Genomic DNA, 121,896 nt, shown 5'->3' with positions numbered 1-121,896 from the left:
AAAAGATTCCTGCATGATATTTTCACAGCACGTAAAAATTCTCAGATGTAAGATGATGAAAACACACCATGCATCTGTTATCGATCCTTCAATAATGTTATCATGGATTGCATGTGCAATTAGTTGTGTGTTTCATGTGCACTGTGTGTGAGTTAGTTATCTTAAACTGAGGCTTCTGCCACAGGTAATGTTAGGTTTGCAGTAGTTTTGTGCAATGCCAAACTTAGAAGGGATAGAATTATGTAAAAGGGTCACATAAGTCAAGAATGATTTATTACCTTTCATCTCTTTCTCATTGTGGTACTGAAGACTGTGTGATGAATCACATTGTATTCTCTCTGAGACTTCCATTGTCTTCTAATGTGGACGATTGTGAATGGGTCATGTGGGACTGCTCAAGCGGTGTCACACTCCCTTTTTATTTCACACAGCTTTCAATCACTATGCCTTCAGCACTATATTCGTGATGTGCTTTGGATGGTTGATATAGTATAATGCTCAGATAAAGGTGGTGCACAGTTAGCTGCAAATGAAATATAACTTACAGGTGACATCAAAAACGTTCATCAGTATGGTATTTTAGGTCTTGCATATATGTTCTAGAAAAATGCATTTTTGTTTGCATTGTTATAGGTAATATGCGTTAGTTTAGGATGAGTGATTTTAACACATTACCTTTGTGGTAGTCTTTGGAGTAAATGAAGCAAATAATTCACTTCTATGCCAGACTATATCAGACTTCATGCTGTTGCCTATTGTACAACTGTAAAAGTTAGATCTGTGTGTTCTTTTTATAACAAGAACAATATCCGTGACCTTCAAAAAAAAAAAAATAATAAATCAACAATGATGCGAAAAAGAGAGAACAAAAACTGGTGGATTTCATTGACATTGGAAAGTCACCTTTCTTTTAGGAACATTAATCTTTTTATTATTTTTTTTTCCCGGAAACAACATTACTTTGCTTTGCATTACTTCCTCTGGGTTCTTTCTTTCTTTCTTTTTTTTTTTTTTCTTTTTTTTTTTGCCTGTCCCGTTTGGCTCTTTTGCCATCAGAATTATTGTCTAAAGGCGAAGAAAGATGCCCAACAGATTTACTTTACCAAATGGACCATCCCAGCCTTGCAGTATTGGTCTATTTGATTCACCTTTTATTGTTCATTTTATTTTATTTTCCATCCATCCATCCATTCGCTTCCGCTTATCCTTTTCAGGGTCGCGGGGGCTGCTGGAGCCTATCCCAGCTGTCATAGGGCGAAAGGCGGGGTACACCCTGGACAGGTCGCCAGTCTGTCGCAGGGCTAACACATAGGGACAGACAACCATTCACACTCACATTCACACCTAGTGGCAATTTGGATTATCCAATTAACCTATCCCTACAAGCTGCATGTCTTTGGACGTTATTTTCACTTGCTAAATACGGGACAGACTTGACTGGGGAAAAGAAAGGGGAGAAAGAAAGAGGGAAAGACAAACAGTGGAGAAGAGGGACGGGGATAAGGGGCAAAAAACAAAAAACAACAAAATAAGCAGACAAAAAATACATATATCAATCACCTGGATCACCTTTTTTTTAAAGACTCGAAAGGACTTGAAATTCAAAGTTTCAGACTTGTGACTTGACTCGGACTTTTACACCAGTGACTTGAGACTCGACTCTGACTTGCCTGACATTACTTGAGACTTGACTTGAGACTTGAGGATAAAGACTCGAGACTTACTTGAGACTTGCAAAACAATGACTTGGTCCCACCTCTGCCTTCTGTCTGCACCAAGTGTCGTCAAACACACACCTGCCCATTGATGCTGCCACTCAGAACACTTCTAAAGTCAGGAATGTAGTCTTTCACTTCCAAATCTCTGGTGCAACACCTCAATGTGCCCCTTTCAGAAGGCTGGCGACAAACTCCACAGACAGTTATCCACTGTGTGTGTGTGTCTGTGTTTCGAATGCTTTTAAATGTAATGTTGTTTGATACACTGTCATCACCCACTAAGACCTTAATATACAGCGTAAAAAAAAAAAATCCTAAAAAAAAGTAACAAAAAAGTAACATTCCGGCAGCTGGGGCGCCAAAATAATAGCATAAAATAACAGAAAATAACTTGCACATGAAAATACGGTTATTTTCAGTAATGACAATACAGTTTGTTGCCCTAATTTTACATGAGAACATTACATTAGGAATATTTTAATGTGATTAAACAATGAAATTACCTATAAACAAGGTCCATGAATGCAGCAATATGAATAATAATACTTAAATGTACAGAAATATACAGTTAACAGTTGGTTTAAATAATAATGGATTGCATTCATATAGCGCTTTTTAACACAATCAAAGCGCTTTACAATTCCACTTTATAATTCCCCTCTGGCCATCACCAGTAGGTGGTAGGTGAAGTGTCTTGCAAGGACACAACGACCGAGTGTCCGAGCCGGGGCTTGAACCGGCAACTTTGTGATTACAAGGCGAACTGCCAACTCTTGAGCCACGACCGCCCTAAATAACAATAATAACAATAATTATTTGATGTAAAAAAGTTTATAAGAATCATTTTATATATTTTTCCATAGCATTACATTTGAATTTAACAGTGCAATCTTTCAAATAACGGACACATATTTGTGAAATTATGATACATTTATGAATGTATTTTAACAATCAAAATATGCATATGTACAGACAAATACATTTAAAAAACAAGAAAATTATGTTTTATTACATTTACAGTGATTTTACGTTAATTTACATTTTAAATGTAAAATCACAGTCTATTTATGTAAATTTAATGATATTCTAGAAGAACAGTACAAAACTGTAAAATACACAGTAAAATACTTTTTTTTACTGTGTAAGATTTGGAAAATTTAAATTATGCCTATATTTTTTTTTTCTTGTACCTCTGAGAAAAGCATTTTATCACTCCGTGTTATAATATGGCACTAAAGGATGGCCACACCTCATTGATCAACAAGGAATCTAGAGTGTGCATAAGCACAGACATGAGTGTAGGAATAATGTATCTACACTCTTCCCCGTTTCTGATCTTCCTTGTGTTCTCCTTGCAACTAATGCCAACTTCAGTTCAGATTTATTGAGTCCAGGATGGGACACTGGGACGCCCTTTCTCACTCACACGAGCATCCCACCTTCACCTGTCATCCAATATTTCTTATTAAAGAAACAGTCAACAGTCGGATTAAACTATTCACAGGAAAGCTAATGCACCAATATGCTCAACAGTGCAGCCACCTTTTAATAATAGCGCATAATAAAATGACCTCTGACCACAGTCATGGCTGATGAGTTCAGGGCTCTTTCCGTGTTTATGAAGTTGTTGATATAACCATTTTGTATCCATGGCTCTCTGCAGTTGCTTCAGTGTCAGCTGTTCTTGACTCTGTCATATTTGAAGTGCTGTGAACAAGAGTAGTTGTCCAAAGAAGAAGTAAACAGAAACTTGGGTGTGAAAACTCCCCTTCGGGTGAGGGGCATTTTGCACAGTCTGTTGTGGAAATGTGTGCTTTCCTCCAAATTCATCACTCTGTGTTTGTGCTTATGTGACTGAATTATTAATGCCTGACAAATGACAGCCATTTTGAACAGGACCCTTCACTCAACATCGATTAAATATAAACAGTACGCACGTGTGAGCAGATGTGTTTCTACCATTGCCACTGGGTGCTGCAAGCAACATTTCTCTGAGAGAGGCTAATGACAGAGGTGAAATGTACAGTACCAGACAGTCCTTGAGTATGCAGACAGGTACTGTAACATCACTGCTTCATCAACATCTTAGAAGTTTTCTTTTGGGTTGTCTTTTTTATTATTATCCAGTGCTTTCTCTTCCTTTGGTTTCATATATTTATTTGACTATAAATGAAAATGGCAGACAAGAAGAAATACAGAGAGGAAACATCATTTAGAGGAATTTGTTTGTAAGAGGGAAGAATAAACGTGTAAGAAGTGGCAAGAGTGAGGAAAAAGGGAATATAGGGTATATAACAGCACTTTGGTGTGTGTGTCCATGTGTTCACCTGGGAAAGTGAAAGCTGAGAATGAGATCAAAGGCAAACAACTTTATTGGCGGTCTCCATAATTCAGCAGCTATACCAGGGGTCATAGTCTTTCCTTTGAGGTTGAGCTGCAGAGATGAATCTTTAATGCACTCCTGCCTGGGAATAATGGATGGCACGGGCTACCTACTACCCACTACTGCTGCAAGAACTTGGAGTGGGGGAGAAACGAAACAGGGTAAGGGGGAGGGAGTACAAAGGCCATGTATGATCTGTGAATGAAGAGAGGAATGAACAAAGCAAGGGATGTGAAGAAACGGGAGTCCAGTGTGGATTTTTGCTTGGTTTATAAATATGTGTGAGCTCTCTTTTTATATGGCTGTACGTATGCGGTATATGTGTCTTGTGGATTGGTGTGCACTGCACACTTATTGTGGTGTGCTGTACGTACAGTATATAGGCTGAATTTCCTCTCTTTTCACAGCTGTGTAGCCCTAAGGCGCCCTTAGGGTAGAGAGATGATTGAGCTGCGCCACCCTTCCCACTGTGACCTTCTAAGCCTCTGAGCCCATTGTGGTCCCCTGGCAGTCCCGCCCTAGTCCACCTGCTCTCCCTGCACCTGGACTTGAACAGCACATGCACACTAGTTCTGTTCCCCTTGGAAGAAGGGGAAGCTTCAGGACCTCCTAGGAGGCACTGAACAATGCTGCAGAAGAGAAACACTGTAAAGCCCAACAGTGAATTGTGTAGTTCTGCACAGTGCATAAGTCTCTGTCTCAACAAAGTTGCCTTTTACACTAGAGAAGCATCTTGTTACTTGACTTGCATAAATCACGCTGGTCTCTTTTACATATAGCCTCAGTTTTCTACAAAGTCAGATAGGGAATTTTAGCTAACTCCGGCTGACACCATGTAGCAGGTCTAAAAAAAGAGCGTACCTAGCTTTGAAATAGGACAAGTTTATGTTTATGTCATGTTACTCATAGTTTATCTTCCTTATATGCCTCTCTTTACCCATAAACAAGCCATCTCTAATTTTAAGTACCCCATGTTTATGTCCCTGACGGCCAAGATGAGCTTTAGCCCTTCTGATGTTTAGAGTGCTGTCAGAGCGGTGTCACGCACTGCACTAACATGCTAACGTACTGCATAGCTGTGCCTGAGGGGACAGAGGAGAAACTATCAGAGTGAAATAGCTAGAGTTTGTATTTTCCTCTCAGTAAAACTAGTTTGTAGGTATATTGCATTAAATCACATCCACACAGTTCAGCGTATTTACCAAAAGTAATGTATTAAAAGAGGTATGTTATATTATTAGAGAGAGAGAGTCGCATAGTGCTGTGAAACTGGGTCACCCGCAGTCAGAATGTGGAGCCGGCTCGTCTGAGCCGAAATGAGGTATAAAATACAAACAAATGAGCTTGCGATGCAATAAACCGAGGATCACACATCGGCCCAGCCCCTTCCCTCTTGCTCACACACACACCCAACCAGAAGTGCACACTTCACATTTCAGCTTGCACAAGATTACATCTCAGCATCTTAGTCAATCAAAACCTCCCACTGCCTCCCTCATCTCCAGCTCTAACCCTGCACAGGGTGGAGGCGGATGTGCGGGTGAAGAGGGTGTGGTGTGGGGGAGGAGTAACAGGTTTTGTGGGTGGTGGCAGATGAAGAGAAGGAATAGAGGATAGGAAAAGAGGGAAAATGGTACCTATAACCTGACAAGAGGCAGAGAGAGAGAGAGAGAAGGAGAGAGAACGAGGTAGAGACCCTTACCCCTTGCTGCAGCTCAAAACACATTTCACATTCAGTGGTTGAAAAAAAAATACAGGCAGCTGCATGGCAGCAGTATGCTTGGAGTCCTGGAGGAGAGTTCATTATGGAATGACATTGACTCTGGCTGATTTGCTGAGACGAATCAGATTGCAAAATGAGACATATACGTTTTTTTTCTTCTCTCAATTCCCATCTCCTAGTGCGCAATGAAATATTAAGTCTTCCTGTATGGCAGCGCCTTAAATTGCATGCACAGCTCACACAAAGGGCCTAGAAATGTGCCATTACCTAGCTTTAATCTGAACTATTTTCTCGGCTGCCTGCCTGCTCTCTCCTACCTAGTGGAAGGATTGTTGATCTGAAGGATCGAAATAGGGAACAGAGAGACAATTCCATTTAAGAATTCCGCTCTCACCTCAATTTAAGGACATCCATTCGCTGATGAAGCTCATGTCTTTTATCAAAAATGCAGCAAAATCTGGGACATGAGGTGCCACAAGCACACAGTGACGAGAGTGTTAATAACTAAGATATGAGTAACTGTTAATCACGTTGCCTCAATGACGCTGACTTTTTTTTTTTTTTTTGCTGAGACAGTTGTTTTTAAAATTACAAGCTCTTTAGGAGAACACTGTAAAATTGCATAATTTAGTATAGATAACAAAAGCAGAATTTCTGTAATAGTAATGCTCAGACAGGAGAAAAAGCATGCACTTCACAGAGATTTACTAATGTGGTATCCTTAATATATTTTATATGAATTTATTTATTTTGTGTTTGTTTAGGAAGTTTTTTTTTTTTAAATATATATATGGCTTAAAATTAAGTTGCATCCATGCAGGAAGTGTTTTGCAGTGATGTGGCATATACAACGACAGTAGCATTCTGCAACTTTGAGCGACGACTGGTGTAAGAACGTCCGGTGATGCTAAGTGGGCGTGAGCTCAGATAAACTTTTCTCAACTTCAGGGCAACTGATTTAAGCAGCTACCAGTGAGAGTCCAGGATACTGTTGATTGAAATTTGATAGTCTTATCTAGACGGTTAGAGGGTTATCTATTCAACTAGCCCCTGGAATGTGTGCAAGTAACCAAAGCTTCAAAGCAATGAACAACCATGGAATTGTTCCCTGTGTGGACATTGCTTGAGGCTTAGCTGTATTTAAACCTTCCACTGTTTAATGATATAATCGTTTGTTTGCTTGAAGCTTTTTTTCAAGTCCTAATTTTGCAAGAGAACAGGCAATCTTAATTAAAAATGGCAGTCTTTCTGTAAGTAGACAAGTGTGTGCCATTGAAATGTTTTTTTATTGCACAAACAATGTTGTAAAGAACGCAGAGAGAGAGAGAGAGAAAGGGGAAGACCTGCAGCAAAGGGCTGCAGGTCAGCCATTTTCAGCCTTGCAGCATATGGTCACCTGCTCATCCCACTGAGCTAAACAGGAACCAAAATGGGCAACATTTTGACATCTAATGTCATCCTTCGATGGTTGGTTTGAATTAATGATCTGGTGGACTGCCCAAATTGAAGCCTCAAGTTCAACATTTCAGGTAAGGCTTAATTTATAATTTTGGATCCGGAGGGAGCCATGTTTGAACAAGAAGGTGGAGTAGAAAGTTATGCACTAAGTCTTGTTAGATTGGTCAGCAAAGTGAATCCATGGACTGTATGGATGCAAGGCACAGACACAAATAGTGTTATTCTGTAAATACAATGCAAGAATTTCAGTTACTGGTACAACTGGAACTCAGAATCTTTGGTGGTTTGTTACTACAAATAACTACAGTGAACCATATTATCATGAAGAAATTTCTTTTTTGAAATTTTCACTTGAACTTCATTTCACCCCTGCGAAGTATCACTTATAACCAGTGTTGGTCAAGTTACTTGAAAAAAGTAATCAGTAACTAATTACTGATTACTTCCCCCCAAAAGTAATCCCGTTACTTTACTGATTACTTATTTTCAAAAGTAATTAATTACTTAGTTACTTAGTTACTTTTTAAAAACACGATTTACAACCTGAATAGGTGATAAAGCGATAGATCTTTCAGCCCAGTTCTATTTTTTCTGCATAATCCATCATACAAAATGTAATCAAATGGAAAAGTCTCTTTTTTAAAAATTGTTTTATCATTTTTAATCTTTTAACTTTATGCATCAAGCAAAAATTAAATTACATGCAACATTCTCTGACTTGAATAAATTAGTTTCACATTTAAACCTATTTTCTACACATTCCAGCACATAAAATAAAATATTTTTTGTGTTTACACTCACTCTTTCAAATAGATGCAAGTAAAACACAGCAGAAAATAAATAAAATCAAAGACTCAGCAGTCCTGTTGCTCTATTTTCACCTGTAAAGCAGGAGTGGGTTAGGCGGAGGTTTACCCTGGTGCAGGTGTGCCGCAGCGGTCAGTGGAAGAATCCGCGAGTTTCTCTGTGAATTTCCCATTACGTCGTTGCTCACGAGCTTGTTTAGGGTTTTTTTGTGTAAAAAGAAGTTTTCTTCCCACGCACAACGGACGCTAATGTTTTTGTCACTTATGGAATCAAACTCAAAGTAAGGTCAGTACTTCCACGCTTTAAACGCTGCACGCTCATACTCTCTCCCGCACTTGATATAGGATCCATTGTTGATCTGCACACAGCTGTTGTCAGGAACGTCGCACTCGCTTATGTCACTGTCATAAGATATTCTCGCAAAAAAAATCACGGTTTTAGTAATGCAGTAACGCAGCGTTCCTACGGAAAAGTAACGGTAATCTAATTACCGATTTTGTAATAGTAATCCCTTACTTTACTCATTACTTGAAAAAAGTAATCAGATTACAGTAACGCGTGCCCATCTCTGCTTATAACATGTGTTTAATATCTTAATCTTGATGATCAATGTCAGAAAACAATATGCTTTTGTGTTGTCTTTGAGAGTGTGGACAGTTAAATGTGTTGTTTTGTGATACAACTTGAAGAACTTGTTGCTTTTCCCATAAAATGAAACTTTCCTCACAAAATGCAGAGAGTGTTATTGTGAAATGCATGTGTGGCTATAAGTTGACAAAAACAGTGGTTAAAATAAAACGTTTTCCCTATTGATACATCTTTCTTTGTGAAATTCAGTTCATCTCCACTGGTGAGCTTTCTCAAGCTGAATGCTGCTGACTTCAAAACGACTGCGGCGCTCTTTAAAGTTCCCCCAACCACTGAAATTTACATTATTTTAGCAGTTCTGTGGGATCAAGTGTTACCCATACTATTTCATCACACATTTGAACAAACCAGATATTTTCACTGGAGTCTTGATTGCTACAATGGTGCTATTACACACCCCTCTGCATCGTGTCATAATGCTTCTCTCAGGGATTTTACTGGGGCCTAATTAGCCATGTTGATGGATTGTATAGACCATGTGCTGTGCTCTTTACACAGGGTGGTGGGCTGTGGGCTGTGAGAGTCTCTAGAGTGTATGTTAAGGCAGTACTTCCCTTTCGGAGAGTGCTAGCCATTAGCAAGCCTCTTACCCATCCAACACAGGGGATTATGGGAATAAACGAGTGATACTGCATGACCTTGGCCTCACACCACCACTACAGCAACAGCACATCACGTTCTGTGGGTTTTGTGTGTGTGTGTGTTTGTATTACCATGGCTGTGTGTTTATGTTGGGAATGTATGCGCTGTTTCCTGAGATGTGAAGAAAAAAATAGAGAGAAAAGGGGTCACCCATAAACACCTCATTCAAGGGCAACCTGTACAGTGCAGACCACCTTTTCCCTGAGACCTATATGCTCTCATTGGCAACAAGTCAAACAAGAGAACAACTGAGATCTGAAAATTATGTGAAATCTCACCTCAGTGCATGCTGAGATGCTGACATTCTCCTCAGGATGAGCTGAAATTTCAAGGGAAACAATAGGGAATGGGGAATTACATCTTACTATACTCAGCAAGAAGCTGAATTCTCTTTTTTTAGTCTGTCTCTATCAAGCTATCAATTAACATCAAAACGATCCCATGGAACTTGACAGCTTTGCAGGGGCTTCATAGCAAGCTTTCAAAGCCTCACTGCAGTGTTACCTTGAGAAAACAAGCTGACAGTGGATTGTGCGAAGGAAAAGAAGCAAGAAGACTGAAATGTACGCTTGTGTTTTTTTCTTTTCACGTACCTGCTGCTGGATAATGTGACCTAACAGCAGATGATTTCTGTCACAATTGATCCGTTGCGCTGAGCCTTTACGCTCCGCTGCTAACAACTCTATTTAAGGCAAGTGTCTACCATCCGTCACCTGCAGAGATGAACTGCTAGATAGTACATTTACATTTATTTCTTAATCTTTGATGCTATCACTGTCCCTCTTTCAACATTGCCAGCTACTTTCAACCTCTGTTTTATTCTTCATCTATTCGAGCATTTCTTTACCTTTCTCTACAAATCCACACTCATGGAGGGTGCTAAATATACACATGCGCACAAATGCAAATATTTTACCCTGTTGTCTAGTCCAGATGGTGGTTGCACCAGTAACCAGTAGAGGGAAACAAAGCACTATCATTTTCCCTACGGCTGTTATGGTGGGCCTCATCTGCTGTTGTCATCAGTGCAACAGACATATCATTCAAAGTCTCTTGTCATCCTCCACAGAGTCCTTTCATAACTCGAAGAAGCATTTGGAAAAAATATCAGCTGTGATAGAAAAAAAATAACGCTCTACATAAGGATAAAAATCTGCAGTTTTATCAGACTACAGCAAATGGGTCCAAGTCACTGTAGCTGAATTATGCTGCTACGCAGTTTTCAAAGCAGAGCCTGTGATGGGAGAGAGGCTCTTACATTCCTACCCATGGTATAGTGATCATTGTCCAGTTCAAAGCTGATTCTGCAATGCATTTGAATGAGAGCAGAATGTGTGAAAATGGATACCCATTACAGTTATAAGAATATAATTTTATTTCACCTTTGTCATTTTCTCAACAATTTCTTTCATTTTTTATTCACTGCTGAACATACTTTGCAAGCTAATCCAAAAGGAACCATTGATGCTTAAGCATTTTGACCTATGACCTTGTGGTTGTGGCAGCATCAGAAGATAAAAGAAGAAGAAGAAGCATAGTTAACTCTCCCCCATTACTGACTTCATTTAAATAGTGCACATCGTTGGGATAAATTATTCATACAATCAACTTGCTAATCATCTTTTATGGAACATCATCTAGGGAATGGCTATTTTTACTTTGCTCATTTTGATACGGTGTTTTCATTCACTTCCAGCTGAGCAGCTTGTGACAATATTAACAATTAGATTGATGCTCAGAAAGTAATAGCTGATCAGAATAATAGAGGGAAGGAAGAAGTTAACAACAACAGATACTAATGAAATCCAAAACAGAATAACAAGCAAACGCTCAAAAATACAGAATTTCTTCCACAGGTTCATTTTTTTGTGTGCAGCCTGTAAATACAGTATGCAAAGTAAACATTTATTTGCCGATCAAATATTTGTTGTGAGAAAATGATGAACAAAATGTGTAATACCACATAGTTTTACAGAAAGGAAAGTATGTGCACCTAAAATACCAGAGAGACTAGTGAAAAGTTTTAAAAGGTGGACTAATATGTTATGACAGGTGCCCATGTCCATCATATCACTGTGTTGATATGCATGCTGTTGTTTTGAGCCAACATGTCACACTTGGGCTTCCCACTACAGAGGACTAGTCATTCAGCAATGACAGATTAAAACAGCTTTTTCAGCAAGCCACACAGGAATGGTTGGTTATATAAAAAAAATGTGGAAACGTCTTCTGATATTGGCAACATCAAAGTTATGTTCAGTGTCACAAGTTTCAAGACAGATTTCCTATGATCAAGGTGGCTCTTACTGAACTATGTTCATAACAGAATCTACACATACCCACACTATATAGTCTTGACAACTTGACAAGACATAGCTCTAGGAACCTGATGAAATCTTGCAGTGAAATGCAAAGTAAGAGAAGCCAAACACTCAGCATTACTGACACGCTCTCTCTTAGTCTTACTTGTCTTTTTTCAGTTATTTCTGAATTGTCATTTTTCATTCTATTTGTTTCTCCATGGTTAATGCCAGAAGGTGAAATACTCATTAAATCTCATTGATGGGGGGGAAATGTAAGGGTCATGCTATTTTGCATTTCATACTTGCTTGATGTTTTCATTTCTAGTTGCATGCTGTGTTTTTTTTCACTTTCTGATGTCCTTATTCCTTATATTTTTCAGCAGGCAGAAGATTCATATGAAGGCTTAAAACAGGCTCTGTGTGGGACAGATAGCAGAAGGAATTAACAGCCATTTCACGCTAGCACCTCGGTGGCCGAGCAGGACACTGGGAGAGGGAAGCAGCTTGGGTGCAGCCGGGGTACTGACGACCCCCGAGACACTCTGTAATTGTACTGCTCTGAAGAGCAGGTAGGTGTGCAAATTACCAAATGTGCCGTGAAAGCCCATTTCAGCCAGCTCAATCACTGTTAAGCATTTCCAAGTTTTGAGCAATTTCGTTTTTGGTTCATTTCTGGAATCCCGATCTCATGAATGGGGCAAAATTTTCTTTCTTTTAAGACTTGAATACTACGGTGTCGATATACAAGATCTGCTTTTTTTACTTTGCAGTAAAAGATAAAATGTATATACAACTACTGCCCTTATAGATATTCCATTGATATAGATGTACTGGAAAAAAGAGCAAAGTTGGGTTTAGCACATTAAGCTTTAGACTCTATTAAACATGACTGATGTAAAATCATAAAAATCAGCACTATCCACTTAACGGCGCACGCCGTCGTTTATTTCAGTTTGCACTCTTTCCAACTTTTCATTGGACAAAAACTCTCTTCCCCTTGATGTATTGCCTTTATATAAGAAAGTGTCAAAGCTGCAGGAATGTGAAGAATTGCGGGGCGACCTGGGAGCGCCTCGGGGTGGGCAAAAAATACCAGTTGATGTCACACTGGCTTCCACTAACAGAGCTGCAGCCTCAGTGGGCGGCATGGGGTTGGGGACCAGAGCGAGAACAAAGGAAACACTGACCCCTGGGTGCGTGGTAATACGCTGGAACTACAAAACTGTGTAAACCATAGAGCAAGCAAGCCTGGCACCATACACTGTGATTTCTATCTGGCCTTTCCTTTTGCTGTCAACCACAAGGGCACTTGTGAGGCATGTGCCAGGACTTTCAGGGCACAGATCCTGCAAGCTGTCAGGTGTGGAGAGTAATGCTGACTGAGCGGAGGCTGGGTGTGAACAGTCCCCACCACTGACCTGAAGCGGTGAAACATTTCCATTTTCCTTACACAAGATGGCAAGTTGGTAAGAAGTAATTCTGATATTCCGCACCCACAGAACAACCTAAAGCTTTTTACAGTTAGCCTACAACTTGAAAAGGTAAACTGCTATAGCTTCTATTTTAAACCTCCCTCATTCTATTGAGTGGGGTCTACGCACATTCCACAGGCATGTTTTTGTGTCATATCTCACAGGTTTTCTTTTAATCATTCCAGTTTTTTGTGACTTTGTCAGTCATTTAGTTCCTAATGACATCCGTCATTTTTCTGCATTGATTAGTGATTTTGAAAAATACAAATATTTTGTGTCAAAATTGCCTAATTGCACCAAATGCAGATTTAATAAATGGATTTATTCAGTTGATGCTTTCCACAGGTCCTAGAATAAAATAAAATATACAATTTCAAGGGAGGTAGGGGAACTCTATGAGTTAATTTGAAGAAGACTAGTAGAGTCTTCATTGCCTTCATCATCTGGATGGGAATCTTCCAAGACTTGAAGGTATCAGAGCATGGAGATGTTGCAGGATACACACAAAAATGGAGAGCTGAGGCTGCTATGCTGTAAACCCCATTCTGAGCAGGAATGACACTCATGGGAGTGAAGAAAATTCCATCTGCTGATGTGACTTCCAACTTTTGGCTGTACAAACTTGAAAAATGTTACCCTTGCTCGACAGCAAAGTAGCAACTGTTTGGTCCTCCTGTCACATGCTAGCATGTCCTGAGCATAGCATGAGGTAAATTGTGTGTTATTAGTGTGTGTTTAGCTTTAGTTGTTTAAGTGAGAGCTTTGTTCACATTACCAGTAATAAGTCAGACTGGGCAGACAGGGCTGCCCTTTGTCATGGATCCTGCTCATAATATTTATAGACAGAATTCAAGGTGCAGCCAGTGGATAAGGGTGGACGGTGGAGGCTAGAGAGTTCGTTGTTCCCGGGATCTTGTCTCTGCTTTTCACCGATGACGTGGTTCTGTTGGCTTCATTGAGTAACGATACCAGGCTTGCACCTGTAAGTCTGCATCCATTGTTCTCAGTTGGAAAACGATGTTGTGCCCACTGTGGGAAGAGATCATGGGCTTCTTCCTTGTCTTTCTTCCTTGGCGACAGTAGAAATTCTTCTACCTTTTCTAGAGTGGGTTAAAGTTAAAGTTTATGCTGTTTATGAACACAACTTCTGAACGATATGCATGAACCGTTAAAAATGGACGTACAGTACCTTAAGCAAAGTACATAGACTAAATTTTTCACATACTTTATTTTCCACAATACTGGATGTTGTGAGCATATTTTAAATAAGAGCACATTTTATGTTTTCACATTTACACCAAAGTAGGCACAGATAACATTCAGACATTTCACGAGAATATTTATATTGATTTTTGATTTTTTGAAGCATGCCCATCAGTGCCAATAAATATAGTGGGCAAATAAGCCTAAAAAACATTAGATTACATAACACTTTGATCTGTCAGTACTTGATGCTGGGACTGTAGACAAATAATGTTACATTTCTCTTAAACTATATTTAAAAAAAAGAAAAAAAAAGAATGAATGAATGAATGAATGAATGAATTCCTGTGTCTGGTTATACCACAGAAATTGTTGCAGTTGTTCATCTGTGATTTCAAACTGAAGGGTGTGACCACAGTGTTGGATCGAGAGCTCAGTGTGGTTCATTTCATTTTTGTGACTGTTTCCTGTTGCTGATAGCAACAGGCATACAATCAGTAGTACTGTAAATATATGGATTTACCAATGTGTCAGTAGATACCCTCATTTGGTGATTGAATGTGGAAAAAAATCAATTTAAATAAAAAATCCTCAAGAATTCCACTTTAATTCGAGTCAATAAGAGCAAAATGAAATCTATTAATATGTGCAGATGTGTTCAAGAGTCCAATAATTTATGCATGTTTTGCAGACTTGAGCAAGAATCACATTTGCAATTCTAAATAATATCCACATACTGAAAAAAGTGAGGTCTTACATTTTAACTAAAGAAATTCATTATGAATCAGCCGAATTCAATCCAAGAGTCATACTAGCAACATGTTTTAATATTAGACAATAATTTCATTATAATAAGAGTGCAATTCAATTCCACTCAGGAAGCACCTTCTGAGTCCAGAATAATAATATTAGGCATAATAACATTAAAAAGAAGGCTGAAGCCTTAATACTTATTCCTTTCTGTGTGCAGTCAAAATTTTCATTAAATATATTGTCAGAAACTCCCATTTTTTGGCACAAATTTCTACCGCTAAATTAGCGTCTGTCAGGTTCTTAGGCACTAAATGATACACTCTAGTGTCTTTTAATACAGCTGGACTGGCAAGGTTTATCATAAAGGTATTTTCAAGAACATTTTTTAAAAAGGCATTGTAAAATAACTTTGTAATTCTAGCATACACATTGCAGAAAAATAAATGTTACTGTATGTCTTTGTTTTCCATTCCAGGTTCTGTCTCATGTCTTTCTAGATTTTATACTTTTGGGGTTTGTAAATTCACACCTTTTTCTATCCTTTTTTAAATCAATGAACCTGCCATCGTGAGACATTACAGTAGAATTCTTGTGTCAAGTCATGTTGCTTTGATGACTGAAAAAAATGCCTTGTTCATAACAGAAAAAAAATGCTATGTGGGGCAGAACAAAGCAAGAAAAAAACCCCACTCCATTGCTCACATTCCGCCACATTCTGTGGGTTTGAGTGCCACTCAAATGATGTCCTATTTGGGGCATTGCATTGGTCACCAGCATCTATGGCGGGGAACTTACCTCAACTGTAAAATTGGGTGGGCATGTTGACCTCAGAATTTCTACATTGGCCCCGGTTCCTCAGTATTCAGCCACTCAGCTAGATCAGAAGCAACACAGTCTCCTTCACTCATCTCACAGTAGAGAGCATCTATGGCCATTTCACTCAAGCGCTCATGGTCCACAGAGCAGTGATAAGACAACTTGTTGACGTGTGGCACCTAACTCTATGTGTCATGGTCTAGAGTGTTTTTCATTCTGTGCTTGTCACTGTAGTGGGTAGCCAGCTGCCACACTCGATTGGTTCTCTGACCAGACAAGATACTTTTGCAATGTTGTTGAAATAAAATAGAAAGAAGAAAAAAATCATTGGGATTCACTCACAGCAATTTATGTAAGAAAAAGACCTCAGAGAACAGGTTGTTCTAGTTTTCTCTTGACTCATCATCTAAACAGTTATGTCAAATGGACTGGTACTTATTTCTACTCTACCTGAGTACTCAAAGTGATTTACACAACTTGCCTGATTCACGCATGTATTCTTGTCTATGTACTTTCTATCTAACCTTCCGATGGATGCATCGGAGAGCAACTTGGATTTAGTACCTGACCTCAAGGATATTTAGGACGCAGACTAGAGCAGATGGGGATCGAACCACCAACCTTCTTATTATCAGATGCGCTGCTATACCACGTGAGTTACAGCGCATCTGATAGTGGGAGGACTGTAGATGCCTTTTGGGCTTTGGGTACCTGAACTAAAGATATGCTCATGCTGGCCAATCTTTTTCTCTCGTATTGCACTGCACTGGGAATACTTTAAAACCACCACTAATGAAACCACAGATGCACGACAATAGGCATTTAAGGGTTCATCCCTCATCCACAGGGGGCATCGAATCACTCAGGCGCTTATCTAAATGTTGACATTTGAACCTGAGAGTAATATCTAGAGGAATTATGGGTTTAAGTTGTCCTTAATGGTTGAGCCGATTGGACTGAAATCAGCAGTCATCCTGTAGCAGCAAACTTCCAGCCCCTAGAAACACACTGGAGTGGAGAGGCTTGATTAATAATATATCCAAAAGGGTAGGTGATATGACAGCAGGAAATTAAACACACTTATACTGGGGATGGAGGACAGGATGATCAGGACTTAATTAAAGACTTTGAGGGGTAGAGGGCATGATTTAAGGCCAGAGTTATACTACTTTCTTGCCAACATCAACGGTGAGCTAAGGATTATGGGGGCACAGCAAATGGGTGTGTTTCCAGAGACCTTGTGCCCTCATATGACTCTTGTAATGAGTTGCTATTTCTGCTGTGGGGTGATTACCACCCTACACATGCTAACATGATATAAGTGTCTGGAGAAGAGTCAGCTTTCTAATATTACACGTGTTGGTAATTATTTCACCTCACTCCCACCTCTGTTGGTAAAGAACAGGGGCATTTGGGTTGTTGTTAAAGGCAATGGGTCTCATGTTTAATTATGTGCACGTACCAGCATCTTTCTTAGTACAACATTCTTCTTACTGTCCAGCAGCTATTTAATAGAGATGTGCTACACATGACAGATGCTTTGGTGAACCGGACACTTGCTCAAAGAATATACAGGTGCAATCTATTAAAAAAGAGGAATGAAGGAAAAGGGATAAAAAAAACCCACACACTACTACTCTCCTTCAGTTTTTAACAGCTGCATCATACATCTCTCTAGGGGGGCCCATGAAAAGGTGGTTCAAGCTACGATTCATCTTTGGGGGCATGTTTATTTTTATTTACATTTTCTGTCCCGCTATTTGACCATAATTTTATTTGCAACCACACATATTGTTAAGGTCTGCTACACCTGCATATTCACATATGCATCATAGAATTTTAAACATTTAACCTAATGGCATCGTTATTAGGATATATATTGTGTAAAATCCAATACGAAAGCATTGAATTTAACGCTGGTGGATTGATAAGGAGTTTGTAAATACAGCATTTCAATTTAGTCATTATTTCAGACTGCCATCCTTGTGTCAGGTTATACAATTTTAATTATGCGGTATTCCAGTAAGTGTAGCTATAGTCTTTGAAAATAGAATTTGATATATGATAGAGAAATTTGTTTCTTTTAAGTTAGATTCCCTCAGCGCAGAAAGAATATTTCAGGAGACTCAGATGTAAGTTTTAAAATCGTTTACTGTGTTTATGTGGTCCAAGGGCAAGCACATGTCTTTACCCTCCTGAGACCCAGCAGTTCATTTTTATTCCTCTGTGTTAGGACTATACATCAAACACTGCTTATGCAATTTATCTGATTCCTTATGTACTGCCAAGAGGATGTCCTGGGCTTTCCAGTGATGCCACATTTGTGGGGGTGTGGTTAAAAGGACACATTAACTTTCATTTCAAATAGGCAAGCATTGCAGCTTCTACATTTTATAATGACACAGGGGGTTAAGTGATTCATTTTTACAGATGTTATGTTTCTGTTGTTAAAAATCAAATAGTTTCATCAATGTGAGTCTTAAATGTGGTTTAGTAAGAATTCACAAATATACACAGCAAATCCAGCATGTCCAAATTAACACTGTCGGATTTGATTTCAACACTATTAAAGTGTCTATATGGGTCCACACCAGAGAGTGTTAATTTAACTCTTTTTGGAGAGTTGGTACGTTAACTCTGATTTAGTGTTAAACACCAAATCTGTCTGGAGTTGGTAATTTAACACTTGGTGTTAAGAGTTTATATATTAACTCTCAAAGAGTATTTTAGTTGAACTACGTAAGAGTTATCTTCTAATTCATTCTAAAAAGCGGGAATTTTACTGTTCTGAACTTCTAGAAATTTATTTTGGAAATAAACATTTACTAAAAAGATGCAATGGTTTTTGAAAAACATTTATTCTGAACTGTGCACCACAATTTCAAAACATTTTCTGAAAGATGTAACAGTATACATGTTCTCACTTTCATTAGAATTTTGTTTATCAAAAGGTCTGACATGGTAAATGCAAATAACAGCATTCTCATCACTTATTTCTTCAATACAATATGCATGTCCTTCATTCATCCCTTTGTGGAACTTCAATGCACTTCTGCTCTCCCCCATATTCCATCTTCACAAGCATATCCTGTGCGGAGATCGAATAAAAATTAGTTGACACTAATTAATGGCACAAATAATCCAGTAAACAATTGCAGCACAGTAAAAAAAAAAAAAAGGAATCCTCTTTGAGCCATTACTTGTGTAAAGTATTTTCCCAAAAGACAAGGACACAGGCAACAGGTAATACTGAACTAAATGTAAAACCTCAACCTTTTTCATTTTTACCTAAACCGTGTGCACAAAACTCTGGAGGGATCTATGCTAACGTAGAATCCAGTCAGGACGTCTGCTACTGCTGTTTGCTCGTTTTTTTTATGGGCGATCGTTTTCAGGCTTCAAGTAGTACCATTATACCAACATTTCACATTCTAGACATTGTTTTAGGTGTATTTGACCAAAGGTTTGACTGAAAATTCACATGCAAGCTTTTTTTCCAAGGCTGTGGTATTTGCCCGCAAACAATACTGTAGCATTCACAAGAACCAGACGGTTGGGTCTCAGTTTGTCCGTTTATTCGGCACATAAGCAAGCGGGTTGCTAACTCCGGGGAGAGCGCCCTCGTACAGCTCCTCTCTCCAGCCTGGCTCACACACACACAAAAACAACCAGGTCCCCCCTCCCCTTCCTGTACCACAACCAAACATGAATCTTAAAGGAACAACAACAGTGTGCAGAGATCACCAACATGTCACTGTACAATAACACTTAACCATCGTTACACTGCCCCCCCAGCAATAAGTTCCTCGTCCCCGAGGGAACGACACAGTCTCTGAGGCGGGGTGGTAGCCTACGTTCCCTCCTTGACCTCCTGAGCCCCTGAGGTGGAAGCGGAGGGGAGGGACTGCCCTCTGTAGGGGGCCATCCGGTCTCTGTGCAGCGCTACTATCCTCCCCCTAGAAGGCAACTGCACCCTGTAAACAACCTCCCCTACTCGCTCTAGGACGCTGCAAGGCCCCACCCAGCTGCTATCCAGTTTAGGACACCGTCCCTTCTTCCTCTTTGGGCTGTAGACCCACACCAGCTCCCCAGCATGGAAGTGCCTCCCCTTAGTGGTGATGTCGTAATTCCTCTTTTGGCGCAGGCCTGCCTTCGCCAGCTGCTCTCGGGCGTAGGAATGTGCAGAATCCAGCCGGTCCTGCAGCTTCCTTGCGTAGTCCCGGCCCGGTGGTGCCTCTGGCGCGTCCGGGGGCTTCCCAAAAGCCAACTCTGCAGGAGTTCTCAGCTCTCTCCCTAACATGAGCGGGGCAGGCGTACATTGGGTGGAGTCCTGTACTGCCGACCTGTAGGCCATGAGGGTAAGGGGAAGATGGTAATCCCAGTCCCGTTGGTGTTCTGAGGTAAGGATGGCTAGCTGCTGGGCCAGCGTCCTGTTAAACCTTTCCACCAGCCCATCGCTTTGGGGGTGAAGTGGGGTGGTGCGGGTCTTCTTAATCCCAAGGCGTCCACACATGGCAGCAAATACCTTGGACTCAAAGTTACGCCCCTGGTCACTGTGGAGGGTCTCTGCTGTTCCAAAGCGGCTGAACATCCCCTCCACTAATACATCAGCGACAGTCTCAGCCTCCTGATCTGGGATGGCGTATGCTTCCGGCCACTTGGTAAAATAGTCCATTGCCACAAGAACATAGCGGTTTCCTCTGTCTGTGCGAGGAAATGGGCCCATGACGTCCACAGCTACTCGCTCCATTGGGGCTCCTGCTGGTTGCTGCTGAAGCTGAGCCCGGGACTGGTCCTGTGGCCCTTTGTGTGAGGAACATGCATCACAGCTGCGGCAAAAGTCCTCCACGTCCCTCCGCTGTTGACCCCAGTAATAGCCCTGGCGGAGGCGGCGGAGAGTCTTGGAGACCCCAAAGTGGCCGGAGCCAGTGCTCCCATGGCAGGCTTCCAGCACAGCTGACCTCAGCGACCTTGGCACCACAACCTGCCACCTCTCCTCCCCCGTGGCAGGATCCTTCCAGGCCGCTCCAACACCCCCTCCTTCAGCCTGAGAGCTGCAAACTTGGCCCATAGCCCCCTGGTACAGATGGAAAACCCAGTGACCTCATCCCAAAGGGGTTGCTCCCCCTTCTCCAGCCACTGCAGGACCGGCAGCAGGTCCGTGTCTTGTTCCTGCCGTGCCCTCCACTCCGCTGCATCCACCACCAGAAGAGCCCTGCAGGCGAGCTGTGCTGCTCCGTCTATTGTCGTGAGTTCCCGCTCTATTTCCTCTCGCTTCTCACAGTAACGGCAGCCAGCTGCAGCACATGGGCGGCGAGAGAGGGCGTCTGCGTTAGAATGGTGCGTCCCTGCTCTGTGCTCCACAGTGAAATTGAAGGCTTGGAGCTCCTCCAGCCAGCGAGCCACCTGTCCCTCTGGCTCCCTGAAAGACATCAGCCACTGAAGGGCAGCATGATCAGTTCTGATAACAAATGCTGTGCCGCACAGGTAGTACTTAAGTGTCTCACCCCCGCCACCACAGCCAACAGCTCTCGTCGTGTGACACAGTAGCGCCGCTCACTCCTGTTCAGGACCCGGCTGAAGTACGCCACCACCTTCTCCCCTTCCGGCCCAACCTGCGACAACACCGCTCCCAGCCCCACATTACTTGCGTCAGTGTCCAGGACAAAAGGCAGGGCGGGGTCAGGGGGGGCAAGGACTGGGGACTCTGTCAGCGATCTGCGGAGGGTGTCGAACGCCTGCTGACAGTCCCGGGTCCAGATGAAGTCACGGTCCTTCTGCAGCAGGTGGAAGAGTGGTGCGGCTATGGAGGAAAAGCCCTTCACAAACCTCCTGTAATAAGACGCCAGTCCTAGGAAGCTTTTGAGCTGTTTCTGGTCTGCTGGTGTGGGCCACTCGGTAATGGTGTGAATTTTTTCCTCCAACGTGCTGATGCCCTCACGACCCAGCTTGTGGCCCAGAAACTCCACCTCCCTCCTCATGAAGTGGCACTTGTCGGGGTGCAGCTTCAGGCCTGCAGCCGCCACCCTCTCCAACACTTGTCTCAGGGCATCCAGGGCAGCATCAAAGGAGCTCCCGTGCACTAGAAGGTCATCCAGGTAAACCAGACACCGTTGCCGTGGGACGCCAGCCAGCACACTGTCCATAAGCCTCTCGAAGGTCGCAGGAGCGTTGCAAAGACCAAAGCTCAGGACTTTGAACTGCCATAGTCCCCTGTTAGTGCAGAAGGCTGTCTTCGGTCTGGATTCCGGGGACAGTGGCACCTGCCAGTAGCCACTCCGCAGGTCCAGGGTGGAGAACCAGGAGGACCCGGCTACTAAGTCGAGAGACTCATCAATCCTGGGAAGGGGGTAAGAGTCCTTCTTCGTCACTTTGTTGAGTGGTCTGTAGTCCACACAGAAACGCATCCTAGGACTTTTTTTCTTAGGCACCATCACCACCGCGGAGGCCCACGGGCTATCAGATGGCTCTATGATGCCCGCCTTCATCATTTCACACAACTCTCTGTCCGCAGCCTCCTGATGAGCCAGGGGCAGGCGGCGTGGGCGCACTTTAATAGGCTGGGCATCCCCGGTCTCAATGATGTGCTCTACCAAGTGTGTCAAGCCAACATCACTTTCTTTCAGGGCAAAAATGTCACTAAACTCTTTTAGTACCTGCCATAGACTCTCTTGCTGCTGTGGAGTCAGCCCCTCACAGTTCTTTGACCAGATACTCCTCACTGCTAAGAGCCTCTCCTCCTCCTCCGCTTGCTGTTCTGCTGGCGGGTCTGCAGGGGTCTCTGCGGTGGAGGTGGACGCCGTGGCAGATGCTGTGCAGACCGGGGGAGGAATAAGCGGCACCTTCTTCCCATCAGGGATTACGAGGAAGCCTTTGCCTAAGTCCAGTACACCGCCAATGGCTCGTAAAAAATCCAGCCCAAGGATGCAGGCGTCCTGCACGTCAGCCACCCAGGCAGCATAAGACACACCGAGGTCCCCCACCTTGAACTGGAACACTCCCCTCCCTCTCATTGGGGCCAGATCACCGGTCACAGTCTTAAGTTGCACATTAGTCGGTTGCACAGCAGCTCCGGTTGGGACAATATCGGGTCGGACCAGCGTTGCATTGGACCCCGTGTCCAGCAGGGCCGTACAGGACACCCCCGCGATCGTCACTGGAACATGGCAAAAGCCGCCAACCTGGGTCCATCCCACAGCGGCCGCACCGGGTGGAGGTGGTGGTAGCGTGGGGATGTCGTTCTCCCAGGCCCGTGTACTCCCGCCTACACGGGCCCGTGGGCGTTTCCCTGAACCGCTGCAAGCTTGGGGCACTGCCTGATGAGGTGTCCGGGTTGTCCACATCCCCAGCAGCTCTGTGGTCGGCGGTGTGGGCCAGCCCGAGGGGAAGGCGACTGCAGCGAAGCCGCCTGCACCAAACTGCACAAGCCCGCTGGCATCTCCATCTGTTCCACAGGTGCTGACACAGCCCTCACCACGTGTGCGTCATCAGCGCCCCCAGAGGATCCTGCAAGCATCTCCCTCTCCAACGCTAGCTCCAGGGCTGCACCGAGTGTGGCCGGCCGAGCAAGCTGAGTTTGCATACGGAGCTCTTTAGGGCTCAGGGCCTGCAGGAACTGGTCCCAAGCTAACTCCGCTTGCACTGATGGTGGCATGCTGTCATACGCCCTCCGGCAAAGGCACTCGATTTCATGGGCCAAAATGCGGAGGGGCTCGCCTGGCAATCTGCGTCTGTTGTGGAACTCCGACCTCAGCAGCACTGGTTGGTTATACTGCCCGAAGCGCCTCTGAAGTGCTCCGACCAGAGCATTATAATCTCCCCTCTGCTCCTCGGTCAGCAGCAGCAGGCATGCAGCTGCATCCTCACACAGGCACAAAGCCAATTGGAGAGCTTTATGTTCCTCAGACCAGCCAGCTGCGACAGCTAACAGCTCGAACTGTGCGATAAACACTTCCCATGGCGTCTTGCCGCTGAACTTAGGCGTTTTTATATTCGCTGCAGCTTGCTGGGCGCCGCCATGTTTGTTTACATCACGTGACGGCGCGCCAAGCGAGGTCGACTCCTTCCCGCCGGAATCGCGGCCGCTGTGCGAACAGTTCCCGAGCCTAGTCAAACCTGGAGAAAATCCAGCCTCGGCAGACAGCCGCAGCGCCGTTTCCCTCACTCCATGGGCGGGCGAGCGCGGACGAACGTCTCTCTCCTCCGTCTCCTTCTTAATCTTGCCCGGCAACATCCTCGTCTTGTAACGGCAAGCGTCGCCAGCAACAGGGTGTCGGGCGTTCTGGGGTTCTTTTTTCTTTCTTCACTTCTGACACCAATGTAGCATTCACAAGAACCAGACGGTTGGGTCTCAGTTTGTCCGTTTATTCGGCACATAAGCAAGCGGGTTGCTAACTCCGGGGAGAGCGCCCTCGTACAGCTCCTCTCTCCAGCCTGGCTCACACACACACAAAAACAACCAGGTCCCCCCTCCCCTTCCTGTACCACAACCAAACATGAATCTTAAAGGAACAACAACAGTGTGCAGAGATCACCAACATGTCACTGTACAATAACACTTAACCATCGTTACAATACCTTTCAGCTAGCTAAAACAGAATATTATGCTATCAGCGAGCAACATGGCTAATGCCTTTCACACAGCTTTGTCTCAACTCCAAAGAGCCACAGAAGTAAAAGCTCATAACAATTGAAACAATCTTTGAAAAAATGACTTACCAAGCATGGCAAACAACTCAAATATGTAGAGCAAAATGTTCTGAAACGGCTTCACTTCAGCTTCGATTGGAGCCGTGCTGGGGGCGGAGTCTGTGAATTCACTCTATTGGTGTCATAGCCCCTGTAGGAGTTCAGAGTTAAGAGGTCAAGAGTTAATGTTTCCATTTTAACACCTCCAGATTTGACAGAGAAACACTCATTTTTAACACTCGATTTTAACTACTATCATTTTACACCTCAGAGTTACATTAAAAGAATGTGACTCTGCTTAGAGTAAAATTAACTCTACTTTTGCAAGGAGACTATTAACACCAAAAAAATTAACACTTTTGAATTTGCTGTGTACAATGATTTTAACCCTTTCAAAATAAAACTTTTATTTAGTGTCCTTCCTATTCATAGTGACAACAGGACTTAGTACCTCCCATTTGGAACTTATGACCATATTTCAGGAAACAGAAGGAGGCAGAACTAATTTTATTCAGAACTGTGGAGGGGGAGTCAGACTTAGAGCGTTCAGGGGATGAGGTGGAGGAAGAGGTTCAAACATTAGAGCAGGAAGGTGACATCTTGGAGGAGTAGATATCAGCTTTCGAGGAGGCCGAGTAGGAACAAAGTGATGGCATCCACCCTCCTTTATGAATAACAAATATTGTGTAAGCTCTGAAGTTGTGTGATTTGGTTTCCCTGGCATTAGCTGCTATGCAGGACACCACCCTGTGAAGCGAATCATCTGTTCGCCTACACAGGCTTTCTGTGGTCTCAACAGATTGAGACAGTCTTGTTGCACTCTCTTAAACAGAGGTCTAATTAATAATGTATTGACTAAAAGTAGATTAGACTCAATCACTCTTTCAATTCAATTTCAACTCTACTGAAATTGGGTTGAAATCGTTTTTAACCTGCAACATAAAAACAGGTCAACACCAGCCACAACAACCGAGACTGGAGTTGCTGTAAACTGTAAACAGGCAACCAGCTTTTGAAGAAATTGTCAGACAACACAACCCAAAGGGAGATACTCATCACTGAAGGTAGTCTTAAAACTGAAAGCATTCTTTAGCATGAAAGCTTATCTATGCTCATTGTACAAATCGATCGCCCTTGGATTCATATATACTGGACAAAATCTTCAAGTTCAGGCAGTCTATCAAGCTTGTACGTCCTACTCTGAGCTTTGACCTCCTGACAGTGCTAAGTATAACTCCCCTGCCACAACTCTAAGTAACAATGTTTCTGGCTCTGCCGTACCATGTATGATCACTGTTAGTGTTACATGGTCTAACAGTCTGCCTTAAGTGACTTTTAGGTGTGCACAATGCAGTTAAATGAAAAAGCTCAACTGTTATTTGTTAAAACAGTGTTTTAGTGTTCAGATGTCTTTCCGTCATCAAACTATTTTAATGTTAATGTAATAAAAATAAATTTTTATAATAATGAAAATCAAACCAATAGTGTTACATTACATCCTATCATTCAGTGATGAGGAAAGAACAAATCTGATACAAGGAATATAAGATGAAAACAAATAAATAAATGAAATCAACCTCAATACTAAAAAAAAAGGTCAAAATCTGAAAGCCTTTTTTTCCTCTAGGTCTTTGGGGGTCTTTTTATTAATCCAATTCTGAGACTGTCCTCCCCCACTGATAGCTTTTCATACTCCAGCCAATCTTCTACTCATCCCTCCTTTAAATAAGGTATGTTGGAAGATTTTGCCTATACAATAAAAATATCATGGACAGATACCAAAGATACACAAGAGATTTTATCTAAACATCTCTATCATTTAGTGAAGATTTGTTTTTGTTTAGGGGGTTTCTTTGTTCATAGGTGAAGGCATGTTAATGTGACACTCATTTAGCACGATTTAATTAGCTGTCAAAAGCATCTGAAGATTTTCTTATCAAAGCAGACACGGTGTCACTTTGAAGCAGAATTACTAAGCAGTTAAAACATAAAACAAACAAAATTAGAACTGATATTTGTCTTCTCCATTAAACTCTGTGCCAGTTTGAAATATCTTCCATCTTAGTAGTCTCCTCTCTCCCTTATTTTCCCACCTTCACTTTCCCCTTCCATAGATAGTGGATATAAGGTTGATAAATGGAGCTAATTGTTTTATGGCATGGCTGGCCTGATGCTGGCAGTGCAATCAGGCTGAATGAGGAGGCCTTGGGGAGGCCATTACCCTTCCCATTGTTATAAAGGACAGGAGGACAAGGCTAGGCCAGTGCACTCTGGAGGGACTGGGTCACTGAGACACCCCCTGGCACTGTGCACTGCAGTAGCCTCTGAAACAGACTTATACATATCGTAGGTGCATGCCAACCTCTAGAATTAAATAAAGTTTGTACAGTTTAAAATGTCTTGCACTGACCTTTAACAGCATGATTTTACAACAGAATAATTTAACCAACTTTAATTTCACACACTTAGAAGTAAAATTTATGTTGGGTGTAAATTAAAAAAAATGTGGAATTCATCGTTATTATATTGACCATGGATCAAGCAACTATTTAAATTGTGAAAGGGGTTGCTTGTAGCAATGTACCCACTTATAATTATCACCTGTTGTGGTCCCCTCTCATCACCCTCATCAATCTTGCTTCCACCCACAGTAGACAGCTGTTTTCAGCAAAAATAGCTCAAACCCCTATTATTCAGCCTCAGTGTGAGTAGCTGGTCAACACAGACATACAAGGGCCAAAAGCAGAGTAGTTAATGAATGAAAGAAGACTGAATATTTGACTTCTATCTATCAAGTAACCATAAACGCAACTACAAATCTGTGTCAATTAAACTAAATCTAACGACTGTCTAAATAAACAGCTCTCTTTTTATTTTCTTACCAGTATTGGTTTCATATTTATACAGCAATACCTGTATCCCACCTGCATTACACATCATGATTTACACCGACTGGCTACTTTATCAGATGAACCCTGTCAGCTGCTTGTTAGTGCAAATCTAATCAGCCATTTACCTGCTACTCAATGCATTTAGACATGCAGACTAACATTCAGAATGGGGAAGAAAAGTGGTTTAAGTAAATTTAAATGTGGCATGGTTATTGAAGTCACATGGGGAGGGTTATTTATTGGGATTTTCCTGCACAACCATCTCTAGGGTTTACAGAGAATGGTAAGAAACAGATAAAATATCCAGCAGTTCTCTGAGTGAAAATGCCTTGTTGATGTTGGTAAGCAGAGGAGAAGGACTTCAGTCTAATATGAAAGCAAGGAAAACTCAAAGAATCACTTGTTAAAAACTAGATTTGCAGTAGGGCAGGAGAATATCACACCTTGTCATCTGAGAACAGGAAACTGAGGCTTGAATTTGCACAAGCTCACCAAAATTGGTTAATAAAAGATTGGAAAAGTTGCCTGATCTGACTTGTCTCTGAAGAATGTTTCCAGCACCTTGCTATGCCATGAGATTTAAGATAGGTGTAAAACCAAAAGGTGGTCCAACCTGGTAATAGCAAGATGCAGGTAATAAAGTGCCTGGTGAGTGTGTGTAATGCATTTGAAAAGTTCACAGGGCTTCACATCGAATGCCTTATACCAAAATGGCTTAATTTCATTTTTCACCCCAAAACTCCACACACAATATCCCAAAATGACAAAGTGAAAAAAAAGTTTGCTTGAAATTCTTGCACATGTATTAAAAATATACCAGTGATAACAGGTTAATCAGGTTAACTCCAATCAAGTTGCACAAATGTCTGAGAGATTCTAAGTGGAAACAGGATGCACCTGAGCTCAATTTTGAACATCGCAGCAAAGGCATGGAATACTTACATACATGTTATATTCTTGCTTTTTTTATTTTTAATACATTTGGCGAGAATTTCGAGTCATTTTTTTCATTTTGTCATTATGAAATACTGTGTGCAGAATTTTGAGTCGAACAATAAATTTAACTATTTTGGAAAAAGGCTGTAACATGAGCACAAAATGTGGAAACACTGTGAATACTTTCCTGACATAAAGTGTGGTTGACACATGATTGTATTTCATCACTTTGAATCCATTTGTCATCTGGACATTCTGGAGACTGCAGCAATTTAAGGTGGATAAAGTAACATCTACATGAATGTCAGGTTTTCCTAGAAGAGCTTTGGTTCAGTGATTCTAATACAGTGATTTATCATTGTTTGTATGTATACATTAATTACATTTACAATGGTTCAACTTTGAATTATGAATGTAATGATTGCAGCAGTTACTTATTTTCAAAATGACTAATATATCTTACTATTTTAATAATATGAGCAAGGACAAATAAATATGCCGTCAAAAACATTATACTCTGAATGTGAGGAGGGCTCTTTGGAAATACTTTTTAAGCACATTTCTTAAAAAGGGCAAAGGTCGTTAAGACCGCATGCATATGTAGTAGCAGGAGGTGGCTTACATTAAGAGATGCCTGAGTTCCCATTTATCATTTTTATGCACATCTTGAATTGGAGCCAAAGAAATTCTGAAGGTAAACATCAGGTTTATAAAAAGTTTATACAGAGACAGAAAAGTTGGCACAGTGATAAAGAGAAGATGTGCGAAAGTAAGAATGAAATAGTTCTTTGAATAAATGAGGCCATGGAGAGATTTCTGGCAGTGTAGAATGCACAGAGCAGCATTCACCAGTTACACACCTCCTCATCACAGTCGCCCCTTTCTCACTGACTCATATATCATTCATGTGAGATTTAATGGAACATGTCAAGCTATGTGGTGTACAAAGATGGGTTTCTTGTGCTTATTTTATTACGTGACCTGAAATATTCTTGTTGACGCCAACATCTGCTGATGTAATCTATTTAAATTGCAAAATGAAATCTAATATCTATGTAAAATAAACAAAATATTTTAAATCACGGCAGTTTAAGGTTTTTTTTGTGCAGATTACACCCATTACACTGATGTTGCCAGCTTTATGTGATCATAAACAAAAGCAGAGCAGAAATCCACTGGCGATAATATCATCATGATGTACTTTTGTTTTTCTAATAGACCCTGAAGAAAATCTTGTTTCTAGTTGTAGCACAAGTGTACGCACATTTGTCAGGATCACCTATATTAAAAACAATATTATAGTGTGTGTGTGAGGGAAGCTAAAGGTTATGAACATCAGTTAAAATGTTATGCCTGTTTAGTCTGAGTTATTCTATGTTTATTCTGTTCTGTTTACATTTCCATTTCTAATGTCGTGCTTTATTTACTTTCATGATAGCTTAGTGAAGCTGACGTTGAGTGCTGCGTCTTACAGGGTTGAGGATGATCCTCGTGTCAGCACTGATAGCAGAGTGCTAAGTGATACTCTCCTAACTGTACAAATTAAGTTGAGAAGATGTCTTATTGTCTGTCAAGAGTGAGTCACCACTTTACTATTTCAACGCTCAAGGTGATTTTAATAGTGCTGAAAAACAAAATGCAAGGACATTTTACTACACAGTGAGAATCTCTGGCTTCCTTGACACTGGATTTTTTTTCTTGCTTTAAGAAAGCTAGTAAGTGAAAATTTCCTGTTCAAGTCATTTTGCTTGCAAAAAAATATTTTTATAGGAGTTGTATATTGATCCCCCCCCAGTCTCATTTTGGAAATGCTAATAACAGTTGTGCAACAGAAATATTTTTGCTCTGCTCCTGTCAGTAGACTTCAAAACAACTGTGTGAGATCCAACAGCTCAGTCTGAATAATAATTCCACTGCCAAAATACAGCATCTGTTGGCAGCAAGTGAAAATGCTTCTCTTTCAGTTTATAGCCAGTCTGATCTGAGGTCAGGTGTTGCATCACCTAGACTGTAAATAACATGACCCAGACTGTAGACGAGACCAGGGACAATGAGGTTTTTGGAGTGATTTAACACTTGTCCCTAACCCAAACACAATCATACTCCCCACTTTATAGTGGAGCTTCGGTCTGAAGGAGTAAAAGTGGTGGCCCTGGAATTTAATTTAAATGTCTGCTGAAACTAGTGTCTGCTCAAGTGGAAGAGCTGGTCATTTGATGAAGATTATATATGAAAATGATATTCAAAGGTATGAGAATTAGAAAAATGAACTACTTTAACCTATTATCAGTACCCGAGTCTGTGTGAGTCTCACAAATCTCACAAATTTACCAGTCTCACAAATCGTCGTCATAAATACACATTCGTTAACCGTTTATTAATAGGACCTTTGAGCTCAACAGTAATTAATTAGTAGTGGAAATAATTTCTGGTACCCATCACAGAAATGTAGCAGTGACAATAATATTGTATGCTGTAATCGTACTGGGCAATTAGTGATACAAAAAACCTGTTTTATCTTGTGAATAAAAGTATATGTTTTTGTCAATGTACCATAATAACAGAGGCGAAACGCAATATTGTGTCAGGACAATTCACTATTTATGCACAATAAATAAAGGAGCATAGCGCGACAATTTCTGTTCAGCGGCAGACTTGCTTGTAACCTATATCACCAATTATGTTATGAAAATGACGTATTAACTACTAAAAAACACTGACCTTCGTGTAAATGCTTGGAGCAGACTAACCTGTGAGCTGGAGGGTTCTGGGACGTTATATTTGGTCTTTGAATGGCTGCAATCCAGGCCATCCGTCGCGTCTTTGTTACTTCGGAAACATGGCTTGAACAATTTCTCTTCAACGACGTAATCCGATAACAACCGATCTCTTTACCCGTCGGCTTCCCGTGGCTGTCATGCGACCGGCTATTGCAGTTAATAATACAACGGCTTCTTGACATTTTTGTGTTTCTTTTTATCGCTGTGTGACTGATTTCAATTGAAAGCCTGCGTGCGCTAGTACCTCTTGCCACGAGTTCCCAGAATCCTGTGCGGTTTACCCCTGAATGACGTCACATTTTCAATCTCTATATAATATGCATGTTAAATTTTATATTTGGGGTGAAATATCAAGTCTTTTCAAGTAAACCGGTTCAAGTCCAATTCAAGTCCCAAGTCATTGGTGTAAAAGTCCAAGTCAAGTCACAAGTCTTAGAACATTTTTTCAAGTCAAGTCTAAAGTCATAAAATTAATGACTCGAGTCTGACTCGAGTCCAAGTCATGTGACTCGAGTCCACACCTCTGGTTTCTACTGACATTTGCATCACTGATCACTGTTAAAACACAACTTTGTAGTTCTATAATGCTATCAGAATCTCTTTGGGAACCTAAAAAATGATGGGTAATGTTCAGCATATATAAGTTAATCACCAGCACTCTTCATCACACAGTGTTTTGGTCTCATGGTTACAAGAATACAAATTAGCTGGCTGCTCTTAGCATTTAACAGCAAATCTACACTGTTTCTGACATGCCTGTTCCTTTTAAACCCTTTCAGAGAGAAAACAATTTTCTCCTTTCCAGTTTTGTTAACATCCTCATGGACACAGAGCCGCCACACATCGTGTCTGAATTGAACAGTGGTAATCATATCCCTAATGGGAGTGTTGCCGATAAAGCATTACAATGTAAGACATTAATATAATCACTTTATGTATGTTTGCAAAAAATTTATGCAACATAATACCGATCCTAAAATCATTAATCACAAACTCTTCAATTATCTTGATGATAAGAGGACAGAAAAATAAATAATACATGCTTGCCTCTTTATGTGGACTTATGCAGTATGTCATTTGATGTGAGTTTGTCTGAGAGATATGACAAAAGAACTGAAGAACATTTTTGAAGGAGGTGGAGCACATCTCATGACTTTGAGATTTTTTTTTTATGAGAAAACAAGAATGTAACAATAAAATGCTAGGCTTCTGTCCATGCTCATATAAGTCATTTACTTATCTGGCACATATTTGAAATGAATTATTTTCTAACTTTTATTCTTTTATACATCAGAATCCATCCACTCATCCATCCAACCAATGTAAGATTGCAGCAATTCTATTGTAACTGTCCCAATCCGTTGAGCTATGGCCATTGTTATTACTGCTTACGGTGACCCCAGTTCTACTCCAGTAGATGCAACACACAAAGTGATGATGATGTCAAGACAATGGAGACCACTTTTTCTCACTCAAACAGTGAAAGAGCTGAGTTTCTTCCAGCTGATGCTACATATTCAAATCAAGGCCCCAGTTTCTCTCACTGCCCTATTGTCCAATCATTGGTGCAAACATAGTTCATCAGTTTCACAATGGCAGTAGATATAAAGGTTTTTCAGAGGGCAATCAGCGCCAATGGAGCTCCTTCACGCTTTGGTACACCCTTGTCTATTAGTTAACCATAATTGTCCCATACTTCTCGTAAGTTCCCATCACCATTTGGCTTTGAAAATTCCCAGTGAAAAAATGAAAACACAAACGAACAAATAACTCCCACTACAGACTTCCCAAATATATTAAATTGCAGCAAAAGAATAATGAAGACTACTCAGGAGTTTTTTTCATGTAGCAGACTAAGATAATAGACTCCACTTACACTGTGCCTATTACTCACTGAAGAGACGTGATACTCCTTGTTAGACCTTTGGGGTTTTTGTTTGAAGAATAAACTGTAATTTTTCTTCCACGCGCTCTGTTGTACTGTGTTTGCTGTTGAGGAGTTACACCAACAAGAGAACCTCACAGGATGCAACCAAGCAATATTTAATAATATGTCTGTGTTTAATCATTACACTTTATGTTTCAGCTTTTCCTGTACACTTGGTTGTGTTTTCAGCATAGAAAGCAACACCAAGCCTTCATCATTTGAAAAGTCACTACTCTAAGAAGTGACACTTAACACTTATACAGAAGCAACTTGCCATTCAAAAAAAGCCACACCATACTCTATTTGCCCTTTTCAACTAAATGAAACCACATTTTGTAAACATGATATTGCATTTGAAAGAACCAAAAAACGTAGAAAAGTATTTGCTGACATATTAAAATGATAATGCAAATTGGGACACTTAATAGAATTTCTCAAAGGAGCTCTGGCTGGCCGTCAGAAAGAGTATATCTCTTATGGTCTATGGCAGCGGTCCCCAACCCCCGGGCCTCGGACCAGTACCGGTCCGTGAGTCGTTTGGTACCAGGCCGCGAGAGTTGAGGCTCAGGTGTGAAATGTATGGTTTTCAGCGTTATTTTGTTATCGTTTTTATCGTTAACTCTGTTTTCCTGGGTCTTTTCACGTGTGTTATGAATAAATCTTCTTTTTTTCGGTACAGGTACTAGTTTTATTTTGTTGTATTTATCCGCGACACCTTAAAGGCCGGTCCGTGAAAATATTGTCGGGCATAAACTGGTCCGTGGCGCAAAAAAGGTTGGGGACCGCTGGTCTATGGTAACACAACAATCAACAATCTTTATTTATAGAGCACATTTAAAAGCCTTGGGCATACCAAAGTGCTTTACATAAAACAATAAAAGGTTCAAACATTGATAACGGATAAAAAAAATAAAAAATAACGAGTTATGTTCATAGATAAAAGCTACCAATAAGAATGACTACAGCACATGGGTAATAGCAAGATAAAAGCTGTACCACCATAATAAAAGACACCAATAGAAAGATAGGAGGGAATTAATACAAGAGGTCAATAGGTCACAGCAACCAAACAAACAAACAAACAAACCAGCAATTAAAAGGTGGAGAAGGCAAGTTTAAAAAGATATGTTTTAAGCTGTGATTTAAAAGAATGAATAGAATCAGATGCCCGGATGCCAATCGGGAGATTGTTCCACAGCACAGGTGCAACAAGAGCAAACGATCGATCACCTCTAGTCTTAAGTCGAGATCTGGGCTGAGCCAGCAGTAACTGTGACGATGACCTTAAAGCCCTAGCAGGAGCATAAGGGTTTAAAAGGTCCTTAAGGTAGCTGGGTGCAGTGTTGTTAGTAATTTTAAAAGTAAACAACAAAAATTTTAAATTGAATACGATATTTGACAGGCAACCAGTGCAGATCGGCAAGGACAGGAGTAATGTGGGCAAACTTGCTGGTTTTGGTTAGAATGCGAGCTGCAGCATTCTGAACTGTCTGTAATCTCTGTAAAAGGGAAGAGTGGAGACCACAATAAAGTGAATTACAATAGTCTAGCCTCGACGTTACAAAGGCGTGGATGAGCTTTTCGAGATCTTTATGCGGGATATAGCGCCTAGCCTTAGAGATAAGACGAAGCTGGTAAAAACTAGATCTGACAACAGCAGACACTTGTTTGTCAAGTGAAAAGGAGCTGTCAAATAAGACACCCAGATTCCTGACAGTATCAGAGAGAGAACAACTAAGAAAACCAAAGGCATCCCGGAGTTTGGCACGAAGGGCATTACTACCAAAAATCATAATCTCGGTTTTCTTCTCATTAAGGATAAGAGAATTCGACAACAACCACTTCTTGGCCTCAGACATGCATTCTCGGAGGCTATTCAGAGACAGAGCAAGATCGTCGTTTAGCTCAAAATAGAGCTGGATATCATCTGCACCCAACACTGAGATTTATTCACAGGATAACAAAACACTTGGACATCCAAGTACTGCTAAAAGCAGCACAGTCAGAGTCAGGAGAAGAGTAATAACATGATCCGTTTATGTTTAACATAAAGGAATTCATTACAACAGCATTTTCTTTGTCAGCCAAGTTACCAGCAGCTGTCAAGCAATAGGTACAACAACAATGAATTTCCCTAGAAAATATCTGTATTATGTTAGCGGGTAGAGGTAATTATCAACGGTTCCTCTCCCCGTAGAGTTACAAGGTGGCTGATCTGACAGATGGATTGCTGTGCTCTGCATATCTGTGTTGAAAGCATTGATCTCAGGAATTAATGTCGGCCCCAGGGGAGTTAGTGGCAGTCAAGTAGTGTTTCTTTAATTATATATTTACATCAGGCAACTATCTCAAAAGGTGCTGACACATTTACTTTGTTTCACCGGTTACTCAGAGGGGAAAAGAATATCTTTTCAATAAATTAATCTGAAAAAAGAAAAATGACTGTTGTGGCTTTCTCAAATTATTGCATTTCATTAAGTATTTTTAAAAAAATATTTATGGAGTCTTATTGTACCAAACCACATAGAATTTATGGTGCCAGGTGAAAACTCAGCACTGTGGTAGCATCAGTAAGGCAATGTCAAATTACTATCCTACTCTATTCTTATAATCAGAAAGAATATGGTGTTCAGAAGAGGAACTGGCAGCAAGGTTCAACACCTTTCTTCCTTTAAGACACTGAAGAGAGTTGCTTTCTGTCCACAGGTGTAATAATATAGAAAGTGTGAAATTGAAATAGAAATATTACACAGATGCAAACGTAAAGCATAATTTTGAAATTACATTCCCTTCTGAACTCTGTACTCATAGCATAGAATAAGCTAAATCAATATTATATGGTGCTTCAGTGACAACAGTGAGTGTGACTGCATTCTGAACATGCAGCTTCGACAACATATTAAAGTTACAGGTAAAACTTAACTGATTTTTGAAAATACAAGGATAAAATCAGACTATCAAATAAATAATAATAATAATGGATTGGATTTATATAGCGCTTTTCAAGGCACCCAAAGCGCTTTACAATACCACTATTCATTCACTCTCACATTCACACACTGGTGGAGGCAAGCTACAGTTGTAGCCACAGCTGCCCTGGGGCAGACTGACAGAAGCGAGGCTGCCATATCGCGCCATCGGCCCCTCCGGCCAACACCAGTAGGCAAGTAGGGTAAAGTGTCTTGCCCAAGGACACAACGACCAAGGACAGAGAGCCCAGGGATCGAACCGGCGACCTTCCGGTTACAGATGCGATTCCCAACCCCCTGAGCCACAGTCGCCCAAGTAAAGAATATACATACAGGCAATGTAATGAAAGATGACAGATAGAAGGCAGATGCGTGTGGACTGATAGTAGTCATCAGAACCAAGTGTAAAATTTCCAACTTTGTGCTTGCTTCAGTTTCTTGTGATGTGACAATTACCGCAGGAACGTAATTCCACTGGATTGAATCCATAACCCGGCGCGTACCATAAGAACGCGGAAGGTCACCTTTTGCGTTCCTCAGGAATGCCGCGGGACGTGACAAAATGTCGGGATGTTACGCCTCGGGAGTGAGAAAGGGCTCGACTATATACATTCAGAGCAAAATCAACCCTAAAAGGGTGCTAAAGGTAAAAAACAACACGACTGGCACAGCCCTCGCCTCGCCTAGCATGATTTAATGCCACTAACAACATACAACAACAAATAGCTAGACAACAGCCCAGTCCAACTTGGGGTGTAACAACAGAAATAAGTCTGTCTCAGGTCTCAGAAATAGTTTTGTTCCACCCTGATCTTTGATCTCTGCTTTGATAACCTTGTTTAGCTCTCTGGGGTAAACTTCACATGCTGGTTTTCCATGGTGCATCACCGCAAGGTACATGTGAAGGATGAACGATTCATGAAACAAATGATTTTAAACAAATGTGGAGTCAGTATTTTGCTTTTAACACCCACAAAGTTTGTAACTCTGTCAGAATGGATTTGTTTCACAGGACTTTAAATGGCTAAGGACAGGTGGCGAAGACACACAAGATGTCCAGAAGTTCTATGACCTCTATGTGGACTTTTTAACACAGTCTTCTCAGAGTTGGTGATCAAACATCACATGGAGAACTTCCTGTAGAAGAAAATAATCTTGTAATGCTGTGGCACATAGCACAAGAAACATAGCACCCATAGTAAGATGTAGGCTGTGATAGTGTCTATCAGTGAAAAGGGTCCTAGTTTGATACAGGCCAAGTCTTCAGCATATGACTCTTCTTGCACAATTTTAATTATGATGTGCTCTGAAAGAAGCCGTTTAGGTGTGCATGCTTTATAGATAGGTGCTAACTCTCACAATCCATGGTCTCTCCCATCTGAATATGTGCAAAAAGCTGTGCATATAAAAGAGATGAGAAATGAATCACCTCAACGCTGACCAGAATGAGTACTTGGAGGACCCAAGCAGTTTGAGAGAAGTATGATTTAGGGCTGGATCTTGGCATCTATGTTTTAAAATGAGATTCTGAAGATTCTCAGGTGGACTGATTCAGGAAAGAAGGTTGATGGAACACATCTTCAGCAAGGAAGATGCAGTGGGGCCTTAAAAATGAGATATAGCAAAGAAGTCAAAGCAAGCCAGAGAACTATTACTCTATACATAGTCCTCTCGTTAAATTGTAATAGACCATTTATAACAAGATCATGTTGTGCTGGAAAGCTGTCAAAATCTGTCATGTATGGATAGGTAGAATGACTGGGCCACTCTGCATTCCCAGATGGCAGAAAGTGAAGACCTTCCAAAGTATTGATGGTCCTGTGAGGTGGTGGATTTGCAATGAAGCTGCATGAAGGTATTAGAAGTGCTTCATAATAATTCTCTTTGATTCCTCAGTACTGGTGCTCTATCTTTTGAGCAGATGAGTAATTCAAATCTGTTATGAAAAATGGGCTGCAACTTTTTCATTTACTCACAGGATACTGACGAGAGCCATGGGTATCAATATTAGCAACATTCGGGGGAAAACAGTATCTCACTGGATTGAAACATGGTGTGTGCCCTGTAAAAAACAAAGGTAGCTGAAAAAGTGATTTCTGTATTTCATCTTACAATAAGTCCTCCTGCTGGGCTGTCTGTATGTTTTCACATATTTTAGCCTATTTCTCAGCAAAGTTGAGTGATATTGAAATGAGATAAAATTTACAGTTGTATTTTCCTTCAGTAGTACCAACCAAAGCTTCTAAAGCATCTGCCTTTGCCTTTGTAGTTCCTTTTTATGGACAGCATCGCTACAGAAGTTTCCAGCTAATGGTAAGCATGCTTTTGCCACTTTGGCATTAGCCCCTGGCTTTTGCAGCCACAGCACTTATAGTCAATCCAGGACCTTGACTTCAGAGCTGATAATTTTGACTCCATGATGCAGGTAAGTGTTATATAAGCTAATGATCTGCAGTGTAGATACTGATGTGTGGTGACAGTTGCCCTAGTAACATGCATTACTTTGTCTGCAAATTAACATGTTTTCACTGTACTGTCTTTCCCTCATCACACTGTTCAGAAGAGGAATTGACAGCAAGGTTCAACATCTTTCTGGCAATTAAGACACTGGAATAATTACTCTTTTTCCACAATTTAATAATGTGGAAAGTGTGAAACGGAATTAAAAAAGAACACAATTACAAGTGTAAAGAATAATCTTTAGATGACATTTCCCATGTAATCTGTCGCCACAGCATAGGATAATCTAAACTGATATCATTTAAACTAAACGTATAGCTGTGTCAACACTATTGGCACACTCACTTTGAAAGTCCCTAGAGTAATTCCTCATTTAGCCTGACCTTCTGGAACTTATGATAAATTTGTCATACTCATCATCAGTTTTTGGCAAGAGCCTGAAGGATTTAAGGCATCTTGCTCATTGGAAAGCATGGGTCATATCATATAAAGATACGGGTCATATCTTTAGCAAATATTAAAATTCTGGACTTGTCCAGAGTGAATGTAAAGATGGACCAAGAACAGTTTGTAATCAGCAAAGAGCAGGGGTAACTATGGCTACAGAGCCTTACATGGGCGATTGAGAGTGCTGTCAATGTAAAATCTCATCTGAGTAACTTGTTGGTTCTTGCCGTAAAAATATCAAAAAAATCCTGAAGTTATCACAACTTACAATTATTCTTAACATATTTTCCCACTTGGAAATCCAAAATAGAATCTTTGAATATGAAATATTCTGTAACAAATTTCATCTGGTCTTTAACATAAATTATAATTCAATGAGCGGTATGAAAGCAAGTGATATGTGCCACAAGTTTTACCTGTTGAATAATTGATAATAGTGTTTGCTTCTATTAATTGGCAGAAGGGAAGGTAATACTGATTCCTGTGAAAGACAATGACCAGTGGCTAAAGATAAGCCCTCTCAGTAATTACTATTGACATTGCCTTAACGGAAATCCATGAAAGAGTTCCTATGGGGTATGGGGTATTGGTCTCCTCCCTTAACACTTGTACAATAGTAGAAAAAAAGACATAATACCAATTCAAACAAGAGTCATTTTTAAGAAATTTATTGAAAATATGTCATTGTACTTTAACCTACTCTAACCGAAGTTTCAGTAGAAATTTGTTCTAAAACTTTCAGTACAAGTCTCCAAAGTTCAGATACAATAAAAGAAATTATACACAACTGAGCATATCTGAGCATAAATGACAGTTTTAAAAGTGGCAAATGTAATCTATGCTCAGTACCGGACATATTTAAGTGTACAGATACAGATAAGTTTTAGATAGCAATGACGTATAAATGTCTACGTAGTGAGCAATCTTTTCTCCGTTTTTTTCTCAAAGCAGCAGATCATTTGCTCAGTTCACCTGTTTTCCCCAAACATCTTGATTATCTTATTTGATGAAGATACTCCTATTTCACTAATGTGGCATAATCAACCTAACAAAGCAGGAAAAACAGGTGAACTGGAGTTGTTGCTTACTTCTAGCTAAAACACTTTACACTGACAGTGATTCTGGGAAAGGTAAACCAACCCGGAGTATTGACAGAGACATTTGCACAGATGATTAAAAGGTACGGACAGGAAGGGACAGTAAAACTATAGCGATCGATGAGTATTGCATGGTTTGGAGATGGATACAAACCTCTGGTGGATGCTTAACATTGACAAAGGGTAATGAGATCAAGGGTTATCACAGACAGCTGACAATAACAACAAGTGGCAAGATTAATAGGTCAAACTCCAAAAGATAGGAAACAGTCTCCAGAAAGGCTGCTTAATTAGCTTATATTATCATCATCGTATGTAGCTCTGGATAAATAGCAAGCGTTTAACAACACGTATTCTTCACCAAAGAATAGAAAAATGAAGACCGGATTAATTCCTTATCAGCTTACATGTGTTGTACTCACTTGTATGGAGTCCATCTGGAGTGTTTGGTCATTATGTTGTTAAATTTCTGCTTAGATGAGCAGAGCATCCTCTCAGCTGGGCTTTAGGTAAGCTACACAGCCCACCAAATGATGGAAAACTAGGAGCCAGTGAAGTGAAGTGACTCATATCACATTCAGCTGAAGGGCCCTTTCCTGTCAAGCTTGATTTACCATCATCTGTCATCCTGTGGAAATAGGTAATGCTACTTATTCTACCAAATATGCATGTATCAGAGCAGGTGACAGAACATGATTATCAAGGCATGCTATGAGACATCACAGTAGCATGTGCTTGCCCTATAGTATTGCTCATATCGGATGCAGTATGACTGCATTGGGCAGCTGGGCAGGCATTTTAGGCAGATGTTATTGACAACTGAGTGAGCTAAGCTAAAGCGATATTGTTCGAGCATTTTTCTTGATTGTGTTTTGTTTATGTTTGCCTTTGGACCTACACCATTAACTCATTGTCCCTGTTATTATCTGCAATAACACTACCTTGTGTGAGGCATATGCTTCCATCAAACTCTCATTAACCTTGTGTCTGTGTATGTCCTGCGTGGTGAGATTACTCACTGAGACTCCCCTCACAACGGAGTGGCCATTTACAGCTCAATGATGATTAACAGTCCAAACAAACAGTTGCCCTACAGGCTCGGCTCAGACAACTGCAGACATGCAACATGATCCTCAGGTGGTTGAGGAAGCAAAACGATATTTCTACATTTAGGTGATCAAAGCGGAGAGATGGCATTCACTTGAACTTACCAAGTATCTAAAAAAACAAACCTAGAGGATGTGAAGAAGAAGAAAAGAATCAACATTTTTGAAATAGCTACATTTCCCCGAGAAGACTGACACAGCCCCTGCATCTTAAAGACTGAAATAAATGGCTTGTTTCATTTACTATACCGAAGTCTACGGTCAGCACCTCCTAACCAATAATCAACCAGCATTTTTTGCAGTTTTGCATAATTCTCCCTACAACCCATAATATAGGCTTATTAAAAAATATTTTGCACAGCTTCATACATATTGAATACATTGATAAGTTTAATGACTTTAACTGTTATAACTCCCAAACTAGTAGTCACAGAAAACAACAGAGACAAAAGAAAGCTAACTTTAAAATTTGATTTAAAAAAGTCACTATGCAAGTTATGTACAGATCCTGAAAATTATTCATGAGTTGGTGTCTCTTCTAAGGTTTAGACCAAGTTATGCCGGGGAATGTCATCTCTCATATCATAATGATGAAAGCCTGCTCTTTTTAATGTACTATATGTGCCTACAAATTATGAAGTAGAAAAAAGCCACACTTTTATTATAGTCTAGCCTTTCAGTAAGGGACATGAAGGGATTTTGAAGTCAGGCAAGAGGATGAATATGAAAATCAGGTGTGTGGTCCAGGTGCTGAGTATAGATAATACTTGTGTTGCAAATAAAACCTTGCATTTTCAGTGTGCTTTGGCCCAAGATGGCACCCTCACACAACTGGAACTTTTGGCAATGTCAGTGGCAATGCTTTTTTATATAGCACGTTTCATTGTACATAAACTCAGTGTGCTTAACGCAGAAGATTAAGGCATAAAACCTCTGCAGGTTTACAATGCCTTAAGGCAGCAAAAACAGCAAAACTTAAAAACACACACACAGCTGTTGAGTGTAGGCCTGTGTTTTGAGTCTGATTTTAAAACCTGGCATGGATGTAATTGATCTCGCGTCAGCAAGACCACAGTAACTGAATGCACCCTCAGTATACATGGATCTAATTATAGGAACATTTAAAAGATCTGCACCTTGTGATCTAAGAGCTCTGACTGGGTTGTAAACAGCCTCATTCACTACTCCCCATACCTGTAAGGACTTGGGCTGCTGCTTTTTGCATGTGTTAAAGTCGTCCTACTGATGATTTGGAGAATCCTGCAAATAGACTGTTATAATAACCTAACTTGAGTCAGTGGCTTTTTTTAAGTGAGAGAAACAGTTCTGGTGACCTTCTTGATGGGATTATCAAATATTATGTAATGATTTCATCTCATAAAATCTTATATATGAGATTAAATATATCTAATCTCATAAAATGTTTTGAGACATTCAGGAATTACTGACATCAGCTCAGCTCTTTAGTTTGTGATGTGAGCTTAGATCATCTGAGGGAAATGATGGGTAAACTGTGTATCATCTCCATAACAACAGTAGGACATAATGCGATTCTTTATTACAGTTTCATTTAGGAGTATGTAAAAGTTTAAGGTTAAAGTGTTTTGATTATTTACTCTGAATTTTATCCCTCAGACACCTCTCCATGATATATGGTGTAGTCTTACCCCAGGAGATGAATTCATGGCATGCCGGTGAATATTATCAAAGGAATGAAAAATGACCACATGCCTAGTCTGGCTCCTCTCCCAACACACTGCCTTCAAGCTTAGAAACTGTGGACTGCTTGGTCATAGCTGGAGACCCAGCTTTTAAATTTGTGATGATCTTTCACATGGAATTTGGGTTCATTTAAAAGAGATGTTTTCCTCTCTGTCTAAATCTGTACTGAGGAAACAGAATATGACTTATAGTGGAAGTCTACATAGAAAAGCCTGTGAACAGGCACTGAATGCAGGATTGGCCTGATTTTAATCAGGTCAGCTTTTTAATCTGTGTGGATATGTTTAATAAATATTTGACCATATTGTGCCACCAGAATTCAGACAGTGAAAGCAAGATCAGCCACACCTTCTGGTAGGTGAAACAGACACAAAAAATAGTGGAAAGGCAAACAATAGCGCATTTTCACCAGTTACTGCAAACTAAATGAATCGGCCATGCTCCAAAGAAAAGCAGTCTATAGCCTAAAGGATGCTCGGAAAACATTGCCAGTTTTTGTAGCCCTTGAATTTACATTTCACAGAGTTTCCATAAAACGCACCGCTGTTCCACAGTCAATGACATTTCCTCACATTTGGATTATCTCTTCTCTCATGATTCACAGATGGCCTATGAAGAGGTCCATTAACACTAGCCAGAGAGAACGAAGCTGAGATGAGTTTTAAATGCAATATGATGGAAAGCCATATATTTTCATCAAAGGGCAAGGTATAGAAGGTCAACAACTGCACAGCTACTAGTGAGTCTAACTGCTCTTTTAGGTGAAGTTTCTAAGCAAAATAGAAACCAATGAAATTAAACCATTTATGCCACACCATTTCAGATTTAAATTGATGTTGATGAATGGGGTGAGGTCTTTCAAAATGGTGAGCTCTTTGTTTGCATTCATTATAGGTCTAATAAAGTTTGGTGATGTGTCCACAAATGATTAATATTTGTTTTAATTTCATTCAAGCTCTGAGTTAGCACACAGAGTTAAATATTTAATGTTTTCAGTGAATATTTATAATTGAGCTGTGAGAGAGTAATTGGTTGGAACACAATGGCCCACATCTTCTTTGTGTGTAAGAAGGGACAAGCACACATTTCACCATCTATTTCAGTAAAGACAAAAGCAGCACTGAAAAAAGTTAATGAAAGTCTCAACATAGTGAATGCATATTATGTGTGTGCCTAAACAGGATGTCACCCACAACAAAGAAATGTGTTTGCTGAACTTCAGTGTTATAAAACTAAGGGCCAAGCACTTTAATACATGAATTATAAACATTACATTATCCCATGTTTATTAGCAACAAAACATAAAATATATGGATATGTAGCATCTATATAAACACGATTACTTTTTTGAGATGTTTTGCTAAACAAGACAGATGCATTTGATATATTAAACAGGGAGGTACTAAAATTGTGCAACTTTTCAGAATATGTTGAGAAAGGATGGTCTTTGAAATAATTTTGAAAATGATCATTGACATGTCATTCTGTGGCAAATACAAGTTTCATTATTTTTCTTTTACACTGGTGGAAGTTCAGCAGAACCATAATGAAACAGATCTGATGGAAGTAAAACCTTTGAGATGAGTTGACTTCACACTATACCTTAAATTTATGTTAAACTGCCCTTTTAGTCCAAGGTTAAAGGAAGCAAAGGAAAATGAAGAAAATAATAGTCTATTGTCTCTTCAGAATGATAGGTGGCAGGGCAAGGTGACACAAAGTATTACTGAGCTTTAGTCAGAACATTGAACTTGGAATGTTTCTGTATTACACCACAAGTCAGATTTTTCACATACCACTTAATTTTAAAATCAGTAATCAACATGTTATTGAAGTGCAGACTCTCAGCTTTAATTCACTGGATTTAACAGGAAAATATTGTATTAACTCCATGGATATTACAGCCTCAGGCTCAAACGTAGGTGGGCAACTGACTAACAGGCTGTTTCACAAGCAAAAGAAGTATATTCCTTCATCATTTCATGACAAAAATAAATAAATGGTAATATGTCTGTAATGGTATGGTAATACAAAAAATCTGACAAAACATCTGGAGTTGACTGATCCAAGTCAAGAACATGCTTGAAGGGGTAGGTGTGCAATATTCGCCAAATTATAATACTAAATATATTGCCAATATAAAAAAAAATGTAAATCAAACAAATTTCTGATTACTGGTCTTGTATTTTTTCATTATCAAACACATATTATGAGCCATAAAATATATTACACTACTGTGCAGAAGTTTTGAGTCATGCATGATTTCTTTAAATTTCGCTATGGGGAATGGTTGCAACAACCTTAATCGGCAAACATGCAGGGCAATATAGTATGTATGGCAATACTGAGTTTGGACAGTTCTGATGATTTTGACAGTCAGTGTTTAATGTGATTACTGTCATTTTTCAACACAACTTTTTTAGACAAACTTGCTTTTCAGTAGTCTTCATTAATAGTTCTCCACTCTTCATTCATCTCATCCCTTTTCTATTCAGGTATGCTTTCACTGCATTTGCATTGTGCTTAGGATCATTTTCATGCTGAAAAATGAACCTACTACAAATCAAACACTTTCCAGATGGCATTGAATGCTGGATCAAAATCTAACTTTACTTATCTGAATTCATAATTCCATCCATCTCTTAGGTTCTATAGTAGGTCTTTATTGTTTGTTTGTTTTTTTCCTAATTCTTAAAGATGTGACTTTCGGCTGCTGTAGATAGGTTTTTAGACCTGCCACTTCTTTTGTTGCCCAGTTTCCTCCTCTTTCTAAGGACGCACTACATATCATGTTAAGCTATGCCAGGTTTTTGACTACTAGTGCTTTGTGAATCACTTTGTTGGTGTAACAATACTCTTTTATGACTGTGTTATCTTTGACATTTTTTGTGAATTCAGCTAAAGAAATTGGTACAAACTATAAGTGTTTTGTCATGGTCTCTGAGTCGTTGACCCAGGGTTTTGAGTTTTGGGGATGTTTTGTAGTTTTTCTCATTTTTTTAAAAATATCTTAGTACTATAGTTCTGTGCTACTGTTTTTAGGTTCATTCAAGGTAAGACGAGTCGTGTGTTTGAGCTCCATAGTCTGCTGTTTAAGCTCTGTATTCCTTAGTGCCTGTGAGTTTTATTATCTATCTTTCTGGTCCATGATTATGTTAGTTTGTCTCTGTTTCCAGTCTATGTTTCTCATTGGGTTATGTAACCTTTAGTAATCATTTTGTGTGTCATTTCTGTCTCCCCAGTCAATCATGTCTCTGTGTTTGTTTACAGACTCTAACTTCATCAAGTTCACTTCTTAGTCCTTGTCTCAGTGTTTGTTACTTACTGATTTATTTTGATAGTCCCTTGGCTTCTGTGCGTTGTGTGTAATTTTGCTTCCCCATGTCTTGTTACTCTGATTTAAATTTAACTGCTTTTAGATTACCTGTCATATTTCCTGAGTCCTACCTTTGGGTTCTATCCAATGCCTGCTACACATCCACCCTTGACACTTTTTTTTAACAGGCTATTAGTACCAAAGTGCCTGAAGATCATATTTAAAATGGATTGTTTGCTCAGTTGTATTGCATGTCCTCACAACACTGGTATCCTTTGAGTTAGGTGACTTTTTATGCTTGAATAATTCATAGAAAGATGTTACATGGTCAAAAAATGCCATTCATCTGAGAATGGTCAGGTGCAAGGATTGTGGCTGAAAATGAGTGAAATTACAGACAATGTGCAAGTTTGAAAGACATTCAGAAATCCTGGAGAACTATTGCACAAGACTTTAAAATTACAAGAAAGTCTGTTTTTTGGGGGGGTTTTTGGAAGCCGGTGGAATGACTGGTGATTCAACACTTTTGTACCAGACTGTATGCGTATTTTGTTTAAATTCATATTCTGCGATAAAATGATTTATACGATGTCCTAAAATGTACACCGTAACGTCATCATTTTATGTGAGTCACAGAGAAAAAAAGGTCAGAACTTTTAATATCAACCTGAGATCTGCCAGCAAAGCTAAAACTGAATTATTGAAACAACGGTTTCAGTAGCAGTTACTGATTGAGTAGATTATCAGTTCGCTGATGAATTGAATAGATTATTATCTTTGCCATTACTAGAGATTCCCCAGTGGCATTGATGCTTGCAGTCTCCTTCTATATCTATTGTTAAATCTAGAGTCTGTGATGGAATGCTACAACAGCACAATACCATTTCATGTAGCTTTTATTTATTAATCCACACAAGCTTCAGTCACAATCATGCACCGGGGTTCTTGGGTTTGACAAGCACCCTTGAGTCCACTAACTACATTCTACTGTTTGTTTGTTTGTTTGTTTGTTTGTTTGTTTTTACAACATCACTCCCTGTCAGAGTTTCCAGGCTTGGTGTATGCTTTGTCCACTAAAACTTTTACTTTTTTTTAATTTACTGTTTTCCTGTTTATTAACTAAGTCTGACCTTAGTTATGTAGTTATATAATGCATGCTTCAGAAAATGTAGTTTTGATCTAAAAAAGGCATTTCATTGGCTAAAAGATTCAGTCTAATCTTGTATTAAGATATTTCAAATTATCTAGACAATAATAGTAACAGTTTTTCTACTATCCCAGAAATTTCCTTCAAGCAGTCAATCAACCTCATGTATTCCTCTGCTGTACTTAAAATGACAGCAAGAATGATAAGGACTAAAACTCGGCTACCATGCATGCCAAGCATGATCAATGTCATTGATTTTATTTTGTCTCGAAGGACCAGCTAGTATGCCTTCAGGCATCTTTTGTTTTGCTTTGCAGGAAATTTCTGAGTCACAGTCCAGATATGTAGCTGCAATTCAGTGACCAAAAAGTAGCAACAGAACTGCAGGGTTAACCAGCTAACCGAAAACAAGTTCAAGCAGAGCATGTCCAATAAAACAATGGCAAACTGGGTGCTATCTTTATTTTTCTATTTTATTTTATTTTATTTTTTTTATGCTCTATCCAATGTCCAACTACTGGTGTGATCTTTTGCACTGTGACTATACACAGCTGAGATGTTGCATGAAAGTTCATTATTGTGCATTACATTGATAGAAGTCTATTATATGGCAGATTCTAAAGGGCTGTCAACCTGAATCAGGCTACTTAAAAAAAGTCTCACTTCATCATTTTTTTTACCCCAAGACACAAATGAGCAGCTGGTAAACTACTGGTTTCATAGCCATTGCACATGGGCAAAGTGGTTTTAGCATTGAAGGAAGAAAATTCCCTCTTAGTATGGGTCTTTAGGGCATTTTCTGCCCTTTCTTGCTTTCTTGGAGAGCAAAGAATTACAGATTAGCCACACCTCTCGCAACACACTGAGCAGAAGTGTAGCACATTGCCTTTGTGAAGCGGTGAATGAAGGTGAGAAGGCAATCCATTTTATATATGCAAAAGACATGCCAGTCCACATAGACATACCTGTTATTTGATTTTAAATAAGTAAAGCTCTCAGAAAACACGTAGAGCTATGGCTAATCATTAAAACACAATTCAAAAACTGTTTTAATTCATCTTGATAAAAAAATGGTAATTGCCGTTGACACTCGAATAGATTTTATAACAATTCTCTCAAAAGGATTTAATTTCAAATTGATCTTTCTGTGAAATAGAATTGTAAGCAAACAAAAATCAAAGCTGAACAAGTGAGAAGAACACAAAGTGGACTCATGGAAAATACACCGAAGCAGATTTATAATGCACAAATATTTTTGTTTTTATGTTTTTTGCAATAGTGATAATATCTAAAATCAACGATTTCAGAGTTTAATCTAAAATAGCTTTATATTTATTAACCAAAATGACAAGAAGTTAGAGGAAGGAGAAATAGAGCTATAGAGGGATTTTTCAGGTAGACAGTGTGAAGAAGAGCAGCCTGCGACCTGCATCCCCCACCTTCCAAATCCCATTTGCCTCAATGAAATCAAGTGTCAAAGTTTGCAGAGGATGTAGTGAAAACAAGCCGAACTCAATAACGGTCGGAGTTGTCACAGCTATTGAGAGGGCCAATAAAATAAGGTCATAAACAATAGTAAGTTGACTGCGTTTGTGGACAGCAGAGCAGACATTTTTACAGTGGCATTTGTCCAAGAGATTTAAAAATACATAAATAAAATGTACTGAAGATTTAAAGTAGTAAATATCTATTGTGTGTAGAAAGAGCTTGAATATCACAGAATACAGAAAGCCTTATGTATGTATTTATGTGATTGTTTACTTATATGAATGCTTGGCTATAAATTGATGTGCTGCATTATTACTAAATTATAAATAATTAATTAATTACTTAAAATTAGTCAAAATTAACATTAAAATGACTTTTGTTTGTTTATAGTCTGTAGCTATGATTTCATAAAACAAATGTGATTACTTTATTAAGTGTTCAGTAGTTCAGAAACTACAGGAACATTCAAAATTCTACCATAAAGTCAGCAGGTGTCATGATACTGGGTCTGGGACCCAGGGTTTTGTGTTTATTGGTTAATTTATATTTCTGGATTATTGCCTTTCATGATTTTCTGCTTGTGTTTATTCTTAGTTCTCAGGTTTTAGGTTCCTGTTTCTTTTCCTTCCCAGTGTTCCACATATCATGTCATCATGCTCTTTGTCTCAGTCTAGCCCGCATCTTTGAGATTATCTCGTGTTTCCTGTTTTAATTTGACGATCCCTTACCCTATTTAGTCTCGTCTTGCTTGATTACTCCCAGCTGTGCTCTCCTCCTGTGTCTTGTTCCCTCGTTATCCCTCTGTGTATTTAAGGCCTGTGTTTTCCTCTCTCCGCTGTCACGTCATACCACTCCCATGTGCCGTTTCTGCATTTCCATGTTCCTTTGCCATCCTCGCGCCTAATTTAAAGTTTCTAGTTTCCCAGTGTTTTAGTTCCTTGTCCTTAGCTTCTAGTTTTCTGGATTTTGATTTTTGTTTTTAGCGTATTTTTTGCTACAGAGCAATTAAAGTCACCTCTTAAAGTTATCCCCATGTGTGTTGAGTCCTGCATTTGGGTCCACATCCTGCCTGCCACACAGCAGAACATGACAGCAGGGCCATAAGCAATCACAAATCCAAACTGAAGCCAGAGATCTTACAGAGAAAATTTACTCTTCTACAATTTTACTTATTTTGTGCATGTCTTTCTCTACCATATGAATAATGTATCTACCTCTGTATAATTTAAGTGCCTTCTCAATTTGGTAGACTAATTGGATCTGATGATTCTTAACCCATTAATATAAAAATCTAATTATATATCTTTATTTCTTTCATTAATATGGTACTTGTTGTACTTGTTATGTACTAAAGACATGATTATTGATTTTAGGAAGTCCTCTTATAGCTCATCACCCACTATCATTAAAACTGCCAATATTGGGATCGTTGAGAGTTATAAATATCTAGGTGTGGTACTTGACCATAAACTGTGTTTTGAATCTCATGCTGATGCCACTACTAAAAAAGTTCAACAAAGACTGTTCTTTTTAAGGAAAATGAGATCTTTTAACGTCTCATCTGAGATGTTGTCCTTGTTTTATAGAAGTTTTATCGAATCTGTGATGTCTTTTTGTATCGCTGCCTGGTTTGGTAACCTGACGGTGAAGAATAAGAATCGGTTGGGACTTCTGGTAAAAACTGCTAGCAAAATTTCAGGGCGCTGGCAAGATGGACTTTTGGCCATTTACAATAGAAATGTGCTTAGAAAGGCTCATTCTATTATCAATTGTGTGAACCATCCACTTCACAGTGAGTTTGAGTTGTTGCCTTCCGGCCGCCGTTTTAGAGTACCTCCGAGGAGGACTAAAAGACTCCAGGTCTCTTTTATCCCTACTGCGTCTTGTCTCCTTAATGGCAAATAATTGTCCTTGAATTTTCTATCATTATTATTGTTATTATTGTTTTATAGTATTGTTCTGTTTGTTCTTATCCTCCTGCTGCTAAACTAATTTCCCCTTGTGGGACAATAAAGAAATTGAATTGAATTGAATTGAATTGTTGTCACTGTGGCCACTTTTGCCATAATCCCAATATGCCAAAATCATACGTTATAGTCCTAAATTACATAATGAAACTGCCCAGCGCATTGCCGGAGCACCACTTCCTGCCATAAAAGACATCTACAGGAAGCGGTGTCTGAAAAGGGCTGGGAAAATCATCAAAGACCCCAGTCACCCATCACATGGACTCTTCACCCTCCTGCCCTCTGGGAGGCGCTACAGGAGCCTCCGGACTAAGACCACCAGGTACCGGAACAGCTTCTTCCCCACAGCTGTCAGACTCCTGAACTCTGCCTCCTGACATCTGACCCACGTTAACACACACACACACACACACACACACACACACACACACACACACACACACACACACACACACACACACACACACACACACACACACACAATGGACAACTGTACCCTCAAAAACACAATAGTAACATGGACTGAACCACCACTCACAACCACTGGCACTTTATATAGCCTCTGTAGAAATTATCCACACCCTCACTTATCTTAACTGCACTACTGTAGAGCTCTGTGTAAATAATCATTCTGTACATACGATAATTTTTAACCCTACAACTGTTTACAACTTGCATAGTTCCCATTTCTGTATAGCTGTATATCTCATATTTCTGTAAAGTTATTTATTTCATATTCTGTATAGTTTTTCATATTTATATCCTGTTCATATCCTGTACATAGCTTGTACTCAATACAGCCTGTACATACTTATAGTTATAGAATATTCACAACATACTTCATACTGTGTACATTATAACATACCATAATAGACCCATTTCTGTAATATACTTACATATCTATATTATTGCTAATATATATTGTAATATATCTATATCACTAAAGCACTTCTGGATGGCTGCAAACTGCATTTCGTTGCCCTGTACCTGTGCATGTGCAATGACAATAAAGTTGAATTCTAATTCTAATTCTAAATTACCCACTGTTCTGTTTTTTCTGGCACACTTAGCTAGTTGCAGCTTATACAATTAAAATCATATGTTGTGTATTCTTAAAATTTAAAAAAAAAAGAGGGTTAAAGGATAGATTGTATTGGAAATAACTAAGTGTCCTTCATAACACTTTCAACAAACAAAAACTAATTGCATATGAAATGTGAATTTTAAGTAATTATTTTTGAATGACGTATGTTCTCATTCTCACTTTCTAATTAGAAAGAAGAAAAAAAAAAATAAAACATCTTGCCAAACAGTAACAGTAAGTCGATAAAATACACAAACAGCAAGAAAAGTTTCTTTCCCCCCCCAATATTATTGTATCAATAGCACATTGTAGGTTCAGGGTGAATCGTAAAAATTGTCCAACTTGTTTTTTCCAATTAGTGCAGTGATAACTTACCGCATTGTCTGTATTCCATGTGTATATATTCCTGTTATTATCCTTTTACATAACAGACCAGTACTATAATTAATTTTTTAAACTGTAAGTAGCCTATCCTAATTTTATAATAATATAACCTTACACTTGTTCACAAATTAGACCAGAGTATCAGACCTGAGTGGTGCGATTAATTATAGGATAAGATCAGCTATTGAACTGTTTAGCCACTAGTCTGATTTCAGCAGTAAAAGAGGGTTGGGAATAGCAAGAAAAAGGCCGAGAATGACACCACAAGACCATAACGAGATGTGTCTTCCCCATTAATCAATGCCTTCCACACGATTTGCTGTGTGTGAATTGGGACTGACCTGTCTCAGGGGTCACTTGCCAATTTTCGGCTGCAGTCAGCCCATATAGCGCTGAGCTGTGTGCTTATGCCCAGTGTTCCTTTTGAGTGATTCCATCTTGAAGATCGTGGATGCTACATTCTGCTCTCTGCGAGTCTGATATTCTCATAAGAGACACTCAAACACATCAGCACTGGGGATTTAAACAGGTTATTTAACACTGCTAATGGTGGCTAGATAGATTCTGAATGGTTTTTTTGCTTTTGATCACGTCTTTGCAAAAGACTTAAGTAATCTCCATCATACTATTCGCATAGCCTTAGAGAGCATTTTCCATTAAAGGTTTGCTGAAAAGTTTCAAATCTCCAGTACATGAAAACAGAAATGTTTCCTATTCTAAAATTCCCTAAATACTAAACTAAGCTTTAGACTTTCCCTTCTGCAGCACTATATCTATTCTTTGCCCATTACTGCTGCTGTGATTCTTTCACTTTCTTGCATGGCTCATTTGAGATTTAAAATAATATAAATATGTTAAATATATATCTGGGTTTGAATTTGAGAAACGTATTTAGTGAAGAAACAAAATTTCTGATACGACATAGTTTCTGGTTTCTATTTGTAGTGCGCTTTTATTCCAAGTTGTAGTAACAAAACACACTTGTGCGTTTGGGCTTTGGTTGCATACAGATAAGGCCGCATGCAGTCACACAGACCAAGATACCGGTAGGTAATCTCCTTTCCTCCTAGGAGAGGAATATTTCCACTGTTGTTTTCTGATGTTGAATTCTAGCTGCTCAACAGTCCTTTTTAGCAGTGAATATACCTTTCCAGATCTGCAAGCTATCAGTTCCATAGGCACTGAAGTACTCCCCATATGCTGTACCAACAGAGATGGTAGTTTGCAAGTGAGTGCTGCTAACAAGCTAGATGGTGTTTTTCCTTTTTAGCTCAGGAGGATGCAGTTTTCCAAATAGAATTTCACATTTCTGACCACAGAAGAGTTTTACTCTGTGTCTAAGTCCATTTTGAATGAGATTTGACCTGAAGAATGTGGTGGTGTTTCTGGATCATGTTTCCATATGGCTTCTTCTTTACACAACATATCTTTAACCTTAATTTGTGGCTAGCACGATGTATTATGTTCAGAGCCTTCCTGAGCCTGTGCAATGATTTCCTTGACAGAATCATGCCTGTTTTTAATAAATTGCTGCCTGAGAGCCCAAGATAACAGGCATCCACTATTGATTTTATGCCTTGCCCCTTGTGCACAGAGATTTCTTCAGATTCTCAGAATATTTTGATGAGAATGATTATGTGAGTCAGTTTATGCAATTTTATATTGAGGAATATTATTCAGAAATTATTCCACAATGGTTGAACCTCTGTCAATTTTCACTTCTGAGAACAGTTGCCTCTTTACGATGCTTTAGAGACATGTTTCTTTAAAATAGGCAACCGCTTTTTCTTAAAATTCTCATTTCCTCTGTTCAAACATTGAATATGTTCAACTACAGCACACTTAAAAAAATATCTAAAATTTGAACAGTTATGGATGCTGTTTCAAAGAACACTTTGAATGGATACTCCAGGAAATTACAAAATAATTTAGCAACATTGCTATCGTTCAAATTTCTACAGCTTAAAATTCAGCTCTAAGAATCAAAATGGAAAGAAGCACAATACCAAAAAAAGCAAAACAAAAGGGCAGTTTTTCTCTTCCCCAACTGGAAGGTTTAATCCATATATCTAATGGCAAGACACTAAGGGTCTGTGCCTTGTGCTGTGATGCAATAGAGGTGATTAAGCTGGCCATAGCAGGTCCCCTTTGTTTTTGCATGGTAACTTAGGTAAGTCTACTTAAAATATATTTCTTAGTAACTGATACCTTATGTTGATGTGGCAGCAATAATGTGCTACATTTTATTTAACTTACACTTCTAACTCAGTGAAGAAGACACTAGTAGAGAAAAAGATGAGGAACAAAAAGATATGCTAAAAGTAGGTTCCCCTGAGCCTATTGGTGCTAAAAGGTGCAGTCTCTCTCTAGTGTCAAAAAAGCATTTTGTCTTCAGATTATAGACCCATACCCGCAAACTACAGGATGCAGTATGAAATATGATGGATGTTTTTTTGGGACTGACCGATATCATGATTTATATAAGACTCTGCTTTTACAAGTAAAAGGTATCATTGATATCTGTGCTACATGGCCAACCACTGCATTCACCTTGGTACACACTGTCATGTCAGTGCATCAGTGGTGATGGAATAACCTGCTTCAAAAAGAGATAGAAATGCCCATTGTTACACAACTACAACAGCAGAGAACAAATATAATTTTTCATATAATTTCTGTGAGTGAAGATAATAGATGTCAATTACATGGTAAGAAATATGTAACCTGCTCAAAAGCAATATTTTTATGTGCATTAACATCATATAAAGGGTATACTGCTTATTAAATTTATTGGCTATCATAATTTTGCTTAAATAAAATAGGCCTCCACATGGATTTATAATGGCGATAAGAGCGTGGAAAACAAGGCAATGCAATTTAATTTTCCTGACTTAGTTACTTTCCCTGGTATTGTGCAGGAAAGAGGCATTAGTGAGTATCTCTTTATTAGCTCTAGTAACAGCAGCCCTTACATCTTCCAATGATACTCATTGCAGAATATTGTGGTCACAATGCAGAAACACTGACTCTGTGGGCAGCATGCCCTCTGTTCTAGTTGGTGTTGGTCGTTTATTTTAGTGTATCTTTTGAGGACAGTTTCAAGCTCCCCTTTTGCACACCCACCTCCCTCCCTCTGTACTGTGTAAGCAACAGAATCCAACAAAAACATTAAAGTGAAACTTGCAACATCACGGTGACTCCCTAAGGAGCACAGAGCTTATTGTCTGGGCTAGTACTGTTACTGGTTGGTCACAGCTTTGGCACTCTGAGCTGCTGCCTCTATTCATTGTATTTTCTGAGCAGATGGACAATGGGACATAAAGGTGCTCTGACACCATTTTAAAGCTGCCACTGTATTGCAAATACACTAACCCTTAATATTATCTCCGCTTATATATTCTGGGAGGTCGTTCTACATACCATCTCCAACAGATGACCTTTTTGAACAGTAAAGTAAAAGGTATGTTAAATAGCAATGTCATACACTGTAGTGCACAGTTTTTAGCCAGTATCTTTCAGATTAATCTGGTCTATGTGTATAATAAGAAAATATGTTATCTATGCAGTATTGCACATAGACTTACAGGCCACGGTTCTACAATAATACACATTTTCTAGTGTCAAAATGCCTCATTCAGCCTTGTTGCTAACTCTCAACACAAATCAATGAAAGAAATCAATGATGTTCATTAAGGTGGAATCCCATAGGATTAACTGTAGCGGGTTCATCACCGAGAAAACAAAAACACACACTCGAGCTGCTCTATCACTATAACTGGACACAAAAACCAAGTGACATAGAAGTACTCCGGCTTTTCACGCATGCGCTTTGCAGCACGTCAGCAGACAGTAGAATCATTTTTATCCGCTTATTGAAATTCATGTTTTCTCCAGTATCTCTTGCAGATATTACACACGCATATGGTTAAACCCTCAGTAAAGAAGCACTCAGTGACACATGTAAATTAAAACTCAAACAATGCAAACTACAAAATACATAGAAATTGTCTGACACTAGAGATGGACCGATCCGATATTACGTATCGGTATCGGTCCGATACTGACCTAAATTACTGGATCGGATATCGGAGAAAAATAAAAAATGTAATCCGATCCATTAAATATCACGAAAGCACCTCACAAAACTTGCAACACGCCGTAACTCACCTCAGAACGTTAGCACGTCGGAGCAGTATGCATCACGTGATAGAGCGGCTGTGGCATGCGGGACCTGTCGGTGGTCTGGATAGCATTTGGAGCTTCGCTAGCAACCCGGCATTTCATCTCCGACAAAGTTATCCCCGAGAGAAGTAAAGCAAGTGTGTAAGTTCATCTCTGAATGTTTGTAAAGCATTCCTGCATTAAGCTTAACAAGCGACTGCCTCTCCTGCTGCTACTTCAATGGTGAAACTGCTTAACGATCAGCTGATCGGCTTTTCTGTCGTGAGTCCGTGTCTCTAGTTTGCTTTTGGTCCACTTTGCACCAGAAAGAGGAAACCAGCGGCTGAACAACAGCAGCACGTTTAAGCTTGATCAGCTGTTGTTAGAATGTATTTAATATTACTTTCTACTCGAGGATCTTTTTCTACATAGCTGACGCTGGTAACTGTGCAGGGGCGGATCTAGCAAAGTTTAGCCAGGGGGGCCGATAGGGCATTAACAGGGAAAAGGGGGCACAAAGACATACTTTTCTTTCTTATTCTCATTTAAAATGTCTAGCTTTTAATAAATAATTATCTGACACCCAAAGTTTTAATTTGATGTAAAATGAATAGAAGTCAATTACTGTATATAGTAACTATTAAGTCTAATATATATACCCTAGTAAGCTATAGTACTTTTTCCTTTGGGAAGGTACCATCTGTGCAGTCTGCAATTTTGTTGAAGAAAGATGTTGAATCTATTTAATATTTCTTGAAAAATAATTGATTTCTGTGCATTTTTTTTCACACTGCATCAAATTAAGGTTGATTACGTCGATTAAGCATCATGAGGTGGAGCGTGAGGGGTGGTTCCCTATTTTTTATTTATTTATTTTTGTTGTTGCTGGGAGTTGGAACCCTATTAGTTAGGTTGCTTAATATTTATGCTAAGTACTCTTTAAAATACCAGAATAGGGAGAATGGTGTAGGTTTAAGTTTATTAGATTGATCAGTATTGCTGAACTATGAAATATTTTTTTTTTTTTGCATACAGGTATAACAGAATAGCTTTAGTGTAGTTGTTGTTTTAAACTTGAGTATGAACTTATACAAAATGCAGCAAGATATTTAAAAAACAGTTTTGTTGATTAAAAAACACTATATCGGATTCATATCGGTATCGGCAGATATCCAAATTTATGATATCGGTATCGGACATAAAAAAGTGGTATCGTGCCATCTCTATCTGACACTAAACCAAAGAACAATGTACATTTCAAATTCCTTTAATTTTAAACATGTTTATATTGTCTATCCTGTAAAATAGTCAGATGTCTATTCATATTAATGTACAGAATTCACCTGCTTGCTGCTACTACTGCACATTCACCCAGTGTGTGTGTGTGTGTGTGTGTATGTATGTATGTATGTATGTATGTATGTATGTATGTATGTATATGTGTATATATATATATATATATATATATATATATATATATATATATATATATATATATATATATATATTAGGGGTGCAACGATATTCGTATCGATATTGAACCGTTCGATACAGTGCTTTCGGTTCGGTACGCATATGTATCGAACAATACAACATTTGTAATTTATTTTATCAACTTTCCTTCTGATGATGCTGTCTGTGTGGAGCCAAATAAGACAGGTCAGGGTGAAGAAGTGACAGCCAAAGAAAAGCTTACCACAAAACGGAGAAGTTATGACAAATCAGACTATAAGGCAAAAAGAAAGTGCAGCTTTATGGTTTCATGGACAAAAGAATTTCTGTGGCTGCAATATGACGAGCTAAATAACCAGGGGTGCACATAAGTGGTCCGCAGGTGCGCATTCGCTGTCAAAATAAAAAACGCGCACAAGGGTTAGAGTTAAATTTAAAAACTGTACTTTTGAGTTAAAATATATATTTATAATTTTAATAAATGACAAATTAAAAAGGCATGAACATTTTATTTTGTATCGAAAAAATATCGAACCGTGACACCAAAGTATCGAACCGAACCGAACCGTGAATTTTGTGTATCGTTGCACCCCTAATATATATATATATATATATTAGGGGTGCAACGATATTCGTATCGATATTGAACCGTTCGATACAGTGCTTTCGGTTCGGTACGCATATGTATCGAATAATACAACATTTGTAATTTATTTTATCAACTTTCCTTCTGACGATGCTGTCTGTGTGGAGCGCTCAGTGAATCTGCGTTCGACTACTCCGCTTAGGCTGCACTGTCGAGCGCAGATCCACTGAGCGCTCCACACAGACACCATAGTCAGAAGGAAGAGCGCAGGGCAAGCTAGCGTGACAGAAGTTAAGCTCTCCTTGCAACATGGCAAATTGAACCTCCCCCACCCTCATTCAGATCTGGCGTTTGGAATTATTTTGGTTTTCATGTGACGTATGACCCTGAAGGTAAGCGCTCATGGACTAAAGTAAAACAGTATGTTGGATGTGCCACGCAATGCTCAATTACATGGCTGGGAGCTAGCGTGTTAGCGCAGTTAGCTCGTTAACGTGTTGGCTGTCTAGCCCCATGCACGGGGCTATCAGGGGTAGCTCGTTAACGGAGATTTGCCGTGTTGTGGCGTTAAGGTCATTTTAACGAGGTTAACCTGAAAGCACTAGTGGGAACACAGCGAATATGACTGCACATTTACACCGACATCATCCTAATGCAAAGACAAAAACAACAAGCGTGCATGCTACAAACTTTACCCGAGTCATTTAGACAGCTGTTAGCACATGATTCTCCTTATGGGGACCTGATATGTTTAATATGCTGCTGAGAATATAGCCCAGAAGAAGCGGATAGTATAGCTTTTATTTTGGAAAGAGACATTTCTCTGTAATAAACTCTTTTTTCCAAAGATGAGTGATTCCTCAATCAGATACAGGGCTCGCAAAATTGCTAGCCCTATGTCCTGGGGCTAGAGATTTTTCCAGTCGGGCTACCAAAATCTATCTCTGCCCTGCCCGTCGGGCTATCGTAGGAAGGAAAAATATATGTCAATGCTTTTGCATTCTTTCGGAAATGTAGCTGGGTAATTATGTCATTGGCATTGGTGAGCCACTGTCAATATGTGACATATTGAAATCGCATTTGAATTTGCGCTTGTTTTTTGCTTTCACTTTGCAATTGCGTGAACTGTGTATAGAGAGCAACAGTACTGATTGGTGAGTGATGATAATTTGCGCACCAATTCCTCTGACATCGTCTTATTAATCGTTAGCTTACTACGCAAACATGACAAGTGAAATCTCCCGCAGCAAGCTTAAACATGTGAGAGGTTGATCGCGCAGAGAATCGCTGAGCTTATGTGTGTGTGTGTGTAAAAGCAGCAGGATTTATATTTCAGTTCTGCTGAGCCAAATAAGACAGGTCAGGGTGAAGAAGTGACAGCCAAAGAAAAGCTTACCACAAAACGGAAAAGTTATGACAAATCAGACTATAAGGCAAAAAGAAAGTGCAGCTTTATGGTTTCATGGACAAAATAATTTCTGTGGCTGCGATATGATGAGCTAAATAACCAGGGGTGCACATAAGTGGTCCGCAGGTGCGCATTCGCTGTCAAAATAAAAAACACGCACAAGGGTTAGGGTTAAAAAACTGTACTTTTGAGTTAAAATATATATTTATAATTTTAATAAATGACAAATTAAAAAGGCATGAACATTTTATTTTGTATCGAAAAAATATCGAACCGTGACACCAAAGTATCGAACCGAACCGAACCGTGAATTTTGTGTATCGTTGAACCCCTAATATATATATATATAATATATATATGTTCTTCCTCTACAGCCCCCCCCCCCCCCCCGATTTTTGCACATGTTGAGGAGTGTGTCAGGCTACATTTCACTGTTATACTTGTATAACTATGCACAAACTATGTGACAAATAAAGAACCTTGAACCTTGAACCTTGAGAAATTACAAACAAAGTGCATTTATCCTCAAAGTACCACATCATTTGGAATGTATGTTAAATGTAACCCCAATGATAACTTGTAACCTGGTATGTAGACGATTCCACTCACCAGTCAGTTCATTAGGTACGACTCAGCTGCTTCATTACAGACATGTCTGATCTGCCTTTCACAGGGCAACAACTCAGTGCCTTTAGCAATGTAGACATGGTCAGACTCTGAGTCAGAGACATGGTCTCAGTACTTCTGAAATTGGTGCTCTACTTTCTCTAGGGTTTATAGGAAGGAAACAATATCTCAAATAGTTCATTATTCATAATAATCAAGGTATACAAAAGTGCATTTTTCAACCCACAGCACATCGACCCTTCAAGCAGATGAGCTACAGCTGGAGAAGACCACAGTGGCTGCCACTCCTAAAGCCAGAACAGTGAATTGACAATTTACATGGACTCACTAAAACTGGAAAACTGAAGACTGGATAACATTACCTGGTCTGAGGAATCTTGATTTCTGTTGCAACAATTAGAAGGTGGAGTCAAAATTTCAACAACATTAAAACACAGATGTATCTTGCCTTGTATTAGTGGCTCAGGTTGGTGGTAGTGGTGTTATTGAGTGGCGGAAATTTTCTTTACATGGTTTGGAACCCACTTACAACAACATCAGCATAATATTAAGGGACTCAACAATGGTACCAAATGCAAGACATACCTGGGTATTGTTATTGTCCATATCCACCACTTTGTGGACATGTACATCAGGTCGGCGTGGACATTTTCTGATGATGCCTCCAGTAGGATGATGTGTCTTGTTACATATTTTAAATGATCTCAAACTGGTATTTTGAACATGCATTCGCTTTACTCAGATAGGATCCACAGTCAGCAAATCTCATAATCCTTTGATATAATTCAGATACTGGATAAAGGATCAGATAAGTAGATGATTAGCAGTAAACTACAAAAACAAACAAAAAATAAAATTAATATCTTCATAGTCCCTTCTGTATTGTGTCACAATGTTAGTTAAAAAGGGGCATGTTAAATTGTGTCCCAACAGAAGAAAATTCCACTGAACTCTATTGATCTTCTCACCCTCTAGTTGCTGCACATCATGTAGAGTCTGGGTTTTATTTGATTAGTTATCTTGAGTAGCTATCTGAACAGTTGCTTATTTATGTTTTGGGAATGGCATTAATAAACCTAGCTGCAAATCATCTGGGGAGGAGGCATGTAGGGCCTATCTCTCTGGGATGGAATGATGTTGGGTAAGGGCACCAATCTATAAAAGAGTTACATACCAACACCCCATAGCAGAACCACGTAAAAGTGTTTATCAAATTGTCAAACAGATGTAATTCTCTAGAGCAGTGGTTCCCAAACTTTCTTTGCTAGGCCCCCTTTGTTTTACAAGAAAAAATTGCCCAACGCAGGGAAATTCTGCAGGGGAGACCTACCTTGGCACTTGTGCAGGTGAAGCCAAAGGGAAGATATGCTTAACCATATTTTCTAGTCTTTGGCTTAGAATGAAGTTGGTTTGGAAACATATTTGGCGATGCTTCATCTCCTGATTTACGTTTGTCTGGAAGCCCCGTCAAAAACCTGTCAATTATGCTAGCAGTGTCCAAGCATTCTTTTTTTTTTCTTTTCATTCATGCCTTGAGTTGAGCTCTCTCTGTCTCTTCCTTTCACTCTACTTGCAACCAGGAGAAGGAATATTGCTTTTAAAGATGTCATAAGAAGTCTTAAACATTTGACCAAAACTGACAAATACTAAATAGTGGGACAACCAAAAATAGCAAGACTTAAGCTACTGTGGATAATCGGTCTTAATCATAAAAATACATTCAAAACAATATTAAAATATTTTCATATTTCGGTATTTTCAACTGAAGAAAAGTCCTCAAATGTAAGAAAAACGGAATAATGTTTAAGGGTTTTTTGCTGCTATCAAAATGGGTCAGATATGACCTGAACAGTAAATTAGAACTTCCTATTTTAAAGCTCAAAACAACACATGCAAGGATAGAGTGCCTCTTTAAGGTTGCTGAAATGACAGCATAGCAGTTAGCTGCCATATATCAGCCTGTCAGTCAGGCCACATTTGCTCATTTATGAGTAGCAGTGTCTGAGTTTTGCATATCAACAAACATCTTACACTCACCCATAAAGTGCTTGTAAGCAGTCTGTTGTGGTGTAATAGCAGCTGCATTTCCCATTACCCAAATGATGACTTCATTTTTCAAAAAAGTAGGGATGTATCACTGTTATTATACTTGAGACTCAAATCAAACTGTCAGAGTTATATTTATGACAAAAAATAAATTTGTTTCTAATTTACTGGCAGTTCCAGTCAGCAGTTTATATACTAAGAATCAGGGCTTTTTACAAGACCAATAATGCTTACATATGTATTATAATGGGAAACTAACACTGTGAAACTCAGTGGGAACATGTACAGGCATGAAAAAATAAGAAAGGAGAAAAAAAACTGTCTAACTCACTGCACCAATAAATGCCAATGCCTTAAAGGCACACTGGCACACAGCTACTGCTGCCAGCGAACCCCATTTACTAAACTTTCAAACATGTGGGATTTTGATAGATTCTTCAGAGTGGGTTCTATTCTTAAAAGAAATATGCTGGTTGCTGAAATGCTTTTTAAAATCCCCAGACCATCTAAAAAAAATGGTGGTTTGTGAATTCTGAAGAATACGCTGTATTGATTTGAGCCTACCTAACACACTTGCTTTTTGGAAGATGGAGGTTTGGTGTACTTTATGACTTGCAGAGGAAGATGTATGCAGAGAAATTGCCAACCTCATCTGGACAACGGCACAAATAACTGTTTATTTTCTCCACTGCTCTGTGCTCATACAGAGATTTTCAGAGAAATGTCATGATAATATAACAATGACAGAAATTAAAGTAAATGTTGAAGGAGCATAAGAAATTGCTTATGTTGTTACCCTTTTATTCCCCTTTTTTACCCCATGTGGCACATCAGGGAGCAGGATAACATTGGTAAAAATGCATTTTTTTTCTGTTAGAAAAGGTGCTAAAATACTTTAGAACAGTTTTTTTTTTTGTTTGTTTTTTTGTTTTACGCTCTTTAAATAGTATTTTTTTCACAGCAGTCCAATTATGAGACATAGCTTGGTCAAAGACTCACAGTAAACTAAATATTAGATGTTAAAAACATACACCATCATATTGTCCACTATTGAATTTATAATTATTGGAAATAATTCTTGTGTAATGCCCAAAATTATAATATATTTATTTAGAAAATTAGAAAAAATTGTTTTACAGCTAGCTTACAGCTGTGTGCAAAAAAGAAAAAAAATGTCTAATATAGACAAGAATTACTGAAAAATCATGATGCTTTGTGTGATAAATTAGTGAACAAGTGCTGGTAACTGGAAATGTGTGCAATATAATACTGCACGTCTTGATTTTCATTGTTGTGGTGGTGATGTATGGAAGAAGATTAGGGCCACCGGGAAAAAATGTAGGGACGTATTTTTTTTTCTTACTTTCCAGAATTCTGAGAATAACCTCAAAATTCTGACTTTTAAGTCATGATTCTGAAAAAAAAAAGAGAATTCTGAGAAAAAAGTCAAAATTCTGAGGGAAAAGAATTCTCAAATTAAAGTCAGAATTCCGAGGAAAGAGAATTCTGAGGAAAAAAGTCATAAATCTGAGAGTTAAGTCAGAATTCTGACATGACTTTAGGTTCAAAATTCTGAAATAAAAGTCAGAATTATGTAGAAAAAGAATTGTGACGAAAAAAGTCAGAATTCTGAGGAAAAAGAATTCTGAGATTAAAATCAGAATTCTGAAGAAAGATTCAGTATTCTGAGCTAAAAGTAGGATTCTGAGGAAAAAGTCAGAAATCTGAAGGAAAAAGAATTTTGAGGACAAAGAATTCTGAGAAAAAAGTCAGAATCCTGACTTAAAGCTCAGAGTTCTGGGGAAAAAAAAACAGAATTCTGAGAGAAAAGTCAAAATTTTGAAGAAAAAGAATCCTGAGATTGAAGTCAGAATTCTGAGCTTAAGGTCAGAATTCTGAGGGAACAGATTTCGGAGAAAAAGTCAGAATCCCGAGATTAAAGTCAGAATTCTGAGGGAATAGATTTGTGAGATAAAAGTCAGAATTTTGACTTTAAGCTCAGAATTCTTAGGAAAAAGTCATAATTTCAGTGGCTCTAATCCTCTTCTGTAGTTATGGCTTTCTTAGAACTGCCAGGAGGGATCAATAGCAGTAACGGCATGAAGATGTTAAGTTGTTAATTTTCATCTAATTTACCAAATTAGACAAATAATCAGAGGTGGCAAAGTAGAGGCATTCTTTACTTAACCCTTTAAAACCGGTCAGAGCAGCACGCTCCGTTTAGCGTAACTATTTTTAAATCCCGGTAGCACTGCAACCACGTGAGCTAGCGCAATAATTTTTTTTGCATATGAAACCGGAGTTGTACTTACATCTTATGCCATCAGCTTGTCCTTCCACATACAGCTTTGCAAAAACTGCATAAAAAGCACTTGCAGCAACAAAAACACAATATTCCAGAAACACGCTTTGCCGATCCGATCAGCTGTTCATAACACTTCCTACGTCCATCAGCACGAACTATCGCATGTCCGCCATGACCTGCCCGAAACCGGAAGTGACATCATTTTTGCGGAAATGTAGGGTTTTTTTTTATCATCAAGGCCTCATGAGCTTATACTGGTGTTTTTAAAAGTTATGTTTGACTTTATGACTTTCTGTGTCGTTTCTGGGATGCTTAAGACTCATATTGCACTGCTGGAAATAGTTTATTTTGATGCATATGCTGCTTTTTTGGTCAGTTAAATCTGATTTTGACTCAGTGTCCTGGTCTTCAGTTGCTTGTGCACCTTGAAAGCCACACCCTCTAAAAATAAGTGCTGGATGAAGTGTAAAGTGCACCATCTTTAAATTATGGACAGAAATGACACTATGGTCGTGTCCAAATTCATGGGCTGCATCCTCCTGAGGCCGCATTTGTAGACCTATTACGTCACAGCGACGTGCCGAAGGCTGTCCAAATTCGTAGACTCCTCCGAATGTAGCCGACAAATGCGTCCTCCTTTTCCCCGAATTTTAAGGATGGGTCGGGTGTGTCCTTCGTGGCCTACCATATCCCAGAATTCATAGCGCGGCCCAGCCAAACTCCAGTTTCCAACAATGGTGGCCGCTACTAAGTTTTAAAATTACTCATACTAATCTTTCTGGGTCACAAAATAAACTTTTAACATTTTTTCAGGCGAGGAAGTAGCTGTGTAAACATCAAATATCTGCTCGGTTTATCAAGATATCGCATATTTGCAAAAGTGCTTCGACGTTTTCGGAGGCGTCTGCTACCCACCAGCTCGATAGCTAGCCGGGAGCTCGAGGGTTACTGATGCGGCCGAGAACGGCACAACTCCCGGCACATCATTTTCAGATCACCGCGGACTTTCGCTGCTCGGGTTAAACGTAATATATAAGTCACTTAGACAACCTAAAAATGTTATTGTTGGGCTTTTTTCAGTGTTTTGTTTGTTTGTGAGTAAATCGGTTTGGCTGAGATTAAAGTTATTAGATAAGATTAGATAAAATAAAACTTTATTAATCCCCTGGGTGGGTTCCTCCTTGGTTTTTACACAGCTGACTAAACGTCAAACAGAAAACTGATTAAACAGAAGTATGAGACAGTCGAGAATTTACGCCAGTGTCCTGTTATATTTTAGATAGCAAGGAGCAGACGGCTGAGTTTATTAAACTCCACCGAGACAGCGGTGACGCTAATCAGAAGGCTAGACCGTCCAATTTCACGGCCGTTTACTTCCGGCCTACCCGACCTTCTGAGGACCCGGCCCACGTAGACCGCGAAGGCCGGGTCCTCAGGAGGATGCAGCCCATGAATTTGGACACGACCTATATCTCACATATTGCTGGGAAGTACAAAACTGTGAGCTGCCTTCAAGTTCACTTCACATTGGAAAGCCATTTATAAACCTGTCAGTACACAAACCAACTTCAGTCTGACTTTCATTACAACTGTTATTTAGGGTTCTCTCAGTTCTACGCCATCTAGACAAAATAAGTTGAGGATCAGCCCTTCTGTTAAAAGCATGAACTCAGAAAGGAAACATCACCAGTCTATATTTGCAGTGTCCTCTAGGCACTTCCTGCTGTACCCTAGGGCAAGGGAGTGTGAAGTAGAGCTTAGCCGCACTGCAGTGATGTGTGTTTGACTGTGGCCTGATCCATCTGTGGAACTGGTACATGGCTTGGTTGGTGATTGGTATTTGGATGTGTAAACCCAGAAACACAATGCTGTGAACAACCTTCAGGGTCGTTACATATTTACAATATAGATTTTTCCTATGAGATCGAGAGAGAATTAATATTGAATTCACTCGTGAGACATCTTGAACCTGATCTCAAGACCCTTCAAACTCTAGAAACAGCCTAATTTTGAAGACAATTAAATTCCACCAGTGGATACAAAGGTGTCTGCTGGGCTGACCTCTGACACATTCAATGACCCCACTCCACAACCCACACCTTTTGTGAAGCGCTATCTGTTATTGCTCAATTTATTTTAGAAGGTGGATCAAGACCCCATTACCACCCCATTTGTGCTTCCCGACCTTTTTTTTATTAGCAGCATAATGGCACAGATACATTATCAGAGTTAATCAGAGACAAATGAAGAAAAGTAGTGGAGTGAGACTGTGGGAATGCACCTTCTTCCCCCAACTCACACCCTACCCCCTCCACTGCTGTCGGGGCTGTGTTAACATTTTCCAACTTTAAATTTTGTACCCCTATCCCACCCACCTACCATTTATTTTCTTTCTCTCTATTTGAATCCAAATGTTATGCTATCTCCGTCCTCCCACACATCTTTTCTTTGTGCCTCTTCTCTCTTTTACTCTCTCTCCTCAACATCTTTACCTCTTCTCTTCCTTGGGGATTGCCTGTTTGATATTCTGCTTGTGTGGTGGGCCAGCAGGATGGATTAGAGCATGGACAGGCCCCACAAACCACCCTGATCTACAGGACAGCTTTTCAATCACTTCTCCAATGCTGTTCCACCTATATAAATATACCTACAGGGAGAGAGCGAGAGAAGCAAAAAGAAAAAAAAAGACGTGAAAATAATAGAGAAGGATAAAACAAACAGGAAAGGACAAATGTAGAATTTTATGAAGTACTACTGTTGCTGTGCAAACAGGGTGAAATAGGTCAGAACCTTAGAGGTACATTTCTACTTCAGCATATAAAAAGTGTGCCAGCACTGCACACACAAGTCAGAAAAACAGAGAACAATGGCTCATTTGCACCTATAATGGCTTGGAGCCGTTTCTGTTTCACAGTGGTTGGCATACATGTTCCTTCAGCTTTATTGGAAGGTTCAAGTTTGTTTTTCCTCTCCATGTTTGTTTATACTTTGTTGTACCTTGATACTTGTGAGCTTTCGCATATAAATGAAAATTGCAAATGCTTTATTTTAGGCTGAAATTAGTAGCCATTATAAATAGGTTACAATTGAGAGTGTTTAGACCATTGCACTCTCCTTGGGCACTCAGGGAGAGTATTGATCCATTGCAACTCATCAACCTGTTTTGTTGCAAAAGTGACACTTGAACAGTAATCACCTTCAGAGGGTGAGATAATAAGATGGTGTGTAATTGTTGTGGCTTAACAAAATCACTAATGACGGATGCTGTCAAATGCCAAGTTTGTAATCTGTGTATAACCAGAGAGAACTTCAGAGGAACCAAGTTGTTTGTTATAATATATCAAAACACATGTTTTCTAATATCTATAGCAACATTTTAAGACTTTAAGCTTAAACTTTAAAGTGTAGGCAAAATGCTTGTCGTGAGCTAAGTCTAATCATAGAATGATTTATTCATAGTCAACTATTTATTTTTATCTTAACAATTAAATAAAAAAGGTTATATGTGCAAGGACAAGTGCAATTTCTATTTAAGTTTGTATGAAGTCTGTGTAATCCAGAGCATATTCTATAGAATAGGCCTGGAATAATTATTCATTATTCATCCCACACCTTTGACAGCTAGGCCTGTCATACAGCATGACAAAAATGACTCACTAAGTAGAGTGGTAACCTAAGGAACAGACTGCTTTGCCCACATGATTGATAGATACTAAAAAGCTTGCCATGGCATTTTTGCAACAGTAATGTTTAAATGAAGAAATAAGAATCTTGCCTTTGGCTGCATGTGTTTACACCTGTATCGCTTACATGTGATACATTAATATATTATCAGTATTATTACAATTTCAGATGCTGAGTTATTGTTTATAACTTCGAGTAGAAAAGAAAAACTGATCTCCACATACATATTGTATTCAGCTTGGTATGCACCTGATGCAGATGCATCACACTCCAGCTCTAGTAGTATTTTGGACAGAAGTCACGTCAAGTTGCACAGAACAGATGATGAGGGCAAGAGGTCGGATACAGGAATTGCATAAACATTCTGGGCAATTTTCAAAAAATAGAGCCCTTAATGACTAAACACTCACATGTGTGAAACACTCCTGGTATTATTTGAAGCACAGCAAAAGATGGAAAAATATTTTGTGGAAGATGCAAAGCCACTGGTATAGTTCCTAGGTTGCATCACCAAATGATTTAGGACCAGATTATACAGGACATATGACTGGTTAGTAACCCCCAGCAATCACTGGTCAGGAGGGACAAACAGTTGTCAAGGGGTTGCTGACAGTTGCTGGGTGAAGCTGTTTGTAAAGAGGTGAAGGGTCCTTTACCAAAACATCCTTGTAATTTCTTTTGTCAGTAGTAGGTTGCTACAGTTGACTGTTATTGGCATGGGAAGCGTTGGCTTGTCTGCAAACATGCATCAACTGCTCAAAAAAAAGGTGGTGAAACTGTGAAAAGTGCAACAGGAAATTGTTCATCTTCAAAGTTGCACATTTTTATACCTGCTGGCTGAAGTGGAAGGTGTAGTGTAACTTTTACTTTAAAGGTGAAGGAAGTCAAACCTTTTTGTGCAACTCGGCAACCAGTCAAGTGGCTCTCGACTGGTTTCTAGGCCTCTGTGACCAGGGCCTTAGTTATATTAGTTTTATTATGATGTTTGGTACTTTTACACTCACTTTACACACATTCATCATATTGCATTTTGTGTGATACATAACTTTTTTGATTTCTGATATGTGAAAGCTTTATATATTTTATATTTATATTTTGTCCCATTCACACTGCAGAGCTATTGAAAGTTTTGATAACTTGGAGTGATGTCGCAGTGGCATATATGAACACTAGTATACATAAATTATCGCATGTAAGTGTTTTTAAAGCTAAATTATTATTAATGATGATAAAGGTATAATAAAGTATGTATCCTTCTTTAAATAAGTTCAAAATGCTGACCAGGAAATGGAAAACAGATGTGGATATGTAAATTGATTTGAGGTCTAGATTAGTTTTGTCATGTGCATTATGTCATAAAAATATCAACTGAATGACATGAGCATTTGGCGAGGATTTGACTTGTGCTCGGTGATAGACTGCCGACCCTCCAGAGCTTTTACAACCTCTTGTCCCACCTCTGCTAAATTAAACTGCAGCCTTTGCCCTGACAAGGATGTTGCATTCAAATCTGACATAGTGTCATTAACACCGCAGCATTTTTCACTTCACTGTAAGCATATAAGCACACAAATGGATATTTCCATAAAATCCATCAAGTGTAATTTTTATTTTTTGTCCATCAGATTTGATGAGATATTCAGCAGCTACTTATGCTGTCATACATCTTAAACAGCTTAGATATTACATTGTGCTACTTCAAAACTCATATTTATACTTAAGATAAGATAAGATAAGATAACCTTTATTAGTCCCACACGTGGGAAATTTGTTTTGTCACAGCAGGAAGTGGACAGTGCAAAAGTTATGACGCAAAAATTAGAATACAATAAGAATAAATACAGTACACAGCTGTACAGAATAGAATAAAATAATATACTATATACAGTAGAATAAAATAGAATAAAAATATACAATAAGATAAAAATAGAATACGAATGCTATATACAACTGAGTAAAAATACAACGATGCCAGAAAAGATTATTGCACTTAGTGTTATTGCACATGTGTGGATGTGTGTGTTTGTTCAGTTAAAGTCTTTGTTGTGGAGTCTGACAGCAGTGGGGAGGAAAGACCTGCGAAATCTCTCCGTCCCACACCGTGGGTGCCGCAGTCTCCCACTGAAGGAGCTGCTCAGTGCTGTCACAGTCTGCTGCATGGGGTGGGAGACGTTGTCCAACAGGGATGACAGCTTAGCCGCCATTCTCCTGTCACTCACCACCTCCACTGGGTCCAGAGGGCATCCTAGAACAGAGCTGGCCCTTCGGATCACCCTGTTCAGTCTCTTCCTGTCCCCAGCAGAGATGCTGCCGCCCCAGCAGACCACGCCATAAAAGATAGCAGAAGCCACCACAGAGTCATAGAAGGTCTTCAGGAGTGGGCCCTCCACCCCAAACGACCTGAGTCTCCGCAGCAGGTACAGCCTGCTCTGCCCTTTCCTGTAGAGGGCGTCTGAGTTATGAGTCCAGTCCAGTCTGTTGTTCAGATGAACACCAAGGTACCTGTAGCTGTCCACAGCCTCAATGTCCATACCCTGGATGTTCAGTGGTTGCAGTGGAGAATGCTTGTGCCTGCGGAAGTCTACCACCAGCTCCTTGGTTTTACTGGCGTTGATCTGGAGGTAGTTCAGCTGGCACCAGTCCACAAAGTCTTGAGTCAGTCCTCTGTACTCCTTGTCGTCCCCATCAGTGATGAGGCCGACTATTGCAGAGTCATCAGAGAACTTCTGCAGGAAGCACTGGGTGGAATTGTGGGAGAAGTCTGCAGTGTAGATGGTGAAGAGGAACGGAGCCAGAACCGTTCCCTGTGGGGCCCCCGTACTGCAGACGACCCTGTCCGACACACAGCCCTGAGTCCTCACATACTGTGGTCGGTCGGTGAGGTAGTCCAAAATCCAGGTAGTGAGGTGATGGTCCACTCCAGAGTTCTCCAGCTTGTCCTTCAGAACCGAGGGAAGAATAGTGTTGAAGGCACTGGAGAAATCAAAGAACATGATTCTCACAGTGCTTCCAGCGGTCTCCAGGTGAGCGAGGGAACGATGTAGGAGGTGAATGACGGCATCATCCGCGCCAATGCCAGGCTGGTAGGCAAACTGAAGTGGGTCCAGTGATGAGCTTGTTAGGCGCCGAAGCTGAGCCAGGACCAACCGCTCCAGGGTCTTCATCAGGTGGGATGTCAGAGCCACCGGCCTGTAGCTGTTGAGGTCCTTGGGGCGTGAAGTCTTTGGCACTGGTACAACACAGGAGGTTTTCCAGAGCTGTGGGACTCTTCCCAACCTCAGGCTCAGGTTGAAGAGGTGCTCCATCACCCCACACAGTTGGTCCGCGCAGGACCTGACGACCCTCGAGCTGATGCCATCTGGGCCCGCTGCCTTCTTGCCATTAATCCTCCTCAGTTCCCTCCTAACCTGGGTGGTTGAGAGAGACAGGCTGGAGCCTTGTGTTAAGTGTGTATTGGATGCTGTTGTTGGGGGTGGGGGGGAGTGAGCAGGGTGAATAGAGGAGGTGTGAAGTGTCTGAGGTGTCAGAGGTGGAACAGCAGCAGTGGGGGTGGGTGAGTCTGCAGCCGATGTTGTAGACTGTCTCATGGTTGAATCAAATCTGTTGAAGAAATGATTCAGTTCATTTGCCCACCTCACATCCCTCCCAGGCAGAGAGTTCTGCTGTTTGTGGCCTTGAGTGGCCTTGAGTGCTTGTCTTCACAGAAAGTAAATAATATACATTAAGTTTTTGAACAGGATAATGAAATCGCTTTTCCTCTCACCATTTACCAACCTACTAAGTCAGCTCATCACTAAGAACAGATACAGACTCATATTCATGAGTGAAGTGGCCATCACCCATCTCTTGTACATGGATGGCATCACCTGTGTGCCACATGTGAGCAAGACCTTAACTAACTGATATTACTAACCACGATCTATAGTTGGATGTATGAGGATGTTATTGCACATCTGATTATGACCAAAATGCAAAGCATAATGATGGTCTTCAGTTATTGTTTATTAGTAAATACTTATACTTAGCATGCTTTACTTGATACAAAAATAAAAATTATGCAATCATAAATGCATTCCTGCCATGCCCACTAGGGCATTTGTTCTCTCTGTTTCAGTTTATAGTTGACCTTCATGTGCAAACAGAGATCCATTTGTGTTTCCTTTGTGGTTGAGATTACAAAAAGTATGTTATGGATAAATGAAATGCCCATGTCAACAATGCTATTTTTAAATGGGTGGTCGTTTCGATTAAAATGTCATTGCCTCTGTTCATTTTCTCTGATGTTTCTGTTGAACTTTACACACTTGACTTGGTCTGTCCATGAAATATGAATTATCTTCACTGGCTTCACAAGACCTTGTGTATCTACATGTATATGTGACTGCTCACACAAGTATGCTTGGCAGAACACCAGAAATGGCTTTTTTCCCCCTTTCTATGAGCAATGTGTGCCTTAATGATTTGAAAAGAACTCCACTTTCCGAGCTTATCAAGCACACAAAAGTTTTATAGAATTCACCAGTTCCAAATGATTACTTGCAATTGTCACTTTTTGTTGAGCACAATACACAAAGTCTGTTATTTAGCCCCAGCACATAACTGTGAAAAATAGAAATTAAAAATAGGGCTCCATCTATTGATGGAATAAATGGAAAGTCACTTAGAAGAAGATGAGAATGCTGGTGCATCCCCTGAGAAGATTCCTGGAACAAATGGCTGCGGCAGATATGGGCTAAGAACTCTTCTTGAGATTGACACAGGTAAGTGGTAATGCGAAAGCAGGGGTGCCATGTCAATTAAGGTGCATTGAGGACTGCTGTCTGTCTGTGAGAAGCTCATTAACACCAAGGTCAGTTTCATCAAGCCCTCAAGCTGTCATTATTCTCATATTACCAGCAAGGTGGGAAATAAAAAGGTGTATTGGGCATGTTTTGTAAACCTAAGAACTGCATGCAAATTCTGTGGTATTGATGCAAATGCATACAGTACATATAAAGATGTGAACAACATTGCAATTCAAACTGCTGCTCCCTCTTACACATGTCTAGACACACACACAAACCCTTAGTCATGCACCAAATGTGTATATTTTTAAAGCTGTTTCTCAAGCGAGCTTTTGGAAATTAAGAGCAGGTAGCAGGTGCTTGTTAAAATGAATATTACACAAATATTTATGCAAAGCTATTTTATCAGTGATTGCAGATGGTCCTGTTAGTTTGAGTGGCTGAATAACAATCTATATCTCTGGAAAACATTTACTCAAATAAATCCATGTATTATAACTTGCAAGCTTCGTGCAAGTCTAAGATTGTTTTTCCTCATGATTATCAAGTAATTTAATGCCTTTCACCACAGTTTTCTATATTGTGGACCCTGAAAGAAGCTTCAACATGTGTTAATTTGTGAACAACATCAGTACAGAATACATCGATATCCCGAGTGAAGAAATGCCTCTTAAGGAGACACAGGCAGGGGCAACAGGCAACATTAGCCTACACATCAGCCATGTGGAGTTAAACTGTTAATTTTCCAGATCAGTCTGAGTGGTTGGTGCACAAGTAGAGCAACTTTAAAACTGAATCACTGACTGCTGGTTGTTTTAGCAGCTAGTTTTTCTCTATATAGTCTGACACTGGACTCTTTCTTGTCTTTCCCATGTTACTGGAAAGCACTGATGGGAAACATATAAACAACCAGACAAGGTAATTGCCACCCCTGTGCCCTAAGCCTAGCTCTCAACTCAGCTGTCAAAATCTAAAAGACAAAAAGCTTCTTGTTACTGTGCCTAGGTACATGGCAACATGTTTGCAGAAAACAGATTTTCAGAGACTGAGAGTCACTTGTCTGCATCCTTTGGTCTTCTTGCTCCTTCTCTGGATTGTCACTCAGCCTCCTTCTCTCCTCTCCTGTTAGTAATGCCTGTGTTATTCTATGGATATTCCTGAGCAGTTTGGAGGCAGCCGTTCCACTTGTTTATCCCTTTCTCTTTCAATAAGAGACTGAGGGAAAAAAATTCAAACTCTAGGTGACAATACATCCAAATCCATTCCATTCTCTACTGAGATCAGTGATGCTCTCTCTCTCTTTTTTTTTTTTTTTTTACCAAACATATATAGACTTCGAATAGCAAGGTTAACACAGAGTGATTTTTACCACTAACACAAACACCTGTGCAATTTATCTCCATAAAGCAACAATGTAAATGTTATTCTTGGTTCAATACATAGTCATGACTTCTCTGTATGCTGTGATAACACTGGAAATACAAAACTGTCAAAACACAATCAATCATGAGTTTTAAATAAAAGAACATCACCAAAAATGTCAATGTGTGTAAATTACACAATAAAATTAAATCAAGCACAATTCAAAACTGCATTACTAAAACACATTTAGCATTTGGTTTATGGTAACAAACGTAGAAGATCTTATGAAATATGTATGGTCATACGATCAACATAGTAGCTAGAAGAATACCAGGGTTGGCAACAGAGCATTTGGTCTGGAGGGACAAGCAGTTTTAATGAGAAGCTATTTTATTCAAATAGGATAAAGTACATTCTTTCTCTCTTTACAGTCACACAGGCTATGTCCACAAAACAGAGGTTATGAACTAAAATTTAGTAAAAACTAGTAAAAAAAAATGTATCAAGAGGCAGTACTGCATAATTATAACTTCTACACAGGAATTTGGAGTGGTGAGTGGTATTCTGAGCAGAAGGAAACAGTCAGCTAAGGGTGCTTCTCTCTCTAATCTGCACCATCAATGCACTTTCACTGATCCACTTAACATTATCCTTATATCCACTGCAGCAGCTGTATATTTGTTTGCAGATGTTGGCAGCTATCAGCGAATAGTTATCAGCTATTTTGAAACAAAAAACACTTTTTATCCATAACAAGATCTCCATAACATCAAATGAACTGTACAACAGAAAATACAAATGCTATTTATGGTCTCCTCACAACAATGATAAGAAAAACAAACTGGGCCAATATGGCATGTTTGTTAATACAGAGATACACATGTTAATGTGATCTCTGGTCTCTCACTCAGAGACACAGGTCTCCAAGTGTCCAGCATTCAGGCGGCTACCTGAGGACACTCATGTGAGAGAAAATCTGCTCACACAGATATGTAGAGCAAAATACAGCAACAAATCCAGCTGCGTTCACAAACTTTGACCCCCACAGAGTCGAATCAGCTGCTGTCCTCTGTGTCCAGCCAGGCTAATCCAGCTGCTCATAAAAGCTTTCTGGTTTGATCAGAAAAAAAACATTGGTCCATACACCTGAAAGTCCCGAAAACACATTGGGAATTCTGTCTCGAGCCTACGGATGTATCCATGTATTTCTGTGGTGCTGATGCTGTGCTGAATGGACAGATCCTGAAGCAGATGGTCAGATGATTTCTATACATTTTACATCAGATAAAAACTTTGGTTCTAACATTCAGATAATTATGTATTAAAAGCCAGACATTTTAAATGAGAATAAGAAAAAAAGTATTTCTTTGTGCCCCCTTTCCCTGTTAATGCCCTACCTGCCCCCCCTGGCAAAACTAGACCCGCAGGGAGACTCTGCTGACCGTCTGCCCCGCGGTCATGTAGGCTCTCCACAAGCTTGGTTGTCTGTTCTTTGTGTGTTTTGATTAAAGAATGTTAGCTACCGCTCGTCTGCAGGCTTTATTTAAATGGAAAACTTCCACAACAAACTTGGTTTATATCTGACCCAGATAGACTGCAGGTCATAACTTCTTACCTGAAGTTCAGTTCACCTGACACTCGGTGTTGTGCCAAAAACTGATTTCCAATGTTTCCGTGTATTTTTTATGTGTAACATCTTTATGTATGTTGGTAAATAGACTTCGGTGAACAGCGTTTACAAAGGGGTTATATATAGAATTAAAAAATTATGTGTTTTTTCAAGTATCTTTACAACTCTGTGTTATTGTACTTACATTATAACCAATCCGGTCCTTTATCCCCACTTAAAATATTTTTACAGAACTATTGTAATATTTGCTGCCATTTCTGCTGTCCTCTTGGCCAACTTACTCTTACAACATTGACAAGAGATACCTTTTGAAGGATCATGTGTGGATAAAATCAAGCACTGAACAGCTGGGAGCTACATGAGACCAAACTGCTTTTGTATGGGGTTGTGGCAAAACAGGGACTTTCAGTTATGCTGAGAGTGGAGGGAACAAAGCAAAGGAACTGTTTCTGTGTCAGGAGGGTAGTTAAGATGCTTCTTGTAAGTAGGTGGAAACAAGGATATAGAAAATGCCCTTTCCCTGTATATATGAGGCTATTGTCACTGTGTGTCTGCCTGCTGCTTTACTGTATCAAGGCAAACGCTCCCACGGGCAGGTCGCCTGACCTCACTGTTTATTGTTTGTGTTTTGAGTGGATGTTTTCTAGTGTAACAAGATATTATTAAAGATGTTCCATGGTTAGACTCCAAGGTCTCAGCATGGACCAACCAAGGTCCATTTATTTCACCAGGATAACAATCATATTATTGTGGTTAAATAAATACAATATATTAAGAAAAAGATTAACCAACCATGACTTTATCAATTAGTCTCTCTCGCTCTCTCTCGCTCTCTCTCTACATGTATGTGTGTGTATTTGTCTTTTCATTAACATATGTCTACTATTTTTGACATAGTGTATGTCAAAGAATACAGCATATATACAGCATATACACACATTTAACTTTTAAAACATAAATGTAAACACGCAAGACCTAGAACTTTAAGATAAATAAGTGGGTTTATTTGTAACGGTCTATATATACCAGATCCTACCAAGTTTAGAAAAGATGAAAGCTTGACCTTAGTAAGCACTTTAGGTAATTGAAGGTAAAGGAAGGGGGTGCTATTGAATGAACAAACCTAAAATTAATCGAATGAAAGATTAAATTCATTTCAATAAATTCAAACAAATTCAAGGTAATTCAGATTATTTTCAGAGTATCATCAAGCATCTGAAGTGAAGGTTGTTCAGTGTACGTTTGAAGTAAAAGACTGACTTGGGTCAGAACCACCTCTCTGTGGGCTGAAGATTAGCAGTAATTGCAAGTACTTGTCCTCAGGATGCACCAGCAGGTCTGCAGGTATCATATAGCCTTTCAGAAAGTCTGGCGGTCGTGGCAGAGAGGATGAAGCAGATTCAAGCAGAGTACAGCCACGTGATGTTGGTTTGTCAGGCTAACACAGTCTGGTGAGAAAATAGCTTTTGGCCCTTGACCTGTGGATGTTGATTTCTACTCTGAATTGATTTAGACTCACTGTTAAAGAAAATAATAATTCAGAGTCTTCAAAATAGGTGTTGTGTTTATTTTGTGGGTCAAAACAAAATCAAAGCTTAATGCCAATGATCAATCAAATTAAAATCTTAAGGCTTTGTGTCATGTGGGCACAAAGGCCTGTACAAAAGTTAACTCAAGTGCAAGACTGATGTGTAGACGTGGTACAGCTAACTTAAAACAAACTTTATTTTAATGTTGTATTCTATTCAAACTACATACTTTGGTGTATCTGTGTACAGGCGAGAGATTGAAAGATGGACCGGTGTGGTGTTGGCAGTGATATGGTCACTGCAGTGATCTGTTGTTGTGAAGAGAGCGCTGAGTGAAAAAAAGAAGCTGTTGATTTAGCAGGTGCTCTATGACACTATGAGGAATGGATGATTAGATGAATTCGATAGAAACTTATGTCAATTATAAATAGTTATTTGCTTAATGAATACAAGTAGTTTTCATGTAACTCGTGAAAACTATTATATGAATCACTGCACTTTAATAATTAAATGTAACATTTTTAGCTCATAGTATGTTTAAGTAAAGGTAAATGAATAATTTTGCAAACAGTGACTTATATGAAAGCCTTGCAAGTTTATAGATATAAAATTAACCACTTTATAGAACCAATGTAACATTTGCTTCAGTGAATGCAGTGTATCCACTTCTGGTATCCAGAGTTAAACAGATCTGGGGGGGTTTCTTAGTTGTTTTCAGGTCTTGGATGTGTAGACAGTTCACTATTTATGTAAGTATGTATGACAGCCTGTGTGGTCTTCAGATCCCGTTTCTCTTCTTCTCTCTCTTTTTCCTGCTTTCTCTATATATGGGTTTCATAACTTTGTGCTCTTGTGTGGTGTAGTTCTCATCTTATCAACCTGCAGTTACTTTAAAGACTGGTTCAACTGCAGTAGTTGCACAGTGAGACTCTTTCAGATTTTTGTTTATTCTTGCTCTGTGTATTTACCTCAACACTACCAGCCTGGATGATTCACCCCTTGCTGACCTTGTTAAATCTCATTGTCGCTGTAATAAATATACTAAACTGTACTAGTCTCCAAGTCTGCATTTGGATTTAGTTGTTTTAGTTAAATATGGATACAGTTAATGGACAGAAATGCCAGTGACCTTTAATCCAACTAATGTTATAAATTATTCAGAGAGGTCCTCAGAATGATTTTAGATTTGAAGAATTTGCTTTATTGTATTTAATGACTGTATTTCATAGTAGAAAAATCTAAGCTCAAAGATTGCCTCATGAACTACATTTTGTGCAGTTTCAGCCCTTGAGTCATTTCAGATGCACTACAATCATCTTCACTCAGAAATATTTGCATAATCTTTTGTGTTACATGTTCCATCTACATGCTCAGTTATTGTAAAAACATGACAAATGCCTGTTTGCTGGTCAGTGTGTTACATGTTTAAAACCTCATACAGATTTATTGTTTCTGTTTGATTGCAGGCCACCGGTAGAACACCTGCAATTTGTAAATGTTGACAATTTACCAGACATTGCAGACTTTTTAGTCAAGATGAATCCACATCGTCCAAAGGTTATTGTCACCGTTGCTGCACTGATAATAGATTAATCATGAAATCGTGTTAAATACAGTCTTTGCATGATCAATGAACTGAACTCTGGAGATTTTTTTAGTGAATCCACACATTTGGTATGTATATTCACCAATCATCATTTTGAATGAGAAAATAAATTGATGTGTCAGACAACTACAGTTACTATGACAACTGAGACTGATTTTAAATGAGCTCCTTCATATTACTGTAAATGAACTTGTTATTTATTTATTCTTTTTAATAAACCAACTTTTTGGAACAGACTCCAATGCAGATTTAAGCACAATTATTATTTTTAGTATTATTTATTTATTTTTTTAATTTAAAAAAATCTATATTTCTTCCATGAGCTTTTTGTTGCTGATTAGCATAAAAATTTCAGCTGAGCTCAGTGCAAACATGTTCTGTACAAATACATTATCATACAAGCACAGTTGCAAAAATAGACTTATGCCTGAGGAAGGTGCATGAAGAAATGGGTTCATGAAAGCTTTGCATTTAGAACAGAATCAGTCAACAGATATTTCAGTAGTGCAGTTGTGCTATAATGTTACAAGATACACATTGAGCACTTCCTTACGGTAATTTTGTCCTTTTGCTTGTGTGAAAATCTAAAATGTATTATTCATAGTAGGTGCATGATGAGCAGGGTACACATCAGGGAATCTGGTAAAATCTCTTCTATTGGCTTCAAAGTAAATTTGAAAAAGCAAGCTAAAGTAATAGCATGCTGGTTACTGTAATTATGACCATTAGAAATATTTCAAAAGAACAACAAAACGCCTCCCCATAGAAACATGCCATGAAGAATTTATCCATTTTCCATTGTACAGTTAAATGACCCCTTTAATTTTTATTGTACACAATCTAGAGATTCAAAACTGGTCAAGTGTTTGAGGCATCATTCTTTCTCACTTAAATTTATTGCTAATGATTTCATTATTCTTTTGTTGCCCCCTCAACAACCCCCCACTCCCGACCCCCCCTTCTCAAATCTTGCCCTAGAGGCTCAGGGCTGAACACCATTTTGCCTTTAAATGGAACACTGATTGTTTTTCATGTTTATTCACAACCCACGGGTCAGCAGCCTCCTATAATCTCCTGTTTCTTCCAAGGACAATTTGGGGGATATCATGAATAAAAATGATCTTAATAATAATGCAGTGAAAGGACCCATGGCAACTATGAATACCATTAGAGTCTGATCAGAGGCCGTTAGCGTCACATTTATATGGCTAGAGCTAGTATAGGGCCTGCATGAGTGACTGAAGAGGCTGGCAGTTTACACTCTTTTTTTTCATTGGTTCTCTCATATAGTTTGTCATCCTAACAGTACTGTATATCAAGGTGGGCTTTCTATGATCACTTGTTATGTATATTTGTTTGATAGAAAGTATGCATTTTTCTTTTCCAGTTTATCTCAGATTGATAATATTGAAACAGAAATATAAGAGAAAGTCATTGTGTCTTTGAAAAAGTATCTTTACTGTGAAGCAAGCTGCATGGAGCAGTAAGAGCAATTTGCCTCCCTCCAATACCCTTGACCTAGATGGTAAAACTTCCAGGGGAGTAGAGAATTAAAAGTGAGAGAAAAATACAATTATGTGCAGCAAAAAAACACATTAGGTGATCAAATATAGTATTTCCCTTGAACTGTAGGGTAAGGGGAGGACTGTTCCCACAATATTAACATAAAGAACAGGAAGGACTACATACCAAGGGGTATGTTCCACCTGCAGAATCTCATAGGAAAGAACGGGCTACTACAAAGGTTGTTAGGACCTACGAATTACATGTACTGTGACTTAGTGTCTCAATTGAGATATTCTGGCTGGGTGAAGTTAAGATGGGAGCTATTAATAGGCAAGGGTTGCAGTTTAGCAATGCCCATGGTTGGTCTCTGTTAGTTTTGTATATAATTAATCCTGAGGACAAGGCCACTCTGTCCCAACACCCTTGTCATATTCAGCCACTTCTTTTTCATACCTGTTTCTACTCTCCCAAGTTCTATATATTTATTCTCTTCTCTTGACTTTGAGGTCTCTGTTTTAATAAACCAAGGTGCAATGTGCAAGCCACAGCCAACTGCGCTATGGCAATGGGGTGAGATGAGAAAGAATTCATTATCATACATTATGTGTCATACATTATGGGTGTGTTAGGTGTTGTAACAATCATGGCCAATCTCAGTTGTTTCTTTGATCCCTTTAGAAGCTGCAGCAACCCAGTATAATGTATTAACAATAAAGGTAATAGAGCAGAAAGTCCGGGAAACGTTCTTCAGAAAAAAAAATTCACAATGAAGCAGTTGTGGAAATTCACATTTTAAACTTAGTATGTGGTAAAATAGGCAAGAAAAAACAGAGCTGTTTTCCCAGCCCAATTTTAGTGCTGATCTCAGAACTTAATTTCTGCTAACTAATGCTATGACAGATCAGTTCTTCTGGGGGGGGGTTGCCATATTGTGGGAGTGAAACATTACACCCTGGCAGTCTAGGCAAATGGAAGATAGTTTGAAACATGGTCTAAGCTGGTGCTTCACACGTTTAAAACATGGTTAAACCTTTCAGCAGGATAATGGGCCCTGCCACAAACCAAACATGGTTCAGGAATGGTTTGACAAGCATAACAATGAGTTCGAGGCACTGCCTTGGCCTCCATATACCCTCTCAATCAAATCGATTATCTTAGGAATGTTGCAGGCAAACAAGTCCTAATGATGGAGGCCAAGGCTGGACTGGGACAAAAAATCGGCCCGGGCATTTTGACTAGAGACCGGCCCACCAGGATAAAGATTGAAAATGTGACGTCATTCAGGGGTAAAACCGCAAAGGATTCTGGGAACTTGTGGCAAGAGGTACTAGCGCACGCAGGCTTTCAACTGAACTCAGTTACACAGCGATAAAAAGAAACACAAAAAATGGCAAGAAGCTGTTGTATTATTAACTGCAACAGCCAGTCGCATGACAGCCACGGGAAGCCGATCGTTTTTTTTAATCGGATTACGTCGTTGAAGAGAAATGTTTTAAGCCATGTTTCCGAAGTAAGAGCCGACGGATGGCCTGGATATACCAAATATAACGTCCCAGAACACTCCAGCTCACATGTTAGTCTGCTCCAAGCATTCCCACAAAGGTCAGAGTTTTTTAGTAGTTAATACGTCATTTTTCTTAACATAATTGGTGATATAGGTTACAAGCAAGTCTGCCGCTGAACAGAAATTGTCGCGCTATGCTCCTTTATTTATTGTGCATAAATAGTGAATTGTCCTGACACAATATTGCGTTTCGCTTCTGTTATTATGGCACATTGACAAAAACATATACGTTTATTCACAGGATAAAACAGGTTTTTTGTATCACTAATTGCCCAGTACGATTACAGCATACAATATTATTGTCACTGCTACATTTCTGTAATGCGAACCAGAAATTATTTCCACTGCTAATTAATTACCATTGAGCTCAAAGGTTCTATTAATAAACGGTTAACGAATGTGTATTTATGACGACGATTTGTGAGACTGGTAAACTTATGATATGTACGATGGTCTTTCGTTCTACACGGTGCATTTCAAGGTCCTGTACCTATCCGTCGGTAAACTGTACCTGGGCTTGTTGCAGTGACCTGAAGTTACTAAACTTCATGAGTGTATGCACTCACTCCAAGAAGCGTATAATTGTAAATCTGAGCGTGGTGAAAGTTGGGCAGCACGCTAACGTATTTTGTCCCTCTGTGTGCTCGTAAGGGTCTAACCCTTTCACTGGTTTGATTTTTTCCTCGTATCTTTTCTTTGTCTTTTCGTCGAGTCTGTCTTTGTACGGACCGGCATTGTTCTCCTTTTGTTTTGTACATTCCTTTTTTGTGCGGCAAAGAAAAAACAAGAAGGTATTGGAACCGGAGAATGAACGTTTTGCGGTGCTGCAAATGCTTGCATTTGATGCGGTACTTGGATTGTTTTGCCACGAGTTCCCGGCATGCAATGCGCGAAAATCACGTGATTGCTAAACAAGGGGGCGGGTGCATTCGGCCTCCTCGGCTGTAATTGGTCCAGCCCAGAGTCGATCATGACCAATTGGCCAATCCAACACCTTTCATTATACCCTTCCTAAAAAAAAAAAAAAAAAAAAAAAATCCATCGGCCCATAAAAACAAAAAATCGCCAGCGGCCCACCGGGCAAATGCCCGGTATGCCCGATGGCCAGTCCAGCTATGATGGAGGCCCCACCTTGTAACTTAAAGGATCTGTTGCTAAAATCACAGAACACTTTTAGGGGATTCCATACCTTCAAGGGCTAGGACTGTTTTGGCAGCAAAGGGTGACCAACACAATATTAAACAGATGGTCATAATGGCCTGATCACTGTATCTCATTGAGTAGCAGGTGACCAGTATGCTGAAAAGCAATAGGCCTAGTTATTGTTCCACTGATATCTGCCCCTCTTTTCCTGTCCCCTCTACTATCTTGTCATAAAAATAACAATAGCCAAAAATAAATATTAAAAACAAATAAATAATCAAGATAGTGAATGTATTTGAGTGCAGGCAGGACTAACCAGCTTTGTAAGGTCCTCGAAGTTAGTCCCACCAGCTGGCTTTCTGACTGACACATCTATATCTCATAAGCTCATCACCTATCTGAATATTTTAGATCCAGTTCTGCCATTCACTTCTCACCAGGTTATTAAAACTAATGAAATGGTAACACATTCAGCCTCTTTTCCCTTCTTGGTTGTTTAAACTGTATTACTTTCTTCTTGTCTCCCTGATTCAGATCCTCTTCAATGTGTCAGACAATGTTCCTGCTGGTGTCTCTGAGATGTCTGGAAAGACTCCTTTGAATTCAATAAACATCTCCAGGAGAGGACTCAACGTACCTGGCAGCTCCATGTGGAATAAAATCCCCAGCCAACCAATAACTCTGTACAACCCACTTCAGTAACTTACCTTTGCTCCGGTCATTGTCAGCATTGCAGCCAGTTCAGCTCTATGTAGTACATTAAGAAAAGTTCTTAATAAATCGATTATGCCTTCTACACTAAAATAAAAATAATTTGAAATAAGTCATGCCAACATTTCACAGATTCTTAAAAAGTCTTTAAAAAACCCTCTTGAGTCTTGCTCACAGGAAGGCTTATAGATTTACCGTGAACATGAATGACATCACTTGTCCTGAACGGATTTAGACAGTGGTAGTCAGCTCTAAAAATCTGTATTATACAGTAGCAACATGTGAGAATTACTCTGACATACAATTGAATTTCATCAGTGAGTTAAAATACCTTTTCTTACATTACAAAGAAAAGCCAAGTGAAAGCCAAAAAGGTTTTTCATGTGGGCTATTAAGAAAATACAGTATTATTAAGAGAAATCTCATCCAAGCCTCTGGGGTATCTGGCTTAACCCTAAAGTGAGATACACACAAAGCGTAGTTAAAAGTAAGTTTGTGGATTAAACTGTCTGGTTAAACAATCTGCCTTCATTATTAAGTAATTAGCTACATTTAATTGCTGCCTGACATCTAGGATTACATCGTATTTGTACAATTAGAGCTGTGTTTGATAAGCTAGTAATGTATACATTGTGGCTTACTAGCTTCTTTTCATCCTCTTACACCCTATACCCTATTTTTCTCAATTCAGTATATATAAAAGCATGTAGTAAGATTTGGATGGTTAAAGTTAGGCAAGATGTCATAAAACAATTGGTTAATCAAGCTGAATGATTATTTTAAAACCCCTAGGATGCAGTGAGGTAGCTCTGACAGCTTTATCACTCTGCAGGTTTAATATGCATGTTACAGGTTAAAGCTGATGGTAAAGACACCTCAAAAGTGGCAGATCTTTCAGCACTGCACCTGCCAATCAGCAAGACCTCCTTGCCCCTTTTTTTATTATTTGCTAGTAAAAAGTTTCAAAGGAACCCTGTTTCAGTCAGGATGTTATCATCACAATCTCACCACTCCTGGCTCCTAATCCACATGCTGTGTGCGATTTCTTTCTTTTTTTTGTTGTGCATATGGGTCAGCTGAAAGCCACACTGAAACTGAACATTCACTTAGTGTTTTTCAGAGAGAAAAACAACTATCAGAATTGGCTACCCTTGCAGCGTAAACGCAGCCTTAGACCTGTATCAGGTCCAAGGCCAGACATTACTTTTTGAGTGCAAGTGCAATTCTCAATGTTTTTTCACACAAAACATTTCACACATACAGCATGGATGCTTTTGCAGATCTGCTCATCTTTTCACTTCAGCTGCACTGTATTTGTGCACTGAGAGCTTGAAGCCAGCTTGGATCTTATATCTCTAGACCTACTGATATTAACCCCCACTTCGGGCCAAACAGAGATGGCTGGTTATCAGAGGGGCTTTGGCATGGATTGGGGAACTACAGAACCAGGAGGCCCATAAAGGAGATAAGCTGGGGTTTTATGGGTTAGCTGAACAGTCCAACATACCCTAGAGGGATCTGTGAATATACGGAATGTGTGCTTGTGTGTGTTCACGTACAGATATTCTGTATGTATAAGTATTATATGTGTTTCTGTATTTGTGTGTGTGCACCTTGCGTGTATTTTAAGATTTAGTCACATACATCTTTGGTATACACTGAAGTCTATGAATTTACTGTTTGTAAGCAGCAAGCTGCACTGAAAGGAAAAATAAAAACAAGGCCAAAAGTGTGGCTTCCCTCAAAAGCTCCTTTTTGGCACATGCCTGACTTGTACACTCTGTCCTATGTCAATCTTACTGTCAAGGGAGTAAGTACCCCAGTTCTGACAACTAGTATATCACCCATTCAACTTCCACTCTTGGCAAACAAATTATTTATCATGCCTCCACGCATGAGAAACATTCATGAATATATGTGGCTGTGCTTTTCTCCGATTCGAAAGCATTACACAATGTCATATATTCTCCAGACTTTGAACTTTAATAAGGCTATTTTAGGATAACTGATTGGGGGGGGGAGACACATGGGAGTTGACTTCACTTCACCTGTTGAATTCAACGGCTAAACTCTGTGCTTGAAAAATTAAGACATGTTAGTCATGCTTCCTACCAGGCAGGAGAATATTTTTAATAGCTTATTTCCCTGTTTGTAAAACCTGTACAGGGCTTTTTTAAATGTAAAACTGCCCCATTAAAATTGTATTAAGGCTTTAAATTATAAATTATTAGTGGCATAGCAACTTCAAATGAGTGCAGAGACTGTCTGCTCATTGTTACCTCAGCTAATCTGGGTCATATGTGTGATTAGTTGGTACCAGAGCTGCTTTCTAAGAGCAAAATTCCTGACCAGAGTATCATACAATAACAATTTTAGCATAATGGATGGCATCATTTTAAGACTTTTTACTGTATTTTGAACCAAGCAAAATCATGCAAATGACTAAGACTGAAGTAGCTGCCAAAGGTTCCAGCTGTTAATTTCATCCTAACCAGTGGTTTGAATCATTACAGCCTTCTTACTGACACAGCATTATTTTTGTAGTTTTTTTGTTTTGTTTTTTAACTATAGATTGAAATGAGCAATGGTTTTAGTGGCATGATTAAAATTCAGAATGCAAGTTGTTCATCAACTCAAATGAGGCTGATATCCATGTTCTAGTAATAATATTGTTATTAGCATTTGTCCCTGTGTCCATGAATACTCCATGGGTGTACTGAGCTGAGCAATCCATCCACAGCTGCTGATATACACCATTACATAAATATGATCAATTCTTGTCATTACCACAGTGGAAGCTCTTTTACTGAAGTTCACAAATCAACGGGCAGCATCACTGTGGCTGCATGCATCTTTTATATACATATTTGTGAACCTCTATTATCTTGCCAGTCTCCAGTGGCATTTTGTTTAGCCTTGACTGCAGTCTCAAAAAATTAGTGATTTGCTACTTGGCTTTAGGGTTTAATGATGTGCAGAATGTGAGCAGAGCGTGGTGAGTGGGTGTCTTGGTCTGTGCACTTGAGATACTATAGTAAAATAAGTGTTGTAACATCATTTTGACACTTAACCTGATCTGAGAAATAATTGAGTTTGACTGAGTTGACTTAGTATGTAATGACATCAAAGACATGCACTTACCCCCATATTTGTGTATCTCCCTTTAGAGTTTGCACAAGCATTTGGAAAGCTTTACCATCAAATTGCTGCTCTTGAGTAAGAAATGGAACACAGCAGGGGAACAAGTAGGTTGGAAGTATATTCCTCAGCCAAACTGAAGATCTCAGCCAAACTGAAGGGATCAGACAGCTACATAGCAGATTATTTTATAACACTAATCCTGCACATGCACATGCAACTAAACCCGCACCTGCAATTTCTGTCTGGAAACTGTTTTTAAAAAAGAAAACTGTAAAATCAACACAAATAAATGTGTTGCATATGTTTTGCGTAACAACTCCTGATAATACAACAGTACAAAGAAAAGAACAAAGAAAGTGAAAGAAGGTTTTTGTGAAATTAAAGCATGCACACTCTGCTATAAGATCCTGATTAGTGCATATCTGGTACATCTGGTTGCTCTTTATAATGAGATCCTGTTTATCAATGAAATTTACCTGTATCAACAAGGTAAAATAAAAAATATATATATAATACAAAGATGATAGAAACAATAAATAGCACCACTTACTAGCAGGCAATTCAGAGTATTATAAAGTATTTGAAGAAAGCATACTACAGATGTTTACTGCTCCACCGTCCTCACCTGGCCAGAAGCTCCGGTTAGTTATTAATGAAAGAATTTACAAGCAGTAAATGAGCTTTCTTCAAAGACAGCTTAACTTACAGATAGCATAGTACCGGCTCACTCCCAGTGGCTACCTGGCGGGGCCTGGCGGCTGTTGCTCGTTCAGGCCACCTCCGTGGTGCGGGGGGCCCTCAGGCCTCCGGCCTCTGGGCCTCCGGCCTCTGGGCCTGCGGCTCGGTTCACTCTGGCACAGCTAGCTGCCGGCAGAGCCGGCAGGCACGCCGGTGCAGCCCCCTCTAGCTTTTGCTCGGTGGCTACTGGGTGACGCCTCGTCTGGGGATCCTCAGCCCTCCCCATGAGGGTGGCACAGATGCCCCTCCGATGGTCCTCTTTGGGCTCTCGTGCTCTGGGAGCCTCTGGATGTCTGGGGCCTGGATCTCCTCCATGCCTGCTTCATGCCCTGGGGGACAGGGCTATGGCTCGCTACATCCTCTTGCAGACCATTACATGTGGAAACCATTTGAATACAAGCGCGCTGATCCACACAGGTGTGCACACGGGTGTTCACTGCTCGTAGACTTAAATTACACCTTTCTTGGCTGCTACTTCAAAGCACATTGTGCGCTGTCTGTCCTGCGTGCTGCACAACAACATTGAATATTCAGTATTTACTGCTGTTTACACTTAGCTAGATTAATGCGATGGTGTTGTGTTTAGTATGTTGCTTTGGGGTTTTTTTTGCTTGTTTTCTATTCTTCTCTCAACAGGTGATCCAGGAGATTTTTTTTTCTCCCCCCCTTTCTCACTGTTCCTCTTCTCTTCTGTTTTTCTTTTCCTTCCTCTTTCTTTCTCCCTTTCCTATCCCTCACTCATGTCTGCCCCGTCTGTAACATCTGAAAATAAAATATAATAAACAATAAAAACAAAGGTGGATCAAATGGACCAATACGGCAATGCCACGATGATCCATTTGGCAAAGTAAATCCATTGGGTATCCTTGTTGGTCTTCAGACAACAATTCTGATGGCTAAAGAACCAAATGGGACAGGCAAAAAAAAAACAAAAAAAACTTACAGATAGCATGAAGAGCTCAGCCACTGAAAAGCTGCTGGTCCTCTGCACCAAAAAGAACAAGCTAAAATTATTTGGGAATGGGACTAAGATGCCTTCTGGACAGGTGAGGCATTTTAGACACGTCCAGGGTCAACACGTTCTCACTCCCAAAGCATGACATTTTACACTAGGTGACAAATCGTCAATATATTACACCTCGGGAGTGAGAACGGGCTGCCAGGGCAGGATGGATGGATAGATACTACGTTTATTTTCATGATCTACACTTTCTGTATTAGCAGCTATAATTGTTGTGTGCTTTAGAAAGCACAGACTATTTCTCCAGTGGTTAAATGGTAGATACTCAAATTATGCACACCTGCAGGCAGTATTTGGCTTTCCATCACAAAATGTGTGGAGCTAGATCAGCACGATATCCTGAGCGCTTATGTCCAACAATAAATTGTCAGTCCAAAGTACTTCATGAGTGTTAATGCATAGAATCATCATTATTGTAGAACCACCAACAATCTGATTAATAGTTCTACTGTTCATGTGGCTTTCAAGCCCTGCTTAGCATGATAAAACCAACCACTGAGAACCCCTCCAGCTATAAACAGATCCACACCATTTATAACAATAGATTGTAAGTGGTTACTATGATTACTGCCCTTAAAATTATTAATCCTCTTTTGTGTGTATACATACAAATACAAACTCACTGGACACTTTGGCTATACTGCACATGTTGTGCTGATTGTTAGCGTGAATATTTATTCAGGCAATTGTACACTGGCAACTCAGTGAATTAAGATATGTAGTCAAGACGACTGGCTGAAGTTTAAGCTGAGCATTGGAATGGGAAAAAAATTGTTTAAGTAACTTTGACCATTGTATAGTTCTTGGTGTCAGAAATTGCTGCTCTATACAGAATGGTCAAGAGAAAATATCCAGTGCATGTTAGTTTGTTTGGTGAAAAGGCCTTGTTAAGTCCAGAGGTAAGAGGAGATTGGTTGGATGCTTTGAGCTAACAGGAAGACAACAGTAGCTCAAAGAATCATTTGTTATGACCAAGATATGCAGAGGAGACTCTCTGAGCATGCAACGTATAAAATCTTGAAGCATACAGGCCACAACAAGAGAAGCAAAATTGGACGATAGAAGATTGGAAAAATGTTGTCTTGATTTCTGCCTCAACAGAAAGGTTGGGTCAGAATTTAATGTAAATAGCATGAGATTGAAGTGCTTACTGACTTCAAATGACGCCCCATTGAAAGAACAAACAGAAGTTTTTTTTTTTATTAACCATGCGTTACTCTTTCATTTGTCTACTATCAATACAGTTATTCTTAAATAATGCCACAATTAAACTGATCAGACAAAAAGCCATTACATGAAAATATGACTGCTGAGAAAATAATAAAAAAATATAGACAGAAAGCAAATTTTTGTCCTGTGCAACATTTCCTCTCATGTGTTACTTTGCTTATACAGTACAGTGAAACTGATTTCAGACAAATGGTCTGTTGTATTATTTACAGCATTATACTTTAATCATGACCTTGCAACAAAGGCAAGTTGCAAAAGCAGTTAATGAAATTGTTGGATTAAAAGCCTTTAATACTGTGATCAGCCAGTTTACTACAACAGACTGAGATGTATCAACAACTGAACAAATAAAAAGTATGCTTTCTTATGACTCTGCTAACTCCCTGACTCAAAGGCAGATTGAAACAAAAATTCAAGCTGAGAATTTGGTTCCATCCCAGCCCCCCCTCTTTGCTTGTTGTACCAGACCCAAGTTGTAGCTGCACCTTTCTTTTTTTCCCCATGTGTTTTGTTAGAAACTTGCATAAATGTTGTCAGTAGAGCTAATTAAATGGTTGCTGTGTGTTTACTAAATGATGTGTTACTGCCTGCTGACCACTAGAAATAATACTTTTGGGACACCGACTCAAAAGCTATCTCCATCTTTTACATTGTGTTAATCCTCACAATTAAAATAATACTAAATGAGAATACAAATAAAAACACAAAACAATTTATAACAATAATTGTTTATATGCACCAAATGCTTTGTAAGTTAACTAAATTGCAGCAGTGAATCTGATCATCAAAATAACAGATTAAAATGCACTGACTTGAATATGGAACTAAATGAATGAATCTGACAACAATTTAAAGCTCTGCGTGATATAGTCATTATTCTGTTGCATGTGGGTGGCAGTGTGGCACTTATGAGAAGTGCAAAGAAATGACTCTGTACAATAAACATTACACCAGCCTCAGTAAATAGCTGTAATGTAGACAGTATATAAATACAGCTGTATCAGTGAGTTATTACCTGCACTGTTTTAACCAGAGTAAATTAACAAGTATTGAAGCTAATTTTTTAACACGGTTTATGGTTGGAATACTTCCATTTCATAGCTGATTGCTATTTAGGTCATACCAATATAAAAGCAGACTAAAAATTAATGCAAAAAAATTGACTCAATTTGTGCTATGAACTGTGAATAAATTACTACGGTACTCCCTGAGAGCAGTACATACCAGTATGAAGTGGTATCGTAACCATCAAGATTATAAGTAGACTGCTTGTTTATTCATTGTGAAACAACACAAACTATAGAGGCATTTTTCCAGAACAAAGACCTGCAGCAAGTGTAAAGCAGGATTAACTGATGACCTTAGACTACAAAGATTCATGCTGCTTTGTTTTTACACCCCTGGCACACAGATGTCAACGGATGCAACAGAGTAACACTGCATTTGAGGGACGCACTGGCAAGGTCAGGTTGCAGAAATCCTCAGCTGGATTATTCCTGTGAAATGAAACAAGTTTCCCTTGAAAGATACTAATGTTTATATCATTGTAAAAGTTTGCTGTAACGGTACTGGGAAGTACTTGTATGGTTTAATCTCATTTGACAAATTATTATAAGTCTGAAGTGCCCAAAAGATAAATGTGTAATTCTGTTTGTAAATTTTGTGAGGACTTTTTGCATATTACAGAAAAAAGAAGAAATCAAACAGACATTAATTTACTTTTGTTACACCGAAACCTTGACTGTGGCATTCTTTGTAATTTTTCATCATCATATTGGTTCCAAGTATTGAATTATTAAATTACAACTGCTTTCTATTTTTCACCATTTTAGTTTTAGCTGATCACCACTGTATTGCTCATATTAAGCATCTACCTGTGTTACTGCTTTGTTTTTGGCTCTGGACGGAATGCTACATGTTTCCTCTGTTGCAGTAACACCCTTACTGTGTAGAATTGTTGATCTAGCAGCTACTGAAAAGCAGATGAGAAATGGTTTTGAGCAATCGAGGACTGCGAGGACAATGTGTGTGCCTGATAGAGCTGGCACCACTTCCTGGATATAAGTCATCAAAGCTTTATCCATTTAAAGCGTATTAATTACCAACCAAGAGGAAATGCTTCATTACAGCTTCACTGCTGGCACTGTTGTGAATCAGTCATACGCAGTGGTCAAAAGGACTTTGGAAGCAAATTCCAAATTATTTCAGAAGGTTATACACTAAAAGTGTAATCTGTATTTTGAATTAAAAAAGAATAATAGAAATATTTCATCCTGCCCTCCAGGCAGCTATAATCTTGGCATGTCCACACATGTAAATAGCTTTCAGATGCACATTTTCCTCTTGGATGTCAGGCCTATTCATTTTCATGTCACTGAATGTAAATCAAACTAAATAATAATGGATTTCAACTAAATTATCCCCCTCCTTTGATCTGTACGTTAACATGGCTGCTTAATGCTGAGAAGAGGCAGACTGCTTTTTTCTCCCTTTCTTTTCAGTCCTGGTGTGACTTTTCTGTGTCCTCTCTGACATGGTGAGATATTATCTTTGTCACATATTTACATTTCTATGAGACAATTGTTGAATATTCAGTGAATTCAGCAAAGACAAATTCTGTTATTATCTGTCATTGCACTCATTTTATTAAATTGGGTAAATCCAACTAAAAGTTATGTATTTTTATGCATTTCTAAGGAAATGGTCTACTTTTTCAACAGCTGAGACAGAGACAGAAAAAAGATTGTGCTTTCTGAACTAGATAAACAGGACAGATATCAGATCATAATGGCCTTGATGTCTAACTCTGGGATATAGTGAAGGGAACCAGGGGACAGGATAAGGGAGGACACTGACAGCTTGTACCCTTGATGGCCAAATCCCGACCCCTGTTGTCCTTCCAAGTTCGGGAGATTTTCCAGCTGATAGAGACTATGTTGTGTGTACCCTGTTTGGCACATGAATTGTTATATCTTTGTATTACGTCTTAATCATTCTATTTATAGTGTTAGGCTATTTTTTACTTGAATTAATCATTTGTAATATTCTATCTTTCCTGTCTTTCTGGGGCTGCTGTCCTCAAGCCATTTTTTTCAGATATTTTGAGGCACAAGTACTCTATAATGTCATATAGATTATATCGATTTGTCTATGCAGTAATTTTCAAGCAATATATTGTAATAAGGCTGAACAATGTACAACAACTGAATAGTTTCAGATGCACTTTATATGTAAACATGATAGCTTGAAAACTTTTAACCTTTTGTCCAAGGTCTTAAAAGTCAACTTAATGATTTTAGTTGTCAAAAAAACCCAAACTTGAAAGTGTGGTATTTGTTACCAAATATCATATAAAGATTTAAAATATCATGTTACAATTGCCCTCTGACCTCCTTCAAGGTTAACAGACTGTTACCGCGCCAGATCCGCGGCCCCGAACCGTAGTAAGGAAACCTCTGGCAGTTACTTGACTCGCAGCCGGCAACAGCTTACTATACAGGTCAACTCCGCTAGCAAGAAGATCGAGGGAGGCGTAGGAAACTGCTTTACCGAACCTTTATTTCTCCTCCAAGGCACGAACACCGCGTACAGTGGGCTGAAACAGTTTACTCACAGCGGGCATCGCCGATACAACTTTGGCTGCCGAGGGAGTTATTATATTCCTTTTATTTACTTTCTCTTCGTCTCTTCTGTAGTTAACCGTTACTTTTCTTTTCCTTCTCCGCTCACCCTCACACACCCGACAGGCAGTTCCGCTACACACACCCGCATACATTTCCCATCACTCTTCACCCTTAAAGGACCATGCCTGTAACACTACCCCCACTCTGGATGATAATTAAACCCTTAACATCATTCCAGCACATGAACCCCCCATTAACAAGGAAACATACAGCATTCGTGCCCCCAGTCCAAAAAAATGGCGATCCTTAGGATGGAACAATCTTGAAGTAGACAACTGTCCATATTTTAAGCACAAGAAAACATAGGATGTACAGGGTTCACTTTGAGGAGGGTGCAAGTCAATGTCCATATCCCGCCCTTCACATAGACAGTATTCATAAAGAAAGACATTAAGGCACTACAGCTGAACGTTTACCCCTATATCCAGCTTTACCTCATTAGTATAAACAGTTCAAACAATAACTTGCAGCCCGTCGACAGCCATGTTGCCAGGAAACAGCAAGACAAACAAGCCCAACAGTACACGTAAGAATAGCCCCCTGTAACAACTCAATTTACAACAGTCATATCACTTAACATATGTAACATGAACAATTTTTTTTTTTTTTTTTTTTTTTTTAACTACTGAGCAGGGCAGCGATCCGCCTACACCCCGACTCAGTTAGGACATACTAGCCTAGTGACTGACCCAGTCACCAAACATGTCCGGCGCCCGCCGCACACGCTGTGGTCTGGAACGGGGTGTGGACCTGAAGGAAGGGTGCTGTTCTGGTCCTTCAGCCCCATCCACGTAAGGCTGAACAGGGCTGGCTGGCAACCCACCATCTCCTTGAGCGGGTGGCAGAGAGCCAGCTCTCAGGGAAGCACCAGTATCTGGTTGATCTGCCCCAGCTGGGGTCTCCCACAAGTCGAAGGGGCCGAAATCAGTGTCAGAATCGCTTTCGTCGAGCGCTGGAGGAGGCACCTCGGTGGGTGCTGCCTGGTCGGAGTCTTGGAAGACCCAGCTGTTGTCCAGCGGCGTTCTTGAGTGATAAGGCTTGAGTCTGTCGTGATGAACCACTTTAGCCTTTGCTCGGGGCCCCTTTTTAATGCAGTAGACTAAATCATCCAACAGGCCCACTACGAAGTAGGGGCCCTCATAGGAAGGCAGAAACTTGCGAACCTTGTGCCGCACTCTCTTGGTCCCTTTGATCAGATGCCACACTGCAGCGCCGACTGGATACTGAACTTGGCAGATATTCTTATCGTACTGTTTCTTAGCGCGCTTAACAGATTTCCCGAGAGCCTCCCGTGCCAGTTGGTGGGAAAGCTCCAGCCTTTCCCTGAGTTGCACCACATACTGTGGTGTAGTGCAGTTGGGGGTGTCGTCGGCCGGCAGACCCGCGACCAGGTCAATAGGCTCGGTTATCTCTCGGCCCAGAAGCATCATGTTTGGGGTCAATCCTGTGGAACTGTGCTTAGTTGCCCGATAAGCCATGACAGCATAGGGGATCATTATATCCCAGTCCCAGTGGCAGCGCTCCGCGGTGGTGGCTAAGGCCTTCTGCAGGGTAGCATTAAAACGCTCTACCTGGCCATCGGACTGTGGATGAAAGGGTGTGGTGCGTGTCTTTTTGATTCCGAACAGTTCACACATCCCCTGGAACACAGCCGACTCAAAGTTGGTGCCCTGGTCGCTATGCAGAGACTGTGGGGCTCCATATCTACATACCCACTCCGCAACAACCTTTCCTGCCACCGTGGGCGCTTGTGCATCGGGGACTGGATAAGCCTCCACCCACTTGCTGAAGTAGTCTTGTACCACCAATATGAATCGGTTATGCCTTTCTGTTTCGTTCAACGGTCCCATCAGATCGACTGCAATCCTCTCCATGGGGGCGCCAACACGTACCGTGCCCATCGCTGCCTGGGGGGTTTTTGGGGGCCGCGCCCTTTCAGCACAACTGGTGCAAGTGCGGCACCACAGGGTCACATCATCTTTCATGTTGTACCAGTAGTACCTATTCTTCAAGCGTGCCAGGGTCCTTTCTGCCCCAAAGTGGCCACCCACTGGGCCATCGTGCATCTGCTGCATTACGGAGTGACGATAGGCGTGAGGCAGAAGGATTTGGGGGAAAAACACATTACTTTCTGTACAGTGGAATTTCCTCACCAGCACTCCATCTTTTAGGTACAGTCTCTTCCACTGCGCCCAGTAGGCTTTGGTTGCGGGGCTGCATGCCGCTACATCGGCCCAGACGGGCCGACCTTCCCCTTTTTCCTTCCATTCCCAAACTGGGCCTATATCCACATCGTTCTTCTGGCTAGCCAAGAGCTGTTCTGGGGTCCAGCCACTGAACAAGCTAGTGTGATGGGACTCATCCACCCGGTGGATATTTGGGCAGGTGTCGTGGCTACTACTGGAACAACAGTCCACTGCTGCTACGGGTGCACACTCTGGTTCTGCTACCCGGCTTTTCCCATCGGTACCATCAGGCCCCACTACCCCCACTGGGGGCTGCCCTGGGGGGGTCATGCTGGTACCACAGTCCTCTAAGTTACACTGCACACCTTTATGCTCGAACCGGTCGCTGTTGATGGTGGGCTCTGGGAGTGTGCACGGGCATGAAGCGCGGCAGGGTCTCCTGGAAAGTGCATCCGCATTCTGGTGGTTTTTCCCAGGTCGGTGCAGCACCTGGAAGTTATACTCTGCCAGCTTCTCCAACCAGCGGGCCAGCTGGCCCTCGGGCTCCCTCAGCCTGGTCAGCCAGCGGAGGCTGCTATGGTCAGTCCGGACAGTGAACGGCCTACCCAGCAGGTACTGTCTGAAGTGGGAAGTGAACGCCACAACCGCCAGAAGCTCTCGCCTGGTCGTACAATAGTTTTGTTCGGTAGCCGACAGCCGCCTGCTCCCATAGGCCAAGACCCGCTCTTCGCCCCCTTGCACTTGGGAAAGAATCGCTCCAATCCCACAATTGCTGGCATCAGTGTCGAGGAAGAAGTCACCCTGGTCCAGTGGGTAACCCAGGACAGGGGCTGCCGTAAGCCGTCTTTTTAATTCCTGGAATGCTCCCTGGCAGTCGGCAGTCCAGTTAAAACGGGCATACTTCTTAGTGAGTTCGTGGAGGGGTTTAGCCACTGTGGCAAAGTCCTCCACGAACCGGCGGTAGTATGAGGCTAAGCCAACAAACTGACGCACTTCTGTGACGGTCCGCGGTGCAGGCCAGTCCGTCACCTGCTGGACTTTCTGGGGGTCCGTGGAAATACCTCCAGCAGAGATGATATGGCCCAGATAGGCCACCTGCTCCCGAAACAGGCAGCATTTAGATGGCTTCAGTTTTAGGTTGGCTCCACGCAATCTGATGAACACTTGCTCGAGCCGCTCCAGCATCTGGGTGCTATCCTGGCCCAGGACAATGATGTCATCTAGGTACACTAGGCATGTCTCCCACTGCAGCCCAGCCAGGACTCTGTCCATAAGCCTTTGGAATGTGGCCGGTGCGTTGCACAGTCCAAACGGCATCACATTCCACTCGAACAATCCCTTACGGGTACAAAATGCAGCTGCTTTTCGGGCTCTGGGGGTCATCTCTACCTGCCAGTACCCTGAAGTCAGGTCTAGTGTACTGAAGTACTTGGCAGTAGAAAGCGTGTCAAGGGTGTCCTGGATGCGTGGCAGGGGATAAGCGTCTTTAAGGGTTCGCTCATTTAGTGGTCTATAGTCCACGCATAGTCTGGGACTCTGGTCCTTCTTCTTCACCATCACAATTGGAGCAGCCCAGCCGCTATTGCTAGGTTGAGCTAGCCCAGCCTCCAAGCTCTGCTGTACTTGCTGGTCGGCCGCTATTTGTTTGTCCCCCGCCATCCTGCGCGGCGGGTGCTTAACTGGTGGCCCTGGCGTGGTCAGGATGTCATGCTGGACAACACCAGTGCGACCAAGGTCATTCGGGCCAGTGGAGAAGACATCACTGTAGGACCTCAGCAGGCCTGCCAGATCGTAGCGGGCAACGTGAGTCAAACCGGGGCTGCTCTCGGCGTAAAGGGCCTGCAAATGGCTTGGTACAGAAGCAGGGGGAGTACCATTAAGTTCGAGGGCTGCCAGGACCCTTGGTGGGCGACCCCCCAACTCCTCCAGGACCTGCACGGGCTGAAGAACCCCTGCCACGGCACCACGCTTTAAGGTGACAGCTGCCGCCCCAGGGTTAAAGACTCTGATTGGGATGCTAGAGGGTTTACTAGGTTGCACAACTGCGTGAGCTACCAGTACTTGGTGCTTCTCCACAAAGCCCTTTGTAGGGCTTAGCATCATGTCTCTATGGGCGGCACAGTGGGAGCTGGAAAACCCGGGGACCACATACTCGCAGCCTGGTTCCAAAACCGTAGTGCGTGCCACCCTAACAACAAGCACCTGGGGTCGAGGGCCCACGCCAGAACATGGTATCTTTTCATTAAACAGGGTTATCTCTTGGCGGCCGTAGTCTAAGCAAGCGCACGATTGTTGCAGGAAAGGGTGCCCCAGAATAACTTCAGTGCCTTCAGCCATGTCGGCCAAAAGAAAGTCTACATTTTCAACACCGCTCCCCACCTGTACAGGCAGGATGACCTCACCCAGAACGGCCAATCCCTCTGGACCAATGCCTTGTAGAGTCTGAGCAATGGACGCCTGCACCTGAGGTCTTGACTCTGCGGGGATGGTGTTAAAATAGTGGAGGGGCAGCACATTCCGCCGTGCACCAGAATCCAGCAAGGCCCGTATTTCCCGTCCCTGTATTGCTATCTGGACACACATCACATCTTGGCCTCCGTTGTGGAACACTGTGCCTGGGTCAGGGGCTGGGCCTCTAGCAGCTTTTACAGGCTTTTGGGCAGGTGAGCGAGGAGAGGGGCAGTTCCTCTGTAGATGTCCTATGCCGGAGCAGTTATGGCAAACAGCCTCCTTCCTGCTTGACCTGTTAGATGTGCTCCAGCTTTGGCGCCCACGCTGGATAGGTCTTTGGGCCCTCTCCGGTGGTTCATAACTTAGCATATGAACACTCTCCCGTAATGCAGCTGTTCGGGTCCCCTGTGCTGTAGAGACTCGTGGCCCTGGCTGCATAAGCTGTGTGACTGCCCTGGCGGCCCTTTTCGTTGTCTCGAACCTGTGGGCGATTTCATAGGCTCTTGCCAGGGTGCGTGGTTGTTCTTCCAACAATTTCTGGACCATTTCAGCATCTGCCAAAGCATTAGTGAAGATCTCTACAGCAATGCAGTCCTGCTCCAGCTCGGAGCGGTTGGCATACACAATGGAAACCTTCTCGTATATATCATCTCTGAGGGTGTGCAGGGCCTCACCTGGTTTCCGGATTCTCTGCCGTAGCTCAATGCCAATGGCTGCTGCATGCTCTGAACACGGCCCATAGGCAGCCTCCACCTCCTCCACAATCCTCTGGTAACTCCAGCGAGCAGATTTGGGGTTTTTGTGGATTATGGCTCCAGCTGCGCCCCTCAGGCTGAATCTCAGTTGGACAGCCATGGTGTTCTCCGTCCAGCAGTTGGCCTTTGCACAGGTCTCGAACTGATAGAGAAAGTCTTTCCATGACCCTGACCCATCGAAATGGTCTGGTTGTAATGTGGGAATTTTCTCCTTGCCCCTCGTCTGTCCATCAGCACTACAATCTGCAAAACCCCCGTCTTGCACTACACCAGGAAAACAGCCGCGTGGCCCTGGCATGGCTTGTTTTGAACTGTGACCCTGGTCATGCTTGCAAAGCCCACACCCCCCATCTGGTGCTGGTATTGCCATGCGAGTTGTTGGGGAAAAATAGCCCTGAGCTGGCATTTCATAGCTGTACTGCGCAGTTTGGGGTATACCCGGCATAATGTGTAGCTTCGCTGGCTCAGTAAACGGCGTTTTTCTAGGGACACTGCAGGTACAGTTCATGGCGGTGAATGGCTGGCTGCATGGCCGAGATGTAACAATCCGAGGTGGGTGATCATGCGAGCCATGCTGTCCCACTGTGAGCGGTGTAGATGCAGTGTTACCAGGGCCTCCGCAGTCTGAGCACTGCAACTGCTTAAACTCACTGCACACTGCATTCTGCTTCGCTATTGGTGTTAAGAAAGGGTTGGTGTGAGCTGAAGGTGGCGGGGTGAGATGCCATGCAGCCTCAAACTCCGTCGTATAGACTGCTGCTATGCTCGCCGCTGGCGTTAACTCTATGTCCGTGATGAAGGGGTTGCTGCTGTGGATTCTATTGTTTACATAAGTGGCACGGTCCACATTAGCTGTGCCACTCTCTGGGGTTTCTGGCAAAAATGGGTTGCTGCTCTTACTGAAGTACATTCCCATGCCATCCCCTTCAGCATCTCTCGGAGCCGCCATTTTCTCTGTCGTCCGAGGGAAAAGAGAAAATGAAAGTTCGCTCCCTCTCTCTCGGCGCTTTGCGGAGTTTTATCCCGGAAAAGAGCCCCCAGTGTTACCGCGCCAGATCCGCGGCCCCGAACCGTAGTAAGGAAACCTCTGGCAGTTACTTGACTCGCAGCCGGCAACAGCTTACTATACAGGTCAACTCCGCTAGCAAGAAGATCGAGGGAGGCGTAGGAAACTGCTTTACCGAACCTTTATTTCTCCTCCAAGGCACGAACACCGCGTACAGTGGGCTGAAACAGTTTACTCACAGCGGGCATCGCCGATACAACTTTGGCTGCCGAGGGAGTTATTATATTCCTTTTATTTACTTTCTCTTCGTCTCTTCTGTAGTTAACCGTTACTTTTCTTTTCCTTCTCCGCTCACCCTCACACACCCGACAGGCAGTTCCGCTACACACACCCGCATACATTTCCCATCACTCTTCACCCTTAAAGGACCATGCCTGTAACAAGACTGATCTGAAAGTCGAGGTGATAATAATGCTTTTATACAGCATTTAAAATGTTTCTTACTGCGATCATTTGTTCTGACAACATATAGGCATACAGGGAATGATTGCAGAGATTCTAAATATGACTTATTTTATTGTGACTTTGTTATGTACATTGTAGTAACAGGTAATAACTGTTTAAAAAGGTATGAAAAATGAGCACTGAAAAGAATAATTGCAAATATGCTATTAAGAAATATTAAAGGGAAGCCTTTGGTGCAATTCTGACTGACTGTTGATTTTGGTTGCCAGTAACTGTTGTTCTTAACAATTACATACAATTACATGACTAGTGTTACGACCATTTATCGCATGTGTTTGTTTTGTGCAAACAACATATTCCTGTTTTGTTGTTTCCTTCTCATCACGCAAATGAAACAGTGATTTGTTTTTTTGTGGCAGCTTGGGTCCTGGTGGGTGGGGGGTGGGGTGCTTCATTCATGTTATGACGTGGCCCCTAGAGAGGTTGTAACACAAGTATGTCAGGAAAGATTTAACTTGAATGATTTAAGCATTATTTTAGCATTCAGTTTTTTCTATTTGCTTATTTTTTAAGCAGTGTAAATTTGGTTAGTTGGTGAATTAATTGCAAAGTAAATAACACTAATTGTCTTTATCATTTTTTTACATTTCATATTACAGAATACATATCTTTTTAAACATAACATAAGAAATCCCAAAGTGAAAATTACTACATTATCATTTACATCGGATTCCAAACGTTGCCAATTTGCATGACAATCCATGTCGTATTAACTACGACCGACTAACATTTGGCCTTGTTGAAAAGGTCTCAGTGCCCAGACTAGCAATGTCAGTGGAGCCTGTTGCAGGATTTGGGCAATTCTTTGTGTGTACTGTGATCACATAGTGGTGAAGCACTGGTCAGACTTCTATAGACTCTCTCCAATGGAGATTTTCACCCCATCTGTGACCATAGAATGGAAAAGGGAACAAAGATGAGTGAGTGCATTTCTCGCTTTTTTCAAGTGACACAGTAATCAGTTGGTTTCTGGTATGCAATGCTGATTTTTATTATTTTTTCTGTCCCGTTTGGTTCTTTTGCCATCAGAATTAGGGGGCAGGGATAGCTCAGTAGGTAGAGTGGTGGCCCCATGATCAGAAGGTCGGGGGTTTGATTCCCCTGAACAGCTACCCTGAGGTACCCCTGAGCAAGGTACGTCCCTACACACTGCTCCCCGGGCGCCCAATGGCTGCCCACTGCTTTACTGAGTGAATGGGTTAAAATGCAGAGAGGAATTTCCCCACGGGGATCAATAAAGTACACTTTCTTTCTTTCTTTTCTTCTTCAATTATTGTCTAAAGGCGTAGAAAGATGCCTAACGGATTTATTTTACCAAATTGACCATCCCAGCCTTGCCGTAATGGTCTATTTGATTCACCTTTTGTTGTTTATTTTATTTATTTCTTATTTTCACTTCAGATACGGGACTTGAATGAGGAAAAGAAAGGGGAGAAAGGAAGAGGGGGAAAAACAGCGGAGAAGAGGGACGGGGATAAAGGGCAAAAAAACAAAAACCAACTAAATAAGCAGACAAAAAAATACATATATCAATCACCTGGTTCACCTGTTGAGAAAGAAAAAAGAAAACAAGCAGAAGAAAGCAGAAGAAAACGAGAGCAATACAATAAACAACATCACAATGCTATATGGGAATATATATATGTGCAGCACGTCATATCGACAGCGCACAGTGTGCTTTCAGGTAGGAGCCAAAAAGGGTGTAGTTTGTTTGTGTGAGCACCCGTGTGTACACCTGTGAGCATGAGCGCGCTTGTATTTAAAAGGTTTCTTCATGTAATGATCTGCTAGAGGGTGTGGGGAGCCACAGCCCCGTCCTCCAGGGCATGAAGCAGGTATGGAGGAGATCAAGACTCCAGACATCCAGAGGCCCCCAGAACACAAGAGACCAAGGAAGACCAACAGAGGGGCAGCCGCGCCACTGTCCCAGAAAGAGCTGAGGAGAGTCCCAGATGAGGGCTCACTCAGCAGCCGCGGAGCAGAAGCCAGGGGGAGTTGCAGTGACGCGCCCGTGAGCTCCACCGGCAGCCAGCTGTGCAGAGTGACCGAGCCCCAGGTCGAGAGGCCGAGGGCACCCCACCCCCGAACTGGCCCGAGCGAGCCCCAGGCTCCAGGCCCTGACAAGCAGCCACCAAGGAGTGAGCCGGTGTGTACCTGGACGCCCATCCCCAGACACAAAGAACCACCAACGCACCGATGTCTGAGGGCGTCTGCCACCGGCAGGGGAAGTGGTGGGGGGAGATAGGCCTCCATACCTTAGAGGGCCTGAGATGTTCCCAGAGAGGTGGCGTCTGATACCCAACCTGACATATAGACACAGACATACAGGCCTGTATGTCTGTGTCAATGCTGATGATTCTGTTGGGGAGGAATTGTATGATTGTTATAAGGTCAAAAATTCAATTCTTGTGGGAATTTTCACTAGAGTTGATTCAAAACAGTCAGCTGTTTTATAACTGTTCTTAAATTACTTTATATTTAATTTTGCTAATGAAACTAGACTCAGACTAATTCTGTTCAAATTAGAGGTCTCAAGTAAGTCCACAAATTTGCAGAGCACAAAATTCTTATTCCTTCACAGTGACCACTCTGACATAACATTACTTCTGTTGAAGATATGGCTTCTAGTTAGTTGTATAGAGTGATAAATATACACTCAACAAAAATATAAACGCAACACTTTTGTTTTTGCTCCCATTCCCCATGGGATGGACGTAGAGACCTAAAATTCATTCCAGATACACAATATAACCATCCCTCCCAAACAGTGGTCACAAATCAGTCCAAATTTGTGGTAGTGGGCACATCTGCTATATTGAGATAATCCATCCCACCTCACAGGTGTGCCACATCAGGATGCTGATCTGACATCATGAGTAGTGCACAGGTGTACCTCAGACTGCCCACAACAAAAGGCCACCCTGGAATGTGCAGTTTTGTCTCACAGCAAAGTGCCACAGATGCCACAAGCAATGAGGGAGCGTGCAATTGGCATGCTGACAGCAGGAATGTCAACCAGATCTGTCGCCCATGCATTGAATGTTCATTTCTCAACCATAAGCCGTCTCCACAGGCGTTTCAGAGAATATGGCAGCACATCCAACTGGCCTCACAACCGCAGACCTCGTGTAACCACACCAGCCCAGGACCTCCACATCCAGCAGGTTCACCTCCAAGATCGTCTGAGACCAGCCACCCAGACAGCTGCTGGAACAACTGGTTTGCACAACCAAACAATTTCTGCACAAACTGTCAGAAACAGTCTCAGGGACGCTCAACTGCATGCCCGTCGTCCTCATCGGGGTCTTGACCTGCCTCCAGCTCGTCGCCGTAACAGACTTGTGTGGGCAAATGCTCACATTCGATGGCGTCTGGCACGTTGGAGAGGTGTGCGCTTCACGGATGAATCATGGTTCACATTGTTCAGGGCAGATGGCAGCTGAGAATGTCCCAGTTCTTGCATGGCCAGCATACTCACCGGACATGTCACCCATCGAGCATGTTCGGGATGTGCTTGACCGGCGTATACGACAGCGTGTACCAGTTCCCACGAATATCCAACAACCTCGCACAGCCATTGAAGTGGAGTGGACCAACATTCCACAGGCCACAATTGACAATCTGATAGACTCCATGCGATGATGTGTTGAACTGCATGAGGCAAATGGTGGTCACACCAGATACTGACCGGTTCTGGGTCCCCAGACCCCCAATAGCGCAAAAAACTGCACATTCCAGGGTGGCCTTTTGTTGTGGGCAGTCTGAGGTACACCTGTGCACTACTCATGATGTCAGATCAGCATCCTGATGTGGCACACCTGTGAGGTGGGATGGATTATCTCAATATAGCAGATATGCCCACTACCACACATTTGGACTGATTTGTGACCACTGTTTGGGAGGGATGGTTATATTGTGTATCTGGAATGAATTTTAGGTCTCTACGTCCATCCCATGGGGAATGGGAGCAGTAACAAAGGTGTTGCGTTTATATTTTTGTTCAGTGTAAAAGGACTGCATACACATTCTGGCCTGATATGAGCAGCGCATTCTCATTCAAGACCACCAACTTGTTAGATAAACATAAATACAAAAAATGCATTTTGTATATTTTACAAACTTTGCAGATGCATGTCACTAAAATCAACATAAAGTTATGGTGAAAGATACTCAAATGCATTCATCATTACTGGGATACTGAATGTATAATAATGGAGTTCCATTGGATAGCCTCTCATTACTTTTTAATGATGTGTCTTCAGATATGGCCTTAAAAGCTGTCTGTCTCTTTGGGGCTGCATGCTAATTGAACAGAGGTTTCAATCTGGAATGTGAAGGCCAATAGGGATATTTCTGAAAATAACCCCATTTTAATGAGCTTGTTCATTAAATATTTCCATATAAAATCTAGACAGAATTTCATACAGAGGGTGATCACATATAATGACAAATTATGGGAAATAAGTGACTGGCATAGCAGAAAGGCATTTTACGCTTTCATATTTGGCAGACATTGTATTCAGTGTAAATACCAAAAAAATGTGTAGCTTAGTACATAATATAACTAGAGAATTAAACAATATAGGCATTGAAAAAATAACTTTTATGTACCTAATTTAAATCTCACCAACTACTACAAGTGATAACCAATATTTTGGTGGTGTTAGTTTAGTCTTTAACTGTTTAACTGCCATAAATGTAAATTATGTCAGTTTGTTTAATTTATTGTGTTCATTTATGTTATTTATTTTCTTTATTTATTGTTCCTTTTGGGGTAGGAACTAAGGTTCATTCTGTGTTGCACACAGGCTTTTTTAAGTGACGTAAAGGGAAGTAAAAAGCATGTGCAAGAAGCTAAGTTAATAAGTTAACTAAGGCAGAAGAAGGAATAAATAAGCAGTTTAAAGTAAAAGAAAGCTGCAAAGAAGAAGAAATTGGGAATTATTTTTGTTAAGTTTTGTTCCTGAAGCGGACTCATTCCCTCACGGTTACGTGCAGCCAGCGAGGTACGTTAACTGTGTTTGTTTATCGCGTATTTGTTAACTTGGGTTTAAATGTTTATTTGTAATATTTATGTTGGTCATTCTGTACTTTTATGTAATAACAGTTTGACGGTGGATTTTATGGTGTTTCTGAGGAGAAGTGTGACAGAAGAATAAATCCATCTGTGAATGAAGAACCGTGGTGTCGTGTATTAACTGGAGGGAGTGATAGTCAAACTCGGACCTGCCCAGACTCGCCCTATCAGCGCAAATTCGACAGCTCATCATGACGGGAACACAGATAAGCCACTGTTTAGGACACACAGGTTCATAAGGTTTTCATGAAGAAGTCTATAAGCCAGACTCTAAAGTTTTTGGTCTGAAAAGTAACACAAGAGTTGGAAACTAAAAGGAACTGTGTATAGCCTGGCAGCCACGCTGTTTCACGTATATGAATGTGCATTTACGTAAGAGATGTAAATTCATGTTCAGCTGAATAATTATAGTTGGCTCTGAAAGGGCAGAAGTAAACTTTGTACATTTTGACAGAAATTCAGTTTGTATTTATGGTTCAGTGTCTTTTAAGAACTCTGTTAAGTGTACTTACTCTGTAATATTCTACATGTATGGGCTAATTTGAATGAGAGTGACTTCATTTAGTTAAGCTCATTCTTTCAGTATTCACAAATGTTGTTGCAGCTTGCTCTTCTATGCTGCCTGTGTATATCTGTGTCTAAATAATCAAAATGTCACATACAAGTAAAGAAGCTCAGGGTGCAGTAGCTGCTCCGGAAGAAGAGACTGAGTTAGAACAGACAGGTGAATCAAATATCGGGCAAAATATAGCACCACCTGAAGAGCCTCGTAGAAGTGAAAGAGCCCGAACATTAACAGAAAAAGGAAAAGAGTTTCAGAAAGAGCAAATCAAAGGGCTATTGCTTCGCTTTGACAGCAAATATGAACGATGGAAAGCTCTGATTAAGGTAGCTAAAAGATCTGTATTAAAACAGGATCCTAGTGACATCCTACAAGAGCACATCACCAGTATTCAAAGGGAATTATCTGAGTTGAACATTGCTTATGATGATTACAGAAGAATTGATCAACCAGCCCATGACATGCGTCGCAAGATGGATAACTGCATCTCGATCACAAAGACTGTAGTACAAAATGCTCAATCTGAAATGCAGGGAACAGCGGAGGAGTTGATTTGGCCAGATAATAGTTCTGTATTCTCATCGTCAGCCTCCAGTGTTTCACTTCCTGCCTCTAATGGTTCTAAAGCTTCTTCTATTCACTCAAACGTATCTTCACTTAGAAGACAAGAAGCTGCTGCCGAGTATGCAGCTACACAGGCTGTACTGCAGATTATGGCTGAACAAGAGGGCCACGAAGAGAAACTGCAAAACCTTGAAGCTGAAGAGAGGTTGATCATTGCAGACCAAGAAGCAGCAGCATTAGCTCGTCGTCTTGAAGGAGAAAGGGAAGAAACTGAACGTAGGCTAGAAAGAGAGAAACAAGAGGCTGCTCTCTTAAAGAAACAGCAAGAAGAGAATGCTGCAAGAAGAAGGTCTGTAGAAAACCTAAAGAGAGAACTTGAGCGTTTGGAAAATTTGAAAAGGCTGAATGCAGCCAAAGCAAGGCTTCAAGTATATGATGAGAGTGAGCTCAGTCCAGCCCAAGGGAATGCTGCACAGAGCCTGGATCTACATAAGGTTATGCAGCCACTCAATCAGGTGAAGACTGAGGACCAGCACTCACAACCACCAAAGGATGCAGTGCTAACACATGTGCTCCACGATAGCACAGGAGAGCTCGTGAAGGTCTTAGCTGAGGCTATATCAGCAAATAGGCTACCCATTCCAGAGCCCACAGTTTTTAGTGGTGATCCACTCAAGTTTAATCATTGGAAGTCATCCTTCCAAACTCTTATTGAAAAGAAAAACATTCCAAGCTCGGAGAAAATATTCTTCCTCCAGAAATATGTTGGAGGAGCAGCTAGAGAGGCATTAGAAGGTTATTTTCTGATTGGTTCAGATACTGCATATGTTGCTGCATGGGAACTCCTCAATGAGCGATACGGCCAGCCTTTTATGATTGCCAAAGCCTGCCGAGACAAATTACATGCCTGGCCAAAGATAGCATCAAGAGAGAGCGCTGACTTAAGGAAATTTGTGGACTTTTTACGCAGTTGTGAATGTGCCATGGCTCACAATGAGAGTCTGCGTATTCTTGATGATGGCATTGAAAACCAAAAACTGACAGCCAAGTTGCCTGATTGGTTAAGCAGCAGATGGAACCGAAAAGCCACACAGTATCAGCTGGAGCATGGAAGGTTCCCAGATTTCAAGTATTTCGTAACTTTCCTGACTTTGGAGGCTAGTATTGCTTGTAACCCTGTTACATCTTACTATGCTTTGCGGCAAGGGGAGCCAGAAAGGACAAGATCTAAACCTCAGAATGTAGTGACCTCTAAGAACCAAGCAGCAAATGCAAGGATTTTTACAACTAACACCACTGAGAAGAGCATAAGCACATGTATGTTTTGTAAGAAAACAGGGCATGTCTTGCACAAGTGCCGTAGACTAACTGCAAGGCCAGTTGCTGACAGAGTGAAGTTCATACAAGGTGAGAAACTGTGCTTTGGCTGTTTGAGTCCTGGCCATCAATCCAAGCATTGCAGCAACCGGATGGTCTGCGACACCTGCTCAAAGCGCCACCCCACATGCTTACATGAGGGTCGCTCAAAGCAAAAGGAAAATGACCAGACAAGTTGCAGTAAAGAAAGAAAGCCACAATCGCCGCAAGACACCACTCACGAAACCACATCCAATAGAGTTGTGCATGATGGTAACAGTGCTCAGACTTCAGCAATAGTTCCTGTTTATGCATCAATGCCAAGTGATTCAAACAAAGAAGTCCTTGTCTATGCTCTGTTAGATTCACAAAGTGATTCTTCATTCATTCTTGAAGAAGTGGTAGATGCTCTTGATGTTAATGCAGAGCCAGTCAAGTTGAAGCTGTCTACAATGTCTTCCAAGGAGACAATTGTACCATGCAAAAGACTCAAAGGTCTACAAATAAGAGGGTTATCTTCTTCTAAGAAGATCACAGTGCCAACAGTCTACACTCGTGAATTCATACCTGCCAATCGTACACACATTCCAACACCAGAGACTGCAAAGGCATGGCCTCATTTAGAGCATCTTGCGGAACACATTGCCCCGGCGAAGAAATGTGAAATCGGTCTTCTTATCGGGTATAACTGTCCACAAGCACTAATGCCTAGAGAAGTTGTATGTGGTGAGGACAACCAGCCCTTCGCACAGAAAACTGACGTAGGCTGGAGCATAGTGAGCTATGGTGATCCAGGTGAACACTACAGTGATGCAATAGGAGTAAGTCACCGCATCATTGTAAAGCAAGTGACCCCTGAACCCAAAGTAACAAGTAAGTTGAAGAGCGAAGTTCATTATGTTTGCAAAACAAGAATTAAGGAGATGACTGCTCCAGAAGACATACTTAAGGTGCTGGAATCTGACTTCAGTGAAAGGCTTGGAGAAGAGACAAATCTCTCGCAAGAAGATCTCCGGTTTTTGACTAAAATGAAAGAAGAAATTAAGCACAAAGAAGACGGACATCTTGAAATGCCTCTGCCTTTTAAACAGAGCAGGCCAGAGCTACCACATAACAAGCCAAGTGCTGTTCAACGCCTCATGTGCTTGGAAAAGAAGCTCAAGAGAGACCAGAAATATCGGAGAGACTACATGAACTTCATGGAAGACATTATCAGTCGTGGTGAAGCAGAAAAGGTCCCAGAAAAAGAGCTTGATAAACGATCAGCTTGGTATATTCCCCACCATGGCGTATACCACCCTCAAAAGCCAGAGAAACTGCGAGTGGTCTTTGATTGCTCGGCAAGATTTCAAGACATGTCATTGAATGACTACCTTCTTACAGGGCCAGAGCTCACAAACACCTTGGTGGGAGTTCTTTGTAGATTTCGAAAGGGCCCAGTCGCTATTATGTGTGATGTGGAACGAATGTTTCATCAATTCCATGTAAAGCCTGAAGACCAAGACTACTTGAGGTTCTTATGGTGGGAGAATGGTGATCTTGAGTCTCCGCCATCAGTTTTTCGGATGAAAGTCCATTTGTTTGGAGCAGCTTCCTCACCTGGCTGTGCCAATTTTGGACTTAAACATCTAGCCACAGAAGGTCAAGATCGATTTAACCAAGGCACTGTCAAGTTCATCCGAAGAAATTTTTATGTTGATGATGGACTGGTGAGTGTAAGGTCTGATGCTGAGGCAATCAAGCTGATCAAGGAAGCAAGAGAGCTTTGCAGCACAGGCAAGCTTAGACTACACAAGTTCATTTCCAACAGCAAGAAGGTATTGGAGTCAATACCAAAGGAAGAGTGTGCAGACAGTGTCAAAGAACTGGACATAGATTTAGGGGAGCCACTCCTAGAAAGAGCACTGGGCGTGCAATGGTGCGTATCCTCTGATGACTTTCAGTTCAGAGTAACTGTCAAGAAACACCCAATGACGAGAAGGGGAGTGCTATCCACAGTAGCTTCCATCTACGATCCTTTGGGTTTCGTAGCACCGTTTGTTTTGCGTGGGAAGTTGATCTTGCAACAGTTGAGTCGAGAGAAAGCTAGTTGGGATGAACCACTTTCAGAGGAGTGCAGATCACAGTGGCAGTCATGGTTACAAGATCTCCATAACTTGTGTCAAGTAAAGATTAAGAGGTGCTACATACCAGCAAGCTTCATAGATGTCAAGCAGTACGAGTTACATCACTTCTCAGATGCTAGCTTCACAGGTTATGGGGAGTGCACTTATCTAAGAGCAGTGGACTCTAATGGCAGCGTACACTGCTCACTTGTCATGGGGAAAGCACGTGTTGCCCCCACTAAGGTCACAACAGTTCCAAGGCTTGAGTTGTCTGCAGCAGTGGTTGCTGCGAAGATGGGTGCCATCTTAAAACATGAGCTCGAAATAGACAACCTTAAGGAATATTATTGGACTGATTCAAAGGTTGTTCTCGGGTACATTAATAATGATGCCAGACGCTTTCATGTTTTCGTGGCAAATAGGATCCAGAGAATCAAAGCCACCACAGATGTCAACCAGTGGTATCATGTGCAGTCCGAAGACAATCCGGCGGACCATGCTTCGAGAGGGTTATCGGCAGATCGGCTCGTTGCTTCAAATTGGTTCACTGGCCCAGACTTTCTGTGGGAAAGGGAGCTACCCACAAGAGATGCTAAGGTGGGAGAGGTTAGTGATACTGATCCAGAACTTCGAAGGGCTCAGGTGCTCAACACCAGCGCAAGGATAAATAGAACATTGTTGGACCGCCTGACTAAGTTTTCTGACTGGAAAAGAGTTGTTAAGGCTATTGCTTGTCTTAAACGTCATGCTAAGCAAGTTAAGGGTCTTAGTCCCAAACTCAATGGAAGTACAAGTGTTGAGGAAAGACAACAAGCTGAACTTTTCCTAATCAGATTGGTCCAAACAGAAGTATTCAGCAGTGAAATCAAGAATTTACAGCAATCCAAGGACGTAAAATCCAAAGACAAAGCAAACAAGCTATGCAAATTAAGTCCATTTTTGGATGAGCAGGGTGTGCTGAGAGTAGGCGGACGCTTAACAAGAAGTGATCTTCATACACATGTTTAAACATCCTGCTATTCTGCCAAAAACAAGTCACGTGTCTTCTTTATTGATCAAGCATTATCATGAGAAAGTACAGCATCAAGGAAGAGGTATGACTGTAAATGAGTTGCGATCTAATGGGATATGGGTCATTGGATGCAGCAGTGCAGTTGCCTCACATATCTTTAAGTGCGTCACATGCAGAAAGTATAGAAGGAACACACAAGATCCAAAAATGGCAGACTTGCCAGAGGACAGAATGGAAATGACCCCTCCATTCACATATTGTGGCATGGATTGCTTTGGACCATTCTATGTGAGGGATGCAAGAAAGGAACTGAAGAAGTATGGTCTTCTCTTCACTTGTATGTGTTGCAGAGCTGTACATATCGAAATGCTTGATGACCTCAGTTCAGATGCCTTCATCAATGCATTGCGCGTATTCATTGCAATACGTGGGAATGTAAGGCAGTTGAGATGTGATCAAGGTACCAACTTTGTGGGTGCAAAAAGAGAGTTCATGGACTCAATGAAGAACTGGGATCATGAGCAGGTGAAGGAATATGGCTGTGAGTTTGTAATGAATCCCCCATCATCAAGCCATATGGGAGGAATTTGGGAGAGGCAAATAAGGACAATCAGAAGTGTTCTAACAGCAATTCTTGATCAGTCTGCTAAAAGACTTGACACCGCCTCACTTAGGACTTTTTTGTATGAAGTGATGGCTATTATAAATAGCAGACCGCTGACAACAGAGCACCTGAATGATCCAACAAGTCTTGAACCGCTCACACCAAATCACATTCTTCTGATGAAGTCTAACATCATATTGCCACCTCCGGGTCAGTTCGTGAGTCAAGATTTATACCTGCGTAAGAGATGGCGTCAGGTGCAGTTCTTGGCGAATGAGTTTTGGACAAGGTGGAGGAGGGAGTACCTTCTTAATCTCCAGCAAAGACAGATATGGCATGGGGATAAAAGGAACACCAATGTCAATGACATTGTTATTCTTCAAGAGGACAGTGCTCCGCGAAATCACTGGAGACTAGCAAGAGTCACGGAGGTGTACCCCAGCTCTGATGGAAGGGTCAGAAAGGTAAAGCTGTTGGTTAGTGACTCAACTTTGGACAAACAGGGAAAACGCACAACTAGGCCAGTTTATCTTGAAAGGCCAGTGCAAAAAATAGTACTACTTGTTGAAGCAGAATAAGCATGTGTTAAACTAAATGCTTATAACTTGAAGATGCAAATCTGTGAAGAAATCTCAAGTTGAGATTTGGTGGGAGTTTAACTGCCATAAATGTAAATTATGTCAGTTTGTTTAATTTATTGTGTTCATTTATGTTATTTATTTTCTTTATTTATTGTTCCTTTTGGGGTAGGAACTAAGGTTCATTCTGTGTTGCACACAGGCTTTTTTAAGTGACGTAAAGGGAAGTAAAAAGCATGTGCAAGAAGCTAAGTTAATAAGTTAACTAAGGCAGAAGAAGGAATAAATAAGCAGTTTAAAGTAAAAGAAAGCTGCAAAGAAGAAGACATTGGGAATTATTTTTGTTAAGTTTTGTTCCTGAAGCGGACTCATTCCCTCACGGTTACGTGCAGCCAGCGAGGTACGTTAACTGTGTTTGTTTATCGCGTATTTGTTAACTTGGGTTTAAATGTTTATTTGTAATATTTATGTTGGTCATTCTGTACTTTTATGTAATAACAGTTTGACGGTGGATTTTATGGTGTTTCTGAGGAGAAGTGTGACAGAAGAATAAATCCATCTGTGAATGAAGAACCGTGGTGTCGTGTATTAACTGGAGGGAGTGATAAACTGGATTAAAGCCCTCATCACATTTTATAATGCATTTAGATAGGTGTAGATATTTGAAGCACAGACACATTCGTTGTCTTGCTTTGTCTACAGCAGAGGAAAAAAAATAACAATAAAGGCCAGTTCTGGTAAGTGTCCCAGTAGAATCCAGCCATCAGTAATAAATCAGTGATGAATCAAACATATCTTCTGTCAACAAAACCCTAAGCACTTGGTTCTTAAAGTTTTTCTGCTATGTCCCACTCAGAAGATTAAAAAAAAACACCTCACGACTCACAGATCTCACATTTTATTTACATAACACAATAGCATTTTCATTCAAGAATATAATATATTAAATATTCTTATTCATTCTACTTCCTTAGATTCCAAGGATTACATCTGGTCATCTGTGCCTCACCTTCAGTGGCTGCAATAAAAACACTAGGCTAATTTACTTTATGTGATGCAACAATCTGAATGGGACCTTTACTGTTATTACTTACTTTTCCTGCTATCCTGTTGACTGTTAAATGGATTGAAGAATAACTGCACGGCTCATCCTTGTAGTTGAGACAGTAAATATAAGGCAGCAAATCAAAAAAAAATCAACACGTGAAATACGTATGGCAGTCAGCTGTTCATTTGTGAATTCTTGCAGATTGCGGTTAACAACTTACCTGTAGTGTTTTGTTTTGTTCCCCCTTACTCGTTTTTCAACCCAGTATTAAGAGTACATTTTGATATGTCAATTTGAGACCAGACAGCAACTTAATCACCTCTACTCTAACTTAACATTTGAAGACATTGTACCAAATTGGAAATAAGTGCTGTCTGAAAGGCCTAATTTGAGGTAAGAAAGGAACCTTAACCAGAGAAGCATTTTTCTTCATTACTGGATCATAGAACCAGACAGTGGCGAAAATTCAAAGTGCCTGGAATATGTATAAAAAGACTGAAGATGCTATACTTTTCAGCGTCTTAAAAAACTTACTGCACAAAATTACAAATACAAAGACTTTCATTGACATAGAATCAAGGTACCAGGTGCTACTGGTTGTGGTATTCCCTGCGCATACTACACCAGCACAAAGCAAGAATGATCAAACTAACAATAATGTATAGATAATTAGGATTACTGTGGCACTGTATATGAAGTTTCAGTGATACTGGCAGTGGAAATGGCACAGAGGGTAGTTTTTATAGTTTCAAGCATCTCCTCTGATGGGACATTGTCAGTGAACTTGAGACTCAAACTCTTGGTTGGGTGGCTACCTTGGGTTTAGCCATAATCTTCAGCTTCAGCTTAGTAGATGTATCTGTCACTGTATTTGGCTGGGCGTAATTTAATTCAGTTCCACTGATTGCTTCTACTAGGCTTGATTCACTATTTCCATACTGCTCACTATTATTTCCATCGTACTGTGGCTTTTCAGTCTCCAGCTTCAATAGTAACTGCCTTCTATTCAAGTTATTGCACTGGGCACAAATAAGGACACTGCTAACAGCAGTTACATACAAACAGACTAACACAGTACAGAATTGTCCTGATCATAAAGGATCTCCCCAAAGGTAATACAACATAGGCCGTATCTAGCTCACCACAACATGAAAATTCCTGCCATCGTAACAACCAACCCGAGAAGGCACGATACACGAGCACAGCTTAGAAAGCACTGGAAATAACACCTGAGGGCCAAAACACTAACTCCCGATTGATAAAGCAGTACACCTGAACTCTAAGACATGGCAAACCAACCTGACCACCAATAACATTCATCAGAAACTCACTGAGACTATGGCAGACAATGCAAAGGCAACTGCACAGATAAACAGATTATACCATTAAGATGCACAAAGGTCAGTCATAAGACCTTCAGAACGTAAGACAAGTGCTGAGAAGAGATCTGAACAGTAGGGATAAGATCCAAGCTGTCAATTCAGATGCCATACTGATCATCAGATACCCAGCTCTGAACACTAGAAAGAGGGAGGGCAAGAACTAGTAAGATTGTGCCAGAGCCACAAACATGGATGAAAACTGGAGCATCTGCAAATACATCAGGACAATGGCTTCCCAAAAATGAGCTGCTAAGAAGGCCTCAGGCAGCTGAAGAGAGACACTGATGGGGAACAGGAAGAGGAAGTATCATGGATAACCAGGATTCATAATGGTTGGAGTCTACCACAACCGACAGGACCTAAACTGTAGACTGTGCAAAGGTGCCCACAAAAAAGTCCTAGTGTACCCCAGATGTAAGATCCACAACCAAGTGGCTGGAATACTATAAAGGAACATCTGTACCACATATGGACTAGAAGTGGCGGACCACCAGGTGGATCAGAAGGTTGCGTGTTCAACTTACGTCGGAGTCACCAATGTGGAGGTATGTAATAACGACAGGAGAGGTCTCAGTGTCTCACTCCAACTTTATTAACTGACTCTCAGAACTTCACATATAGTAAGTGCCAAAATCTCCACCCCAGCACTTCCCTTCAACTTGGGTGTGAGTGGAGCCACCTGGTGGTCCGCCACAACACCATCAAAGGTGGTTGAAAGCAACAAACAGAGCTAAGTTTCTGTGGGACAGATAAACAGTTGCTGACCAACCAACCAGACAAAGTGGTGGTTCACAAGGAGCAGAAGCCTTCATTTGTGATCAACATCAGGAAAAAGGACCACATCACAATAAAGATGTTCCAGTGACTGGAGCAGATGTAGAAGATAAAGTCCAACAAGGTGTTAATGTTAAACGGAGCATTAGAAGCACATCAGACATGTCAGTATAAAAGAGTGCAGTCCTGGGAACTATATTAGAACAGGTCTAAAGTTTTGTGTCTTTCCATGTTTGTAATTGTCTGAATGGAAAAATTTTAGATGAATACAGTTACAAGCATTTTCTTTTTTTTTTGCATAAATATGACTAATAGCATGAGCTGATTTTCACTCAAATCCTAAAAGTAGAGAGATAGCCAGCATATTGAAAATATTAAACTTGCTTACTTATCAGTGAGCAAAAATTAAAAAAAAAAAAAATATTACAGTTTATTTCACAATCAAATCATTTTCTAATTTCTCTCTTACACCTGGTCATGTTACTCAGTATTAACATTCTCACATTATCAATACAAACACCAAAGCGATGTGTGCTAATGATGTTGGACACTGCTATTAGATCCACTGAGTGTCCCTTCCTTTTAGACACGTCACTCTATGAGCACACTTTCCCCATTCTACCCATTTCCTAGACCATTTATTCACTCCAGGTCTCTATATCTCACACAGCTAATGTGACATTTATCCGTAATTAGACTCTTACATATTTTAATAGAAAATGATATCCCTTAAGGTCTCCCTGTCATTTGCATGGGCAGCTCTGATGATAATCGGGTCCTAGAAAAAACATTCTCGATGACATGGGCTGTCATCCCAAATTAGCAGGCGTGAAATCCTTATCAGGGGAGTGACCTTCCAGAGCACTGCTCAAACTTGGGCAGCATGTGTGAAGAGAATGGTCTGTAAAGACACATTTCTTATTTGCTCTTTGAAGCCTATTATATTAGATGTCCAAGACCACTGACCACAGATGTTGTATTGCACATTATTGTACAGTGCAATTTGCTGTACAAAGAACTATTTTTACTTTGATATATTAGGCATATATTCATCATATTGCAGGGTGCTGGTTCAGCTTTTAACCAACTTTATTGTGCTCAGCTGAGTTAAGGCTCTCATTTTAGTTGCACTGTTCTTTTCTCTTCTTAAATTAGGCAGCAATTTGTTTTGTTTTTTTTGTTGACAGTTTGTTTAGGGTTGCTCAGTATGCTTTTTCCATAAAACTATTCTTGTGAAGGCTGCATTCTTATGACCAACCACTAGTGAGATACATTAGTTGTAATGATTAAACATGTCGCTTACTTATTAGACTATGATATGGTACACAGAACATGACTTGTTACTAAGGAATGAACTGATAATGAAGCATTAGGTAGTTAATGACATTAAGCAGCAAATGGTTATGATCTACAGGCAAACAGAGGAGGAGAATAGGAAAAAGACAGAGGTCTGATTTTAGCTTTGGTATGGCTATGTTTATGCTTATTGGTGTAAGTGTGGAATGCCAACAAACACAATATGAGGCAGACTTTAGTGTGCAGTGATATTGTCTAGTTTGCTGATGTGGATGTATTGTTTCAAATTCCCTTATTTTGAGCTCCGTTTCCCTCAGATCTCAGATGTAGTGACACCATACTCAAGTTGACCATGTTCCAGTATTAGTGGGAATAACAAGATTTCTGTCATTCACACTTGTAATATCTAAATGCAACACCTGTTTTTTGGTTTTTAACACACCTCTGAAGCACATTGACAAGTACTCTGATCTGGTCAGTTTGCTGTTTATGGTTTATTAAGGGAGCACAGATAACAAAATCTAGAGTTTTTCTACGGTTTACACTCGCAGCTGACATCTTAAATTGTGAAGTTGGGGTTGGGATTTCTGACTTTCCCCTTCAAATGGAATGTAGGATAACACACTTGTCCCAATGCAACACAGGGCAAATACATGAATGCATACAGTACAAGTAACTGTGTAGTAGATTGTAGCCCAAAAAAGAAATATTTGCATCTTTCACCCAATAAGTGCACCATTATTCCAAAGAAAAATGAAGATATACATTAGTGTGCAGTGGCAAAAGCTTCTGGTCAGATGATTTTTGTCACAGTATACATTTCAAAGAAATAAAAGGAGCCATTTAACTATATTATTATTATCATCATTTACAGTAGAAATTGAGAGCCTTTATGCAAATTACACATTCATATGGTACATTTTATGTGGTCAGTGAAGGTTCTGTTTTAAAATGACTATACCTGTTATATTACAATGGCTCCCTTTAAACAGTGAAAAATTCTAACTGTGACATATTGTGATAAGTCTTTCTATTAAGTCCATCTGATAATATCCTCTGCTTCACTTCTGTACCAGCTCTTTTGTTTTCTCCTGTATGTGTCACACTACTCTCTCTCCTTCAGTTCTCATCTCCCCATGATCCTGGTCATAAAAATGATGCAAACACTATATCACTATATTCATGTGCTTTTTTTCTTTTTTCTTTTGACGGTTAAATCACAAACACACATTTTTTTTAAATCTCCGTATCAGTTATTTTATGGTGCATTATAAATGCTTTCATGACTCAGGGTACAGGTCTTTTAACCAATTTACTGATCTTAAATCCTTTGCATAAAGAAACACACACAAGACTCAGGGCCTGCATGCATTAAATAAATATGTTGTCAGGTTCAGAATTGCTGAGGAAATGAAAGCATCAGTTTAAAACAGGACATTGGTTGTTAAGTAAGGATTAAAGGAAAGGTTTTTGTTTTCAGTATCAACTTGCACAGGAATAAAGTACAATACTAATCCAACTTTTGTGAGAATGAGCATTCCACAGATGCATGAATTAGTGTGTCTGTGTACATGTAAGGGAGACAGAACAATTCAATATCTATTATAATTTTCTGACTAACTGTGGTAATAACAAAACATTCATATTCCCGAATTGTTCATGACTGCGTCATGTCTCCAAGAGAAAGACATTTTGCTATATCTGTTCAGGTCATTTAATTAAAAGTCCCATTGTTTCGCATTGTCGGTGTTCTGCAGTCCTCTCAAATTCTTCCTTAATTCAAATCGGAATGTTTTACTTTGCCTTTTCGAGCAGAAAGTGACTTTTTTGCACAGCTAATCCATAAATATTCAGCCTCATAGCTTAGTACAAGAACAAGCTTTGACTTCTGTAGTTTATGATAATATATAATTTTCTGCTCTATGACAACTGCACAGGAGGGATTTCCTCACTACTGTAAATTTTGTAACACTTACAGTTATGCATCATTTAAGAGAGATGTGACTATGGCAGACATGATGGTGGTACTTTCTCCTGCTGAGTGTTAATTTCTGATAAAACATGCTCTGTAAATTGGCTGTTCCACCTCTTTATTCATTTTGTTTGAAAGATGTTATTCACTTGCAAATGTTAGCATCCCAGTAAATTATGGACACACCTTGAAAACATAGCTGACAAGTGTTAGCAAGCCAATTCCCAAGGTCTGCTTTTTCATCCAACTTTTATGGCATTTGGCTTAAAAAATAAAGAGCTATGTAAATTTGGTGAAAGCCAAATTTCAGGCTTTACAAACAAAGTGGCTATAGAGTGGCTATGGAGGCTACATCTAAAGTCTGTGTGATTTACACAACTATAGGCGAGCCATTGTGTCCCTTGAAAATGTATATTTTCATAAATGATGTGCATTGTTCGAGAACCACTAAATATAACCATGGCAGCACTCTGCCATTCTTTCTCTCCCTCTCTTCTCTCTTTTTGAGTATACTTGACATCCTTGACTGAAGTATTGCCAAACTGAATTAGACATCTTCCACTGCCTCATTTACCAACAATGATAACCCTTGTAAATTGTGCATACCCTCTCTCATTTCTTTGCATTTGAAGATGAAAGTTCTCTTACAAAATCATGATGTTGCATATTTCTAATTACTTATAATTGGATATAACTTTATCCTTGAATTTTATTATGGGGCGATCGTGGCTCAAGAGTTGGCAGTTTGTCTTGTAATCGGAAGGTTGCCAGTTCGAGCCCCAGCTTGGACAGTCTCGGTCATTGTGTCCTTGGGCAAGACACTTCACCCATCGTCTACTGGTGGTGGTCAGAGGGACCGGTGGCGCCAGTGTCTGGCAGCCTCGCCTCTGTCAGTGAGCCCCAGGGTAGCCGTGGCTACAACTGTAGCTTGCCTCCACCAGTATGTGAGAGTGAATGAATAATGGAATTGTATAGTGCTTTGAGGTTCTCGAAAAGCACTATATAAATGCAATCCATTATTATTATTGAATGTGTAAGTTATATGTTTCTGAATATTACTCAGACAACACCTCTGCTAGTATGTATTGTAAATATAAAGATGGGTACTCAGATACTCAGGATTGAATGGTTAATTGTTTGTTTAATTTGCTCTCATTTAAGCAAATCCTAATATGTTTTACAGGTGTTGGTGTCACTTTTATAAGAAAACAATTATTATCAAAGCCTTCCATCCTTCCATTTTTTGCAGCAAAAAGACCCACTGCTATTACTTTTTAAAAGTCAAAGATGAAAAACAAAGTAAAGCTAAAGATTTTTTAAAGGCTAAAGAGATTGTATACAAATTCTAGATCCAAAATAGAGCTGTTAGTCTCCAGTGTTTTTATCTTACTGTATACATGCCAACTTTTTAAAAAAATTCATTCTCCACTCTGTACTATGTCTCGTTTCTCTTCAATCTGTCACTCTCTCCATATCAGGGGAACTCTTTACTCAAGAATGAGATTAGATGAGTAGGTGGCTGAGTGCAGCAGATTGGGAGTAAAAAGTGAGACAAAGCAATTGCATTTCATATTGAATTGGGAATAAGGGACAACATGGACTCCCCTTGCTCACCTCTCATTGCCTGGACTTTCTGAAGAGGCCACTGAAAGTCCATACGAAATTGAATGCCTTATCAGTTGGCCTGATAAACCAAAAGTTGTCATTTGTCTTTTAACTTTGACTTGCATTTTTGTGGAGAAATCAACGATGGGTGTAGTCCATGTGATGGCACAAATTGGTGAGACTCCCTTATTTCAAGGAGTGTTTTGGTTGCCCACATTTGTGTTTTTGTTTTTTTTTGTTTTTTTTTTTAAACATATTGGGATGAGATGATGGAGTGCTGAGTTATCAGCTATAGTTGCAAGCTTGGTTAGCAAAAAAGCATTAAAAAAAATTTACAGTCACACACAAACCTACAATATGGTGCTAACTGGATCATTAATGAAATACCAGAATTTCACTCGCCAACACTGAAGTGTAATACATAGCAATCCAGATTTAGTCCACATGACTTAGTAAATTTTTGAATGTGGGTTTTTTCTGGGTTTATTTATGTTTTTTGGGTTGTATTCTTGGAGTTCTTGCAGTGCAGGTCGTTGGTTATGTTTCTCCGTGTGTCATTCAGTTTTGTCTATGTAGTGCTGTCAGTGCGCCCCAGGGCAGCTGTGGCTACAATGTAGCTTGCCATCACCAGTGTGTGAATGTGTGTGTGAATGGGTGGATGACTAATTGTAGTGTAAAGCGCCTTGGGGTCCATAGGGACTAAGTAAAGCGCTATACAAATACAGACCATTTACCATTTATGTAACAGTGTAGCAGTTAGTTCCTGTTTTACTTTGGTAGTTTGCT

At 40.4% G+C, this 121,896-nt stretch overlaps 1 protein-coding gene and 1 long non-coding RNA gene across 2 annotated transcripts; one reads left to right on the top strand and one right to left on the bottom strand.

Annotated features, from left to right (window-relative positions):
- Positions 1 to 1,289: 1,289 nt before the first annotated feature.
- LOC145430203 (uncharacterized) lies at positions 1,290 to 103,262 on the bottom strand. The gene is made up of 2 exons (XR_013910666.1): positions 102,722 to 103,262; positions 1,290 to 1,569 (listed from the first exon to the last, which is right to left on the bottom strand). It is a non-coding gene; the product is annotated as an uncharacterized LOC145430203 (long non-coding RNA).
- Positions 103,263 to 105,856: 2,594 nt separating this feature from the next.
- LOC145429630 (uncharacterized) lies at positions 105,857 to 111,847 on the top strand. Its single transcript, XM_080303308.1, has 2 exons — positions 105,857 to 106,181; positions 106,283 to 111,847. The coding sequence occupies exon 2, from the start codon at positions 106,904 to 106,906 to the stop codon at positions 111,845 to 111,847; it is 4,944 nt and encodes a 1,647-aa protein (XP_080159434.1). The 5' UTR covers positions 105,857 to 106,181; positions 106,283 to 106,903.
- Positions 111,848 to 121,896: the final 10,049 nt, after the last annotated feature.

This window comes from Astatotilapia calliptera, chromosome 7 (genome assembly GCF_964374335.1).
Source record: "Astatotilapia calliptera chromosome 7, fAstCal68.1, whole genome shotgun sequence".
Taxonomy (NCBI): domain Eukaryota; kingdom Metazoa; phylum Chordata; class Actinopteri; order Cichliformes; family Cichlidae; genus Astatotilapia; species Astatotilapia calliptera.
Note: the sequence above shows the minus strand (reverse complement) of the source record. Positions and strands in the feature narration are given on the sequence as shown.

Excerpts from the sequence above, each read along its gene's own strand:
- LOC145429630 (XM_080303308.1), top strand. The coding sequence starts at position 106,904 with ATGTCACATACAAGTAAAGAAGCTCAGGGTGCAGTAGCTGCTCCGGAA.